Consider the following 131,865-nt stretch of genomic DNA (forward strand, 5'->3'; position numbering starts at 1 on the left):
TTGCTGTCAAGATATCCTCAACTGTTGCCTGTTTTGTCATTGTTACTCAGTTCCAATATCTCATAGCTGGCATCAGGACTGGACTGAGTGTACAAGCATTCAAGCTTTTTAACTGATCTGTTTCTTCTCTAGATTCAAAATCATCTTGCTATGAGGATATTGCCTAATTTTGATCCAAAGTCACTCCTGACTTATTCTGCACAATGCCAAAAATGTGTTGCTGGAAAAGCGCAGCAGGTCAGGCAGCATCCAAGGAGCAGGAGAATCGACGTTTCCAGCATGAGCCCTTCTTCAGGAATGAGGAAAGTGTGTCCAGCAGGCTAAAATAAAAGGTAGGGAGGAGGGACTTGGGGGAAGGGCGTTGGAAATGCGATAGGTGAAAGGAGGTCAAGGTGAGGGTGATAGGCCGGAGTGGGGGCGGGGGCGGAGAGGTCAGGAAGAAGATTGCAGGTTAGGAAGGTGGTGCTGAGTTCGAGGGATTTGACTGAGACAAGGTGGGGGGAGGGGAAATGGGGAAACTGGAGAAATCTGAGTTCATCCCTTGTGATTGGAGGGTTCCTAGGCGGAAGATGAGGCGCTCTTCCTCCAACCGTCGTGTTGCTATGGTCTGGCGATGGAGGAGTCCAAAGACCTGCATGTCCTTGGTGGAGTGGGAGGGGGAGTTGAAGTGTTGAGCTACGGGGTGGTTGGGTTGGTTGGTTCAGGTGTCCCAGAGGTGTTCTCTGAAACGTTCCGCAAGTAGGCGGCCTGTCTCCCCAATATAGAGGAGGACACATCGGGTGCAGCGGATGTAGTAAATGCAGTGTGTGGAGGTGTAGGTGAATTTGTGGCGGATATGGAAAGATCCCTTGGGGCCTTGGAGGGAAGTAAGGGGGGAGGTGTGGGCGCAAGGTTTGCATTTCTTGCGGTTGTAGGGGAAGGTGCCAGGAGTGGAGGCTGGGTTGGTGGGGGGTGCGGACAGCAACACATTTTCGGCTCTGATCTCCTGCATCTGCAGTCCTCACTTTCTCCTTATTCTGCTTAATGTCTAACTCTATATATAGTTAAAGGCTTCTGAAGCATGACTTCCAATCTTAAATTGTCCCTGTTTTGTTTATCATATTATCAAATCAAAATCCATAGAATCTTTCGACAAAAAGTCACAAAGATGCCTGCTAATTTACCTTTGTGGTATCAGTACAACATTGTTAAGTCTGTTTTCAGCTGAATGCAACCTATTTTCAGCAAGATGGATCTAACTGAGAACTCCTACACCCTCCCTGTAGAAAAAGAGCTTGGGGAGTCTACTCTAATATCTTGGTCATCTAGTTTCTCTTCAAAACCGTAAGCCCTTAGCTTGGCTTTTGCCATATCTATCGCATTAGAGAGAACCTTTTCTGTATACATCCATCTGTGTTATCAGTTTGCCTGTTTTCTATCTAGTACCACCATATATGCAGCAAATTCTTTTTACGTATCTAACTGTTTTTTGGATTTTTTATTAAGTTTCCTTTTGATTTGTTGGTAGACAATAAAAATTCTCAATAGTAAGAGTTTTTGCTCCTTGTTATATTTTCTATCTGTTCCATAATCTTTGTCCTTGTCAAACTATGACCTCTATTCACATAGATTTCTACAACTATGACTATTTTTTTTATCCAATACTTTCAAGCCCATTGCCACAACTTTGTCAAGGTATGTTGCTATTGGTCGTGCCCTTCCATTTTCTTTTACAGATATTATATTTATCATTGATCTTTTCTCAGATTTAGTCTGCTCATTGTCCGTTACTCCTGCAGCCTTGTGAAAGGATGGATGGGCTAACTGCTGATGTCATTTTAAAACAATTAGCCTTTTTTTTAACCTTTAAACTGCTATCTCCCACTATCAACAATACCTGCTTAGTATTTTGATAAGCAAAATTAGTTTTTTTTCGAGAATTAAAATAATATCTGGATTGTATAAGTTGCAAAACTACTGACTTTCCAAAACAGTTTCCTTATTATATTCCATTTAAATGTTCATTTGAGCTTTTTTCTTGCTCAGCCTGCTCCCCAGTGAGGGTCTTTCACTCTATATCTGTGCTGATAAAATTATTTAGCCCAGCTGTGTTACAGGGGATCAACACCTTTTCAAATAACTTCAGCACGTAGTCATCCCAGATCTGAAGAAAGTAGAACATTCAAATTCCTTAACTTTAGTATTGAAAGATCTAGGTAACATTTTAACCAATCCACTCCACACATTGTGAATGTGGATTGAATTGAATGAATTTGTGACTGAAACATTCCCAGGCTGAAGCCTCTTGCAATGCATTCCCTCTGCTCAATCAGTACCTTCACCTTCTCCTTTCCAACCTCCCATTGTACATTACTTGAAAACCTGTATTGTTCCATTAGGATCTTTTACTGGAGAACGGTATTTTGAGTACCATATAAAACCCTAATTCAGTCTTCAGTGATAGTTCCCTAGATCGTGTCATAGAGTCATAGAGATGTACAGCACGGAAACAGACCCTTTGGTCCAACTCATCCATGCTGACCAGATATCTCAGCCCAATGTGGGCCCACCTGCCAGCACTGGCCAATTAGAAGCTAATGTTTCTTTGAAATGCTTTTAAAATAATTCAACAAATATACAGCAAATTAATTCAATTGGCTTTATAATCATGAATAACAACAATTTCCCTTCATCCTGATCATTTACCTGTTTAACATCCTTTGAACTTCATTTCAGGTTTACAGGAAATGCCCTTATTCTGAGTCAAGGGTTTACACAGTACAGCCTTATTCTTCAGTGTCACAGAAGGTGGAGATGTTGACAGTGGTGGTGGTGGAGGAAGTGGTGGTTGTTGTTTTGATGACCAAGTCTGTACAGATGCTTCAAGCTGCGTGGGCATTTAAATGTATCATGACCTCACTGTTTTAGTTAAGACTCTCATTTTAATACTTTCAGCCTGTATCTGAGTGCTGTAGCATTGTTGCCACAAGCAAATCTTCCATTTTAGCCAGGAAGTCCACCAGGGATGAATGTTGTCTCAGAATTTATTTTGAAGGCTTCAGATATTTGTACTTCTTTCTGGAAATCTACCTCTAGTTAACATGTCTGGCCACATTCAACAATTTAGCACAGTTCACCAATTTAAAGGCAAATGCTGAGTTTGGGATTTCCCAATAGATATTTTTCAATCTTGAATATCGCCTATTAAATTCCATTATATGTTTATGGAATAACCATCAAATGTATCAAAATCTATCCACACATCATGCACATTTAAGAGTTTGCTGTTCGTGGGAACTTGCCATGTACAAATTTGCTGTCGTGTTGCCCACATTACAACAGTGGCTGCATCTCAAAATAGTACTTAATTGACCGGAATTGATTTTTAAAAAAACTTCTTTATCTCTCCCTTTCCTTAATTTCTACATTTCCAAACCATGAGACAAAGCCTTAATGCTTAAGCTGTCTGTGTGGTTTCCCCATCAAACTGTTGACAGAGAATGTGTAGCTTTGACAATGGACAAAAAAATTGAGTTGTCAAGAATAGATACTTAAATAGATTTTCTGGAAGGACTATGCTGTTGCTGCTCTTCACAAGTGAAATTATTTTACTCATTTCAGCCACTTAACTCCCCATCTCAGGTGGGTAAAATTACAATGGAAGCTTTCTTATGGTGCAGAAGTAGTGTTCTTCCATTTGAGCCCAGAGACCTGCTCCAGAGGTGTGTAATATAATCTCCAACATGTTGGTTAGAAAATATTTTAAAACACAGTTTACATAATAGGAACAGAATTGTGCAGGAGACAGATCACACTAATTTCTCCAGCTCACTTAGGTGCAGGCCAGGTGGCACGAGTCCATATTTGTCAAGGTCAACTTATTAACCTTGGCCTAACATACACATGGTTCTGGGTGGAAACGTGCAGCTAAAAACAGGGGCAGGCAGACAATCAATCATGTCTTGCCTCAGGAAACTCTCAACAGTACAAAGACAACCTGAAAGAAGCAAGTTTCCTTGGTCACAAAATAAATCAAGAGAAATCACTTAATTTGTTCGACATTGAAGATAAGATGTAATTGGAACAGAGGTGGATTAATTAGACCCTCTGACCTGCTTCACCATTCGTTTGGCTTACGGTTAATCATACATTGCTCCAAATTACTTCATGTTCTTGCCTAACAGAACTTATTGATCTTATAATCTTGGAATGTTAGTTTGATCCCCAGGACCATCGTACTTTTATGAAGAAACGTTAAGAGTTCCTTTGAGTAAAAAAACAGCAAACTGATATCATTCCTGAATCAAATTTTAAGATGGTTTTCCCTTCTTGTAGATTCCCCTGTCAGAGGAAATAGCTTCTGTCGATCTATCCAGCAATTTCTTGTTTTTTTTTAGAATTAGAATCCCTTTTTTAACACATTAGAAACCCAGTCACAACACGATGGATTGAATGATCTCCTTCCATGCTGTAGGTTTTTATCTACCTTTCTGATCACCTCTCAATTTTGTAAACCCAGGTGTTCAAGTCACATTCTTGCACCTGATTCTCATAATTTCACCATTTAAGGTCCAGTATCATCTTGATAAATCTGTGCTGTACCCCTCCAGGGTCAGTTGATTCTTCCTTAGATGTGGTACTCCACCTAGAATCCAACCAAGGCAGATCTTTATTTCCAAATAATTAACTACCCAACCATGTCTGAGTTGATGCTAGGGCAAAGCAATGATAAAAAAATTGTTAATTAAAATTGGAATCAGTTAAAAAGCCTAAACCCACTTGTCTTCACCAATAGGAGTGATTTAGAAGTCTTTATCCACCCAGCCATGTGGGTATTGCATCCAATTTTAAAAGTTTGAAGAGAATTACAAACTCTTCATCTGAGATCCCATATCTAAAGCTATCATGACAAGTAGACTAGATAACCAGACCAACTCTTAGTTATAGAACCATAGAACAGTTACAGCACAGAGTTTTTTTTTAAATTGTTCATAGGATGTGGGGTGGTCCAGCATTTATTTCCCATCCCTAGTTGTCCAGGAGAAGAAGGGGATGAACTGCCTTGGACTGCCATTGCAGTCCTTGGATTGTAGGGCCACCCACAGCGCTATTGGGAAGGAGCTCCAGGACCTTGACCCAGCTAAAGTGAAGGAACAATGATACAAAATATTTCCAAGTCAGGATGATTTGTGTCTTGGAGGGGAATGTAAGCTGGTGTTGTTCCCATGTATCTGCTGCCTTTGTACTAGGTGATGGGTCATGAGTTGAGAAGGTGTGGAAGAAGCCTTTATGTATTGCTGCACAGAATCTTGCGGATGATACACACTGCTGCTACTGAGCATCACTGGTAGAGAGACTGAATGTTCTGTATATGTCAGCACTCTAAGAATTACTCAGCAAGTCCCACTCTTTTTCTCTGTAGCCCTGTATGTTTTTTCTCTTCAGACAATTATCCTATTCCCATTTGAGAGTAATTTAATCTGCCTCCACCTCACGTCCCTCATGTCACCACTGCTTCTTTTGCCATTTCTTTGAATTGGTGTCCCCTAATTTTTGACACTCTGCCATTGAGAACAATTTCTCCTTTTTTATATTCTGTTGGGGCCCCTCATGATTTTAAACAACTGTCAAATCTCCTCTCAACCTTCACCTTCCTAAAGGAAGAACTACCTCTGCTTCATTAATTTATTCTTGGGCAAATAGACACTGTGAGGACCCAAGCCCCTTGTTCATTTTGTGCCTGCAGTTTCAAATTCAAACACACTCACACTAAACCCTCCGATGGAACCCATCTCAAAAACCGTTCTCATAAATATTTACCAAAATGTCCAGTAAAGGTCTGTAATAACGTAGTTAAATGCTTATTGTGAAGAGGTCTCATGGCTACCAAAAGAGGTAAATCTTTATTTAAATATTCACTTTGATAGTTAAAAATAGGAAAAAGTAGGAGTTTATCAATAACACAGTCCAGCTGTAATGCAAGCTCACTTCTTGGACACTCAACATCCACGTTATAATGGACTTCCTCTCTATCCCTTTACAATTCCTCTGTGTTAACTGTGCACTTAACTACCATGTCTACTCATTCCAACAGCCTGTCCATGTTCTTTTGAAGTGTAACAATAGCCTCCTCACAGTTCACAATACTTCCAATTATTAATAACAGTTCCATTAGATGCTGTCAGGACTCCTTTGTCAATTTTGTACCTGCAGTTTCAAATTCAAACACACACATTAAATCCTCATATGGAACACGTACAATCTCTCTCTCTTTCTCATTTTCCTTAGAATTATGACCATGGTCCAATTGCAGAATTGCAATCAAATGCCACAGATCTGGGGGCGTGCATTAGCGAAATGGAAATGCCACAGGTCAGACTTTGCAGCAACCATCAGTTTTGGGGACATATACTGCCAGCAGTGTTGCCTCTGGCTGCATTCTTTTTCACAAGTGTACAAGATTAAAGCAACCAGCTACATCACAGCAGAATCACCAAACATGTCAAGCCATCTTATATAATAAATTAAACAAAATAAAATTATTACAGCATAATGCATACCTTGGAGTGATTCCAATCTAGTAATTTAATGGTATTCTGAGACTATCATCAATCACTGATGTGAGGAACCAGCAGAGACACCAGATTAGATTCCAGCCTTGAAATGATTTAGTTGTACCTTCTATGCAATGCTTTTATTATGTGTTATGTACTGGCAGTGACTATCCCATATCCTTGAAGGGTGGAAAGTTCACAGTTTCTACATCACAGGAGTAACTTAAAACCAGAAAATTGTTAGACTATTAGAATAAGCCTAAGAACCATTTCAGCTCTTGATTTCGTCAAAACATTTGAACCTTTGACTCTCTGGGATTCATTTTGGTTCATAATACATTTTAATGGGTATGCAACTTTTTTCATAAACTTTTCATATCAGCCATCTTTGCAACTGATGTTTTCTGACAGCTCTCGCACCGTGAGTGCTTCTTTCACCACTCCACAGAGGTGACCATCCATTTACCAAATTGATCCAAAGTAATATTTATCTGTCATGCCATTTCATTGAGAGAATACCTTCATTTTGTTGCATGATGAATTCCTCTGGAATGTATTGTATACTGGAAGAAGAGCCATTCTTTGTGCATGAGCCCAGATGGTGTTGCAGGCAAGCTGTTCACCCAGGGATGGTTTCACAACCGAGTCCACCTGACAGAAAGATTCTCTACTTAAACGCTTCTGACTCGAGTGGAATTAACAAACAAGACTTTCTTCCTCAAGCTCCACTCATGTCCCCACCATTGATTCTTCCACACTTTCTATCCCACTCTGAGCCCAGCTGCAAGTCAGACCTCTATAACTATGTATCTCTGTGACTCAGCAATGCCTTACACAGCTGGTTATTCAGTGAAACCAAGGCTTGTGGGTCCCTCATAGCTCTTGTATCCTGAAACCCCAACCTCATCTTAGCTCAACTCATATCTCTGATATCTTTGATGTGCCCTCTAGGTTATGTGGGTTTCACAGGTTGGAAGAAGCTTGTTTTAAAGGTTGTGCTTTCAGAGGATAAATAGAAACCAGGACTGTCAGAGCAGTAGTAGTGTGGGTATGAGAGAAACCCTCTGAACAATGCGTCAACGTGGGAGCTAACCCCAAGTTTGTTTGACAACACTTCATTGTTCTCAAAGTTTATATTTCAAACACATATTTGTTCAAAATAGATTTGAATTCACCTATGAAAGAAAGTAAAGACTTGCTGTGGCTGTCATGGGTGGACATCCCAAATAATGACAGCCAGCAAAGTCGATTTGAATTGGAGGACTGGATTTTCACAGAATTGGGCACTGTCCACCGATCATTAAAAATTATGGGTGGATTCTCTCACCCCCAATTGTTTTCCACAGCTCTCCTCCAGCATTTGATAAGATCATGGCTGATCTAACTGTAAGCTCAAATCTACATTCCTGCTACCCCTGATAATCCTTCACCCCTTTTCCTATCAAGATTCTATCACTACTTTAAAAATATTCGAAGTTTCTGTTTCCAACACCTTGTTTCCATCCCTTAACACTCTTTGCAAGCAAAACGTAAACCCCAATGTTGATATTTTCAACTGACCTTCAGCCTCAACATTATTTTTGAGGGAATGCAAAGATACAAATTTCCATTATCCTTTGCATGAGGAAGTGGATTGTAACATGAATGGCTTAGCTCTAGTTTTAGGGTTATGTCCTTGTGGTCTATATTCATCCACCAGAGCTAACAGCTTCTATCTTTCTAACCTTCTTCTTGAGGTAACATGCTCAACTATTCAAAGGTCAGCTTAGGGTGTGATTTTACAATGAGACAGCTGCACTGTCAATGTCAACAAGTGTGGTGCTGGAAACGCACAGCAGGTCAGGCAGCAACCGAGGAGCAGGAAAGGTGACATTTTGATCATAAGCCCTTCATCAGTGATTTCACAATGAGACAGCTGTACTGTCAATGTTATTCTAAACTGCCTACTAGCTGTCTGCCCATGCCCCCATGCCAAGCAAATCCTACAAATTAAATTGATAGTTCCTTTAACCTTAAACACTTCATCCAGAACACCTGTAATCATCTACAAGGGAACTCAAGCCAAGTCAATGCACCCTATCATCATAATTTAACTGTTTTAGCCACAATATCATTCTGGTGAATCTACACTCACTCTCAACACAGATATGTCCTTCCTGATGTGTGGTGCCAGAACGGAATACACAAGTCTTGAGATAAAAGGTCCGGAATTGAAATTGTAAGGAAAAGGGATTATAAAGGATAGACATGAAGGAAGCAACACAAAATGGAACGCACTTGAGATTTCCTCAGGGCAGCTCATTGAAGAGTGAGACCTGAGGAAAAAGGATAAAGGTTTAATCCTCACTTTGAGGAACAGAAATATAACCTCTCCGCTGACCCCCGACTGCTTCATTTCCTTAGATAATCTAGATCTGTCCTGAAATTCACCTTTAAAAACTAACCAAACTCTTAACCTATTTCACTAGTGTTGGAAATTTCACATGTACTGCCCTGACAAAGGATTTAGAATTATTAACACATTTCCATTTGAAAAATTACCGTACCTTCATTTCCAGAAAAACTAGGCAGCTGATAAAAGTGAATTGCTTGACCCAGCACATTGAAATAAGTGATCCTTCAATAATCAGATGATTCATGTTTCTCTATCATAGCATATCACAACTTACAGTGCCACTCGAGTTACCCTCAGTGGATTATAACACTTCTGAGAAATACAAAAATATGTTTGTGTCTATGGAGCAGGGGAGGAGTCAGCTTCATGGCACTTGGGAATGAAAAGCAAATGCAATCCAAATATTCCTCAAAAACACTGATCAGAAAAATATCGCCTCTCTGGTATTTAAACGCAAAAATCAAGAATGACGTTCCAACACAATACTGAGTGAGTATGACAGTGTCAGAAGTACCCTTTTCAGATGATGCTAAGAACCATCCTTTTGATTTGGAGGAGCCGGTATTGGACTGGGGTGTACAAAGTTAAAAATCACACACCACCAGGTTAGTGTCCAACAGGTTTATTTGGAAGCACTAGCTTTCGGACCGCTGCTCCTTCATTAAGGCGTTGTGTGTTTTTTAACCTTTTTTTGTTCAGGTGGCTGCAACAAATCTGATGACACTCCTTCAAATTACAGCAGAGGAGTTATCCCAGCACCTTAGCCAATGTGCAACTCTCAATCCACATCTGATTACCTGGTCATGATCACATTGTTTATAGAGGCAATTCCTGTGTGCAAATTGGTTGTTGTCTTTACTACATTACAGCAATGACTAAACTTCAAAAGCATTTTAGTGTCTGAAACGTATTTTGAGACATTGGTTGAGTATCATATAAAAAACAAGATTTTATCTTTATCTACAAATAGGTATGCTGAATCTTTAAACTGACTCTACTTCTCTTAGATTCTTCTGCCTGCCCTCACCAAGCTTCAATCTGTGGCCAGTGACTTGACCTCTGAATCTTTGTCCTCATCTTATTTTCACTTGTATTAGAAACCTTGTTGATTTTTCATATTTTATTTTATGAATTTTTATCAATTTTGGTTCAAAGCTGTCAACTGAGAACTGTGGGATGAGGATGACCTTTGGACTCCAAGCAGCAGCAAGTTAATCACAGGTTAATTCTTGATCAGAGGAATTCCATAGATTTTTCAACACCGGAGAGACCAGTATGTCTAACCAGATAGCAGGTATTTGGCATCAACAAGGTCAGTACCTGGGAATTGGTTCTAGCAAGTCTGGGAGACACCTACAGAGAAGCACTTGGTAGAAGTTGAATGATATCGTCATGGGGCAGATGGTCAGTCTGACAGGGAAAGACCAGAGTTTTGAATTGGATTTATTGGGAGAAGGAAGTTGGCTACTGATGCTACAGCATGAAGGTTTGAAAGCTGACTGCTGGACCTCCCATTATCAGCTATTGGAAGTTCAGAGAAGAGAAACTAAGTTATAAGTATCACTGGCTTCCTCTGAGAGAACAGAAAAGGTGTTCCCCGATCAACATCTTCAGGAAATCATTGAAGAAACAATCATCTATGCCAAAGGAACAATACACCGTGAAAACCGCTCAAGTAATGTGACCAGAGTCTCAAAGTCAGAACAGCACAGAAACAGACCCTTTGTTCAACTCATCCATGCCAACCAAATTTCCCAAACTGAATTAGTCTCCCATTTGCCTGAGTTTGGCCAATGTTCCTTTAAACATTTCCGAATCCTGTACCTGTCCAAATGTCTTTTAAATGTTGAAACTGCGTCTACCACTTTCTCACGCAGTTCAATCCATATACCAGGGCCAGTGGCTGCCAGGTCATCCTCCTGGTATTCAGGTCCGGTGGCATCAGCAGTAAGTGCATTCTCCCGCCATTCGGAGCCTGTGGCAGCAGGGTCGTTCTCCCAGCTTTCGGGGCCGGTGCCAGCGAAGCTCCTCCAGCAATCGATGATGGCAGCACCAGCACCAGCGGACTCTTCAAGATGGCAGCACTGGCAGGGCAACATCTGCAGCTGATGTGGGTCTCGTGGCCCGGCAGTGGCCTGGCCTGGCCTGGCAGTGGGGCGAGTGCGCGGTCAGCGGTGTCAGCAAAGTGGGCCCAGTGGTGAAGACATGGTGCCTAAAGTGGGGCAACTTCTGCATTGGTGGGTCCAGCACAGGCAGCAGTGAGACGGTGGAGGTCTCCCCTGAGGCTAGGTGCTAGCATGAACTGGGTCAGAAAGACTGATACTCTGAACTTTATAACTTCTTTATTTTTCTAACCTATTCCTGTGGCCTATAATGCTAGACTATTTATTTCTTCATTTTTCAATTTTTTTTTGTTTCTTAAGAATTTGATCCTGAATACCTCTACCTTGGTATCTTAGCAAATTTTTTTTACTGTACTCATTTGAGTATGTGACAATAAAGCTAATTCAATTCAATACACAAACCACACTGTGTGAAAAAGTTGCCCCTCATGTCCCTTTTAAATCTTAGTCCTCTCACCTTAAAATATGCCCTCTAGTTTTGAACTCCCCTATCCTCGGGAAAAGACCTTTGCTATTCACTTTATATATGCCTCTTATGATTTTATAAACCTCCACAAAGTCACCCTCAACCTCCTATGCTCCAGTGAAAGAAGTTCTACGTCTCCTTATACTTCAAGCCCTCCAGTCCCAGCAACAGCCTCATAAATCTTTTCTGGACTGTCTCCAATTTAACAACATCTTTCCTATAGCAGGGCGATCAGAACTGGACATAACAGCATAAGAACCAGGAGCTTCTGGCCCTTCAAGCCCGCTCTGCCACTCAATAAGATCACAGCTGACCTTTTCATGGACTCAGCTCCACTTACCCACCCTCTCGCCATAACCCTTAATTTCTCTCCTGTTCAAAAAATTATCTATCTTAGCTTTAAAAACATTTACTGAAGAAACCTCAACCACTTCCCTGGGCAGGGAATACCATAGATACACAACCCTCTGGGTGAACAAGTTCCTTCTCAATTCAGTCCTAAATCTGCTCCCCCTAATTTTGAGGCTATACCCTCTTGTCCTAGTTTTATCCTTCAGCGGAAATATCCTGTCCACTTCTATCTTATCTATTCCCTTCATAATTTTATATGTTTGTATAAGATCCCCCTTCATTGTTCTAAATTCCAATGAATATAATCCACTCTACTCAGTCTCCCCTCATAAGCCAACCCTTTCAACTCCGGAATCAACCTGGTGAACCTCCTCTGCACCCTCTCCAGTGCCAGTACATCCTTTCTCAAGTAAAGAGACCAAAACTGCACCCAGTACTCCAGATGTGACCCCACCAGCACCTTATACAGCTGCACCATAACCTCCCTGCATGCATAATGACACCCAGGACCCTCTGCTCAGCAGTAATTTTTACCATTCAAGTAATAGTCCTTTTTACTGTTACTCCTACCGAAATGGATGACTTCACATTTATTAACATTGTACTCCATCTGCCAGACCTTTGTCCATCCAATTAAACTATCTGTGTCCTTTTACAAAGTTTCACAGTCCTCTGCACACTTTGCTCTACCACTCATCTTAGTGTCATCCGTAAACTTTGACACACTGCACGTGGTCCCCAATTCCAAATCATCGATGTAAATTGTGAGTAATTGTGGTCCCAACAATGATCCCTGAGGTACACCACTAGTTACTGATTGCATTCATTTATTCCCACTCCTTGCTTCCTATTAGTTAACAATCCTCTATCCATGCTAATCCATTGCCTGTTACGCCTTGCATCCTTACCTTATGCAGCAACCTTTTGTGTGGCACCTTGTCAAATGGCTTTTGGAAATCTAGGTACACCACATCTACTGGGTCCCCATTGTCCACCATGTTCGTAATCTCTTTGTAGAATTATTTAAGTATGATCTGCAGTTTATGAACTCATGTTTCATCTGCTCAACTGGACAATTTCTATCTAGATGCCTTGCTATTTCTTCTTTGATATTAGACCTAAGCATTTTCCCCACTACAGGAGTTAACCTAACTGGTCTATAATTTCCCCATATTTTGTCTATCTCTCTTTTTAAACAGTGGCATAACATTTGCTGTTTCCAAGCTGCTGGGACTACCCCAGAGTCCAGTGTATGTTGGAAAATTACAAGTGTATTTGTTATTTCTCCTACCAACTCTTTTAACACTCTGGGATTCATTCCATCTGGACTTGTCTATCCTTAGCTCCATTAGCTTGCCCAACACTACCTCTTTCAGAATAATGATTATTACCAGATGCTCACCTACCTTGGTCTCTTTGTCACTTACTGGCATGTTATTAGTGTCCTCCACTGTGAAGACCAATACAATGTTCAGTGCCTCAGCCATTTCCTCATAACCCATAACTGAATGCCCCTTCTGTTTTATATATTTATGGAAACTTTTGCTATCTGTCTTTATATTTTGAGCTTGTTTATTCTCATGATCTATTTTACTTTTCTTTATAGTTCTTTTTGTGGCTTTCTGTTGACCTTTAAAGCTTTCTCAATCTTCTAATTTCCCGCTGATCACACCACTATGTGTGCCTTCACTTTCAATTTGATAGCCTCCTTTAGTTCCTTAGACACCCCTGGCAGATTACCCCTTTTCCTACAGTCCTTCCTTTTCACTGGTACTTACTTTCGCTGAGCACTTTGAACAATTGCTTTGGAAGTTCTCCACTGTTCGTCAACTGTTCCACCATAAAGTCTTTGCTTACAGTCTACTTTAGCCAACTCCTCCCTCATCCTATTGCTCATCTCCTTTGTTTAAGCACAGGACCCTGGTATTGGGTTTTATCTTTGCACTTTCCATCTGTAATCTAAATTCAACCGCACCATAGCTCCTTCCAAGAGGATCTCTAAGAATGACATAATTGATTATTCCTGTCTCATTACACAGGATCAGATCTAGGATAGCTTGCTCCCTCATCAATTCCATTACACACTGTTCAAGAAAACTATCATGGATATATTCAATGAACTTCTCCTCAAGACTACTCTGACTGACCTTTCTACCGATCGACATATAGATTCAAATCCCCATGATAATTGCCATTCCATTTTTACAAGCATTAGTTTCTTGTTTATTGCCTTACCAATGTATTATTATTTGGTGGCCTATAGACTACGCCTATCAGTGACTTTTTCTTCATTCCACCCAAACAGATTCAATCTTATTCTCCATAGAACCTATATCCCCTTTCACCACCACCCTGATGTCATCCTTGAATGTCAGAGCTACACCACCTCCCTTACCTCCCTGTCTGTCCTTCCAAATAGTTTGACATCCCTGGATGTTTAATTCCCAGTCGTGACCATCCTGCAACCTTGTCTCCAGAATGGCTTCTAAATCGTATTCATTCGCAGTGATTACCTCATCCACCTTGTATGGTAGATGCTTCGAGCATTCAGGTAAAGTGTCCGAATACTAGTTTTTGTACCTTCTTTATGAATTCCAACATCTCCTTTAATAGTACCTCCTGAGTTATCTTTCCTTTTTACTTCTTTCAGTCTGCCATGTAGTTAAACCCTCCTGCACACATGCTAACCTGCTGATTTACTTTTCATTTACCATCATACTTCCTGTCATTTAACCTACCCCTCCAATTCATGAGTTAAAGACCTTGTGTTCAGTTGGAGACTGTCCCATCAAAACTGATGCCAATACCCCATGAAATGGAAACCCTCTTTCCCACATCACTGCCTTAGCCATGTGTTTACTTCCCTAATTTTCTTATCCCTAAACCAATTTGAACATGGATTGGGTAGTAATCCAATTATTATATTCCTTAATTTCATTCATAGTGGTCGATAATCCCCAAACAGATCCTCCTTCCTAGACTTGCCCATGCTGTTTGTCCCAATGTGGATCACATGAACTGATTCCTTGTCTTCCTGCTCCAATGTTCTTTCAAGCCAGTTAGAGATGTCCTGCACCCTGGCACCGGGCAAGCAACATGTCATGTGGGACTCACAATCCTGCTTACAAAGGATACTGTCTGTCCCCCTGTAACCACCACTTGTCTTTTTGCTCCCCCCCCTCTGCAATGGCCTCCTACATCATGGTGCTGTGGTCAGCTGGCCCATCCTCCCCGCAGCCCTTTTCCTCATCCACACACAGAGCAAGTACCTCATACCTGTTGGACAAGGTCAAGAGCTGAGACTCCTCCGTTTCTAACTCAGGATCTCCCTACCTACCTCATTTGCAGTGATACCCTGCTGTTAAAATATTTAATCTACCAGGTGTGACCATCTCCTGAAACAAAGCGTACAGGTAACTCTCCCCCTCCCGGATGTGCCGCAGTGTTTGAAGCTTGGATTCCAGATCATCAACTCTGAGCCGGAGTTCTTCCAGCAACCAACACTTGCTGCAGATGTGGTCACTGTCGTTCACAATGGGAACAGCCATCTCCCACATCATACAGCTACAGCACATCACCTGCCCAGCCATCTCTACTTAGCTACTTTATTAATTTATATAAAAACTTATGAGTTAATTAATTTCTTAATACTTTGCTGCTACGTTCTTCAAACTTGGTGCAGATTTCCTACCAGCCAACCATTCACAGCTTCCCTGTGACATCTTCAGAATGTTTTGTAGCTACAACTTGCCCGAGTCTTATACTGTACTGTACACCGTACTCAAAAGCTAGCTTCACCAACATCCTGTACAATCACAATATCACATCCCAAATCCTATACTCAATGGTCTGAGTAATGAAGGCAAGTGTGCCAAACGCCTTCTTAATCTCCCTGTATACATGTGACACAGCTTTCATGGAACATTTTTTTAAATTATTAATCGCTAAATCAGTCTGTCTTTGTGTGAATAGGGCTGAAGTTTAAACATTGACACCAATTAGATTAATTTGTTGTATAATTTTGCTCTGCTAAAGTTCCTGTATTATCAGTAAATTGCAAAATCTTTTGTTGAAATCGATTATTCACAGAATCTGGGATTGATTATTCAAAAAGGTCAGCGTTCGTTTTGATGGCCTTTGAAGATTTCATTTTTACTGTGTTGCAAATACAGAGGTGGAAAGGCTGTTTTGGTTTGGCTGTCTGTGTCCCTGTTGTAACACTTGAGTAAAGGACTCCAGCTATATTACCTTCAGTCAGGCCTCATTGACATTGGAATTCATCATCGCTGAACATGATTAGTGACTCTGATCCTCGGGTGTCAAGAACTGGACTGCTATGAACTTATCACCAATTGCACATACAACTCCCAAATCTTGAGGAATTAAAGTTTAACCTGCAAGAAATGCAAGAGAAAAATCGTAAGGAGTTAAAAGCCAGTCTTGCACAATTACTTTAATACATTTGCTACAACTTGTAATATTATTAGCCCTGTGGGAAAATGTGCTTTTTGACTGATTATCAGGAATTATCCAATCAGGAGTGTTTTGTTTTTAAATTAATTTATGGGATATGGGTTTTGAAGTGATGATAACAAGGTCAGCCAGGTGGACCTCAAAGAATATGAGTTCCCTGATTGGGGCTCTTAATCTGGTCCTGACAGGGAGCCCAGGCTGACAGATATAAACAGGAGTGCAAAGAGAGAAAAAAAACAGGAGTGTCAAAAGTTCTGTTCACTCTATGAAAATAAAGAAACAGTAAAGGAGATCTGGAGGGCAGCTTTTTCACGCAGAGGGTGGTGTGTGTATGGAATGAGCTGCAAGAGGAGGTGGTGGAGGCTGGTACAATTACAACATTTAAAAGGCATCTGGATGGGTATATGAATAGGAAGGGTTTGGAGGGATAGGGGCCGGGTGCTGGCAGGTGGGACTAGATTGGGTTAGAATATCTAGTCGGCATGGACAGGTTAGACCGAAGCTGTACATCTCTATGACTCTAAAAAAATAAACAGGATGACCCCCCCTCAATACTGTCTTGATTTAATCCTTACTCTCCCCTTCACCTTTTCTTTCACATATGCATTGCCCCTGCTTGTCACTGGTTCCTTGGCCACTGGGGTGTTTATCCTGATGGTGGAATAGCAATAGAGTTATTTGGACAACTCGTGTTTTCACTGTGTCCTGCATCGACACACACGCAACACAGGTACTGGGGAAAAATAAGCACGACAGCTGTAAAAAAAACACCAAAAAACCCAGGAGTGTCAGAGATTCTGTTCACTCTGAGAGCTGGCTCTGAGGGAGATGGATCAGTGTCAAGGACTCTTCACATGATTCCTTCAGGAGAAGGGGGAACTGATTCTGGGACTAGCTGGCCCACAGCCAGTGTGAGAGAAGGAAGAAGAAAAAGAAGGAAGAAGAGGAAGAAGAGAGGAGGAGGAAGAAGGAAGAAGAGGAGGAGGCAGAAGGAGGTGAGAGTTCTGAGGCCTGGGCCTGTGTCTGGTGCTGCAGCCTGGGCCTTGCCTACAGCTACCCCAACTGCTGCTGCTGCCTGAGGCCTACCTGCCAGAGCCTTACCCAGGTCAAGGGAGTGTTGCTGCTACCTGGGGCCCACTCCCACTGCTCATCTCTGGGACCCCACCCGGACCTGCCTCTGCTGCTCCAGCTTGGGGCCTGCCTCACTCCTGCTGCCTGGGACTCGCCTTGGGCCCCTCCCAGGACCTCCACCACTGCTGCTGCTAGGGGCGCACCTCCACCGCTGCTGCCCAGGACTCGCCTGGGCCCCCCCACCCCCCAACAGCTGAAAATGTGTTGCTGGAAAAGCGCAGCAGGTCAGACAGCATCCAAGGAGCAGGAGAATCGACGTCTCGGGCATGAGCCCTTTTTGCCCGACCCCCAACAGGCCTGCCTCCACCGCTGCGACCAGGGGCCTACTGGGACTCACTTCGGTGCTACCTGGGACTTGCCTTTGGACCCTCCCAGGACCTTCACCACCACTGCTGTTGCCTGAGGCCTGCCTCCACCGTTGCTGCTGCCTGGGGCCTGGGACCTCTTCTGGACTCTTGTCACACCTGGTTCCTGGGGCCTGTTTCCACCTGTGGCAGACATAAAAAATATGGCAAGCCCGAAGACCGCAGGGCCCAGCTGCACCTACGCCGGGGTAGCCACTGCCTTAGGCTCGGCTGCTCCTGCCCCGGCTGCAACCCCGACCCCCTTTAGGCACCTAACTAAATGCCTGGGGGTCAAGGCCTATCCCCACCCCAGCATGACCATCAAAGCCTGCAGTAAGGCCATGGATAGCGTGGTCGGCCCACTGGCCATCGTTGCTGCGGCCCGGATGTACGGGAAGGCTGTATTTTCCCTTAGGACCGAGCAGGCAGTCCACCTGGCCGTGGAGAGGGGACTCACTGTGGGTGGGACACATCTACTCATCGACCCTCTGGAGGTTACGGCATATTTACTCCTTCCGACGCCAGGTGTTCATTTGCCTGGCCCGGGAGGTGGTCACCGAGGGCTCGTTTACCCTCCTCTACGAGGACGCAGCCTACCGTGTCTTCTGGATGGCGGACGGCATGCGATGCCACCTGTGCCACGAGGTGGGGCACATAAGAAAAATCTGCCCCAACCAGGGGGGGCTATGGGGGATCCGGGGGGGGGGTGGGGAGAAGGGGGAGGGGGGAGGAGAGGGGGAGAGGAAGAGGGGAGAAGGGGAGGGAGGGAGGGGAGGGGGAGGGGGAGAAGGGGGAAGTGGAAGGGGGGAGGGGGGAAAGGGAAGGGGGGAAGGGAGGAAGGAGGGAGGGGGAAGGAGAAGGTGGGGAAGGGAAAGGGGGAAGGGGAAGAGGCAGGGGAAGGGGGGATGGATAAGGCGGGAAGGGGAAATGGGGGAAGGGGAAGTGGGGGAAGGGGAAGTGGGGGAAAGGGTAGAGGCAGGGGAAGAGGGGATGGATAGGGGGGAAGAGGAAGTGGGGAAGGGGAAGTGGGGGAAGGGGAAGGGGAAGGTGGGAAGGGGAAAGGGGGAAGGGGAAGGGGAAGTGGGGGAAGGGGAAGTGGGGGAAGGGGAAGGCGGAAGGGGAAGGAGGGGAAGGGGAGAAGGGGAAGGGGGAGACTGGGAAGGGGAAGGAGGGAAGAAGGCGGGGAATGGGGAAGGGGGAAGGGGAATCTTGGCAGTGCTGTCCCTTGCCAGGGGATGAGCCTACGATGTCTCTTGCATGTCCTGCACCGGGGCCTGACCTGCCCGAACCCCCAGAGGCTGCAGCAGGACCTTTTGCTCCCATAATTCCACCAGCCCTGAGGAGGACTTTAAAAACAACACGTGCCACGGTGCAGGTGACAACAGCGAACTGTCTGCTGGGTTGTCGAGCAGTGGAGGGGAGGAAGGTGTTATCCTCTCTCCTCCCTCCCAGATTGTTTTTCTGGGGGCCTTGGCCCTGGGAGAGGACCTTTTCCCTAAGGAGCCAGGCGTCCTGGTGTCAGGAGAGGAGCGAGGCCCCGAGCCTCTGCCGCCCAACGACCCAAACTCGGGGCATTCCGGAAAGGGGTGCACAGAGGAACGTACCGCCGGTGACCCTGGGGGTGGGGTCGCCGGGGGTTCGAAGCCAGTTGGTGGTGCCGGACCAGCCCCCATCCTCTTGGTGGGGGAGGGGTCGATGACCGAGAGTGACCTCCCAGAGGAGGGTTCGGGATTGGTGGCGGACACCGGGGACGACGCGGACTCTGTCTGCAGTGACATTTTCGAGTCCCGGGTGCCCCCCCACCAATCTCCCCCACAACCCCTCGAGGAATTCCGGGAGTTTGTCGAGGAAACTCAGAGTCGCTGGGATAGAGCCCAACTGGCGCTCGACCGCTGGAGCTCATTCGAGAGAGTTTACTGGTTGGCCCACGCTGCTCGCCAGGCGCCTGGGCTCGATTTCAATGAGCAAAAGTCAGGAACTTCCTGGGGGCACTCCTGGTGAGGGCGAGGGACCTCTGTGCCCCTCCCCCGTCCTCCCAGTAAATGTATATATCGGTTTGTAACTGCACTGGTGGTGGTTGCACAACGCTTCCGACATGGAGACAACTATAGCCAGCTTCAACATCAACGGCAGCAGGGAGTCACAGCGCAGATTCCAGACCCTCTCGGTCCTTCGGGACGGGAGGTATGCGGTGTGCTTCCTGCAAGAAACCCACACTACCCCGGGAGACGAAGCCACCTGGCTCCTGGAGTGGCGAGGGGGGGGTCTCCATGAGTCACCTCACCTGCAGATCTGGCGGGGTGGCTATCCTGTTGGCCCCGCATTTTCAGCCGGAGATCTTGGGGGTCAGGGAGCCGGTGCCAGGCCGTTTGCTTCACCTGACGGTTCGGCTGGGGGGCGCGGTGCTTCACTTGGTGAACGTCTACGCTCCCCTGGCTGGGCCGAGGCAAGCGAGCATCTTTGAAGAAGTGTCCGCTCATCTCGCTTCTATCGACGAGAACCAGTGCGTCGTCCTCGGGGGAGATTTTAACTGCGTCCTCGAGGGCAGGGACCACGGCGGTGCCCGCACTGGCTGGGCGTCGGGGAAGAGGTTGGGGGACTTGGTCAAGTCCTTCGACCTGGTGGACGTCTGGCTGAATCTGCATCCCGACTCCATCGCCTTCACCTTCGTGAGGCCTGGGGTCGGAGCGTCCAGAATCGACCGCCTGTACGTTTCGCGGGCGTACGCCTCCTGTTTTCCGAAGGCCTCCACGCGGCAGGTGTCGTGCACGGACCATCACCTGGTGTGGACGGAACTCCTTCCGTTCGGCGCCAGGCTCGGCTCCGCGTACTGGCACTTTAACAACCTGCTGCTGGAGGACGAGCGGTTCCGGGACTCGTTTCGTCGTTTCTGGGCCGGCTAGAGAAGGAAGCGGGGAAGCTTCCCCTCCCTGAGGCTATGGTGGGACATGGGCAAGGCTCACGTCCGCGTCTTCTGTCAGGAGTACGCGAGGGGGTCGACCAAGAGGCGGAAATCCAGGATCGAGGAGTTGGAGAGGGAGATGCTCGACCTGGAGTCACGCCTCGGTCAGCCTGACGCGGACCCGGCCCTGCACGGGGTGTACGAAGAGAAGAAGGCCGCGCTCGGGGACCTGCAGCTCGTCGGGGCGTGTACGTGAGGTCACGGATCCAGCTTTCCTGCGCCTCTTGCGGACGAGGTTGTCGGGGCTGGTTCTGCGCGGCGCGGGCACGGGGGTTGTCCTCTCGGCCTACGCCGACGACATGCTCCTCACTTTCACCGACCCGGCTGACCTGGGGAGGATGCGCGAGTGCCAGGCCGTGTACTCGGCGGCGTCTTCCGCCAGGATCTACTGGGCCAAGTGTTCCGGTCTACTGGTCGGTCCGTGGCGGGTGGACTCTCTGCCGGAGGAGTTACGGGGGTTCAGCTGTAGTACCACCCATCTCCTCTACCTGGGGGTCTACCTCAGCCCGGCTGAGGAATCCTGGCCGGCCAACTGGCAGGAGCTGGAGGCCAAAGTCTCGGCTCGCCTAGGCCGCTGGACAGGACTGCTCCGAGTGCTATCTTACAGGAGTCGAGTGCTGGTCATAAACCAGCTGGTGGCCGCCATGCTGTGGTACCGGCTGGTCACTTTGGTCCCTCCTCCTGGCTTTGTCGCTGACATCCAGAGAACGTTGGTCGACTTCTTCTGGGACAAAAAGGTGCACTGGGTCGCCGCGCAGGTTCTGAGTCTCCCTATTGAGGAGGGCGGTCAGTCGCTGGTGTGCGTCCGCACCCAGGTCGCGACGTTCCGCCTTCAGACCTTGCGGCGATACCTTTACGTCGAGCCTCCTCCTAGGTGGTGCGCCCTGGCGACGTATTTTTTCCGCCAGGTGCGTAACCTCAACTACGACACGCAGCTCCTGTTCATCAACCGTGACGGTTTGGAGGTCGCCCTCAAGACTTTGCCTGTCTTTTACCAGGACCTGATCACTGTCAGGAACATGGTTGAATCGTGTCACGCCTACCCTCCGGCTGGAGTAGCGGCTGTCGTCAGGGAGACGTTGCTCAGGAATCCGCACCTCCGTACTCGCGGGTTCGAGTGGCTGTCGGAGGGGAGGGCTGTGGCAGCGAGAGCGACCAGGGTCGGGGACGTGCTGGGTGCCGGGGGCCTGGGCTGGACGCTGCTGCAGGACATAGCGAGAAGGGCAGCGGTAGACGTCCGGTACGTGGCCACCGCCATCCGACACCTTAAAACGGCGGTGCTCGGACCCGATGTAGTGCACCAGTTGGAGGTCGCTCAGGTGTGCGGTGGGATCCCGTCCGCGCTCACCCCAGCCCGGACGGAATTCCACATTGGCCCCAAGGTCCCGTACTTCCCGCGGGAGCCTGTGCCCCACAACCTGAGCCGCCTGTGGATTTTAATTTTGTCCCTTTTTAAGGATGTAAAAAGGCGGGCCCTGTATCGACTGCTGCTGCACACCGTCCACCTCTTCTCCCTCATCCACCGTCCGGACACGCCTTGGCGTGCCCATTTGCCACCGGGTGGTGGGGATCCCCAGTGGAGGGCTCTCTGCACGGGAGTTCTCCCCCTTTTCTCTCGGGGATCTGGGGTGGAGGGAGCTGCACGCAGCAGTCCTCTGCAACCGCAGATTGCGGTGGTTCACAGACTCCCAGCCCAACTGCCTGTTCTGTGGCACTGTGGAGTCCGTGGACCATGTATATATTGGGTGTGGGCGTTTGCACTCGCTTTTTGATTTTCTTAAAAACCTCCTTCTCTGCTTTTGGCTGCACTTCAGTCCCACGCTCCTGATCTTCGGGCACCCGGTACGGAGGAGGGAGGGCAGGTCCGAAGACCTCCTCGTGGGTCTGCTCCTGGGCCTGGCTAAACTGGCCATGAACAGGTCCAGGCAGTGGGCCGTGGAGGGGGTCGTTAGGGCCGACTGCCTGCCCCTCTTCCCCGGTTACGTTAGAGCCCGGGTGTCCTTGGAGAAGGAGCACGCGGTGTCCACCAACACCCTGGAGTTGTTCAGGGAGAGGTGGGCGCCGCGGGGAGTGGAGTGTATTATTTCCCCCTCCAACTCTATTTTGATTTAATCCCTGCCCTCCCCTTCACTGTTTGATCACACGGCATTGCCCTTTGATATGAAAGGCACTGCTTGTCACTGGCCACTCGGGTGTTTCCTTTCTTCCTGGTGGTGGAAACTGAATAAAGATTCGTGCACCTTGTGTCTCTCACTGTCTCACACACAAAAAAAAACAGGAGTGTCAGAGGTTCTGTTCACTCTCAGAAAATAAAGAAACAGTAAATGAGATCTGGAGGGCAGCTTTTTCACGCAGAGGGTGGTGTGTGTATGGAATGAGCTGCAAGAGGAGGTGGTGGAGGCTGGTACAATTACAACATTTAAAAGGCATCTGGATGGGTATATGAATAGGAAGGGTTTGGAGGGATAGGGGCTGGGTGCTGGCAGGTGGGACTAGATTGGGTTGGACGGGTTGGACCGAAGCTGTACATCTCTATGACTCTAAAAATTAATAAAATAAACAGGATGACCCCCCCCCTCAATACTGTCTTGATTTAATCCTTACTCTCCCCTTCACCTTTTCTTTCACATATGCATTGCCCCTGCTTGTCACTGGTTCCTTGGCCACTGGGGTGTTTTTCCTGGTGGTGGAATAGCAATAGAGTTATTTGGACAACTCGTGTTTTCACTGTGTCCTGCATCGACACACACGCAACACAGGTACTAGGGAAAAATAAGCATGACAGCTGTATAAAAAACACCAAAAAACCCAGGAGTGTCAGAGATTCTGTTCACTCTGAGAGCTGGCTCTGAGGGAGCTGGATCAGTGTCCAAGGACTCTCCACATGTCTATAAAGGCCGACTTGGTGATGGGATACTGGCCTCGGTGGAGTTATTTCAGGTGTCACTGAAACATTCATGGCCTGTCCATGATTGCCCTTGAGAAGGTGGTGGTGAGCTGCCTTCTTGACCTGCTGCAGTCCATGTGTTATAAGTTGACCCACAATGCCCTTAGGAAGGGAATTCTCGGATTTTGACTCAGCACCAGTGAAGGAATAGCAATATATTTCCAAGTCAGGGTGGTGTGTGGCTTCAGGAGAATTTGCAGGTGGTGGTGTTCCCATATATCTGCTGCCCCTGTTCTTCCAGATGGAAGTGGTTGTGGATTTAGAAGGTGCTGCCTAAGGATCATTGGTGAATTTCTGCAATGCATCTAATAAATAGTGCAGATTGCTGCTCCTGAGCGTCACTGGTGGAGGGAATGAATGTAGCGTCAATCAAGTGTGCTGGTGTGTCCTGGATGATGTCAAGGTCTTGAGTATTTCTGGAGCTGCAGCCATCTAAACAAGTGGGGAATATTCTATCAAACTCCTGCCTTGTGCCTTATAGGTGATGGACAGGCTTTGGGGAGTTAGGAGGTGAGTGAGTTAATCACTGCAACATTCCTAGCCTCTGACTTGCTCTTGGAGCCCACGTAACTTATTTGCCTCTTTCAATTTCTGGTTAATGGTAACTCCCCAGGATGTTGATAGTAGTAGATTAAGTAATAAGATTAATTCTTGTTGAAGACAGTCATTGCCTGGCATTTGCTGAGGTACAAGTGTTACTTGCCATTTGTCAGCCCAAGTCTGGATATTGTCCAGATCTTGCTGCATTTGGAAATGGACTGCTTCGATATTGCAAAAGGTGCTGATCATTGTGCAATCATGGAGGAACATCCCCATTTCTGACCTTTTGATGAAGGGAAGGTGATTCATGAAACAATTGAAGATGGTCGGGCCTAGGACACCAACCTAAGGAACTCCTGCAGAGATGTTTTGGAGCTGAGATGACTGACCTCCAACAACCATGACCATCTTTCTTGTGCCAAGAATGACTCCAACCAGCAGAGAGATCTCTCCCTCTCAATCCTGCTGACTCCAGTTTTGCCAGAGCCCCTTGCTGCAACGCCCAGTCAACTGCAGCCTTGATATCAAGGGTAGTCACTCTCACCTCACCTCTGGAATTCAGCTCTTGTGTCCATGTTTGGCCCAAGGCTGTAATGAGGTCAGGAGCTGAGTGGCCCTGGGGGAACCCAAACTGGGTGTCACTGAGCAGGTTATTGCTGAGCAGGTGCTGCTCGATAGCACTGTTGGTGACACCTTCCGTCACTTTACTGATGGTCGAGAGGAGACTGATGGGCCGATAATTAGCTGGGTTGGATTTGTCTTGCTTTATGTGGACAGGAAATATCTGGGCAATTTTCCACATTGTTGGGTAAATGTGGGTGTTAAAACTTTATTAGAACAGTGGAGTATAAGTGAGCAGTACTAGTGCTGGAATGTTGTCAGGGTCCACAGCTTGTGCAGTATCCAGTGCCTCCAAACATTTCTTGGTGTCATGTGGAGTGAATCGAATTTGGCTAAAGACTGGTATCTGTGATACTGGGAACCACTTGAGGACACCGAGATGTATCATCCATTCAGCACTTTTGGTTAAAGATTATTGTGAAGTATTCAGCCTTTGTTTTTTGCACGGATATATTGGGCTCTTGCATCATTGAGGATGGGAATATTTGTGGAGCCTCCACCTCCAGTGAGTTGCTTAATGATTCACCAGCATTCACAACTAGATTAAGCAGGACTGCAGAACCTAGATCTGATCTGTTGTCTGTGAGATCGCTTAGCTCGGTCTGTCGCTTGCCGCTTATGCTGTTTGGTGGCTTCACCAGGTTGACATCTTATTCCTGGGTCTGCCTGGTGCCGCTCCTGGCCTCCTCATCTGCATATTCCATTGAACGAGAGTTGATCCATTGGCTTGATGGTAATGATTGAGTGGGAATAATGCCAGGTCATGAGGTTTCAGATTATGTGGAGCACAACTCTGCTGTTGATGGCCCACAAAGCCACATGGATGTCCAGTCTTGGTTTGCTAGATCTTTCTGAAGTAGTGCTGCTGCTGAACATCTCTTTACGGTGGACATTGAAATCCACTACCCAGAGTACGTTCTGGCCCCTTGACATACACAATGATTCCTTCACATGTTGTTCAACACAGTAGTGCATGTCAACCAGATGGCGGTTTCCTTGCCAATGTATAACCTGATTCCATCAGACTACATGGTTGAGAATGCCCCGGGCCACTCCCTCCTTACTGTTTATCACAGTGCTGTTGGTAGGACAGGATATATCCAATGGTGGTGGTGTCAGGGACATTGTGACAAATGATTCTGTGAGTATGACCATGTCAGGCAGTCTGGGAAACAGCTCTCCCAATTTTGTCACAATCCCAAAATGTTAGCAAGGAGGACTTTGCAGGGTTGACAGAGCTGTTTTTGCCACCATCACTTCTGTTCCTTAGTCCACTTTCATTCATTTTTCAATATTTTCTAGCAGTTGGTACAACTGAGTGGCTTGCCAGTCTATTTCAGAGGGCAGTTAAAAGGCAGCCATACTGCAGTGGATCTGAAGTCACATGTAGGCCTGACCAAGTAAGGATGATAGATTTCCTTGCCTGAAGGACATTAGTGAGGATAGGTCTTTAAATCAATTGATATCATTAGATTTTTGATTCCAGATTTTAATTGAATTCAAGTTCAATGTCTCTGTATAGGATATCAATTCACTGGATAAACAGCTCAAAGGCCATTTAGCTTAACAGGTCACAGTAGAGTTATGCCACCCTTGAGATCCTCCTCTTCCCTCATCGAAACCTAGAAGTATAATCCTCTATTCAGTCTCCAGCACGCGTTTTTCTAGCCTTCTCTCAAGTACAGCTGTACGATTTACTTTAATCACTCCATGCTAACAAGTGGGGCAGCTCAGTGGCTAGCACGCTGCCTCACAACACCAGGGACCCAGGTTCATTGCCAGCCTCAGGTGACTATATGGAGTTAGCACATTCTCCGTGTTTGTGTGGGTTTCCTCCCTCAGCCCAAAAGATTGTCTATGCTAAATTGCCTGTATTGGCCAAGGATATGTAGACTAGCTGGACTAGCCATAGGAAATGCAGGGAAGAGGCTGGGTGGAATGCTATCTGGAATGCACTTATGGCCTCTGCTATTCTCTTCCCAACAAGAGAGAATGTTCTGTCTGTACCCACCTACCCATCAAAACTTTTCAGAATTTTAAAGACCTCTCTTAGGTCAACCCCAGCTTTTCCCTTCTTCCAAAAGCAACTCAGCCAGTCAAAATGTCCCTTATGTCTATACCCACACATTCTTGGTATTTTTCAGAACAAACCTACTCATTCCAGAATGAAGGTGGAAGAGGCTGAAGTTACAAGAAATGTAATTGGGATTAGAATGGCTCAGATATTAGAAGGGGGGCAAGGCTTTGAATAAGTTATTAGTGTGGTTTAATAAAGACTAGGCACAGCTTTGATGGGGATGAAATACAGGCAGCAGAGTTTTGACTGATGTGAAGTAAATGTGCCATGGAGATAGGAGACTAGTCAAGAGATTCACAGAGTAAATCACGTCTAAAGAAACCCAAACCGTGGATCGGGCTCAAGGGAGGGACAAAGCATCAGAATTCAATTCAGCTTTGCACATTAACCCCCCCATAAATCAGTCAATTTATTTTGCATTATTCAAGTACTCGGCTTTGGTGCAGTAGCTTATCAGACTTTTCAGTGTCAGCACATATATCTGACAACCTGCTGCACGCAGTATCTCTAGGACAGATACAACAGCCCAATATGCCGTTATGAAAAGCAATAATAACTGTGGCTAGTCATTCGCAATTACTATAATGACTTCAGACAACCACTGCTAGAGTTGACAGCATTGAGTTGGCAGCACAGTTTTGGATAATATTACCAGGAAGAACTGCTTTAGTTAATTCTTGTATCTAAAAGTGGTTGCTTGCTGCTAATGACCAGGATCTCAAAACAAAAAATAAAGACAGACTTGAGAAATAGAAGGAGCATACAAAAAGACATCTAGCAATTCTAACATCCTCGGAGGCATTACGACAGGACATGTAGCATAGAAGACAATATTTTTGCAGGAAGGAAATAAACTCATGCAATGGTAGAGATCCTAGGGCTGATATGAAGTAGAACATTTTTCGAAGGTATAACTATTATAACAAGGAACTATCTAGATTTTCAGAAGGGTTTCAGGTTCCTAAATTAGGACTGTAAGAATTGAAGGCAATCTGTGATAGCCATAGGCAAAAATAAGTCCAGAATAAATGAATGATTTTAGAATGGCACACTAAGTTACAGTCCAAGTACAGAACTCAAGACCAAGCTACTTAGAAATCTAGATTAGTGAATTAAATTAGGGAAACAACTATAATAAAGTTGGCTAACCATACAAAGCTAGGGGAGAAAATGAACTGATGACAAAGAGGCTGCAAAATGTGGATTGGTTATGTCACTGGGCGCAGCACTGGCCAAGAGAGTATACTGGGCAAGTGTTGCATTATTCACTTTAACTGAAAGAATGTAAAAACAATGGTTTCGAAAACAGAGGCTCAGTAAATGTTCATATGCAAGGTGAATCATGGAAGTAGCTCTTATGCAGATGCAACAAGAAATTAGGAAGGCAAATGGTATTTACCCCAACTCTCTGACAGTAACAGTTAACAGTAAAGTAGTATTTGATTACACAGCACTTTAAAGAGATCACACCTGGAATGCTGTACACGGTTTTGGTGACCATACCCAAGGAAGGGTATTGGTCTTAAAAGGGGGTACAAGTGTTTCACTAAATTAACTCCTGTGAGAAGGAAAAATATAGTAGTATCAATCCATATTCTCTGGAATTTAGAATCTCATTGAAATATGAAATTCTTAGAGGGTTTGACAAGATAGATGATATTTCCTCTGGCTGGAGGGCCACGCTCTCAGGATCAGGGACCAACTGTTTAGAACTGAGTTGAAGAGAAATTTATTCACTTGGGATTGTGAATCTTTGGAATTCTCAACTGCAGAGAGTTGCAGGTGCCCAGGTGGCGTAGATTCAAAACTGAAATCAGTCAACCTTCAGGCATCAACAAATCTCAGGTCTGTGGATCAGGCAGGAATGTGGAGTTAAAGGAGCAGTTGTGTTAAGTAGATTGAATGGCAGAGCCACATTGTCTTCCCCTGCAGCTTTTTTTTAAAAAGAGGGGTGTAAGACAAAGTGGAGAACTGATAGTTACATGGCTTTTGATATCATGTACTAATATTGTGTCACGACCAGATCAAAGGCAGCCTTATTCCTCCAGCACATGGATACTGCTCTAACTAAGACAATTATTTATAGCACAGGAAGATTTTCTATCCTTTTGCAGTTGTACTTCAAGCATCCTAGGTAAGGGTAAATCAGAAGTGGAAATTTGCAAAGTATTCCCACCACCGTACACATTTCTCACTAGCGAATTGGATGACAGTCAAATGCATATTGGATTCAGATAGCGAGACGTTAGTCACTGCTTTGATCAAATGCTGGAGCTTGTGGAGTGTTTGAAAGTCAAAGGGGGCTGTGCTAACATGCTAAGTATAATCAGCACCCTGATCCCTTGGCAACATTGAGAATTTCACCCCTCACTAAGCCTCCCAACAGACTAGCGGTGTCTCCTTTCTCTCTGTGACAAATTACCATCCTCACACTTGCTAAATTTGGTGGCTGCAAGAAGTTTCCAGCTTCAGTCTTACATCTTACATGCAGTATCCCTGAAGGATGGAAATATCATTGGGGTTAGGGGTCATCTCCCAGTAAGGCAAAAATCTCAATGTACTGACAATGTAGCCCACTGGGAAAAATGAAGTCAAATTGTAAAAGTAGCACTGAAAGAGACAAAATACACCCTTTAGGAGCTGAAGTGATACAAAAGGAAATAAATATTTAAACTGTGAAGTTCAAAGTCATAGCTTTGACCTTTATTGCTATAAAGTAAAAATGATATTAAAAATACACCTTGAAGGAGAGAGATATTGGAAAAGATACAACACTTGCTTTTGAGGAGTGTTTTTGGGATGGAAAAAGTGTGAATTGGAAAAAAATTGCAAGGGGGCAGTAATGAAACTGGACATCAAGGAAGTTATTGGTTTTTCTGAAATATAGTTAGTCAGCCCTAACAGTACTCCACCCAAAGACTCTCCGTGTGCATAGGCAATTATGTCTCAGAGACCTGCCTCAGTATAGTACAATTAACCACATTTTCGGGGAGCAAGCCAAGTGCAGTGATCAAAAGCACTTGAGCACTGATCACAGCTCCAAGAATCTAAATGCAAACCTTGGGAAAACTGCACAGATTGCAGGCAAAGAATTGAGGAACCAGCTGACACTGATCATCTCACAAAATCATTAGCATCAAAATGGTCATGGGCCTCAGACAGAGAAAAACTGACTTTAGCCCAAACTTACTTTTCAGTTAGTTACCAGGCCAAATACCTTCCCCAAATTCAATAACTGTGACCAAATCAGTAAGCTAGGGAGATTCAAAAACCCAACAAGACAGGTAACATGGCCGCTATTCTGACATGGTACGAGCTTTGGAAAATACAAATAGACAGATACACATTGAAAAACTATACAATTCACAGAGCATCAGATTTTTCAGACAGATTTGCATGATTGGTATAAAAGCTTGTACTGTTTATTAATGATCTCCAAGTGTATATGTACAAGAAACTGCAACACAAACTACAAACATTTCACACAAAATCACCTCACAATAGCAGTAGTCCAGGCTTTACCTACTGAACCTTCTGAGTTACAAACACTACTGGTCAAACACCAAACACATCGAGTCTGTGCTAAGAGGCAAGCGGTGTGTGGGGAAGGAAGAAATGTTGCCAAGTCTAATGAGAAATGTGCGAGCTTTCATTTTTGTTTTTAAAAAATCTCAGTTATTCTACTTTTTTTTAAAAGTTCTGTTAGAAAGACCATCACATGGTAAGACTCTGTACTTCACCAGCATAGGAATCTGGTGAGAAACTGAGAACTCAGCTGAAACAATGCAGCACTCAGTTCCAACCAGCCTGGTGAGATAGCAAGAGAACTGACTTCCTCTGCAGACCAAAAGCATAAAGCTATTCTTTGTAACAGATTTACAATTCTGTTGTATATCCTGTCAAGAGTCACACCAAACTCTCAATACAGTGAGGGGCCCACCAGCAGATGGGTTTGATTCGCAAACACCCTTTTCTCCCCTAAATTAAAGCAATGGAAATTATAGGGGATTTTCTTTTTCTCATTGAGAAAACAGTAGTTTGAGTCACTCCCAGTCGTCACAGAAGACCACTGAACTTTCAGGACTGAGAGTCCCATTCAACAAGCACAAAGGACAACCATGAAAGCAACCCTAAGATACAAACCTCTTCTACCTGTAGAAGAGAACACAAACTCTGACTGGGGGACTTCTTCCTCTGGCACCTACATTGCACTTGCATGCTCACTAACTGCAGGTGTTGGAACGAATCATTCTTCACATCTGCTCCACAGCCAGCCCTCTTAACTCCAGCAACTGACCAAGGTCACCAATCGAGATGAGTGAATTAGCATCCTCTCTTGCTCTGTAAACCAACAGAAGTAATGAACTGTTGCTAATTCGGAGGAATGGATAATCCATTAGTACAAAATTCACACCCCAGAGATACAAAGTTAACAGGAAAAAACTGTAGGTTAATGTGAATTTATTGTTTCGAAACAGTTAGCAAAGGCTAAAAAAAAGCACAGGAGGAAGAAGCCCTGGTCTTTTAACTCAGAGGATATTTCCTTGGTATCAAAGGTTTCAAACTGGGTCAAAATCAAAACCTTTTTGTAGGTATTCATGATTTTAAAAGGGGAATGGGGGCTTACAAATCAATCTATCACTGTCTGACCAACAATGGAAGCGCTTTTGGGAAGGTGAGTGCTTCTTCTGCTATGACCCCTGGACACACTGCAGCATTGTTCATGTTCTGTAGAACCTATGCATCACCTGCAAATCTCGGCTTTATTTAGATACCAAACTAAACATCTATACAGTGGCTTTAAAACAGATACTATCCAACTTGATGTTTTAGGACTTTTCTTTCCTCTTCAATTTAGACACTTTTTTGACTGTGCCATTTTTGTTGAGGAGCTTCAGAACTCTATCCTTATGATCCAGAACCTTCATCATGGTATCTTTGGCCTCGGTGATCTGGTCAATAACCAGTTTGCAGCGTTGCATGTTTCCCTGTGAATACAAAAGTAGTTTGACAGATGTTAAGAAATAAATACCCACATCAAGAACAGCAGAGTAACATCATAAATAAAACCCATTACGTACAAAATTTAACAGCACAAGTAAATATCCGATGCAACACTGGTGAAAATTATCGAATACCTTGTGCTAATGGTGTGTGTTAGGAAAGAAGGGTGAAAACAGATAAATACATTCCATTGACCTTTGTTTAAGAAAGGGATTAAGATCTGCTATATTTCACGTTGTCCAGTTTGAGGCCTCTCAGTTTACTCAGTCCAGATGCAAGGCCACGACATTTATCATTTACCTTGAACCCATTGGAAATAATACATACTTTCTCCATCAACCAAGCTAATTTCTTATCCTGGGCCATTCTATATAGCCAGCTACATGGCACAGCCTATCCATTTCATTCTTCATTCGGAGGACTTCTTGATTTAGCTACCCAACATTTATTTCCCATTCTGAACAACCCCTTTAAAGGTGCTGCCTCAAGTGGTGGCTTAATTCATCCAAGTGGTTCACTAGGTCATAGAGTCATAAAGCATGGAAACAGACCCTTCGGTCCAACTGGTCCACAGTGATCAGAATCCCAAACTAAACTAGTCCCACCTGCCTACGCTTGGCCCTTATCCCTCCAAACCTTTCCTATTCGTGTACTTATCCAAATGTCTTTTAAACATTGTTACTGTACCTGCATCCACCACTTTCGCTGGCAGTTCATTCCACACACAAATAACTGTACTAAAAAAAAGTTGGCCCCTCATGTCCTTTCTTAAAACTTTTTCCTCACATTAAAAAATATGCCCCCTAATTTTGAATTTGCCCATCCTTGGGAAAAGATCCTTGCCATTCACATATCTGTGACCCTCATGATTTTATAAACCTCAATAGCATCAGCCCTCAACCTCCAACACTCCAGTGAAAACAAAAATCCCTCAAACCCTTCATTCCAAAGAACATCCTGGTAATTGTTTCTGACCTCTCTCCAGTTTAATGATAACCTTCCTATAACAAGGTGACCAGAACAGCAGACAGCACTCCAGAAGAGGCCTCACCAACCTCCACCTGACATTCCCAGAGATCAGGCAAGAATCAACCAAATCCAGAGACTGATTAGAATGTGCAAAACAACAGGCTTCCTTTCCTAAAGGACATTCGTGAATCTGTTGGGGTCACTTTCAGCCTCCATAGCAGACCAGCAGCTTCCTGACTACCTTTATTGACATCAACTATTTATTGCCAGTTTTATTGTAAACCTGAACTGACACCCCTTACAGCATTCCTCAGTTACTTACAATATTCCACGTATTCTGAAGTTCATAAATAATGCTGGAACACAGATATAGATAGTTCTGGTGTTAAAAGATCCCATCCAGGTTCTTGTATATCCTATTCATGCCTGGACAGCAAGCTACCATTGCAGAATCCTATTCCAACTCATTTCCAACAAGCTCCAAAACTTATGGACTTGCTGATTTCCTTGCTTCATCTCATTCGGCACTGCTGTGTAATGTATTTGTTAACAGCACACACAGACTGATGAGGATCAATCATTTGTTTGTACCTCCTCCATCCCACACTTGTTTTAATTCATTTGTGTAATGTGGGTGTCGTTGCCTGGGACAGCATTTGTTCCCCAACCCTATCTGCCTGGAGGTGGTGACAGTAAGCTGCCGTTTTGAACCACTGCAATCCATGTGGTTTGGGTACAGCCACACTGCTGCTGGAGAAGGGAGTTCCTTTTGTTTGTCATTTATATAGGAGCATATAGGAGGCATAGTTAGTAAGTTTGCAGATGACACCAAAATTGGTGGTGTTGTGGACAGTGAAGAAGTGCCTAAGATTATGAAGAGATCTTGATCAATTGGGACAATGGGCTGAGGAGTGGCAGATGAAGTTTACTTTGGATAAATGAGAGGCATTGCACTTTGATAATACAAACAAGGTCCGGACTTATACAATTAATGTAAGGGTCCTGGGATAGTCTTGCAGAACAGAGACTTAGGGGCTCAGGAAGGTAATTCTTTGAAATTTGCATCGCATATAGACAGGGTGGTTAAGGCGGCATTTGGCACACTTTCCTTCATTGCTCAGACCTTTGGGGTATAGCAGTTGGGACGTTGTGTTGAAGTTGTACAGAATGTTGTTGAGGCCTTTCCTGGAGTATTGAGTGCAGTTCTGGTCTCCTGTTATAGGAAGGATAGTGTTAACTTGGAGAGGGCTCAGAACAAAATTACCAGCATGTTGCTGAGAATGGAGGGTTTGAGATACGAAAATAGACTGGAAAGACTGGGACCTTTTTCACTGGAGCATAGCAGGTTGAAGGGTAGCCTTATTAAGATTTATAAAATCATGAGGGGTATGGATAAGGTGAATGACAAGGGCCTTTTCCCTCAGGTAGGGAAGTTCAAAACTAGAAGAAATATTTTTAAGATGACAGGAGAAAGATTTAAAAAGAACATGAAGAGCAACTCTTTTCACACAGTGGTTTGAGAGTGGAATAAACTGCCAGAGAAAGTGGTGGATGTAGGTATGATTACAATTTTAATTTAAAAGACATTTGGATAAGTACATGAACAGGAAAGGTTTGAAGGGATGTGGCCCAAGTGCAGGCAGGTGGGACTAATTCAGTTTATGAACATTGTCTGGTTGGACCAAAGGGTCTGTTTCCATGCTGTAAAACTATGTCTTTCACCCAGCGAGAGTGAAAGGTTGGTGATACATTTCCATGTCAGGATGGTGAGTGGCTTAGAGAGGACCTTGCAGCTGTGCCCCTTTCCTCAGAGATGGAAATTGATATGGGTTTTGACGCACTCTCAGAACACTTTCTGAAAAGAAACCAGACTTTCTTAAAGAAGTCTAACGTAGGCCTGTATTTAGCCTGCTGATGTTAACAATCCAGAGGTGGTGTCTTTGTGGAGTTTCCAGGCTACTGAACAAGCAGCTGATATGAAACATCCACATACCTGGATCAGCTCATTGATTCGATGCATGTCATCATCTGCAGCCGCCTTCTTCTTTGGAATCAGTCCTTCTTGTAATGAAGCCAAGCGGCTGTACACATCATGTTCCAAACTCGTCTGTGCCAGTCAGTATTTAAGGAAACAAATAAAAAGAGACATAAGGAGAAGTCCAAAATTGAACATTTTTCCAATTAATTAGAGTAAATCCTTGGATAACATGATATTCAGCTAATAAACATTAAGAGTTGGTTTTCCTCTTCAATATTTTCCCCACAAAGCATTGTTAACTTGAAGCTACTTTGGAGTATCTTAACCTAAGAGTCCATTCTTCAAATATGCACCTTGACAGTTATATACCACTCTCAAAGGAACCCTAAGATGTAGGAGCAGAAGCAGGCTGCATGGCCCATTGAGATCACGGCTGATCTGATAATCCTCAACTCCACTTTTCAGCCAAAGAGTGAGAGTCATACAGCATAGCCCTTATTTCCATAACCCCAAACAGGAAGATTCCCTTACTGATCAAGAATCTGTCCATCTCAGCACTTAACGACCCAGCCTCAACAGCCCTCTGCATTAAAGAATTCCACATTTACTACTGTTAAAAAAAAATTCTTCATTCCCCCTAAATGGGTGACTTCTTCTTTGAGTGTATGCCCTCTGGTCCTAGACTCTTCCACAAAGGGAATCAACCCTGTCAAGGACCACAGAAATCTTGCATGTTTCAAAAAAAGGTCACCTCTCATACATCTGAACTCTAATATGTACAGGGTCAGTCTACTCAACCTCACCTCTTAAGAAAATCCTCCCATGCCTGGCATCAACCTCGTGAACCTTCTCTGGACTGCCTCTAATGCCAATATATCTATCCATAGGTAAGAGAGCCAAAACTGTTCAATTTTCCAGCTGTGATCTGGTGCCTTGTCTAATTTTAGTAAGATTCCCATTACCTTTGAAATAAGGTGCAACATTCAATTTGCCCTCACTATTACTCACCGAACATGGATACTTGCATTTTGTTTCCTACATGTGGGCCCTAATATCCTGCAGTGCTACAGCATTTGGTAGTCTTCGGCCACCCCCTCCCCATTTAAATAATAATCAGCTCCTCTAATCTTCATGAAAAGCAGAACCTCATATTTTCCTTTCTTACATTTACTGTGTTTTTGCCGACTCATTTAGCCTGTCTATAACCATCTACAGCCTGCGTCATCCTCACCTATAGCCTTCCTACCCATTTGTGTGTTATCTACATACTTGCTGATACCACATTATATGTTAATAACTTGGATGAGGAAATTATTGTAAGTAATTGAGACTCTGCCACTGATCCCTGTCGCACTGCACTCAAGTAAGGCCTAACCAGGGTTTTATAGAGGGAGGGAGGGAGGGAGGCCATATTGGATTTGGTGCTAGGCAACGAGCCAGGCCAAAGGTCAGACCTCTCAGTGACAGTGCCACAACTGCCTCACCTTTACCATAGCCATGGAGAGGGATAGGAACAGACACTATGGGATGATGTTTAATTGGGGGAGATGAAATTATATTGCTATTTGACAGAAGCTGAGGAGTATAGATTGGGAATAATTTTTCTGTGGGAAATGCACAAGAGAAATATGGAGTCTATTCAAGTAGCACTTATTGCGAGTGTTGAATAACTTTGTCCCACTGAGACAGGCAAGGAATGATAAGGTGAAGGAGACTTGGATGACAAAAGAAGAGGAGCTTCTTGTCAAGAGGAAAAAGGAAGCTTACTTAAGGTTGAGGAAGCAAGGATCTGGCACAGCTTTCGAGGATTACAGGGTAACTAGGAAAGAACTGAAAAATGAAGAGAGCTAGGAGGGGGCACGAGAAAGCCTTGTTGGGATGGATTAGGGAAAACCCAAAAGGTGTTCTACACTTACATGAGGAATAAGAGAATGATCAGAGAGAAGGTAGGGTCGATCAGGGTTATAGGGAGGGAACGTTTGCCTGGAGTCTGAGGAGGTATGGAAGGCCCTAAATGAGTTTTTTGTTTCAGGATTCACTAGAGAGTGTTGATAGTAACTACACTGTCGACCAGGTTAATAGGCTTGAACAGATTGATATTAACAAAGTGGATGTGCTGGAAATTCCAGGAAGCATCAAGATTGATAAATCCCCAGGGCCAGACCAGATATAGCCAAGGTTACTATGGGAAGCGAGGGATGAGATTGCTGCACCTCTGCGATGATCTTTGCATCCTCACTTTCCATAGGAGTAGGACCGGATAATTGGAGGGAGTTGAATGTCGTTCCTCTGTTCAAGAAAGGGAACCGGGAAATCCCTGGGAACTGCAGACCAGTCAGTCTTACACCTGTGGTAAGCAAGGTACTGGAAAGGATTCTGAGAGATAAGATTTATGACTATTTGGGAAAAAAAATAGTTTGATTAAAGATAGTCTGCTGGCTTTGAGAGGGGCAGGTCATGCCTCACAAGGCTTATTATGTTCTTTGAGGATGTGATGAGACATGTTGACGAAGGTCGAGCAGTGGATGTGGGGTATATGGATTTCAGTAAGGTTCCCCATGGTAGGCTCATTCAGAAGGTTAGGAGGTATGGGTTACAGGGACATTTGGCTGCCTGGATACAGAATTGGCTGGCTGAAAGAAGACAGTGAGTGCTAGTGGATGGAAAGTATTCACCTGGAGGTCGGTGACCAATGGTGTCCTGCAGGGATCTGTCCTTGGGCCTCTGCTCTTTGTAGTTTTTATAAATGACTTGGATGAAGAAGTGGAAGGGTAGGTTAGTGAGTTTACCAATGACTCAAAGGACGGTGGTGTTGTGGATAGTGTCTAGGACTGCTGCAGGCTACAATAAGACAGTGACAGGATGCAGAGCTGGGCTGAGAAGTGGCAGGTGGAGGTCAACCTGGAAAAGTATGAAGTGATTCATTTTCGAAGGTCTAGTTTGAATGCTGAATATAGGGTTAAAGACAAGATTCGTGGCAGTGGGGAGGAACAGCAGGATCTTGGGGTCCACGTACATAGATCCCACAAAGTTGCCAGGGTTGTTAAGAAGGCGTATGGTGTTTTTGCTTTCATTAATAGGGGGACTGAGTTTAAGACCCACAAGGTTTTGCTGCAACTCTATAAAGCCCTGGTTTGCCCACACTTGGAATATTGTGTCCAGTTCTGGTCGCCTCATTATAGGAAGGATGTAGATGCTTTAGAGAGGGTGCAGAGGAGATTTACCAGGATGTAGCCTGGATCAGAGAGCTTGTCTTATGAAGCAAAGTTGAGCGAGCTTGGGCTTTTCACACTGAAGAGGAGGAGGAAGAAGAAAGGTGACTTGATAGAAGTGTACAAGGTAAGGAGAGGTGTAGATAGAGTAGATAGCCAGAGACTTTTCCCCAGGGCAGAAATAGCAGTCATGGGGGGTCATAATTTTAAGGTGATTGGAGGAAGGTATAGGGGAGATGTCAGAGGTAGGTTCTTTACTGTGGAATGCACTGCCAGCGGTGGTGGTAGAGTCAGAGACATTAGGGACATTTAAGTGACTGCTGGACAAACACATGGACAGCAATAAATTGAGAGGTGTGTAGGTTAGGGTGATCTTAGATTAGGAGAAGTGCTCAGCTGAAGGACCTGTACTGTAAAAAAATAATGCCCCCCTGATCCCACCCATCTTCTAATAGTTAGCCAATCCTCTGTCCATGCTCATATACTTCCCCCAAAATCATGGGTTCTTATTAAACATCCTGTCCGGCCCTTTCGGAAATGTAGGAAAACATCCCATGGGACATTAAAGAGTACAATTAGACAAAATACCTTCCTTTGCCTTGGCTGTTCAAAAGGTCAGCTTGCATCAGTCAATTTGAAAGAAGGAGAGGGAGACAGATGTTCAGAGGGATTTAAGAGAGGAATTCTGGAGTGTGGAGACTAGACAGTTGGAAGTAAGAGGCCATAAAAACTCTTACAATTTTTTATAAATGCACCACAGAATTTGGATGGACCACAGAGGGGTGTGGCAACTGCCCTGCCCAAGGATTGAAAGATACTACAGTGTGTAGTGAACACAGCCCGGACCATCAAGGAAACCAACCTCCCATCCACTGACTCCACCTATACATCCTGCTACCTCGGGAAAGCAACCAACATAATCAAGACCTCTCCCACACCAGTTATAAGCTCTTCCACCTTCTTGTGTCAGGCAAAAGATACAAATGTTTGTATAGATGTTCAAACAGGCTCAAGAACAGTTTCTTCCCCGCTGTTACCAGATTTTTGAATGGACCTCTAACATTAATGCTGGTCTCACTCTATCTTATTGGCAGGTGTAACATTGTATCCTGCACTGTTACTCTGATACACTTGTACAATACAATCTGCCTGTAAAACACGTGAGACAACCCTTTTCACTATACCTCAACACATGTGATAGCAATAAATCAAATCAATGGTGGCCCAAAGGAAGGATGGATTCAGATGAGGGAAGACTTAGAGAAATGGAGAATTGATGGGAGCACAGTCAAGTGCTGTCAGACTGGACCAGATAAACTGAAGATTTATGGGCATGGATGGGAGGGGGACTCAAGTCTGGAGGTGACAAAGTCAAGGACATAGATTTCAGGGACAGACTGAAATGTGGATGAACAATATTACATTGTGGATGTAGGCAGACGTTAAAGGTGTGAAAATGGATTTGGAAGCTCAACTTGAGATTTAGTAGTTTGGAGAGGTTACAAAAAGGTTACACCGGACAGTGGCTACGAAGGGGGCTAGATATGTTTATGGAAATGGGCTGTAACCAATGACTTGAGTCTTCCCGATTTAAGTGAGAGGCAATGCATTTTGGGAGGTCTAATAAGGGAAGGATTTACATAGGAGTTGTAGGTTGCTAGGGATGTACAAGTCCATAGATCTCTGAAGGTGTCAGCCAAAGCAGATAGGATAGTGAAGAATGTATATGAATACTTGCCTTCATTAGCCAGGATGTACAACAGAGGAGCAAGAAGTCTTGTTACAGCTTTATAAAACATTGGTAAGGCCACAGATGGAATACTGTGCATAATTCTGATTGCCACACTATCAGAAGGACATGAATGCACTGGAGAGGGTGCAGAAGAGATTCATCAAGATGAACCTGGTTGGAAAGTCTTAGTCATAAGGAGAGATTGGATAGGCAGAGTTAGTTTACCTTAGAACTAACAAGGCTGAGGAGGGGGTCGGTGGGGATCTGATTAGATTGGATTAGATTCTCTAGAGTGTGGATACAGGCCCTTCGGCCCAACAAGTCCACACCACCCCACTGAAGAGAAACCCACCCAAACCCTTTCCCCTACCCTATATTTACCCCTGACTAACACACCTAACACTATGGGACAATTTAGCATGGCCAAATCACCTGACCTACACATCTTTGGATTGTGGGAGGATAAAATTATTAAACATAGATACGGTAGATCATGAGAACCTCTTTCCCATTGCAGATGTTCTTATCACCAGAAGGCAAAAGATTAAGGTGAGGAGTAGGTGGTTCAGAGGGAATCGGAGGAAAGATAGTTACACCCAGAGAATGGTGGAAATATGGAATGTACCGCCTGAGATACTCTTGCAACATTTAAGAATCATCTGGACAAGCACTTAAAATGCCAGGGTACAATAGGCTGTGGACCAAGTGCAGTTAAATGGGATAAAGTAGTTTGTTCTTGTTGGTCAACATAGACACGGTGGGCCAAAGGGCCTGCTTCTAGGCTGTTGACCTTATGACCCTATAATGAAAGAAAACCAAGACTCGTGTTAGACTGCAATACACTGAAGAGCTGGTGAATAGGTAAAACTGGCTGTTAAAACCATACAAGTGGAATCTGACTCCAATAGGAATAGGATGTAGATGGCAAAGAGGAAGTTGATAATATAAAAAAATGAAAAATACCAGGCTGGGAAGAGATGATGCTGCTGGAAATGCCTTGGCCATGACATGAATACATGATAATGCAACTGAACCGGTAACAATTTTGGAGGACAATGCTGTGGTCAACCAGGTCAAAGATTGCAGAGAGATTGAGGAAATTATGTATCACAGTTGCAGTCACAGAGGACGCTGTTTGAGCCTAATTAGCATCTTCAACTTGCAGTATGCAAGTGGGCCTGTGGTGGCTTTTCAAAAGTACAGTAGTCATTAGGCCCACATCATTTTTCTTTCTTCCATAAGCCTTCAATTTTAAAAAGTAATGTGCAATCAGAGCTCATCATCTTTCCAAGTACAATCTTTCAAATTTTGACAAGTCATTTTAAAAATAATTCTCTCGTCCCTTCTGGATCTTTCACCAAAGCTCTGACCCCTGCCTAGTATTTAGTGCTCACTTGGCACTTTCTTGGATGTGTACAGGATCTCAGCCTTGTCTTGCCTTTTTACATTTCTATTGGCACAATGCTTGTCATGTGTTGCCACTACTGAACAGCCAAGTGGGTGAATATGTTACTGTATGGCACTGTGATACATCAATATCACACCTGGAGCATGTGCCTGAAGCTCACCAGGTAAACACAGTGCATTTCTTTCAACTATGCTAATGTGGTGCCACTGTCTAAGAAGGGTGGTAAGGACAAGCTGGGGAACTATAGACTGGTGAGCCTGACGTCGGTAGTGGGCAAGTTGTTGGAGGGAATCCTGAGGGACAGGATGTACATGTATTTGGAAAGGCAAGGACTGATTAGGGATCGTCAACATGGCTTTGTGCATGGGAAATCATGTCTTCCAAACTTGACTGAGTTTTTTGAAGAAGTAACAAAGAGGATTGATGAGGGCAGAACAGTAGATGTGATCTATATGGACTTCAATAAAGCATTTGACAAGGCTCCCCATGGGAGACTGATTAGCAAGGTTAGATCTCATGGAATACAGGGAGAACTAGCCAGTTGGATACAGAACTGGCTCAAAGGTAGAAGACAGAGGGTGGTGGTGGAGGGTTGTTTTTCAGATTGGAGGTCTGTGACCAGTGGAGTGCCACAAGGATCGGTGCTGGGTCCACTACTTTTTGTCATTTATATAAATGATTTGGATGACAGGTTAAGAGGTATAGTTAGTAAGTGTGCAGATGACACAAAACTGGAGGTGTAGTGGTGAGCGAAGGTTACCTCAGATTACAACGGGATCTTGATCAGATGGGCCAATGGGCTGAGAAGTGGCAGATGGAGTTTAATTTAGATAAATGCGAGGTGCTGCATTTTGGGAAAAGCAAATCTTAGCAGGACTTGTACACTTAATGGCGAGGTCCTGAGGAGTGTCGCTGAACAAAAAGACCTTGAAAGTAGAGTCACAGGTCGATAGGATAGTGAAGGCGGCATTTGGTATGCTTTCCTTTATTGGTCAGAGTATTGAGTACAGGAGTTGGAAGGTCATGTTGCAGCTGTACAGGGCATCGGTTAGGCCATTGTTGGAATATTGCGTGCAATTCTGGTCTCCTTCCTATCGGAAAGTTGCTGTGGAACTTGACAGGGTTCAGAAAAGATTTACAAGGACGTTGCCAGGGTTGGAGGATTTGAGCTATAGGGAGAGGCTGGACAGACTGGGGCTGTTTTCCCTGGAGCGTCGGATGCTGAGAGGTGACCTTATAGAGGTTTATAAAATCAGGAGGAGAATGGATAAGGTAAATAGACAAGGTCCTTTCCCTGGGTCCAGAACTAGAGGGCATAGGTTTAGGGTGAAAGATATAAAAGAGATGTAAGGGGCAACATTTTCACACAGACAGTGGTGCGTGTATGGAATGAGCTGCCAGAGGATGTGGTGGAGGCTGGTACAACTGCAACATTTAAAAGGCATTTGGATGCGTATATGAATAGGAAGGGTTTGGAGGGATAGAACATAGAAAAATACAGCACAGTACAGGCCCTTCAGCCCTCGATGTTGCGCCAACCGAAGCCTACCTAACCTACACTAGCCCAATAACCTCCATATGCTTGTCCAATGCCCGTTTAAATGCCCATAAAGAGGGAGAGTCCACCACTGCTACTGGCAGGGCATTCCATGAACTCTCAACCCGCTGAGTAAAAAATCAACCCCTACATCTGTCCTCTCCCTACCACCCCTTAATTTGAAGCTGTGTCCCCTAGTAACAGCTGACTCCATACGCGGAAAAAGGTTCTCACTGTCAACCCTATCTAAACCCGTAATCATCTTGTACACCTCTATCAAATCTCTCCTAAACCTTCTTTTCTCCAATGAGAAAAGTCCTAAGTGCCTCAGCCTTTCCTCATACGATCTTCCTACCATGCCAGGCAACATCCTGGTAAACCTCCTCTGCACCCGTTCCAGTGCCTCCACATCCTTCCTATAGTATGGCGACCAAAACTGCACACAATACTCCAGATGTGGCCGCACCAGAGTCTTATACAACTGCAACATGACCTCAGGACTCCGGAACTCAATTCCTCTACCAATAAAGCCCAGTACACCATATGCCTTCTTCACAGCACTATTTACCTGGGTGGCAACTTTCAAAGATCTGTGTACATGGACACCAAGATCCCTCTGCTCATCCACACTACCAAGTAGTCTACCATTAGCCCAGTAATCCATATTCTTGTTACTCCTACCAAAGTAAATGACTTCACACTTAGCTACATTGAATTCCATTTGCCACCTTACTGCCCAGCTCTGCAACTTATCTATATCGTGCTATAACCTGCCACATCCTTCTTCGCTGTCCACCACTCCACCGACTTTCGTGTCATCCGCAAACTTGCTCACCCAGCCTTCAAGCCCCTCCTCCAGGTCATTTATAAAAATGACAAACAGCAATGGTCCCAAAACAGATCCATGTGGAACACTGCTAGTAACTGCACTCCAAGATGAACCTATACCATCAACTACTACCCTCTGTCTTCTTCCAGCCAGCCAATTCCTAATCCAAACCTCTAATGCACCCTCAATGCCATACCTCCGTAGTTTTTGCATTAGCCTGCCGTGGGGTACCTTATCGAATGCCTTGCTAAAATCCATATACACCACATCTACTGCTTTACCCTCGTCCACTTCCTTGGTCACCATGGTATGGGCCAGGCACTATCAGGTGGGGCCAGGTACTGTCAGGTGGGACCAGATTGGGTTGGGATATCTGGTCGGCAAGGACAAGTGGGACTGAAAGGTCTGTTTCCGTGCTGTACATCTCTATGACTCTAGTGAATGTTTTTGGGAGAGGATAGCAAGAACTAACTAGCACTGGATGTGTACAGGGCACATTTCAAAATCTAGGAACATAAAGGCATTATAAATAGTACAATTCTAAAGGAGATACAGAACCCAAAGGATTGAGTACGTACATGTGCATAAATCAAACAAGGCAAGTCAAATTGAGGAAGCAATTAATGCATACAGTATCTTAGACTTTATTAATAGGGGTATCGAGTACAAAAGTAGCTACATTCAACTGTGTAAGATAGTAATTTAGCTGGGGTCAGTGTGTGTTCAGTTCTAGAGGCAATAGAATTGGAAGAGAAGTCATTGTTGGAAATACCCTGATCATAACATGGTTGTACGCCCAAGGCAGCCGAATGGAAACCAGAGTAATTCCAAGTTTCAGCAGTCAAAAAGAGTCATTCAAAGCTGTGACTAGGCAACACTAGCCCTGGGAAAGGGAGTGAGAGCTTGTTCTCAACTCTGTAGCACTTATGGGAGAGTACTGACAGCACAAGTGCAAGGTCATAGAAGATTAGAGGATGGCATAGCCTGACTTCTGAAGTTTTTATCACGTCCGACTATCACACAGGTTTGATGAATTAATAGCTGTTTTTGGACACGAGGAATTTCACTGTTACCAATATATGTATAAGATACTGGAGCGAAACAACCAAAAATGCTTTAAGTAGAGTATGTGCTGACTCTTTATTTATACAGATGAATGTTGCCTACATAAAAAGATAACAGCTTTCATGGCAATGTAATATATTTAGCAGTGGCACCACTTCGGAACCACTGAAATACTAATAGCAGCTTCACATCAGTAGCAGTAACTGAGGAAGCCACATTCATACAACTGACAGAATTTGAAATCAAAGAAGGTGCCTGTTATTCTGAATTGCAAATAGCCATATATAAAGGCTGAAACTGTCAATCAAAAATACCAATGGCCTTTTGAGAGTTACAAGAGAGTTTTGGAAAGAAAACATCTATCAAACATATCCATAAGTTGGTTTGTGGTCAAACTTGCAACTATCAGTCACTAGCTTTTGTGGTTACTGATTACTTGCAGGATCAGCCTGAACAGAGCATCACAAGAGCTGCACAAAAATAATGGTGCACAATGTATCTTGCAGCATTACAGTTGGTGATCGGTAACAAAAGATCACTGTTGACAATTAAATGTAAAAACAATTCTGTAAAGCATCATTGGAAAGTTTAGATTTAGCTAAGTCACAACACAATGGATCCTTTGTTATAAAATAGTGATGCAAGAGGCTGATATACTGCAAATGAGAGAGTATCTGGTAACCACATAACCCGAATCCATCTCCTTAAACACCTCAATTGCTAGGTGACCAATTGACACCAGAAGGACCATTATAAAATGCAACTTTTCTCCTTGGAACTGATACACAGCAAGTACTGCTGCAATACATTGGAAGCTAGATTTCCAACTTGAAATGAAAGACCCAGAAATGCCATCCCTTCTAGTCACAGTGATTTCAGGCTGCTCCTACGCACAAGCCAACCCAAACAAAAAGTCCTGAACTGAATAAATATCAAGTTAATTAAACCATAAGTGGTAAAGCTAGCGCAAATTACTTTCAAGTTGGACAGTTATCTATAAAGTTTCAGAACACTTCATTTATTTTTGTTTTGAAAGGACCGAGTTGAAACAGGACATTTTCATTGCTCACCTGGAAATAAACAATTTTCTGCAAACCTGAGGCAGTTTTGAAATATCCATTTTGGCATTTTCTGGTAGGCAAGGGTGACCTGCAGGACATGTTCACACAGTCCCAATTTCTGCTTCATCGGTCAGTGGGTGAACACCACTGCTGGTATTTCTGTGACAAAATGCAGCCAAGGCTTTTGAAGAAAAGAGCTGATATTGCCGATTGTATGTGACTGTCTCACAAAAGACTACCCACTACCGTGATTTCCACCGCCCTCTCGCAAACTACACCTCCCCTCCCTGGCTTCACTTACCAGCTGCATGAGTTGTGCAGCGCAGAGATGCACTTTCCAACCCTGGGCCTTGCAGACAATTCCTTTCTGATTGGCTATCTCCTGCAATGTAGGCTTCTTCTCCTCTGCCATTAAACAGAAAGGACAGGTGAGAAAAGGCACCAGTCAAGATTACTAGACAGCAAGGTCAAACTGGAAGGAAAGGCAGATTTCCTGAACTTATTTTGGTTTTCGCTATTGGAAGTGAAATCTTCCAGATTATTTAAGGCTAGATTCAAAGCCAAACTCTGCCACAGTGATATGTCTAACAGTCTCCACCCCTCAAATCCTGTAAAATCTAAAACGGAAGCAGACTTCTGACCTGGTCTTTTCTCCCCCCAATTTAGCTGATCTAAACAAAGTAAACTTGAAAGAAAGTGGGTCATTTCCGCATTATTTTACTTTGCCTGAAAGGATACACACATTACTTGAAAGTAATAGCCAGTTATGCTCCTTGGGTTTAGCTCACTTGGTGCTCTCAAGCAGAAGGCGGAGTGTTTAAATAAGGACTGCTTATCCAAGCTGACAGACCAGTGAAATCCTGAGGGTGCTGCATCACTGCAAGTGTATCATGTGTTATGAAATATTAAGCCAAGTTGGCTTATTTTAGTGGTTCTGACGTATTTTCAAGATACCTTGGTAATACTTATTCTGGCAGACAGCTCTCCCTACAGCTATCAGCATCACTAAAACCCTGAATAACTGGATATTTACCCAAGATTTATGGCTCTTGCCATATGCAGAATACAAAGATTTGTGGAACGGTTACTGTTTGATAGATCACATGATGTTTCAGAGCCTGTCAACTAGACATTAAAATTTTGCTACTACCATTCAATGTCAAATGTCAACTGATAAGTATCCTTCAAATAAAAAAATCATCAAAATCAATTAACAACAATTATGGGATGTGAGCTTTGCTGGCTAGACCAGCATTTAGTGTCCAGCCCTCTTTACACTGAAAAAACTGTGGAGTCAAGTAATAAGTACTAAGTGCAGTAGAAGGTCATCGCAATACAATAATGAAGTTCTAATTGGCATTTAGTAGGGCCCAATAGTTGGAGGAGGCAGTGACATAATGCTAATGGCATTCACAACACCCGGGCTCATGCTTTTGGGATATGGGTCCGAATGCTGGCATGGCAGATGACGGATATGAACACAATAAAAATCTGGAAATAAATGGCCTAATGATCATGTAGTTACTGTTAATAGCCATAAAAATCCATTTAGTTCACTAATGTCCGTCAAGGAAGGAAATCTGCTATTCTTACTTGATTCGCCCTATATGTAACTCCAGACCTACAACAATGTGCCGGACTCTTAACTGCCCTCTGGGCAATTCATGACAACTAATAAATGCTGGTTTAGACAGCAATGCTAACGCCCAATAATCCTTTATTAAAAGAAAGTTTCTATTGCAAACAGTTTTATTTAACAGGCATATTATATGATAAATACAGACTAAACATACAGCTGTGTACATGTACATTAAGGAAATGACCTGTTTTAAGATATGTTACTAGAACACAACAATGTTAAACAGCTTGATGAACTCTGTTCCAAACAGGATGTCTTTCCTTTTGGAAACATTCACTATTCGTATGGGTTCCTTCAGTCAGACACAACAGAAATGCAAAATAAAACTGACCTTTGACTTTCACATCACTGTATCTCTGGAAATGATGGTATGCTGCCTTCCAAGGGTTCCTGTAATGACGAAGCAATGTAACTGGGGGTCGAGGGCGAACAGGAACATACCTCACACCCTCTTCATCTGCAACAGAAGATCAAGTTGGAGTGAGGGGGTTATAAAAGGGTGGATAACAATACTGCAACCCGATACCTGGAAAACCTTCCTCACCAACTTCCCAAAGCAGGTGGGTCACAGACTCCACACCTGATATGACAATACAGTGGACACAAAGGTGAAATTAGACACACAGTAGTGTACAGATTAAGCTGCACTAGAACTGAAGGCACCAAAGAATCATAAGGTGTCAAATCACCTTGATCGACTGAACTTTCACACTGCTGATAACCAGGCCCTGATATTTACTACCCTAAGTACTGAACTGTCCTCAAACACACAGGAGTGGAAAACCACCAAGGAGATTTTATAGTTTAGCTGTGAATGGATCACACGCTATGACCAAAAAAAGCTTTTGACGGCTCTGTGTAACTTTAATAAGTGACTTGAATAACCCTTCAAGTAAACCATTTGCCTGTTTATTTTTATGGATGTGAAAACAAACCAAATTAACAAGGACAAACTTCATCGTCAGGAATGCAAACACAAGGGCAGGGCAAAGAGACCAGACCCACTAACACCACCCCCCAACTCCAGGGCACAAAGACCAGCCCCAATCTGCACCTCCCCCATTTCTCTCTGGCTACAGACACCAGCCCTTTCCCATTCCTCTTTCAGGTATAGAACTGTTTTACCTATATATTCTTTGGGAGGCGATTTCCTTTTCTCTGCTTTGAGGAGAATCGGCTTGCTACTACTGTTCTTTTCTTCATCTGTGCTGTTTGTTTCCATCATTTCACTCTCTTCTGTGGAGATGACGTGCTGCTGTTTGCGGGGTTTCTTCCGAGGGGATGCACCAGGCAGCAGCTCATTACCAGGAAGACCAAGGTTGTTTACCATTGGAGTCAGAGCAGCCGAGCTCACTGACATGGGCTGTGAGGACGAGACTGTAACTGGGATTAGAGATAGAGGAGGAAGATTGGTGAAACAGTGAGGGACAGAGAGGGAAACAAAGGAAAGATGAACAGATATCTCCAAAATAAAAAGACAACAATATGAGCATTTACCACACGCCAAATAAAAGCAAACAAAATACAGAATCCAAGCAGTCTTTCCGAGGGTCCTGGCTACCCCATTCTAAAATGTCAAAAAATTCACTAGTGCGAAACCTTTCGCTTAAATGGGGGAGCTGGCTGCTCACTCCCATGGGAATACACCGGTCCTTTATTCAACAGTTTCACACAATGGCATGGCCAGCAGAAATGGACTATTGGAATTCAACTGCACCACAATACACTCTTCTCCTCTACCACTTCCTTTCTCAAGGTCTAATAATTCACTAATTCTTCCTCAACAGATGCAGAGTATTGCATCTGTGTGTTCAAGAGTCCTTCTGCAAGTCTGAAAAGACAAATCAGTGGCAAGCGTAAACAACTCCAGACTTTCACAAGAAGCATAGCCTTTCTTGACACTTTCCTGACCCTTGATGCTTCCTGGCAGACCACAGAATACTGACCTTTCAGCTACTTTAAGGTGTCTCACCCCACCCACCTATACTCCAGATAAAAAGCATTAATGCATGAAATAGTCAGACAGGAAGAGAATTCAACACACTCGTCAACTGTTCAAATGCCTTTTCTAGCAAGTATTTGACTGAACGTGAACCATTACCCACGAGGAGGAGAACTCCTTCCACCAACTTACTTACCAGACACTGGCTGCAGAGAGTCCACAAGCTCAGTCTCTTGTTTGATTTTAGAATCTGGTAATGCTGAGCTCATGGAGACAGGAACAGAAATGGCGACCGGCTGTGACGGAGGAGCTACCACTGTGGCCATGGAGACTGAGCTTGAAGGTGTGGCTGAGACAGCCGCTGTAACAGTTGACAACGCAGTCGGTTGAGCATGAGGGGCTGCTGCTGCAATGAGGGTTGGGATTGGAGGCTGAGGCTGCTGGGAATTTGGCTGTCCCAGCACAGGCATTTGCTCCAAACTCTGGCTGCTGACCGCCTCCATGGCAACAGCCACTGGCGCAGTCATGGAAACGTGGATTTCTGGTTTGGATTTGGAACTGAAAAGGTGCAGAAAAAAACAAGTGAATGAGGTTAAAACATTGCAAAAGGAACATCAACTGCCTCTCATCCAGGAAGGATACAGTGGGTCACTAATGGCACTTACGGTCAGAGAAACACTGAGTCAGAGGAATGTGGATTTAAACCCACATTACAAAAACCTGAGCATATAAATCTAGGCTGACAGACCAGGGCAATACTGAGCAAGTGTTTTGGAGTCATTTGGATAAACCAGGACCCCACATGCCCTTTAAGAGGGACATAAAACATCCCATAGTGTCAAAGACAACCAGAGGAGTTTTGCCCAGTGTCCTAACCAATACTTATTCCTCAATCAACATGACTGAACCAGAACATCTGGCCAAATTGCTAGTTGTGGGAGCTTGCTGTGCACAAATTGGCTGCTGTACTTCTTAGGTGAAAATGTGTTGCTGGAAAAGCGCAGCAGGTCAGGCAGCATCCAAGGACCAGGAGGATCGACGTTTCGGGCATAAGCCCTTCTAGAAGAAGCTCTCTTCCAGAAGGGCTTGTGCCCGAAACGTCGATCCTCCTGCTCCTTGGATGCTGCCTGACCTGCTGCGCTTTTCCAGCAACACATTTTCAGCTCTGATCTGCAGTCCTCATTTTCTCCTGCTGTACTTCTTACATTACCAAGGCATTCCAAGGACTTAAATTATCTGTAAAGTGCTTCAAATGTGCTCTGAGGTTGTAAAATTAATGCTAATTTATTTTCTATTTATCAGGAATGCTGATGATCTAGTCTCTTACTTGCATGTCAAACATTGGTGTGCAAGATCTGCTTGCATTCAGTCAGCACTCTATGGATTGAAATTTATACCCCACATTCATTAACCTCATTTTATGTAGTGAATCCTCTCACTAGAATATGGCAACAAATCCTATTGAAAACACACAGAAATGGTCAAGCCTTATAACCTTACTGAATGGTGGAGCAAGCTCAAGGTGCCTGCAGCCTGTGCCTGCCCCTAATTTGCACATTTGGTAGCCCCTCAGGATCTGGTAATTGAGCAAGATAAAACCAGCTTCTTCAATCAGACTGTTTAACCATGTCTATCACTTAAGTCATTTCTCTACATTGTGCTGAAGTACTTCAATCATAGCTCCAGGTTTTACCTAAACATTGCCTCAAAGTCAAGGCGTTACCAGCAGAAAATCTATAATTAAGTATCGACTCTAATCAAAAACAGAAATTGCTGGAAAATCTCAGTAGGTCTGGCAGTATCTGTGGAGAGAAATCAGAGTTAACATTTCAGGTTCAGTGACCCTTTTTCAGAACAGTTCAGATTTTCAGCATCTGCAATTCTTTCAGTTTTTTGTTCTGTCGATTCAATCTTTCCCTTTCACCAGTTTCTAACCTGATTTTGAAAGCTTTGATCTCCTTGCTGAACTCGGGAGACATTGGTAACTGTCAAAACCACCCAAGTCTTGACCAACTGGACAAACCTAATACGTCGACTGTTACCAGTGTAAAAACAAAATCCCTCCTCCGGGATCATCAAGAAGGTTTTGATACTTGGATTGGGTCATTTATAAGGTTCATGCTCTTTCCTGTTGCCAAGTCTTGACCAGGAATGCTAATGGACTATTCAATCATGGTTACATCACAAATCAGAAGAGCTGCAGATGTACATGCCTTTCAGAAGAGCATGCTGCCTAGCAATCATAGGAACATAAGAATTAATAGCAGTAAGCCATTCAGACTCTCGAGCCTGCTCTGCCATCTGACAATTGGAAACAATGACTTTTTTTCTGAATCCAGGGACTGGGACCAGCTCGGAATTATCTACCAAGAACAAGCAAAACACTAGCAGTAACCAAACCAGGAGATTTTCTTAGGCTAAAGGATTTTGACTATGCAGAGAATCCTCAGGGTACTTATTATGAGGTGACCTGTTATGATATAGGATTCTTCAGATACTTGTCTCTCAAACATTGCAGCGAAGATTTTTAAGTTATGCTACAAATACTCAGCAGCTCTGGCAGAATCTAAGCTGTCAATGACCTAAATAAAACAATAACTGTTTCTCTCTCTCTCCACTGATACTGTCAGACCTGGTGAGTATTTACAACATTTTCTGTACAAGATGCAAGAGCTTGAGGAACAACAAAAAAATGCACACCCAAAGAGTACTTACCCAACTGGTCGTGGGGATCCCGATGCAGTTCGCATCGTGCCATCTAGTCGAGGGCTTGTAGTCTCTGTTGGCTGTGGAGGAATGAGGCTTTTCCGGACAGCCAAGCTGCAATAAAAAAAGGAACACAAAAAAGTTTCAATATCTTGGTGAGCAAGATCATAGCTCGGTTATTTTAGGCAACACAACGTATACTAGAGGCCCTGATAATAAAGCAGTGATTAGAAATACAGTCGCGATTTAGTGGCATTTCAACTCAGGTCCAGCTGAACAAACATACCGAAGGTCAGAGGTCCTCAGTAGAACATCAGACTCCAGGCAACCAGATCAGGTGTGTAAAAACCTGAACAAAATCATTGGCTCGGACGTATCTGGATCAAGTGTGTGTCTGTGCACTAAGCCAAATTTCATAGGCATCACTTTCAGGACAACTGATCTGCCTAACAAGTCAGATAAAAATCTTTTCAAAACAATTACATCAACCAACCTGCATAAAATTCTAACAATGGTACTTAGTTAAGTTTGTTTTGGCTAGAGGAAGCTTATTTATTGGTTGTGGCTCTGGAAGTCTGCTGCAAGTGAACTGTTTTCAGATGTGTGAGGTATAGACAGCATATGGATGGGATTATTTGAGACTGAACAGCATTTCCAACATTGGGAATGTCAGTTCAGTTGCTGTATTGAGACCAGCAACCATAAAATCCCCACCCCCTGGATCCTCAAGGAGGTTTCTATACTTGGATTGGGTGATTTATCAGATTTATTTTTTCTCTCATCTCCTAAAATGTACTGACATTACAGAAAGATGGTGTTCAATGCATAATAGTCAGAATTCACTACATGTCCCTGAGCAACTGATAGTTAGGCTGTAGAAAAACTTCAAATCACAATTCCCCTGTTATCTCTGTGCCCATTGAGCTGACAAAGTACAACCAGCATTTTAAAAACTCTCACCCGTCACAGGCAGGCTTCTTGCGTAGAATGCTGGGTCGCGGAGACGATCCCTGTGCTGGTGCAGTCGTACTGCTGCTCTGAGTGTGGGTCTGGATCACTGTGGTCACAGCAGGCGTTGCACTGAAAGTGCTGATAGGATTCGCTACTATGGTGGCTCCATCTGCTAGCACCACTGCTGAGAAACAGGCACAGATAAGTAATATCAGACTTGCAAATCCTACACACGCCAAGCTCAGGAACATTTGACATTTTGGGGAAGTGCTCATCATTTGAACCGTAAAGTTTTTGTTACACCATCCATACAACAGTGATTACTGTCTAATTTTCTGTCGGTGTAATAACAGCACCATTCCCTGTCTCCAGCGTGCAGTATTTTGTAAAGTGAGCTGTGGCAGCAGGCCCTTGGCCATTGGTGGAAGCAGAACACGATGTATCTGATCAATTCACAACGGAGTGTGCAAATACTCCCTCTTCAATTACCTGTGGCCCTCTCAGCAACATCATCCAAACACTTCCGTTTCTATGTCTCTATCTACAATGTTCCCAAAAGCAGGTACTACAAATTCTTTCTTTGCAACTGGAGTCACTGATGTAAAGTGGGAATGTGGCTGCCAATAAACATACAGAAGAGTCAGAGATGTACAGCATGGAAACAGACCCTTTGGTCCAACCCGTCCAGATATCCCAACCCAATCTAGTCCCACTTGCCAGCACCTGGCCCATATCCCTCCAAACCCTTCCTATTCATATACCCATCCAAATGCCTCTTAAATGTTGCAATTATACCAGCCTCCACCACTTCCTCTGGCAGCTCATTCCATACACCTATCACCTGCTGTGTGAAAAAGATGCCCCTTAGATCTCTTTTATATCTTTCCCATCTCACCCTAAACCTATGTCCTCTAGTTCTGGACTCCCCCACCACAGGGAAAAGACTTTGTCTATTTACCCTATCCATGCCCCTCATAATTTTATAGACCTCTAGCAGGTCACCCCACAGCCTCCGACGCTCCAGGGAAAACAGGCCCAGCCTGTTCAGCCTCTCCCTACAGCTCAAATCCTCCAACCCTGGCAAGATCCTTGTAAATCTTTTCTGAACCCTTTCAAGTTTCCAATAGGAAGGAGACCAGAATTGCATGCAATATTCCAACAGTGGCCTAACCAATGTCCTGTACAGCCGCAACATGACCTCCCAACTCCTGTACTCAATACTCTGACCAATAAAGGAAAGCATACCAAACGCCTTCCTCACTACCCTATCTACCTGCGACTCCACTTTCAAGGAGCTATGAACCTGCACTCCAAGGTCTCTTTGTTCAGCAACACTCCCTAGGACCTTACCATTAAGTGTATAAGTCCTGCAAAGATTAGCTTTCTCAAAATGCAGCACCTCGCATTTATCGGAATTAAACTCCATCTGCCACTTCTCAGCCCATTGGCCCATCTGGTCAAGATCCTGTTGCAATCTGAGGTGACCCTCTTCGCTGTAAACTACACCTTCAATTTTGGTGTAAGTAGAATCCGAAAATGTGATAATGACAGGGTTAGCAGCTCTAGACATGTTATTGCAAGCTAAATGCTTCTTACAGGACACTGGTGCTGGAGTGAGAAAGAGAAACCATTGTCCACGGCTTTAAATTAACACAGATTGTTTATGTCCAACATCGCATAGACAAGGCCTTGGTTTTGCATTTAAAAGATAGCACTTCAGATGGTCCAGCATTTTCTTATGAGTGTCGTGAGCATTCTCTAGACTTTGCACTCCTGCTTTGAGTGGGACTGAAACCTACAACCTTCTAACATAACCACAACTGGTCAACATTCAGTCTCTGGATTAGGCAGAATTCCTTGGCTTTCTGACCCTGCCACTAACACTGTTCGCTCACTGTTGTTTCCAACCATTGTTCCAGGCCAACCCATACTGTGACAAATCCTCAGGGTTCTATTAAAGTCTGTGTTGAGCTTCTGATTCGATACTTACCATCACCAACACTTAACTCCACCTCCGTAACATCAGGTGGCCTCAGCACATTTGCCACTAATATTCCTCAACCAAACCTAAATGTCAAATTACCTGGTACCATACCAGAATGTTCCACCAACTGGATTGTCTAATCTCCCCCATTAAAAATGCAAACTTCACTAATACAGACAAGTCAGCGCGTATGATTATATGTTCCAACAGCCAAGCAATGTATATAGTACACTGGTCAAGAAGCTTCTGTAGTCAAGAGGATAATGGGTCTGTTTCTGTGCCGTACGACACTATAGAGAAATAGAGGTATTGCATGCTTTTCATTTGAAAACAAATCTCTACTAACCAACATTTTTGAGTTATCCCAAACCATTCAAGATGTAAGCTGTGTAATACAAATTCCTCTCTTTAAAATGTTCGACTGGCTGGCCGCCCATAACAGAATCCTAAAATTTGTGTTCATTTAAAACTCTACTGCCCGTCTCCCAAGTTGCACTGCGAATCATTCACAACACCCATATCCCAGGTCACAGATGGTTTAATTTCCAAATTCTGATCCTCATTTTCTATCCTTTTATGGTCCCGTATTTCCCGTTTTGTGTAACCTCTCCAGCCCTGGCTGCTTGCCCATCCAGATTATCGTGGCATCACCATTTATTCGCAGGACCTGAGCTGTTATGGGTTGCAAGTTCAACAATTTCCTTCCTTAACCTTTCCACCTTTGTCTCTTTTTCTCCTTCAAGATCTCCTATTACTCATATCTCTGCTCAAGGAAATAGTCACCAGCCCCCAATGCCTCCTTTCCACAGTCAATGTCAATTTTGTCTGACAAGTCTCTCCTGGCAAATGGGACATTTTACAACATTAAAGTCACTGCGTCAATGCAATTTTCACCTCTGGGCTATCAGAGCAGTAACACAGGTTCTGCTAGACAACACAAAATTTATTAATCCTTCCCTATAATTAAAAGTATTAGGAACACACAAATGAGCTACAATATGCCTCCAGACGACTAGGGCTAAGCTCAAATTCCTAGGCCAAATAAGGTACAGAACCTTTAGAACACAGAACATTACAGCGCAGCACAAGCCCTTCGGCTCTCGATGTTGCGCCGACCTGTGAAACCAATCTGAAGCCTATCTAACCTACACCATTCCATTCTCCTCATATGCCTATCCAATGACCATTTAAATGCCCTTAAAGCTGGTGAGTCTACTGCTGTTGCAGGCAGTGTGTTCCAAGCCCCTACTACTCTCTAAGTCAAAAAAACCACCTCTTGCCATCTGTTCTATATCGATCACCCCTCAATTTAAAGTCATCGCAGAGGAAAAATGCTCTCACTGTCCACCCCATCTAACCCTCTGATAAATAATCCACAGGAGTTGGAGTTGCACAGCATAGAAACACCCATTTGCAAACTATGTGTACTTCCTGAAAAGGCCAACAACTCATATCTGTAAGGCATCTTGTAACATAAAACAGCATCCCAGCATAGGAACATTAATAGATACATTTTAACAAGTGAACAACAGTAGGACGGCTACCCAAACATTTGGTCAAAAAGATAGGTCTTAAGGAGCAAAGTCAAAAGCAGCCACACTCCTCTGCCCTTTCCCCACACCGCAACAAACTTTACTTCAATTTTCTTCTGAAAGTAACTCCAACCTCTACTTTCACTGCCCTTTCAAACAGTGAATCCTAAATATCAATTCAATATGTTTAAAAACAAAATTCAAACTACCCTACTAATTGTCTTAGCAATTATGTTCAATCTTTCCCCTCTGGTTACTGATCTTCCCACCAAGAATTCTCCATGCTTACTTTAATCAAATCCTTGACCATTTCCACACACACTTCTCTGCTCCAAGGAGAACAATCTGCTAAGTAAGTGAAGTTTCTTATCCCCGGTACCATTCTAATAAATCTTCTCAGCAGCACCTTCAAGGACTTCACATTCTCCCTGAAGTGTGCTACCAAAATTGAACACAATGATAGTGCTGAGGCCGAACCAGAAACTTATAAAAGTTCACCATGATTTTCTCGCTTTTATACTTTGCCTCCGTTTAGAAGGTAAAGGTGAAACATAACTGTTAATCGCTTTTTCAAACAATTCAAATCATTTACTTATGTGAACATGCAAGTCTATCTTGCTGCCAATGTTAAAATTATCAAGATACAGCAAAAACATCAAAATTTGGCCACAATCGCTTCACTTATTTAAGATACATTCAGGATGTATCGCCTACTAGCAACTGTTTCTATGCACTGTGCAGCGGTATGTTAAATCCATTAATTATTCAAAATGCAGCTTTCCCTTTACCTGGTGGTTTGTTCTCAGTGGTCTGTTGAGGGCCAAGCGATGCAGGTTGCATAGCTTGAGTGCTGATAGATGTTGACTGAATCCCCTGTGTCCCAAGTGGAGCTGGCTGAATCCCTTGGGGACCAATTGAAGTAGGCTGAAGGCCCTGGGCACCAATTGACGCAGGCTGAAGCCCCTGAATGTGACGTGCATGGGTGGTGTCAACTGTCATCAGCTGCATGGGGTTCAGATGGACAGTGGAGGCCACACCCACACCCGCCTGAGCTGCAATGGCTGCTGCAGAAACGGAACTCGGTGTTTGTGCTGAAACTGAGACAAAGAATGGAAATCATTCTTTAAAAATATAAACTTATTCAGGAGGTTCGTGGTTTACAAAGACATTTTAGAACCTTTCAAGACCGAAGGAGACCATTCAGCCCATGTTGCCCATTCTTGGAAACAACTTTCCAATTCAGTCACACACCAAGCCCTTTCTCCATTGCCCTGCAAATTAGTCTTTTAAAAGCAAATATTAAGTCATAGAGTTCCATAGCATAGAGACAGGCCCAAACTGATCCATGCCGACCAAAATGTCCATTAACGCTAACCCCATTTCCCTGCACTTAGCCCAGATCCTTCTAAATCTTTCCTTTCCACGTATTTGCCCAAATGCCTTTTAAATGTTGTTAATGTATCCACCTCAACCACGTCTGCATACTACCCTCTTAAAAAAATGTTGCCCCTCAGGCTTCCTTTTATTCTTTCCCCTCTAACCTGAAACTGATGTAGTTAAGTGGAAATCATAAAATCAAATAGCTCAGTCACTGGCCTTAACTAATCTCAAACTGTTCTAAAGAGACTAAAAACATTAACTATTACTCTCTAAACAGATACGGACTGATCTGAGCTTTTCCAGCAATTTTTATTTTTATTCGGATGCCTCTGAATAACAGCAATATCTAGTGTAGCACAAGTCAAAGACACAGGTAGTCTCAGTTTTAATATCACTACATCTGGTGAAGGATTAATCGCAAGAGTGGACAAATACCTTCAACTGACCTCAGAACCCAATGGAAAGAGGTCTGTAAGCTGGGTGAAAAGAGAAACAAGAAAATAATTTCCTGATCACTCTCCAGATATCCAGCTGGATCAGACAAGCTTGCCCAGTCAGAGAAAATAAAATCTAGGGATAGTCAGCTTGACAAGATTACCAGCCACTTGTAAAAGGTACTGGAGAGTTGTCAGTTCCCGTTGAGTTTCACCAGGATGCAGTCTGCACTTTGGAGCCTGGGTTCATATAACAGCGGTACTTCATTTAAAAAAAATTGATTAAGTTAAAAAAAAAGTGTGGTTTAAAAATCAACAGGAAAGTCTATTTAACATGCTATTTACATACACACACAAAATACACTTTTGGAACTGCAGAAATTAAGTTTTACGCATTTACTGAAGATGCAAGAACATCTGTGATTATGGAGCCCAGCCTAGTCTAAAAATCTCTCTCCAGGAGATGCACTGAATTAAGTAACAGAATTTCCATTAACAATAAGGACAGCACAACTTGTCACTAAGTGTAACATCAAATGTCAAAGCGATCTTATCTAAATTTCAACTTAATATCCACACTGACTCACTGTTGGAATTTTTGACAACAGCATGAAACACATCAAGCAGCTTTTTAACATTAAACTAAAGAGAAAATTACAAGGTTGTTTCATGACATTTAAAATGAGACATTTAATTTAACTTCAATGGGAATAATGCAAAGATCACAGGCACATACCTTCATAACATTTGGTGTTAAATGTTCAAGCTAATTATTGTGCAATTAATAATCACATGAATACTAATTGTTGATTAGTCATTAAACCTGTGGTGAAATTTAGTGCAGGAAATTAGGTCAGCCAAAATGCATGTTTTCAATTAAGCCGGATTCTTTCTGAAAGGCATTGCAAGATTTAAAATCCAGTAAGGTGCTATCATGTTTTTAAGTGCATATATGTATCTTTGGGAGCTCAATACTGTATGATTTCAAGCAGACTGACTTAGAAGCAGAATTCAAGGAAGCTGCTGACAAAATAGGAGTTAAAATCAAATGACAGACCCTCAGAAATTTAAGTTTATTCAGCCAAGAAACTCAACCTTAATGAATTATATAAAAAGCAGGCTAGAAGTCTGAAATGTAGACAGTTAATCCTGGCAATGTTAAGTAGATCAGGGTGTTAGGCTCCCTTCTTGAGATTGATACACACTTGATACTACTGCAATACGCCAACATCTGTGAACAGCCAGGATTTATTTCAGCAAGTACAAACTTCTGGAGGATCACTTAACACTCTTCGCAATGTTTGCACAGTGTGCCAAGCAAGGCTCCCCAAACAAGAGAACCACCCTCCTTTTATACAGGGTTTTACATCACAGTCAGTCATGCATGCACGATACAACCCGCTGACACTCCCCCATTGTCACATGCCACCCAAAATCAATGTAAAGTGATTAGATTATTTCCAGAAACAATGCGTGAATAGGTTATTCCTTAAAACAGAGTGAGATTAGGTTATTGCTTAAATTGCAGCATTTACAGAGTATGATTAGATTGTCACAACCTGCCTGCAAGACATAAAAAAAATCTCCTGGGACATCCAATTTCTTACATGTCAGCAGAACCAATTAAAACTAACAGCTCAAGGGCACACATTTGGAAAGAGAAAGAGTTTACATTGCACAGCAAAAACATTTCAAAGCCAGTCAGCAATCTGAAACATTAACACTGTTTCATTCTCCCCAGTTGTCTGACCTACTGGGTACTTCCAATATTTATTATTTGAGCTTTCAACACTCCCTAGAACACCTCTGACAGCTCATTGTTCCATATTCATTCCCATCCTGGCTACTGTAAAAATACACAAATAAATTAATGCAATAGATCCATACCTGGGTACTGGCGTATTGTAGACACTGTACTGCTTATAGGAAAGGTATGTGCCAGTGTTGAGTAGCCAGGAATGGCAGCCGATGGTGGGTAAGCTGGCAGATAATACTGGAACTGCATAGATACTTGTCTGGATGGCAAGGAAAACAAATTACAATAGTAAGTTGATCTTAATTAGTAGCAATTCCAAAAGGTTTCACAAACTGATCTGGGACTAGACCATTTCAATTTAGAACGAACCTCTACAGGTTTACTTAGGTTTCAGTACATTCAAATGCTTCAAATTGAATTGGTCACCTTGTCAAACTGGTACAATCCCCTACCTCTGGACTAAGAGACTAAGGTTCAAGTCCATCTGCTCCAGATGGATGTAATAATATCACCGAATAAATGTATTAGAAAAATAGATGTTAAAAGAAACATTCAGGGGCAGCTTATGGCACAATTGTGGTGTCCCTACCCTTGGACCCGAAAGACCTGGGTTCAAGTCCTTCCAGGTCTGAACAGGTTGATTAGAAAATAGAGGTCAAACTGCCAATCTGTGAACACAAATGGATTATGTTCTTTGATCAGGTTCCTTAAATTGTGCAAAGCACTGGAGAGACAATCGCATCCTAATCAATCCTAAATTTGGAGCATGGAGTAGGAAAGAGAGGAGAAACAGAGGTTGCGTGGAGAGAGAGAAAAGGGAGACATCATGACAGACATTACCCCCTTCATGCTACAGTTTAGGGCCACTCAAGTATCACAAGGCATGCCTGTAGCTACGGACAAAAATAAGTCAGCACCCTCAGAAGGATGGGAATGGCAGAGGTACAAGGGGAAAATCTTGACATAAATCAACTACATTATATCTGGACACCTTCAAAAATCTTCCCTTGGGCTTCCAGCCTATCGAATCAAACACTGGAGACCGTAGCTCTGCCTGACAACTTACCTGTTCTCAGTTCGTGTTTCCATGGTAACAGGGTTAGGCGAGGCCCTGTGACCAGGGATGGGGATCAGGTTTCCTCTTTCTGTTGTATAGTCAGGCTGGATCCGTGGGGACGTGTGGGTTATTGGTTGAGGAACAACTTTCGCTGCAACCCAAGACAAAATAGCATATGTCAGTGGTGAAGATTGTAGTCCTTTTTGCCTATGCCAGATTTCCAGGGTTACTGTAACTTTCCCAAAGTTGTTGTGGACGAGCAGATGAATTTACATACACCCTACCGATAAAATCAAACCCTGGTGCAAGATTAGAAAGTAGCAAGATTCCATCTCTAAGCATCTCAAAAATGGATCATTCTTATTTCAGTGCACTATTGCAGTATACAGTGCACAATTCAGGTCACCACATTACAACATGGGCGGCACGGTGGCACAGTGGTTAGCACTGCTGCCTCACAGCGCCGGAGACCCGGGTTCATATCCCGCCTCAGGCGACTGACTGTGTGGAGTTTGCACGTTCTCCCTGTGTCTGTATGGGTTTCCTCCAGGTGCTCCGGTTTCCTCCCACAGTCCAAAGATGTGCAGGTCAGGTGAATTGGCCATGCTAAGTTGTCCGTAGTGTTAGGTAAGGGGTAGATGTAGATGTAGGGGTATGGGTGGGTTATGCTTCGGCGGGGCAGTGTGGACTTGTTGGGCCGAAGGGCCTGTTTCCACACAGTAAGTAATCTAATCTAATCTAATCTAATCTAATCTAATCTAATCTAATCTAATCTAAACGTGATTGTACTAGAAAGGAATAAAGGAGATTTTTGTTAATACATTAGTGGGATGTGGGCATCACTGACTGGCCAACATTTATGCCTGTTCCTAGTTGCCATTGAGGTGGTGGTAGTGAGCTGCCTTCTTGAACCGCTGCAATCCACCGGCTGTGGTGTGATCCACATGCCCCTAGGGAAGGAATTTATAGGAGTGTTGCCAGGAATGGAAAATTTCAGCCGTGAAAACAGATTGGCTAGTTTGGAATTGTCTTCCTTGGAAGAAAGGCTGACGAGAGATTTAATTATGGCGTCTAAAATAATAATAAGCCTTCAATTTAAAAGATGTGCCACAATTTACAGAGGTACAGACCAAGAGCTGAAAGGTGGAACATATTGCATTTTTGTTTTCAGTCAGCACAGACAGAGTGGCCAAATGGCATCCTTCTGCATCATAACTTTTCTGTTTCTATACCTTGTAAACTGAGAAGTGAAGCAGTTTTTTTTCTATCCATCTATACTTTTATCGCATTGTCGGGTCACCAGTACACTTATATAGGAAGGGCCGTTCTAATAAAGTCCGCCAAATGCTAAGTTTGACATTGTCATTCAATACATTATCCCACCAGTCTCTGGAGGCTGCTATCAGCCAGAACAGAAACCTGAAGCTTGCATGTGAACACTTCCAATCTCCTAACACCAGCCCAGGCTTGGGTTGAATCAAATTCCTTTCAAATATGAGTTTGGGGTTCAGTGATGTTGACTCACCGACAGGAATAGTAGAAGTGGTGACCACGGGAGCATGTGGTGTGTGAGAGGCCATTGTCATGTTAACAATTGTACTGCTGGTCACTTGAGCATGGGAAACTGCACCTGTAAAAGTAAAAGTGGGATTGTGAACAGTGAAAATATCAGTAAAGTGGACAGACAGCCAATGATATCTCTTTCCTAAGGAAGGCAAGCTCTCAGATGACAACATATAGATTAAGTTGGAGATATAGAAACACAACAAAATGAGGGAAAAAATGTTTTTTATCCAACTTCCTAGTCTTATTGTTTAACTGGAAACAAAACACCATTTAAAAGACCTGTTTTAAAATATACTAATGGTTCAGGTTTTGATTTTCTTCTATTTGTTTCACGATAAATTCTCACAAATTTTGCTTTCTCGGTTACAGAGTAGGAAGCCTAAAACTTTCCACAGTGCAAAGGCAATTGAAGCAACAGATACTGCTAAAAATCAAGCATCATTCTAGTCATTGAACTGTGCTGCACAAAAGACCAAGACCAGAAGTATGAATGTTGGCACTTCCTTTTCACAACCATGTTCAGCCTACTTTCGAAAAAGGATTAATGCTAAAATATCCAACACTGATATGCAGCAAAAATAGACTAAGTGCTGGAAACAATATCACACATCGGCCATTTTTGATACGAGTAAGTCAATTACTATGTAAGTTAGTCCTTTACTGGGATTCCAGTCTTTCCCATCTACTGGTATGCTGGAGCATTATACATGTGTTGTGACTTGACAAGGGCAGGAAGAGCATTTTAGTGACTAGTTTAAATATAGCTTTACCATCTGAAGCTTTGAAATTGCTGCACTAAACATGGAATACAAATAAGAACCACAGCCACACAACTTGAATAACAATTTAATGTTTAGCTTCAGAATAGTAAGATTGCAACCCTAATCATTGGCAACGGACCATGCTGGCCTCAATTTCCTCCTTTACCAAAATGAACCAATTGAACACTCATCACTCAAAAATCTATCAAGCCTGGATTCAAATAATGACCATTACACTGGAGCTATTTTCTAAGTTGGAGTTATCATCACATATTTCTGGAGGTGGGACTTGAACCCAAACCTCTTGGCTCAGAGGTCGGGACATTACCACTATACTGAGAGCGTTACCATTATACTGGAAAACAACACAATCTCAAGGGCGGCACGGTGGCTCACTGGTTAGCCATGCTGCTTCACTGCACCAGAAACCCAGGTTCGATTCCACCCATAGGTGACTTCATGAAGCTTGCACATGCTGTGCCTGTGTGGGTTTCCTCTGGTCACTCCAGTTTCCCCACACAGTCCAAAGATGTGCAGGTTAGGTGGACTGGCTGTGCTAAGTTGCCTATAGTGCCCAAGCTAGGTGGGTCAGTCATGGAAAATGCAGGATTGCAGCGGTAGGTCTGGGTAGGATGCTCTTCAAAGAAGTCGGTATGGACTCGATGAGTCAAATGGCCTGCTTCCACACTGTTAGATTCTCTCTCAGCCACGTCTCAAATGCCAAATCAATCTGTCCAATGATATGGCTACTTGTTTACATTCCTGAAATAAATGCATCAAGGACCAGTATCCCATCACCAAGTCACCTTTTATTTACTTGTGCACAGTACACTGGCTGTGGCCAGCCAGCTCGGAGTCAGTCCCTTGAACTGTGGAGATACCTTTTCTTCCCCAACGGTGTAACCCTTCTAAGGCATACACCCGCCTTGCCAAAACATTTAAACACTATGTCCAAATTCTCCAAGTGCTCTTTATTGGTCTTTCCCATCATTAGAATGTCATCCAGATAAATGGCAGCCTGCGGTAGCTCTTATAAAATGTTCTCCATGGTCTTGTGGAAAAGGGTGCAGGCTGATGATAATCCAAATGACAGTCTTGTATATTGATATAAATACCTCATGAGTATGAAGTTTGGGTATTTCTGGCACTCCTCATCCAGTCACAATTGCAGGTAGGCATGGCTCATGTCCAGCTTTGTAAAGGACAGCCTCTAGGAATTCCCATGCGTGTCTCTGTTTAGCCTGTACTGGGATGGATGTGTTGTCCCAGTCGAAGTGGTGTCCTTCATCGTCTGTGTGTAAGGATACTAGTGATAGCTGGTCATGTCTTTTGGTGGCTAGTTTTCTGCCTGTTGCAACAAACACTACATTGGACAGACAGGCAGAAAACTAGCCACCAAAAGACATAACCAGCTATCACTAATACCCTTACACACAGGTGAAGGAGGACATCACTTCGACTGGGACAACACATCCATCCTAGGACAGGCTAAACAGAAATACACACAGGAATTCCTAGAGGCTGGCATTCAAACCAGAACTCCATCAATAAACACATTGATTTGGACCCCATTTACCAATCGTTGAGAAAAAGAACTGGAAATGAGATCACCCGTCTTAACGAATAGAAAGCAGGACCGAACACCATCTCTTCACCAAAAACTCACTGATAATGTTACCTAGTGTGGTGATGAAATGCCTGAGAACAAATCTACCAGTTCAGCAAGCAAACATACTATTCAAAATTGCTTATCTCAGGGTTAAGAAGGTGGAGACAGATGCCAGAAAGAACAGAATTGGTGGCAAATGGAATAGAGTTTGGACTGGGTCTGAAAACAATGGACGTATTCTTTCCAATATTTTACTGGAAGAAATTCTGTTCATCCAGTAATGAATGCATGACCAGCAAACTGATAATTATGGTAGAGTGGTAATGCAATAGAATACGAAAACAGTCTTTAAGATTCAAATGATGCCACTTAGAGAACATAGCTGGTAAACAGAAAGGAGCTAAAGACAGACCTTGAGATGACACCAGAGGTTAATTGTGCAGGACCAGGAAGGAACACCACAGTGAGAATTTTTGGTAAACAATTAGCTGAATGGGGACAGAGCCAAGGGAGTACAGGCTCACACAGGTGGATGGCAGTGGAAAGGCATTGGAAGAGGATAATGCATCAAAGGCTGACACATCGAGGATGAGAAAGATGGTTTATCTTTATCGCAGTCACATAAGATGTCATTTGTGACTTTGATAGCATGGATTCAGTACTGTGATATGGAGGAAACCTTATTGAGGGTTACTGTACAATTGAGAAAAGGAATTCTATCTCCAGAAAATTTCTATATTGAAGGTATCAGCACGTGGCCGTACTTTTATTGTTTACTTAACTCACCCAAGGAGGTGATGTTTTAAAATGTGCCTAGAGATGCTTTGCTTTTAGGCTTGTGATGATTAAACAATGTGAACCCAAATTTGAATTGAAATGCAGCAACTGTACCCAGAAGTCTCAATACATGATTTTATTTTTAAACAGACCTATACCGTGACTCTCGTTGAGGTCAAGTATGCTTCTCTCTCTCTCTGCTCTTATCAGAGTAATCTTAATTTAAAGAGCAGTCAACAGTCAGTCAGTCTATGATGAAATCTCTAGAGCAAATGTACAATAGCGTTGTTTTTCAGAAACCAGGTACTCACCCTGACTTGTAGTAGAGGGGATTGAATTTGTGGAGAGTATGGGTGCCACAGTGGCAGCAGCAACTGGCGTCCCGGTACTGAACATTGTTTTCTGTTGAAAGAGAACTGGTTTGTTGGTCTTGAGGCTGACAACATTACAAGCTCTGGTTTCAACTCTATTTCCAATAGCCGACGAACAACAGGAACAAAGCTATTTTGATATAAGCACAAAATATAACACGCTACAAAACAAAAATGTCAAGCCAGCTCAACTAGACCTTGCATTACGAATAGCTGACAGCGGTCAGCTTGAGAACACAAGTAGCTCTGCCATGATGGTAAAATAGTATGCTGTTGTTGGCATTATTCACTGGCTACGACCAGTGCTGCTGAAGCACATCAGTTCTGAACACACTCAATGCTTTCCAGTGTTGCTAATCTGTTTAAAAAATGCTTTTTCAATGGAATAAAAGTTATGATAGCTTAAGAACCACCAATGGCTATGTTGCTGCAGAAACTATCCTGCAAATAAACACATACAAGAGTTTCCCTGTGTAAGAATTTGTCAAAAATCACATTCACTGAAGGTGGCTGTTTTGTCCATCAATCCAATGAGTCCTACTTGTTTGTTCATTACAGCCTGACAAATGCCCCCAATTACAAAGACATTGGAGATTTGCTTCAGCAAAGCAGTCAGTACTTTGTGCAGACATTACTAGATGCACAAGGGTCTCAAAAAATTTGTCTGAAATGCATAACATCTTCCACTTCTGAACCAACTTGAAGATACTTAATTTGCAATCACCTGACTTGCAATCAAGAACATAGTGCAAAGTTAGTGACCTAATGGGGCAGGAACAAGAAAGTCAACTGACCCTCACACTCCAGTTAAATTATACGAGTTGATTCTAAAGCAATAATTGACCATGCTACAGAAACATGCCATTTCTGAAATAATACTTAAAACTTGGATCAAAGTGGAAGATTCTCAAAGGGTATTGGATGGGTGTTGGGAATGTCCCTGGTAACTCTTGGTGCAGCAAACCCATATGGGAGGGAAGGGGAGGAGTACTGGATCCTTTACCTGTGTAATGTGGAGCTGTGGTTTCTGGGCAGCCACTGCAGGGTGGGAAGGTAATGTAATTCGAGCTGTTGTATCCCTGGATTGCTGTGTGCGCTGGATGCTAATTGTTGCAGCAGATGGGTGAGGTTGGATGGTCAGTGCTGGCCGACTGCAGAGGAGGAAAGTAACAAAATCAGACAAGAGATCGCAATTTGAATATCGAGTGACAGATAATCATGTTTGGAGCATAATCATAGGAGCAGGAGATTGGTGGACCAGCCTTGAACAGCTGAGCCACTTTCAATTCGCTTGCAATCGATCTGTATCTCAACTTCACTTACAACGTCTTAATTATGTAACTCTTAAGGAAGGAAAATCCAGTTTGTTTTGACATCGTCAATTGACTCCCAACTCCAATCGAAGATTATGTTTCTGCATTTTGTGAAGGTGTGCTTCTTGACAACATCCCTGACCAACCTTGCTCTAATCTTAAGGTTATGCCCCCTTGCTCAAGATTTCCCCTGCAGAGGGAACATTTTCTTTTGTGATGATGCTATCACTGTTACTTTGTCCTGGTTTTGTTTTTGAAGAGGGATTGTAAAGCAGAGTTATCAAACTGACTACTAAAGACTTCTTGAGTAAATAGCTTGGGAGGCCTTTAGTGTTTTTTTTTAAAAGAAACAGCCTGATTGGATGTGGCCAGCTCTCTCAGATCCAGATTCCTGGATTTTGTTTATTTCAGTAGTAGAAGCAGCATTTGGGATCTCAAAAGGGTTGGAAGCTTCAGTGACTGTCTCGTGGCTGCTACTTTCTCTTGATTTTTTTTCCCTCCTGGATGGGAGAAGTGCATGTGAGAATCTGCATCTGATTTTTCCTTTTTACCAAGGGGTGTATTTATGGGGTGTTACTATACTAGTTTATAGTTGCTATATCTACAATGCAGTTAAGTTTTCCAATACTTCTTACTCTAAATTCCTCATTCTTTTCCTAAATATTTTAACTATAGTGTGTAAATAAATTGTGTTTTGCTTAACGTCAAGTAGTTTGACTGATTGTATTGCAGCTGGAACATGGCACTTCATGCCTATCTTGCAAATAAGAAAATGTTAGGGTCTAGGCTACCTTCTTAAAATATTTTGAGGGGGTCTGGTCAAATCCATAACACTATCTACCCGAACTCCTTAATTTAATCAAGCACCTCAATTAGGTCATCGCTCCATCTCTTATTTTCAAGGGTATGCAGGGCAGTCCATGTTACAGAAACCTAAAATTAACCTTTTCAGCCTCAGTATCATTGTGGTCAATGTGTTGCAATCCCACCAATGCCAGAATGGAACGCATTCGTTAAATAGGGTCTGCCCAGAGACTTATTAGACTGCAATTCTGGTCTAACAGTAACTGTGTATTAAAGGTTACCCAACGTATTATAATATATCCAGTGATAATCGTTGGTTATAGGTATGACAGTTAATTCCTCAGATATAGACAATTATCTATATCTCCAAATCTCCCTCATTCAGAATCAGCTGAGAATAGCATTTTTCAGAATGGCATTACAAGATGCAATTCTTGTGGGACATTTAGTGTCCCTACTCCTGGAGGCCCAGGTTCACGTCTCACCTGCTAGAGGTGTGAAGTAACATCTGAACAGGTTGATTGGAAATATAAGTACAATACTCAGCATTATAAATAGACAGACCAAATGGCCAATTTTTAAAATCATGACCACTAAGGGAGCAATGCTATTCATCACAACTCTAAACAATTGACAACAACCTGAGAGATGGACCAAGTCTCAGGCAATGTTCCCTGATTCATTTCTCTTGTGGGACTCAAAGTTTTGGACAGACTCCAACATCAATAGCTGTCACCTTCTGATAGCATCTCAAACAGCTGAATTCCAGTTTCTTTAAAAAAAAGCACTAAAACATTAATTGCTACATATTACATGGGCAATACGTTGACTGCAAAGAACAGGCACCTTAAAAGATAAGCCCAACTTCAGTCATGCAGGGCTGTTACATAAGAAACTTTTCCTTGGCTCTCTAATTTCCCGAAATTACCTGTGTGCCACATCTGTCCCATGAGCTGCTGCTGTTGTAATGACCGGAGACTGGGCTCGTGTTGCAGATACCGTTGCTACCACTGCTGGAGGAATTGCTGTAGAGGTGGTTGAAGGAGGGCGAGACTGCAAAACAAAACTCAAAATTAACACACTTAAAACAGTGAGGCAATGCCATGCATATCAAATAGCACAAGCTGACACACTGGATGCTAATTCATCAGAGAATCATACAGCAGAGGTCAATTAGACCCATTCACATCCACGTTAGCATTTTGACAGACTGATCCATTTAGTGCCACTTCTCAGCTCTCCCCACACAGCCCTGAAAGTTTTTCCTTTGCAAGTATACAAACAGCTCTCTTTTGAGAGAGACTGTTGAATCTGCTCCACCACCCTTTTAGACATTGCTTTCCAGATCATAACATCTATTGAAGACGAGTATTCTTTCAGTTTGATGGAACAGGAGCTGCTCAGGTGATAGAGTCCTCAACAGCTGCTGTCCAATCTACACAACGTGACATGGCCTTCGACATATTCAATGCTCATCACCCTCTAAAAAGAGTTAGAGCAATGCAGGATGAAGATCATCTTATCTCAGGTTGCACTAGAAAAGGTAGAAAAGGAGGAGTGGTGAGATGCTGCAACACCATGAATAAATAAATCAAGGTAAACACATTTTACTTGGGAGCATCCTAGTGAAGTTCAAGGGCTTGCCAACTCCAACAACTGTACCACAGGATACCAGTCAAATTCAGAACGGACAATGCAAGGAATCATGTGGAACTTGATGCTGGAGGATATGGGTGAGGATGGGTTGAAGGCTGTGCAGAACACAGTTGGGAACCCAAAGAATGAGAACACTACATGAATCTGCCTTGCACCTGATGAAGGCGTAAGATGTAGAGAACGGTTCACAGCAGTGGACATGATGAGGTGGACCTAAACAGGAGGTGAAAAAACATTCTTGACGATCAGCCTACCACAGGGCAGAAATCCCAAGCTCAGGAATGGTCAACCAGAGAGGTTAAGAGAGTTCAGCATGCTAACAGCCTATGGAGGTGTATTTCAGTCTTGCTTAGAGTTGAGAATTGTATCTCATCCAGATCCTTCTTTTGGAAAGTCTGTTGAATGTAAAGCCTTTTATCTTTAACAACACGACACTCACCCTACCCGATCGCAAGAGCTCTGCAATTCCATCACAATAAAAGGCTTTAGTTTAGAAAGGGCTCAATATTTAAAAGTAAAGTACTTACCTGTATAGGTAGGTGCAGAGAATGCTGCACAGCGGTCTGAGGATTTCCAGCTGTTGGTAATGGTGCTGGAGCAGGACGCAAAACTGTAGTCACTTTGGAACTCGATATTGCTGCTGCTACTGCGGCACCTATGTATGAAAACACTTAATTTCAAAATCTGCAAGAAGTATCTGAACAGGGCTCACCAGCAAGGAATTCCTGTACTGACCAGAGTTACTCTAGTGCAGAAAAGTCATGGAAACATGTGAAATGACTGATCAGCTAATCTGAAATGGAGCGTTACCAGTGTATCAAGGCACCAGGAATGCAAAGTGACCATTTACAATAGTTTTTCCAAGTTACCAAAGTGTAGGCAGATGGATCTCAGTTAAACTCATTCAAGGTGGACTCATCTAGTATGCAGTAGTCAACATTTCACTGAAGTGTCAATATAGTTTATGGACCCATGTGTGAAGCAGGGCTTGCATTCACAGACCCCAGACCCTAGGGACAATGTCACCAAGACAGGCAAACTGACACACGTGATTAGCCTTTAAACTGCATTATAGAATGGACAGATTGCTTAACAGGCTGTATCGAGGACAGTTTCAGCTTGTGGGCCTAAAAACAGGAGAAAGTGAATATGTCTACAATTTTATTGGAACAATATGATGGGTGTTACCTCATCTGCACAACTTATAAAGTATCCTGAGCCCAAATATGAGAAACACAAAGAAAGGAGTGTGCATTAATCAATGTCATACACCCAGTTGACCACTGGGCAATGCAACCTTTCATCTTTTCACCTAATTAAAAACCATAAAATTAATCCATGAAGTTAAATGCAACAATCCATTACTTTTACTTTATTTCCACACACAAAACTCTACAGAAATACATACAAAGACAGACTCGACCTAATGCACTACCTCTTGGCACATGCGATGAGAACATCTGTGGCTGGGCTGTGGAAGGTCCAATATGGAGCGAAGCTGGAACAGAGTTTCGGATGATTGACATTTGCACGTTGGTACCCATCAGATGAGGGATGTTAGGATGCCCCTAGTAATGAAATGATCCAGCATCAAGTCAACAATGGAAATGACAACTGCAGGATAGAATAGTTTGCCCTTGTTTAAAGAGCTTGAGGGCGCACTTGTGAATTGCCATGTTAGGAGATTGGTGCTCTTACCTGCTGCCCACTAATTGTTGCCACAGGGATTGCAGAGGCCTGTGCTACACTCGCGTCCATGCTAACAGGCACATGTCCTGAAACCTTCGGAGGAACAGCCAAATGTCCAAGGCCAGATGACGGAGCCGGAGCAATGGGCCGACTGGGCAAGGGGGGCTTCAGGGTGGTCTATGAAGACAAAATTACCTTCTGACTTTGTGCAGGTAAGCAAAAAATGGCAATACCGGGACTGGAAAAGGCAGCAAGAATTTAGCTGGTTTGAAAATTTTCACAAGTACTTTGGAGTAAGACAGATAGTATCATGGGTGCTATACCTACAAACACTTTAACCACCTCAGCGGTGTTACCAGTTATTCTGTGGATCTCAAGGAAAAAATTGAAAGTCAAACAAGAGTGTGGTACAATCATTTACAACATAACAGATAGGCTAACAGAACAGGCAGGCAAAGGGCAAATGGAATTTCACACAAAGCAATCTGCAGTGACACATTTTAGCAGAAGGGATAGGAAGAGGCAATATAAACTTATAATGCTATAGTTTTAATATCTATACAGGAATAGAAGGAGCCGGAGGTTCATGTTAATCAGTCTTTGAAAACGGCAGGACATATTAGGAGAGTGTTTCACAAAGATTTGGGATTTTAGGTTTTTATGAAGAGAGGTACTGAATTCCCACACTAGCTGAGGTTACCACGAAGGACCATCCTTCTCAATCTCTTCCCTCATCAGAGACCCTGAGCTTAAACCACCACTGGTTGTCTCTTGAATGAGAGACCAATCTGACTAGTAAGACTATGGCAACTTTACTGTATTCTTTTGGACTGAATATTACAACAGGGCCTTTATATTGAACCTTTTAAAAAAAAAGCCCTGATTAATGCCAACTAAAGGGAGTACAGAGTCCTGGTTACTACCCTTTAGGATGCAAGAGCTCTTGACAAAATACAAACAGATTTCGTGGAATATCCTGCAATGTTGAGAGATATTAGTTTTCAGGTTAGGGTGGAAAAACTAGACTCTTCTTAGAAGAAAGGATGTTGACAGGAGATCTGATGAAAGTACACCAGATTATGGCAATTCAAGTAAGATAGAAAAGGAAAAATTGTTCCTATTAGCTGATTGCACAAAGACCAAGAGAGACATATTTAAGATTTTGGTCAAGAGCTGTGGGAGTTTGAGGGGCAAAGAAAAAATTTGCTGTGGAATTTTCAAACTCAAGAGAATGGAAGCAGAGACAAAGAATGATTTCAAAAGGATATTGGAAGAAGCCAAACCTGTAGGGCAATGGAATTGATTTGATTTTCTTGCAGGGAGCCTACATAGATTCAATAGCCACCTCCTGTGTAATTTAATAAATGCCACAACTCAATGCTGTTGGCATCCAGTGGGTACTTGACTTGGAAGAATCAGAGCTGGTCAGGCTAGCATAATGTTATAGGAATAAAAACAGCAATTGCTGGAAAATCTCAGCAGGTCTGTCAGCATCTGTGGAGACAAAGCACAATTAATGTTTTGGGTCCAGTTGTCTTTCTTCAGAACCTTTGAGGTTTCCATTTTGCTTTCTCTCCACATTTACTACATGGCAATAAAATTTCACATTTTAGGGAAGGATTCCATATGCTTACTGCTGGAAACAAAAGTAAGGTCACATAAGCTATTGAAACACACAGACAAGCTGCTCTAAATGCAGGCTCCCTGATTATGCTGTCAGGCAGTAAGCAGGTCCATGCCTCAGTGAGGCAATGTGTTAATGAAGTCCTCCACCATAATCGTTTAACTCACAAAGCTGGCAAATTTCAACAAGGACCATGCCCTACTAGACCTTACATTATATTCAAACACGTCCCTGGAAAATAAATGTATTAAAAATCAATGATGGCATAAATCAGACTTCAAAATGTGTCCCTAGAACAAAGGGTCATTGTTTTTCAACTGTTAACTTAATAAAAAAACTCATCAGGAATCATTCCTCAAGAAAAATAAATGTATCAAATAGAACTGCCATATTCTTTGACTCACTACAAGTAATATCCCAGGAGATGCATGAGTCATTGTGAAATAATTGAGCCCATCTGACAGATGCAGCACTGAAAGAATAGCGATGTGACTTCACTCAGGATAACAAGCCAGCTCGATGATCATGTTGAAAATCAAAGGACTGGAAAGAGCCACATGCAGCACACCAACCTCAGTGAGGCACAAGCTCCAAAGGGCTTTGTAATTACTTGCAGCAATGCTGCTCAGCTTCGTGGTGCTGGAATGCAAAAGAACATGATGCCAACTGCCAGTTCTGAGGAAGGGTCACTCGACCTGAAACATTGACTCGGCTTTCTTTCCACAGATGCTGCCAGACCTGCTGAGTTTCTCCAGCAATTTCTGTTTTTGTTTGTGGTGACAACTGCATCGACGTTGGAGCAGTCCTGATTCCATTGCCAGCCTGTAAGGATGAGAAGTGGACACAATGTTTCTCTTGGGTGCTCCACCAATGAGTTTGGTACCTCCACTCCATCTACCTCCAACAGTATCCTTACCAAAAAAGCTACTGATCCAAGTACTGAATACTCCAACTGACCTCAGCATCTTCAGCTTTACCCTGACAGTTACAGATTTCCATTAAGACAAAAAAAAAGAACTGTCGATGCTGGAAATCTGAAACCAAAACAGAAATTGCTGAGAATCTCAGGTCTGGCAGCAACTAGGGAGAGAGAAAGCAGAGTTAAGGTTTCAGGTCTCACTAGACCCAACATTTGGATATCCATTATCCCAAGGCAGAAATTGTTCCCAGGTTTCAATTTTAATGGCCTGGCTCTAATTTTATGATGCCACCTTGTTTTTGACTTGTCCTCAAACCTACTTCTCTACACCTACCACTGTGAACTCATTTTATTGTTTTGAAGCATGTCAATTGGATTATGCCTTACTGGCCCAAATACAAATGAGACAAAGCAGGAATACCTAACTTACAGTTAACTCTATTCCCCAGTCAGAAAGTACAGGTAAAACTACAATAAAAAAAAATCACCTAAGTAAGTAGTGTCCAGGTCGCATAAGCAGAAGAAAACATATGGCCACTTAAACTCTAAATCACCTGGGATGCACCGATATCATAATTAAAACACTGGCAACGAACAGAAACATGGTAAACGCCATCTCAAATTTAAACTTAGAGGGGTTCAGTGAATGGTTTTTAGAAGAAGACAACATACCTTCATTAGTCCTTCAGGGAAGGAGAGTTGGGTGCCTTGTGTGAGGTGTGTGGGAGGAGCACCCAGAGTTACAGGCACCCCAGCCTGCTGTAGATGGTGCTGTGCAGCTGGTAGCGGCTGTGCATGAGTCTGCACCTGTGGGTAAGGCCGAACTACAACAGTCTCCTGTTTCTCATCTCGGAATGGAAGTGAAGGGATCGGATTAGAATGCTCACGGGGCAAGTGCTCCACATCCCGATTCATCTCCTCGTTGGGGGCTGGAAGTAAACAGAAAATAATGATTAATCCACACATCACATGACTGGAAAGAGCCACAGATAAAATACTAAAACTCCAAAACACTTTGTAAATATTTACAGATACAGTTTTCAGCATGCTGGCATTTCAATTTAAAGATAATATAATAACATAAGAACTAGGAGGTGGTCATCTGGCCCTCTGAGCCTGCTCCGCCATTCAATAAGATCATGGCTGACCTTTTCGTGGACTCAGCTCCACTTCCCTGAACTCTCACCGCATCCTTTAATCCCGTTACTGTTCAAAAAAAAATCTAGCTTAGCTTTAAAAAATGTTTACTGAAATAGCATCAATTATTTCCCTGGGCAAAGAATTCCAGAGATTTACAACTCTGGGTGAAATAGTTCCTTCTCAATTCAGTCCTAAATCTACTCCCTCTAATCTTGAGGCTATGTCCTCTTGTCCTAGTTTCACCTGCCAGTGGAAACATCCTGTCGACTTCTGTCTTATCTATTCCCTTCATAATTTTATGTGTTTCTGTAAGATCGCTCCTCATTCTTCTGAACGTCAATGAATATAATCCCAATCTACTCAGTCTCTAATCATAAGCCAACCCCCTCAACTCCAGAATCAACCTAGTGAACCTCCTCTGCACCCCCTCCAGTGCCAGTACACCCTTTCTCAAGCAGGAGACCAAAACTGCACACAGTACTCCAGGTGGGACCTCACCAGCACCTTATACAGCTGCAATATAACCTCCCTGCTTTTAAACTCAATCCCTTTAGCAATGAAGGGGAAAATTCCATTTGCCTTCCTAACTACTTGTCATACATGCAGACCAACCCTCTGCGATTCATGCTCAAGGTCACCCAGGTCTCTCTGCACAGCAATATGGTGCAACTTTTTAACCTGATGAAGGGCTGTTGCCCGAAACATCGATTCTCCTGCTCCTCGGATGCCACCTGACCTGCTGTGCTTTTCCAGCATCACACTCCCGATGCAACTTTTCACCATTCAAGTAATAATGCTTTTTACTGTTACTCCTACCGAATGTATGACTTCACATTTATTTACATTGTATTCCATCTGCCAGACCTTTACCCATTCGCTCAAAGTACCCCTGTTTCTCTGCAAAGTTTCACAGTACTCTGCACATTTTGCTCTCCCACTCATCTTTGTGTCACCTGCAAACTTTGACACACTGCACGTGTTCCCCAACTCCAAATCATCATCTATATAAATTGTGAATAATTGCAGTCCCAACACCAATCCCTGAGGCATACCACTAGTCACTGATTGCCAGCCAGAATAGCACTCATTTAACCCCACTCTTTGCTTCTGGTCTGGCACAAAGGGCATTGACTTGGGAGCTATCCTGAGCCACAGCATGTCAGCATTTCTTTAAAGTTTCTTTCAGGGAATGTTGATGTTTTTGGCAAGGCCAGCATTTGTTGCCTACCTCTAAATTACCTTTGACTGTCCTCTGCCCTCCTTAGTTCAAGAGTCAACCACACTGTGTGCATCTGGAATCGAAAGGTAGATTTCCCTGCCTAAAGAATATTAGTGAACTGGATGGATTTGCACAATGACTGAAGACAGTTGTCAGTGATGTGATGGCCCAGTGCTATTTTTGTTGGATTCGTAATCCAGGCACCCAGGTAAAGTCTCTGGGAACCATGGCAGATGGTAGAATTCAAACTTAAAATATTTGGATGAGATGCACTTGCCCATTACAGTATCAGTCGGATTGAACACCACACAGTCGTTATGAAGATGAGATTTCATCTTCATATCGATGAAAGCTTCCATCATGAGACCCTGACAAAAACACTTCAGCATTGAAAATTCATGCCCCAGAACTTGCCATGACCCTCTCCAAGTTGTTCCTGCACAGCCCTGGCATGTACCCAACAATCTGGAAAAGTGCCCAGGTTACATCTGGGGTTGTGTTAACTTTCAAGGGTAAAAATGAAAATAACTAAGGAAGCATTGGTTTAGATGAAAAAAAAAATCAAACATCTTCCATCAAACCAACCACTGATATTGTCACCTGTTTCAGCTGAATTACCAACAAAAACAAAAAAAGTCATATTTACAGTAACCTTCATAACATGCCACGGTCCGTTTTAGTGAAGTGCAGTTCTTGTTGAAAATGTAGGGAGTGTGACAACTAATACTGCCCCCTTGACCATGACTTCACCTCCCACCACCAAACCATCATCTCCCAGACCATCCATAACCTCATCACCTCAGGAGATCTCCCATCCACCGCCTCCAACCTCATAGAAACAGGTGGTGCGGGGTTGTGGGACTACCTCCTGCCCAACATCTACAAACCTGACTGCCCCGGCCGACCCATCGTCTCAGCCTGCTCCTGCCCCACCGAACACATCTCTGCATACCTCGACATGGTCCTGTTCCCCTTAGTCCAAGAACTCCCCATCTACGTTCGGGACACCACCCATGCCCTCCACCTCCTCCATGATTTTCGCTTCCCCAGTCCCCAATGCCTTATCTTCACCATGGACATCCAGTCCCTGTACACCTCCACCCATTCCTGAAGAAGGGCTCATGCCCAAAACGTTGATTCTCCTGCTCCTTGGATGCTGCCTGACCTGCTGTGCTTTTCCAGCACCACATTTTCAGAACTAATTTGAACACACAAAGTTCCCACAAACCAGCAAAGTGAACATGAACAGATAACCTAGGAGAAAGTGAGGACTGCAGATGCTGGAGATCAGAGCTTAAAAATGTGTTGCTGGAAAAGCACAGCAGGTCAGGCAGCATCCAAGGAACAGGAGAATCGACATTTCAGGCATAAGCCTAAAGAAGGGCTTCTCCTGTTCTTGGATGCTGCCTGACCTACTGCGCTTTTCCAGCAACACATTTTTAGGCTCTGATCTCCAGCATCTGCAGTCCTCACTTTCTCCTATTGCTTAGTTCATGCCAAATAATGCCTGGTGGAGCCAGGAATGAAGCTTCTACTGATGCAAACTCTGTAATTGCAGTCCAATTCCGAGTAATCTCAGTCAAGTTCTCATCAATTCTCTCCACTGCAGAAAGTCAGATTAGCCAGTAGGATGGTCAATGCATAGAAATACCTCAGCTGAAAGGATGCATTTGAACAAAACTTCTTTTTCTACCCTCAAAACACTTGATAGACAATAAATTATATTATAAAGAGTACCCCCTTACACAGGGAGCTAATTTGCACAGAGCAACATTTGCTTATTTTTATTGTCATTTAGGGGTGAGCTTTGAGCACAAAATAGATCTCCTTGCTCATAGAAGATGCCACACAATTCTTTTGCATTAACCCAAATATACAGTTGTCATGTCTTGTATGCAAAACACCCCTCTGGCAATACAGCAACTGCTCATTACCGCACCAAAGTACCAATCTGAATGATCAAATTCTGAAATGGTCTTAAGCTCACAGCCGGAGGAAAGAATGTCATGTCAAAGCAGAAACCAAAAGCGTAAAACAAAGCTGTAAGGGTTTGAGAATAAATCAGAGTGAACCAGCCTGTACGGGGGTGGCATGTTCCACATCCTGAAATGTATTGGCCTACCATAATGTAAATGTATATACAGCATAGAAACAGGCCCTTCAGCTCACTATGTGTATGCTAACAGAAAATCAGCAAACTACAGTTATCGAAGGGTCTGTTTCTGTGCTGTACATTTCTATGATTATGACTATGACTTGCACTTGATCTGTAGCTACTATGCCCTGGCATTAAGTAGTCATCCAGATGTTTTTGTAAATGTTGGCAGAGTACCATCCTCCACCACCCTCTCAGGCAGTGAATTCCCTCTCTGGGGAGGTAATGGCCTAGTGGTATTATCACCGGACTGTTAGTTCAGAGACCCAGGTAACGTTCTGGGCGCCCATGCTTGAATCCTGCCATAGCAGAAGGTGGAATTTGAATTCAACTAAATAAAAAAAAATCTGGGATTAAGAGTCTAACCATGAACATGAATGCATTGTCAATCATCAGAAAAATTTATCTGATTCACTAATGTCCTTTAGGGAAGGAACCCGCTATCCTTACCTGGTCTGGCCTACGTGCAACTCCAGACCCACAACAATGTGGATGACTCTTCACTGCCCTCTGCTCAATTAGGGATGAGAAATACAGAGGAACCTCGATTATCCAGCATTCGATGATCTGAACTTCGGATTATCCGAACAAGATCGCAACATCCCGATGATTGGCTAAATGACATTATCCGGCATTTGATTAACCGATTGAAATACTCCCCGCCCACGTCCTTCAGATAATCGAGGTTCCTGTCAATGCTAGCTTGGCCATTAATGCCTTCAGCCAGAGAATGAATAAAAAAAACTACATCTGTTCTCAGAGTGAATCAGCTGGAAGGAAATGTCAAGTAACCCTATTTGTTGAACTCATTTTTGCAACCCACTATGGTAACTAGTCCCAGTGTCATAAACAAGTGCTCCAATCTAGCATCCATCATTAGGATCTACATCATGCACCTGTTCATAAACTGCTTATCAAGGTAGGAATAAAAGAATCCTCACTGAACCACTAATGGTAGAATTGATTCCACGATTTCATGGAGTTCAAAAAGTCTAACAATGAGTCCCTGCTTAATGCTCTCCTGTCAAGACCTTCATTGCAAATTCAGTTAATTTACAAAGATACTGATGAGATAGCTTTCCACTTGCCTGTTACAGCGTTGTTGCCCGACACCCCTGGACCACTGCTGTTCTGCATGCTGGTGACGGAAGACTGACCTGCTCCCAGGCCTGATGTGGGTGCACTAGCTCGTGGAAACTGTTGAGTGCTCATTGGAAACTGGAACAAAATAGTAAAGGGGAAATTAGATAAAACCATTGGATGGTGTAAGTAGTACACTGCTGTGGTTTTGTTTCCTCATCGATATAAAGAAGCAGCAAGAGCAGGCCGTTCAGTCCCTCACACCTGCTTTTCATTAATGTGACGGCTCAGCTTATTGCAACCACAAATTCACATTCCTGTTCACTCGATAAACTTTCATCCCATCACTTAAAAATCCATCCATCCCAACCTTAAAAATGTCCAAGGACTCTACTGCAACTGCCTTTTCAGGAAGAGTGTTCCAAAGATGCTCAAGCCTGGATAAACGTTCACCTCATTATTTCAAATGGGCAATTTGGCTTTTTAAATCTTTAAACAAGGTGTTGTCTCAACTGTGTCCTGAATAACTAGCACAGATGGGCATGGTGGCTCAGTGGTTAGCACTTGTAATGAAGGTGTAGCTGTGTACTGTATCTTTAAGAGAGACAGGAAACTGGCAAGGACTGAGAGCACAGAGAGTGCTGAACAATTTAAAAATGTAACATCTGGTTAACACAAATAGCTGGTTTTGTGTTGCCACGGTACAAAAACAAATTCAAACCCCAATCAGTTTAAACAGTGCCAGAGACCAAAATCCAACTAATTAGCATTTTACTGGATATAGGTCTGCTTGGTGAGCTGGAAGGTTCATTTTCAGACGTTTCATCATCATACTAGGTAACATAGTCAGTGAGACTCTGACTGAAGCACTGGTGGCATGGCCCACTTTCCATTTATCTGTTTAGGTTTCCTTGTGTTGGCGATGTAATTTCATGTGTTGACATCATTTCCTGCCCCCCCCCTTCCCAAACAGTGGGTGGTAAATAGGATCCAAGTTAATGTGTTTGTTGATACAGTAAGGTTGGACGCCATGCTTCTAGGAATCGTTTGTTTGACTTGTCCGAGGATGGATGTGTTGTCCCAGTCGAAGTGGTGTCCTTCTTCATCTGTGTGTAAGGATACTAGTGAGAATGGATCATGTCGTTTTGTGGCCAGTTGATATTCACGTATCCTAATAGCTAGTTTTCTGTCTGTTTGTTACAGTTCTTGCACAGTAATTTGTAAATGACATTAGTTTTGCTTGTTGTCTCTATAGGGTCCTTCATGTTGATTAGCTGCTGTTTTAGTGTGTAGGTGGGTTGGTGGGCTACCAAGATGTCTGAGGCTTTCCCCTCGTCCCCTCCCCCTCACCTTCACCTCCCCACTGTCCCCACTTTGGACAGTGACCACAATTCGGTGACTTTTACTCTAATGATGGAGAGGGATAACTGTGCACTGCAGGGCAAGAGTTATAGCTGGGGGCAGGGAAATTATGATGCGGTGAGGCATGACTTCGGATGCGTGGCTTGGAAAAGTAGGCTTCAAGGCAAGGGTTCAATTGATATGTGGAGCTTGTTCAAGGAGCAACTATTGAGTGTCCTTGATAAGTATGTACCTGTCAGGCAGGGAGGAAAGGGTCGTGTGAGGGAGCCGTGGTTTAATAAGGAATTGGAGTCCCTTGTTAAAGGGAAGCGGGCGGCCTATGTAAAGATGAGGTGTGAAGGTTCAATTGGGGCGATTGAGAGTTATAAGGTAGCCAGGAAGGATCTAAAGAGAGAGCTAAGAGCAGCAAGGAGGGGACATGAAAGGTCCTTAGTTGGTAGGATTAGTGAAAACCCAAAGGCGTTCTATAGGTATGTCAGGAATAAAAGAATGACTAGGGTAGGAATAGGTCCAGTCAAGAATAGGAGTGGGAAGTTTCGTGTGGAGGCTGAAGAGATTGGGGAGACACTGAATGAATACTTCTCGTCAGCATTCACTCAGGAACAGAACATTGTTGCCGCCCTCCTCACCTCCACCCCCCGCCCTCCTCTCCTCCGCAGCCCCCTCTCCCCGCCCTCCTCACCTCTGCCCCCCCCACCCCCGTCCCCCCTCTCCCCGCCCTCCGCCCCCCCCACCTCCGACCCCCCTGACCCCCTCACCTCCGACCCCCCCGCCCTCCTCCCCTCCCCTCCCCGCCTCCGCCCCCCCGCCCTCCTCCCCTCCCCGCCTCCGCCCCCCCGCCCTCCTCCCCTCCCCGCCTCCGACCCCCCCACCCTCCCCTCCCCGCCTCCGCCCCCCCCACCGTCCCCTCCCCCGCCCCCCCCACCCTCCCCTCCCCGCCTCCGCCCCCCCCCACCCTCCCCCCCTACCCTCCCCGCCTCCGCCCCCCCTACCCTCCCCTCCCCGCCTCCGCCCCCCCCTACCCTCCCCTCCCCGCCTCCGCCCCCCCCTACCCTCCCCGCCTCTGCCCCCCCTACCCTCCCCGCCTCTGCCCCCCCTACCCTCCCCGCCTCTGCCCCCCCTACCCTCCCCGCCTCCGCCCCCCCTACCCACCCCCCCTACCCTCCCCGCCTCCGCCCCCCCTACCCTCCCCGCCTCCGCCCCCCCTACCCACCCCCCCTACCCTCCCCGCCTCCGCCCCCCCTACCCTCCCCGCCTCCGCCCCCCCTACCCTCCCCGCCTCCGCCCCCCCTACCCTCCCCGCCTCCGCCCCCCCTACCCTCCCCGCCTCCGCCCCCCCACCCTCCCCTACCCGCCCCCCCACCCTCCCCGCCTCCGCCCCCCCCTACCCTCCCCGCCTCCGCCCCCCCCCACCCTCCCCGCCTCCGCCCCCCCCCTACCCTCCCCGCCTCCGCCCCCCCCTACCCTCCCCGCCTCCGCCCCCCCCTACCCTCCCCGCCTCCGCCCCCCCCTACCCTCCCCGCCTCCGCCCCCCCCTACCCTCCCCGCCTCCGCCCCCCCCTACCCTCCCCGCCTCCGCCCCCCCCTACCCTCCCCGCCTCCGCCCCCCCCTACCCTCCCCGCCTCCGCCCCCCCCTACCCTCCCCGCCTCCGCCCCCCCCTACCCTCCCCGCCTCCGCCCCCCCCTACCCTCCCCGCCTCCGCCCCCCCCTACCCTCCCCGCCTCCGCCCCCCCCTACCCTCCCCGCCTCCGCCCCCACCTACCCTCCCCGCCTCCGCCCCCACCTACCCTCCCCGCCTCCGCCCCCCCTACCCACCCCCCTACACTCCCCGCCTCCGCCCCCCCCTACCCTCCCCGCCTCCGCCCCCCCTACCCTCCCCGCCTCCGCCCCCCCCTACCCTCCCCGCCTCCGCCCCCACCTACCCTCCCCGCCTCCGCCCCCACCTACCCTCCCCGCCTCCGCCCCCCCTACCCACCCCCCTACCCTCCCCGCCTCCGCCCCCCCCTACCCTCCCCGCCTCCGCCCCCCCTACCCACCCCCCCTACCCTCCCCGCCTCCGCCCCCACCTACCCTCCCCGCCTCCGCCCCCACCTACCCTCCCCGCCCCCGCCCCCACCTACCCTCCCCGCCCCCCCTACCCACCCCCCCTACCCTCCCCGCCTCCGCCCCCCCTACCCTCCCCGCCTCCGCCCCCCCCTACCCTCCCCTCCTCCGCCCCCCCCTACCCTCCCCGCCTCCGCCCCCCCTACCCACCCCCCCTACCCTCCCCGCCTCTGCCCCCCCTACCCTCCCCGCCTCCGCCCCCCCACCCTCCCCGCCTCCGCCCCCACCTACCCTGCCGCCTCCGCCCCCACCTACCCTCCCCGCCTCCGCCCCCACCTACCCTCCCCGCCTCCGCCCCCACCTACCCTCCCCGCCTCCGCCCCCACCTACCCTCCCCGCCTCCGCCCCCACCTACCCTCCCCGCCTCCGCCCCCCCTACCCACCCCCCTACCCTCCCCGCCTCCGCCCCCCCTACCCTCCCCGCCTCCGCCCCCCCCTACCCTCCCCGCCTCCGCCCCCCCTACCCTCCCCGCCTCCGCCCCCCCCTACCCTCCCCGCCTCCGCCCCCCCCTACCCTCCCCGCCTCCGCCCCCCCCTACCCTCCCCGCCTCCGCCCCTACCCTCCCCGCCTCCGCCCCTACCCTCCCCGCCTCCGCCCCTACCCTCCCCGCCTCCGCCCCCCCTACCCTCCCCGCCTCCGCCCCCCCCTACCCTCCCCGCCTCCGCCCCCCCCTACCCGCCCCGCCTCCGCCCCCCCCTACCCTCCCCGCCTCCGCCCCCCCCTACCCACCCCCCCTACCCTCCCCACCTCCGCCCCCCCCCCCCGCCTCCGCCCCCCCTACCCTCCCCGCCTCCGCCCCCGCCTACCCTCCCCGCCTCCGCCCCCCCTACCCTCCCCGCCTCCGCCCCCCCTACCCTCCCCGCCTCCGCCCCCCCTACCCTCCCCGCCTCCGCCCCCCCTACCCTCCCCGCCTCCGCCCCCCCTACCCTCCCCGCCTCCGCCCCCCCTACCCTCCCCGCCTCCGCCCCCACCTACCCTCCCCGCCTCCGCCCCCCCTACCCTCCCCGCCTCCGCCCCCCCCTACCCTCCCCGCCTCCGCCCCCCCTACCCACCCCGCCTCCGCCCCCCCTACCCTCCCCGCCTCCGCCCCCCCCTACCCTCCCCAACTCCGCCCCCCCCCACCCTCCCCGCCTCCGCCCCCCCCTACCCTCCCCGCCTCCGCCCCCCCCTACCCTCCCCGCCTCCGCCCCCCCCTACCCACCCCCCCTACCCTCCCCACCTCCGCCCCCCCCGCCTCCGCCCCCACCTACCCGCCCCGCCTCCGCCCCCCCTACCCTCCCCGCCTCCGCCCCCCCTACCCTCCCCGCCTCCGCCCCCCCCTACCCTCCCCGCCTCCGCCCCCCCCTACCCTCCCCACCTCCGCCCCCCCCTACCCTCCCCCCCTACCCTCCCCACCTCCGCCCCCCCTACCCTCCCCCCCTACCCTCCCCACCTCCGCCCCCCCTACCCTCCCCACCTCCGCCCCCCCTACCCTCCCCACCTCCGCCCCCCCTACCCTCCCCAACTCCGCCCCCCCTACCCTCCCCACCTCCGCCCCACCTCCGCCCCCCCTACCCTCCCCACCTCCGCCGCCCCTACCCTCCCCACCTCCGCCCCCCCTACCCTCCCCACCTCCGCCCCACCTCCGCCCCCCCTACCCTCCCCACCTCCGCCCCCCCTACCCTCCCCACCTCCGCCCCACCTCTGCCCCCCTACCCTCCCCACCTCCGCCCCCCCTACCCTCCCCACCTCCTCCCCACCTCCGCGCCCCCCTACCCACCCCACCTCCGTCCCCGCCACCCCGCCCCACCTCCACCCCCCCTACCCGCCCCACCTCCGCCCTCCCCTACCCGCCCCACCTCCGCCCCCCCTACCTGCCCCACCTCCGCCCCCCCCTACCTGCCCCACCTCCGCCCCCCCTACCCTCCCCACCTCCGCCCCCCCTACCCTCCCCACCTCCGCCCCCCCTACCCTCCCCGCCTCCGCCCCCCCCTACCCTCCCCGCCTCCGCCCCCCCCTACCCTCCCCGCCTCCGCCCCCACCTACCCTCCCCGCCTCCGCCCCCCCTACCCACCCCCCCTACCCTCCCCGCCTCCGCCCCCCCCCTACCCTCCCCGCCTCCGCCCCCCCCTACCCTCCCCTCCTCCGCCCCCCCCTACCCTCCCCGCCTCCGCCCCCCCTACCCACCCCCCCTACCCTCCCCGCCTCCGCCCCCACCTACCCTCCCCGCCTCCGCCCCCACCTACCCTCCCCGCCTCCGCCCCCCCTACCCACCCCCCCTACCCTCCCCGCCTCCGCCCCCCCCTACCCTCCCCGCCTCCGCCCCCCCTACCCTCCCCGCCTCCGCCCCCCCTACCCTCCCCGCCTCCGCCCCCCCCTACCCTCCCCGCCTCCGCCCCCCCCTACCCTCCCCGCCTCCGCCCCCCCCTACCCTCCCCGCCTCCGCCCCCCCCTACCCACCCCCCCTACCCTCCCCACCTCCGCCCCCCCCCCGCCTCCGCCCCCCCCTACCCTCCCCGCCTCCGCCCCCGCCTACCCGCCCCGCCTCCGCCCCCCGTACCCACCCCCCCTACCCTCCCCGCCTCCGCCCCCCCTACCCTCCCCCCCTACCCTCCCCGTCTCCGCCCCCCCTACCCACCCCCCCCTACCCTCCCCGCCTCCGCCCCCCCTACCCACCCCCCCTACCCTCCCCGCCTCCGCCCCCCCTACCCACCCCCCCTACCCTCCCCGCCTCCGCCCCCCCTACCCACCCCCCCTACCCTCCCCGCCTCCGCCCCCCCTACCCTCCCCGCCTCCGCCCCCACCTACCCTCCCCGCCTCCGCCCCCACCTACCCTCCCCGCCTCCGCCCCCACCTACCCTCCCCGCCTCCGCCCCCACCTACCCTCCCCGCCTCCGCCCCCACCTACCCACCCCCCCTACCCTCCCCGCCTCCGCCCCCCCAACCCTCCCCGCCTCCGCCCCCCCTACCCTCCCCGCCCCCGCCCCCCCCTACCCTCCCCGCCTCCGCCCCCCCCTACCCTCCCCGCCTCCGCCCCCCCCACCCGCCCCGCCTCCGCCCCCCCCTACCCGCCCCGCCTCCGCCCCCCCTACCCGCCCCGCCTCCGCCCCCCCTACCCGCCCCGCCTCCGCCCCCCCTACCCGCCCCGCCTCCGCCCCCCCTACCCGCCCCGCCTCCGCCCCCCCCTACCCTCCCCGCCTCCGCCCCCCCCTACCCTCCCCGCCTCCGCCCCCCCCTACCCTCCCCGCCTCCGCCCCCCCCTACCCTCCCCGCCTCCGCCCCCCCCTACCCTCCCCGCCTCCGCCCCCCCTACCCACCCCGCCTCCGCCCCCCCACCCTCCCCCCCTCCGCCCCCCCCTACCCACCCCCCCTCCGCCCCCCCTACCCTCCCCAACTCCGCCCCCCCCTACCCTCCCCAACTCCGCCCCCCCCACCCTCCCCGCCTCCGCCCCCCCCTACCCTCCCCGCCTCCGCCCCCCCCTACCCTCCCCGCCTCCGCCCCCCCCTACCCACCCCCCCTACCCTCCCCACCTCCGCCCCCCCCGCCTCCGCCCCCACCTACCCGCCCCGCCTCCGCCCCCCCTACCCTCCCCGCCTCCGCCCCCCCCTACCCTCCCCGCCTCCGCCCCCCCTACCCTCCCCACCTCCGCCCCCCCTACCCACCCCCCCTAGCCTCCCCCCCTACCCTCCCCGCCTCCGCCCCCCCCTACCCTCCCCACCTCCGCCCCCCCTACCCACCCCCCCTAGCCTCCCCCCCACCCTCCCCACCTCCGCCCCCCCTACCCTCCCCCCCTACCCTCCCCACCTCCGCCCCCCCTACCCTCCCCACCTCCGCCCCCCCTACCCTCCCCACCTCCGCCCCCCCTACCCTCCCCAACTCCGCCCCCCCTACCCTCCCCAACTCCGCCCCCCCTACCCTCCCCAACTCCGCCCCCCCTACCCTCCCCACCTCCGCCCCACCTCCGCCCCCCCTACCCTCCCCACCTCCGCCCCCCCTACCCTCCCCACCTCCGCCCCCCCTACCCTCCCCACCTCCGCCCCACCTCCGCCCCCCCTACCCTCCCCACATCCGCCCCCCCTACCCTCCCCACCTCCGCCCCACCTCTGCCCCCCTACCCTCCCCACCTCCGCCCCCCCTACCCTCCCCACCTCCTCCCCACCTCCGCCCCCCCCTACCCACCCCACCTCCGTCCCCGCCACCCGCCCCACCTCCACCCCCCCTACCCGCCCCACCTCCGCCCCCCCTACCCGCCCCACCTCCGCCCCCCCCTACCCGCCCCACCTCCGCCCCCCCTACCCACCCCACCTCCGCCCCCCCCTACCTGCCCCACCTCCGCCCCCCTACCCTCCCCACCTCCGCCCCCCCTACCCTCCCCACCTCCGCCCCCCCTACCCTCCCCACCCCCGCCCCCCCCACCTCCGCACCACCTCCGCCCCCCCACCCTCCTCACCTCCACCCCCCCCACCTCCGCACCACCTCCGCCCCCCCCGCCCCTCACCTCCGGCCGCCGCTCCTCACCCTCCGCCCTCCTCACCTCTGCCCCCCACTCTCCTCACCTCCGCCCCCCACTCTCCTCCGCCCCACCCTCTTCATGTCCACACCCTACCCACCCTCCTCACCGCCACCCCATCCCACCCTCTGCCCCCTCTCTGCCCCCTCCCTGCCCCCCACCCTCTCTGCCCCCTCCCTGCCCCCCACCCTCTCTGCCCCCTCCCTGCCCCCCACCTTCATGTCCACCACCTACTCGCCCTCCCCACCTCCACCCCTCCCCACCCTCTTCATCACCGCCCCCTCAACTCCACCAAGTCCCCGCCCCCTCCCCACCCCCATACCTCTCACCTCCACTCCACTCCCTCCCCTCCACCCTATTCCCTCTCCCCTCACCCCGCAACCCCTACCCGAGTCGGGCCTCACTTTGTCACTCCTCCTCTGTCATGAACACAGTCCCGTAGCTGACGGTGCGGATGTGAGCACCTCTACCCCCGCCGGGGTGGGGTGTGGTGGGGTGCGGGCCAGTTACCGACCTGACCCTCGCCTCTGGTTATCTCGCTGTTGGGGTTGAGATCGCGGGCTCTGTCCGCCTTCACTTCCCGAGGCTCCGCCGCCCCTCGACGGCCTTCCCAACAACTGGACAGCGGATTGGCCAGGCCTCGTTGCCTCCTGTATCGCTATTGGTGCAGGCGAACCCGGCCGCCGAACACCGCCCGCCGCGATTGGGTGGAAGCGCCCGGAGCCGACCCTGGATCCCGGCTGCCATGGCAACCGGCGGCCGCGGGCTGGTCCCACCCCCCGCAGGGTCCTCTGGGAGTTGTAGTCTTTTGCACACTTCCGGTGCCCGGTGTTTGCTGTTGGAGATGAGACACTGTCCTGAGGAGCGAGCATCGATATCAAACACTAACTCTGTTTGTTTACACCGGATGTTCCCTGCAGTTGCAGATTGTTTCCAAACCAGCCTCTGCAGTCTTTATTCTTCTGATTAAAAGGCTGAAAAGAGCGAGCTGTCTCTCTCCAGTGGGGGGGCCTTGGCTGAGTAGGCCCGCCCTGGAGCCTGGACACCGAGTGAAAATGGCCACTGTGGAAGATACCAGCCCCAGGGATGCACCATGGGATGACTATGCATCCCCCCCCCCCCCGGAGAGTGTCTCCTCCCCCAAGCAAAATGTCCCCCAGAAACTGCCTCTCAAGACCCACTGTCAAACAAAGCACATGAAGTGTTGACAAAACAGAAATGGCTGGAAAAACCAAAGAGTAGCTGGACGCCAAAACCAGTCACTTTGCTACTCTTCTCCATGGACGCTGCCAGACCCGCTCCATCAGTTTCTGCTTTTGCTTCTGACCACCAGCATCTGCAGTTCTTTTTTTTGTAATCATTAAGCGTTGCCAGCCACGCTGGGATCCGTGTGATGCCCAGGCTGCTCTGCACTCGCTCAATAAACTGGACAGGGGTGTGCGGTCACTTGGGTACCAAAGGCTCACATTTTCATCACAGGGCTGTGGCTGCATGTCTCATCATTTCAACACCTCAGGCACCCCAGCACATGCTGGGTGGTTCACCAATTGCACGTGGTTTTACGTCTGAAACTTCTTGACCAAAGAGCAAATGACCCCTGAGCCGAGGCATCCAAGTAAAGCGCAGTGGGTCACTGTAAATAGGGCAAATGTGAAAGTGGCCAGAGTTGAACCACATTGGCTGGATCAGGAGAGTGCTCTGCAATCTTGGTTACAAACCTCTCAACAAGAAACAGGAGTAGACCATTCAGCCTGCTCTGCCATTTATAAATATCACAGCTCATCTGGCTGTAACCTCAAATCCACATTTCCCCCATACCACTGATAATCTTTCACCTCCTTCCTTAACAAGAATTTATCTCAGCCTGAAAAATATTCAATGGCCCTGCTTTGACTGTCTTTAAAGAAAAAGAGGGTCAAAGAGAAATCTCGGGTGATTTAGAAAGCATATGAAATACTTGCCTTTATTAGCCAAGGAATTAAACACAAAAACAAGGTGGTTATGGTGGAGCTGTATATAGCCTTAGTTCAGCTACAGTTGGAGTACTATGAGCAGTTCTGATAACGACAGTATAGGAAGGATGTGATTGAATTAGAGAGGATGCAGAGGAGATTCACCAGGGATGGGTGGAGGAGTGATTGAGGCATGAAGTGAGGTTAGATAGGCTCGAGTTGTTTTTTTTAGAGCAGAGAAGGCTTGAGGGGAGTGTGGGATCTGATTGAGATGTACAAAGTTCAGAGGGGTAAAGATAGGGAAAAGCTTTATCCCATAGTAAAAGGATCCAATAACTAAGAAACTAAGTTTTTAGATAAGAAGCAGGAGATTGTGAGTGGATTTGACAGAAAAAGTTGGATGGTAAAGACAGGAGTCCTGAAAACATTTAAGAAATGTTTAGATGAGAACTTAAAATGCCAAAGTAGACAAGGCTACAATCCAAGTGTTGGGAAATGGGGTTAGATGGATGATTGATGTATGCCTAATTGGGTAAAAACAATGACTGCAGATGCTGGAAACCAGATTCTGGATTAGAGTGGTGCTGGAAAAGCACAGCAGTTCAGGCAGCATCCGAGGAGCTTTGAAATCGACGTTATTCCTGATGAAGGGCTTTTGCCCGAAACGTCGATTTCGCTGCTCCTTGGACGCTGCCTGAACTGCTGTGCTCTTCCAGCACCACTAATCCAGAAAGTAGGCCTAGTTGGCCAACAGATCTTTAACCATTTAGTAAAAACTCTATAACTCTATAGGGTTACTTGGAACATGTCCAAGTCTAATTGACAATCCTATTCATTTATTGTCACTCCCCCATGCCTCAAAATTCAGACAATAAAGCAACAGCCATTTCATTTGGTCAGTGGTATGTTCCAAAAAGTTCAAGCGAAGTGTTAAATTCCCAGAACTTAATTTATTACGTTCACTGTGCAGGTAACAAGGTACCTGCAGTAAGATGTTTCCCGCCCAAATTGACAAATGTCGTCACCATGTCACATGATCAGGCTCTTAAAGCAGCAGTCCAACATACAGCAAAACAATATTCCTCCACTTTTACATTAGAGATTCCTGGAATGTAAGCATTCACAATATTTCCAAAATCGGTAATTTCAGAGTTCATTGATTCCTGTATGGCTTTTGGTGCAGCCCAGGCTTTCGTTTATTCTTCTTGCTGGCTTTAACCTGTTATTTTAGGTATACTAGGAACACCATCTGTTGTTATCTTTTCCTGAGACAACTGAATGTTCAGAGGCTCACAAAATGCCTCATTAATCTCCACTAAGGTACTGAGTCCCTCAGATATTCCAGTTACTGCTCTGTCCTCAGATATATCTGAGTTTCTGTTGGCACAGTTAATAGTGGATCTTCAATTAATGTTCTCCCTGGCATGTTAATCTCATTGCCAAGTTGATCTGCACATCTCCATACTACATCGTCTCAGTTGTCCAGTGTAGGAGAGTGTAGTCTGTGCTATAATAATGGTATAATGCTAGCACTTCTTGATATTTTTTGGAAAACGTGACATTTGGCCTTGTTTTCTCATTGGAAAACCTGATTCTATTGTTTCCTGTCAACAATGTCTATTGTCAGGAGTGGTTTCAGCAAATCAAATGCCATGTGAAATTGACAATTTACCATGAGCAATACCGAAACTATGAAGTGTCGAGTGGGTTATGTTCTGGTATGTTAACAAAGATTAGCTGAATCTTTTGGATAGTGATCTTGTTCTTGAATTACCTTTAACAAACAAACCTTTGCAAAACCATTTGTGGCTGAGTGATAAGGAGCTGATCGGATATGTTAATTTCCATTCAGCTTCAGTCCATAAACACTTGTCATTTAAACTGTCGTCCATTATCACTAACAAGTTGTTCTGGAGATCCAAACCTCACAAAGATCTACCCCATCTTTCTATGGTTTTCTCTAAACTTAGTATCTTCATGATGGCAACTTAAGGCTATTTAATATATGGGTCAACCATGATGAAAAATATTCGCCTTTCAAAAAAGGTCCAGCATAATCAACATAGATTCTTTGCTCTGGCCTTGCTGGCTATTCCCATGAGAATTCCCATGGTATTAATGGAGGTAGGTTGTTTACTCTTTCACAACTTACACATATTCCCATCTCCTCCTCAGTTTTGGAGTCAAGCCCTGACCCCCAAAAATAGCTTCTGGCTATCATCTTCATTTTGACAATGCCACAACCACCTTCATGTAGTTGATTTAACACGCGTTTCCTTACTGTGATGGAATGACGACCCTCATTCCCCAAGGGAGACATCCTGCTTGTATAGATAGTTCTAGCTACCATGCAACTGTATCGCTTCAGATCTGGGATTGTTCCTATGATCTTTTCACAAAGTACCATGTCCATCATTTCCGATAATAGTCAACCATTTCTAATGTCCTCCCTAACTTGTCCTGTCATGACCAAAGTGTTCTCTACTTATTTGAAGTAGAAAATGTCTAAATTAGGGCTGTTTATAGTTAACTTGCTTGGCAAAGGTAACATAGACAGCCCATCAACATTCCCACATGAATTGCAATAAAACAAAGAACTGCAGAGGCTGGAGGTCTGAAACAAAATCAGAAATTGCTGGAGGAACTCAGCTAGCCTGGCAGCATCGCTGGGAAGAAAGCAATGTTAACATTTAGAGTCCTGTGAATCTTCATCAAAACCCGTGTAAATTGGGTTACAGTTATTTGATTGTATAAACGAGAGCTGATAGCAACAACAACCAGCTCTGGATATGGCTGGCTGCTAGAGAAGGTATTTGTGTATGAGTTACTGTCGTCTGTGGTCTGTTGGTAGGTAAATTCCCGCCATGCAGCCATTGTTGGAAATGGTCTAATATCAAAACGATTCCAAGAACTTCTTTCTCTATCTGTGCATTTTCCATTTCTGATTCGTTTAATGATTTTGATGCAAAAGCTATTGGCTTCTCTTCACCATTGGGTAATATGTGTGAAACAACTGCTCCGTCTCCATATAGTCATTCATTACATGCTCGTTGCAACAGTAACTTTGGGTCAAAATGGGTCAGGACTTTGCCTTTAATAAAGCTTATTTGGCTTGTTTAAAGGCCCTTTCACATTGATCTTCCCCTTCCCAATTCCAGTTCTGTCATAATAAATTGTGCAACAGCATGAGAATGGGTGCAAGATTTGGGACAAACTTGCCATAGTCATTTAGCAGATTAGAGAAGGTCTTTTTCGTTTCTTCCTGTGACTAAATATTCTCCAGGTAACACTGGGCTACTTCCAATCCACTTAAAGTCTGATCCATGTCATGTTGGAATAGCGCAGGTGATCCCAAATGGAAGTCTCTTGTATTTGAATAGTCCTTTATGTTTTACAATCAGCAAATATTTCTGTGACTCAGGATTTACATTCATATAGAGATAGTCTTGACTAAGGTCAATTTTACTAAAAAGCTGACCTCCAGCTTGATCATCAAATAATAAGTCATCGGTTAAAGGGAAAGGTATTGCTCAGTACATATAACCAGATTAATAGAGACCTTAAAATCACTGCAGATGTGTACAAATTTATATCAGCCCAGTATGTATGTTATTCATGTTTATTTCCTGTTCAGTGCGCCCTCTTTGGCTGCAGTTTCTGTATCTAGCTTCTTTATACCAGCAATTCACTGCTATGTGACCTGCTTTTCCACACCAGTGGTAATTTTGAGACTGTATTGGTACTTATCTCTCAGCCACCATTTTGCAAACTCTCATACCAGAGCTGCTGAGCTTCCTTGGCTGCTAGTTCCACCAAGATTGCTATTTCTGGTGCTTTCTTTAACTCTAGGTCCCTTTCCATCAGTAATCTTTTCATACGTTAGGCCAGCAGTGTGTATCTGCTAATTGCTTTAAAGTTGCTACAAACTAGGAGTTAGATTCACCATCATGCTTGCAGCATTTGGGGAATCTGAACATTTCACCAATGGTTTTGGTGAAAAATTATTCTGTAGGATTCTGACAACTTCATCACAAGTTTTGGAACCTGACTTCTCTGGTTATACCAGACTCCTCAGAAGGTTAAACATCCCCCCACCCCACCCCATTAATGTGCAGGCACTGTATCTGCTTCAATTTTCTTGGCTTGAACAAATTAAGAGAGTCTCTCTGTGAAGGACTTACACATTAGATTAGATTACTTACAGTGTGGAAACAGGCCCTTCGGCCCAACAAGTCCACACCGACCCACCGAAGCGCAACCCACCCATACCCCTACAGCTACCCCTTACCTAACACTACGGGCAATTTAGCATGGCCAATTCACCTGGCCTGCACATCTTTGGAGTGTGGGAGGAAACCGGAGCACCCGGAGGAAACCCACGCAGACACGGGGAGAATGTGCAGACTCCATACAGAGAGTCGCCTGAGGCGGGAATTGAACCTGGGTCTCTAGCGCTGTGAGGCAGCAGTGCTAACCACTGTGCCACCGTGCCACCCATCTTTTCATTTTCATGATATTGTATTCTGGCACTGAACTTTCCTGCCATTGTCTTTTCAAATGGGAAGGATATGATGTCCCACAAAAAAAAAATCTACACCCCTAGCTCAAAACACTTCCCTCAGGCTAGGGTACTTGTATCTCACAGTGTTCTTTTAGAATGGAGCACCGTGGCAAGTTTCTTCTGCCCCTTTCACCTCTTGGATGAAGGATTGTGAGTTTCTAGTTGATGATTCAACGGATGGACCAGGTGGATTTCTAAATAGTTTTTATCTTTGTCACCACTTCTTGCATTACATTCCCAAACTGACAGAAGTCTTTAACAGCAGGATCTTTATTCCAAAGTTATTCACTCCACAGATGGGCAAGTTTGCCAAATGGCCACCCCAAAATTGCCAATGACCTCTTATTATGTCACATGATTGGGCCCTTAAAGTGACAGTCCAACATACACAAGTACACAACAGTCAGCTTCTTAAAAATAGACTTAAGCCTGCCCACAAGAATTCAACTCATCTTTGCCCAATTCAGTCACAACATTGAGGCTTTTCTGTGTTGGATTAAGCAACAATACACCACAAAGGAGCAGGAAAGTGAGCCTCCTCATTGCCTAGTGTGGTGACAGGGCGTCGGCGGATGGGCCTTCCAACTCGGCTAGCTTGCCTACATCCATTATCTCGGTCTCTGGATTAACAGTCTAACAATAATATCACTAGGCCATCACCTCCCCTTGCCATAATAAGCAAAATGTATTAAATTTAATTAAATAGATAAGTTAGTCAATTAATTTCATGATATTTTGGGGGATTGTTTTTATTATTCAGAATTAAAATGTTACTGCCAAGATTGAACTATTTGCAGCCAGTATCAGCAGTGCCACTGTCCGAGGTTAGGTATAGTATCTATACCCTTTGTAACACTGTTAAGGCATACAACCAGGTAAGAAGGGGTGAATCATTCCCCTCTTTTTAAGCTTCACAGTTGACCGTAACAAAGATTTTAATTCTTTATGGCATGTAGCTGTATCACACTTCATTAAAGCATAATAGTACTTCAGATTAAGGAGTTAGTTACAAGATTTTCTCATGTGAAAGATAAGAATGATGTTGTTTACAAACTCCATGAAAATAAAGAAAAGCAGTATCGAACACAAACGCAAGTATAAATTTAAAAATAAGAGAGAGCCTGATTCAAAAAAGAAGACCAAGGATAAGAAGTCCTCAAAATCCTTGAAGTGTTAGGTCTTAACACGAGACCACAGTTGTAATTAATTAAGCAACAAGTCATTAATGGCATTAATGGTGGCTCAGTGGTTAGCACTGCTGCCTCATAGCACCAGGGACCATTGTTCGATTCCCGCCTCAGGTGACTGTGTGGAGTTTGCACATTCTCCCCGTGTCTGCATGGGTTTCCTCCGGTTGCTCCGGTTTCCTCCTACAATCCAAAGATGTGCAGATCAGGTGAATTGGCCATGCTAAATTGTCCACAGTGTTAGGTGCATTAGTCAGAGAGAAATGGGTCTGGGTGGGTTACTCTTTGGAGGGTTGGTGTGGACTTGTTGGGCCGAAGGGCCTGTTTCCACACTGTAGGGAGTCTAATCTAAAAAAAAAGTTTTAAGACACACCAATGAAGGGTACTGTCTCATTAAGTACTTTTAAGTATCAATGGTAGCCATGATGAGGTGCAGGTTTTGAACTGGGGTGGACAAAATTAAAAATCACACAATACCAGGTAATAGTCCAACAGGTTTATTTGAAAGTACCATCTTTCGGAGTGCTGCTCCTTCATCGGGTAGCTAGTGGGGGAGGATCATAGGACACAGAATTTATAGTAAAAGATCATAGTGTCATACAACTGATGTGATGTATTGAACAAACCTAGATTGCTGTTAAATCTTTAATCACTTAGAATGGGGATGCAGGTTTTCATTGATTAATATATAAATCTCAGAACTTGTTCCACGTCACAGTCCCGAGATAACTTAAAGTTTTATCAGTACAAACAAAGGTGACATCTCAGCTCGAGGTTAGAGTCTGTTTGTATCCCAATCTTGAGTCAGACTGGTTCTATTTCCAAAGTAGGAATTTATAAAAAGTCACATTGACTGACTTCCTACAGATTGTGTGCTTTTTGAATAAAATAGGATGTATCTGCAAATAAATTTGACTCAGAATTGTATAGAGAGGAGTTGATAGAACACTGAGGGAGTTGAGAGAAGGTCAACATTTGTAACGCTTCATTAATTAAATAAACAAACTATCAAGAAAAAGGTTTTACACTTTCAGATAGAATACTTCAACATTGGTTACTTAAGAACCGTTTGAAAACCGGACGATTTTATAATCTTCCTTATTTGATTAAAATTAAATAAAACATTTCCTTGACAAGTCTTTAGATGGTACTTTGGAGCAGTGAGGGTTCAGTCTAGTTACTGGCTTCACACACCACTCTGTCCTGCACTTCAAGCAACCCTTGACTCCAACTTAGATTCACCTGAACCACCCACAGCCTAAACTCCCCGATCTGAAATTTGGGAATATCTGGGATCCAGCATCAGTCCCGAGGTTGAGGTCTGGCATGGGATTTGTTTAGCAGGCTAGTTCAGCAGGAGAGCCAGTAGCAAAGAAATGTGACAAGAAAAGTATCCATTCAGAGAGAGAGAGAGAGAGAGAGAACTGACAATATGCAGAACATCTAACACTTTGTTACAGAGTAAAAAAGCTTAAAGCATCTGGTATTCCAAGTATTAATGAGGGCTGACACTGTTTGGTTTTCCAGATCAAATTAGATTGGGATCTTTCAGAGTAATGTGGCAGTAGTTTATTGCTTCTTTTCATTTCTCCTTAATGTCTTTTTCAGTACCTCATTAGCTTTGTGTGTTCAGACAAGAGCGAGTATGTTTTTTGATAGGAAAAGCTCAGCAGGTCTGGCAGCATCTGTGGAGAGAAATCAGAGTTAATATTTCGGGTCAAGTGACCCTCAGAACTCCGGGTCACTCGACCCAAAAATTAACACTGATTTCTCTCTCCACAGATGCTGCCAGACCTGCTGAGCTTTTCCAGCAATTTCTATTTTTATCTCTCATTTACAGCATCCGCTGTGCTTTTTGGTTTTTATGATAGCTATATTCAATTTTAAACCGATTACTCAACCAGTTTTAGCTACCGAAGTTAAACTGCGAGCTGTTACCCATGACATGTATTAATCTATTGAATGTGAAAAACTGGCCAGAAGATATTTTCTTATATTCTTTAAGTAGTTGCACAGCTTAGAGAGAACATTCCTTCCAATCATATACCATTGTGCCATCGCATCTACTGGGTTTGTCCAGTCAATGGGACAGGACATATCCAGGGATGGGGATGATAGTATCTTGGCCATTGCAAGATATGATATGATTCTTTAAACGTTATGATTCTTTGTAAGGAATGATTTCTTCTTCAAGTGTCTGTGAACAGGGGCCTCAGGCAGCAGGAGTGCAGGAATCGCAGTCTTTGCAATAGACCAACAGGTTTGAGTTTCTTTCATCTCAGTAGTTAGCACTGCTGCCTCACAGCACCAATTCCACCCTCAGCCAACTGTCTGTGTGGACTTTGCACATTCTCCCTGTGTTTGTGTGGGTTTCCACCTGGGTACTCCAGTTTCCTCCCTCAGTCCAAAGATGTGCAGTTTAGGTGGATTGGCTGTCCTAAATTGCCCATTGTGTCCAGGGATGTACAGACTAGGTGGATAAGCCATGGGAAATGCAGAGTTACAGAGATACGTCAGAAGAGTGGGTTGGGTGGGATGCTCTTCAGAGGGTCGATGAGGACTCGATGGACCAAATCACCTGCTTCAACACTGTAGGGATTCTATTATTCTTGTTTGGATGAAGATGAGGTCTACAGGGTAAATGAGCAAACTGGCCATGGCACCATGGTCCAGGAAGCTATTCAAATGGGGCATAGGGAGGGCAGAGGAGTGAATAGGAATATAATGACAGTGTAGTGAGGAAGATTGACACTGTTCTTTGCAGAAAAGAGGCTGACTCCACCTGACTGTGTTGCCTGCCCAATGCCAGAGTTTGGAGCACCTGTTCAGGGCTGGAGAGGAACTTGCAATGGGATGGTCCATATAAGTACCGGTGGCACAAGCAGGACAAGGAGAAAGGTCTACATAGTTATTAATGAGAAGCAAGCCTTTAAAGTAAACAGAACATCAAAAGTAGTAATCTTTGAATAGTTATCTGAGCCATGTGCAAATTGGCAAAGGGAAAATAAGACTAGAGAAATAAATGTGTCACTTACACACTGAAATACCAGAACTGGGGAATGGGATATGGAGTATTAGAATGATCTACACTTGCACAATAAAAGAACACATGGAACTGCTGATGCTGGAGGTCAGAAACAAATACTGAAAGATCTGGAGAAACTCAGCAGATCTGGCAGTATTTGTGGAGAGAAACGCAGAGTTAATGTTTTGAATTCAATGCCTCTTTGTCAGAATGGAAACCAGCTGGGAAATGGTGGATAATATGCTGATTGGTGGTGGAGTTGGAGCAAATTGATGTTAGGGTCAGGGGTTTGGGATTGGGAAGCTTGAGTCATGCTAGGACCTATACTCTAACAAATCAAATGATGGGAGAAGTGGAGAGGATTGTATGCAAAACATAGAGGCTAGTATTCCACTGTGGGACGGTGTGGAAATCAAAAAGTAGAGTGAAGTAGATATCGGGAATAGTACAGAAAATGATCAAACATGATAGGAAGGAATGGAAAGTATAAATATGAGAGTAAATTATATTGTTGCCTGAGGACGCAATGGCCTAGGTTGTATAATCACTGGAGTGTTAATCCAGAGACCAAGGGTTGTTCTGGGGACCTGGGTTCAAATCCATGGCAAAAGGTAGAATTTGAACTCAATAAATATCTAGAATTAAGAATCTAATGACTACTATAAATCCATTGTCAATTGTTGGAAAAACCCATCTGGTTCACTAAAGTCCTTTAGGGAAGGAAACTGCCATCCATACCTGGTCTGGCCTACATGTGACTCCAGACCCACAACAAAGTGGTTGACGCTGAATTGCCCTCTGGGCCATTAGGGATGGGCAATAAATGTTGTGTTAAATCCTGTTAAAGAGAGAAAAAAAACAACAAAAATAATAATTAGTAGAAAAATAAATAAAAACTAAGGGCTTAGTACCCGAATCACACTGCTTTCAAACCAATAAACTGAGAATGCAAATAGAAATAGGTATGACCTCATAGCCTTTACAGAGAGTTAACTATATGACATGGATTGGGACCCAAATATTGAAGGGTACAGCATATTTAGGCAACACAGAAAGCTAAGAAAAGGTGGAGGGTGGCTCTGTTAGTCAATGATGGTGTTAATACAATAGAGAGGTAAGAATTAGGTTCAGGCAACCGAGATATAGAAACAGTTTGGGTAGCAGTGAGAAATGACAAAGGCAAGAAGCCACTTACGGGAGTATCAATAGACACCCTTAATTGTATCCATATTCCATTCCATCTGTCACAATCTTACCCACTCAGTTAGTTTGATTATATGTTGTTGAAAAGACAGATGAGTTGTCCAAGCCTTTAAATTTACACCCATTAGGACAAGTGCACAAATGCTAACTATCAAACAGTCAACACAATTTGATACTACAGGAGAACTGGATACTGAATGATTAGCAAGTCAACTCTCATTGGCCAAAGGATTGCCTTGGAGAATGCAACTGGAACGATAGACTCCTCAACCTCCTGGGTAATTCAAAAACAGGGCAAGGCTTGAACATGTTCCTTTTTTTTGCAGAGAACAGATTCTTGTGGCTGAAGTCTTGATTAGAGTGGGGTTTGAAAAGCACAGCAGGTCAGGCAGCATCTGAGGAGCAGGAAAATCGACGTTTCGGGCAAAAGCCCTTCATCAGGAATGATGCTTGCCACATTTGGCCACATAATGAGCTTGACTGACTAAATTGGGTTGGGATATCTGGTGGGCATGGATGGGTTGGACCAAAGGGTCTGTTTCCGTGCTGTACGTCTCTATGACTCTATTAGCGCACTTGGGATTGCTCAGCAAGTGTTGCCCAACTGTGGACTCACATCAAACAGTAGATGTTTAGTTTTGAAGTTTGCACGTATAGGCTGTAAGTTGTTAGAAATAGCCAAAGAAACACGTTATTGATCTGATCAGCCAATTGGTCTTTGTATCTGGCATAGCCCTAGCACTGAAATTGATAACAACATTGCTGAATGTGTGGTGGGCAGAAGGTCCTTTTGAACTGATGGCAACATGTTTGAACAACAGGTTAAGTAAATCAAATAAAAACCAAAAGAACTGCGGATGCTCAAAATTAGAAACAAAAATTGCCAGAAAAGCTCAGCAGATCTGGCAGGATCTGTGGAGAGAAATCAGAGTTAACATTTCAGTCCAGTGACTCTTCCTCAGAACTGATGGTAGCGAGGAAAAAGTTTTTTTTATGCAGAAGATTGCGTGGAGGGAGGGTATAAGGAGTAAACAATAGAAGGAGATGGAGTCCAATGAGAGAGAAGAATAGTTGGACAAACAATAGAGTGGTTAACAATCAGCCTGGGAGAATGGATAGCTATTAATGGGGTCAATTAGTGGCTAACAATGGGTAATATATGTAATAGCAGACCACATGATAACAAGGCCTACTGGATGGCGGTGAGGGGGTCGGGGTGAGGGGGTCGGGGTGGGGTGGGGGGGGGCGGGGCAGGAGAGGGGGGAAGGTTAGAGTAAGCATGTGGGAGAAGGTGCCTGAAGCCCAAAAATTATTGAACTCGATATTGAGTTTAGAAGGCTGTAGAATTCCCAAGTGGAAAATGAGGTGCTGTTCTTCAGCTTACGCTTAGTTTTTCTTGAGCACTGCAGCAAGCCTGAGACAGAGATGTTGGCCAGGGCACACAGTGGTGTATTGAAGTAGCAGGCATTGGAAGCACACAGTCTTTTTGCGGGACAATCCATGCTTTGTTATCCCAAATGTAAAGGGGACCACATTGTGAGCAGCAAATGCAGTAGACTAGATTGAGGTTGAGCAGTGGCTATTTCCAGTAACAGGCCCAAAGTGTTTTGCTGGTGGTCCCAGCTCTAATTTCAGATGAGCTACACTTAGCCATGTTTTCCCTTTTGTCCCTTCCCACCCCTTTTCTGGTTTCATTGGCCTCTCCCACACCCTTTCTCCTCACCTTACCTCGTACCAAACAGTTGGATTGAATTTATTGTCACGTGTACCAAGGCACAGTGAAAAACTTTGTCTTGCGAGCAATACAGGCAGATCACAGAGTTAAGTAGCATAGGTAAGTGAATCAAAGGTACACAGCGGCAAAAAGAAAAACACAGGTACAGGTGAATGGTAAGAGTTTGTGAGTCCATTCAGTATTCGAACAACAGTAGGGTAGAAACTGTTTCAAAACCAGCTGGTGCCTGTGTTCAGGCTTCTGTACCTTCTCCCCGATGGTAGAGGTTGTAGAAAAACATTGCCAGGGTGGGATGGATCTTTGAGAATGCTGGTGGCCTTTCCTTGACAGTGAGCCTGGAAGATGGATTCTATAGATGGGAAGTCGGCCTTTGTGATTGTCCGGGCCGAGTTCACCAATCTCTGTAACCGTCTCCGATCTTGAATGGTACAGTGACCATACCAGGTAGTGATAACATCCAGACAGAATGCTCTAGATGGCGCACCTATAAAAGTTGGCAAGGGTATTCACCGTCATGCCAAATTTCCTCAGCTTCCTGAGGAAGAAGAGACGTTGTTGGGCCTTTGTAACCAGTGCGTCCACATGAAGAGTCCAAGAAAGCTTGTCGTAGATGACCATTCCCAGGAGCTTGACACTCTCCACTCATTCCACCTCTGTGCTGTTAATGTGTAGGTGGGCATGAGTAACATCCTGCTGAAGGTCAGTAATGAGTTCCTTGGTTTTGCCGGCATTGAGAGCTAGGTTGTTCTCAGTGCACTATTTTTCCAGGTCTCCCACCTCCCATCTGTAGTTTGTTTCATTGCCATCTGAGATTCAACTGACTATGGTGGTGTCATCAATGAACTTGTAAATGGCATTAGTCTGGTATTTGGTGACTCAGTCATGGGTGTACAGTGAGTATAGTAGGGGGCTGAGTATGCACCTCTGGGGGCTCCAATGTTGAATGTTAATGACAATGAAATATTGTCCCCAGTCTTTACTGATTCTGGCCTGTGGGACAGGAAACTGAGAGTCTAGTTGCAGAGAGTGGGGCTTAGTCTGAGGTCACTAAATTTAGTAATCAGTCTCAAGGGCATAATGGTGTTGAAGGCTGAACTGTAGTCAATGCGTAGGATTCTTACATAGCTGTTTTTGGTGTCAAGATGTTCTAGGGAGGAGTGAAGGGCAAGTGATATGGCACCTGACATGGATCTGTTGGTCCAATAGGCAAATTGGAGTGGGTTAAGAGTAGTGGGGAGGCTGGAGTTGATTAATGCCATGACCAGCCTTTCAAAGCACTTCATGACCACTGAAGTTAAGGCCACTGGGCGGTGGTCAGTGAGACATGCTGCATGAGTCTTCTTCGGCATAGGAATGATATTGGTCCTCTTGAACCAGACAGGGACAATGGCCTGCTGCAGGGAGAGGTTGAAGATGTCTGAGAAGACCTCTGCCAGTTGATCTGCGCATGCTCTGAGTGCACGGCCTGGTATTCCGTCTGGTCCCAAACCCTTCCTTGGATTCACACAAAGGAAAACTGATCTGACCTCTGATGCAGTGACTGTTGGAACAGGTTTGTCAGGACTGGTCGGAATAGGTGTTACCTCTCCGCCGAAATGCTGCTCAAAGCAAGCATAGAAGAGACGGTCTGGAAGGGATGTGTCATTTTCTGCTATCTTGCACTGTCTCTTTTTAGAACCTGTGATGTCATTCAGTCCTTGCCATAGTCACCGGGTGTCTGTCTGGGTCTCTAGTTTGAATCAGTATTGGTCCTTGGCTGTCTTAATGGCTCTGCGAAGGTCATACTTGGATTCCTTACATTTGAGTGGGTCTCCTGATCTGAAGGCCTCATGCCTGGTTTTTAGCAGGTTCTGTATGTCCTGATTCACCCAGGGTTTCCTGTTGGGGAACACCCGGATTGACTTCCTCGGTATGCAGTCCTCCACACACTTGCTGATAAAGTCTGTGACGGTGGTGGCGTACTCAACCAAGGTACCTGCGGCCTGTTTGAACACGGCCCAATCAGACAGCACCAGAGTTGATCCTCTGCCTCCTCCAACCAGCACTGGACCTGTATCCACGAGGGGCAGTTCTCCGGCTTGAGCTTTTGCATGTAAGCTGGGAGAGAGAACACGGCATTGTGGTCGGAGTTCCCGAAATGAAGGAGGGGGATGGAGCAGTAGGCATCAATCAGAGTGGTGTACCAGTGGTCTAAATTGTTCGGGCCCCTGGTGGAGCAGGTAATCAACTGACTTTCAGAAGGATCTGTACGTGGAAATGTTTACTGTGCAGGGCAACCATTGCTGACAGATGACGTGGGGAACACCAGGGATCCGTGAGGGCAGTTCAGTTGTATTCTTTCACCTAGCTCCCAGATCTTCCTGCCATTGCTTCTGAGAGCTTTAGTTCAAAGGCAGGATAATGTGGCAAATGCATTAATTGAAAGCATAAGTAGCTCTGCCACTTAAATAGAAAAAACTGACCATCCATCACCTGGTCTGCCAAGTTGTGCTGTGCACACCCGCAGCTTCACTCGACTGGGTAAATCAAGTTCAGCATTCAATGCACACGTTTTAGAGGAACCACATCAAATCACATCAGCTTCTCTACAGGAGACAAAAACATTGGCTCCCAGAAGGAAAACCCAGGCACTGGCATTCGTGTAAAACCAGCCTGCTGTGATATGTTGTGCACTGTTATATAATTCATGAGTAATACTGGTCATAGCACTGGTAATGCTAGTCAGGGTGCCTGATGCCAGTTGGTCATCTGTCATTATGGTCATAGACTTAGCAGTAATGGTTATGGCACCCATATGCATCAATGAGTGTGGTGCTCTATAACACAGGTATCGTTGCCCAAATAGGATTTATTAGGTCAGTTGTGAAGAACTAAAATGAAAATTGCATATGGAAAAGCTACTGAGGCTGGCAGGGGCCTCTGGTGCTTGTGTGGGTGAGGGCCCACAGCCATCTTATTGGCAACATCAATTGAAGCACTCATTGAAGATTCTGAAACCTATTTTATTGGAAATCTAAATCATAACAGCATACACCGCTCTATGAAAATGGCAACACTTAAAAAAAAAAGAAACATTGATAAAAATGCAGAGTCCCTCCCTCCTCTTCACTGTGACACCGACTCTTGTGCCAGGCTGCTTTTTCTTGTTCTGTTTAGGTCCATGATCTTCTCTGATATATAACCATGGACCCGGGCTTGCTCCTTACAGACCCCTTCAGTACTAATCCCCTTAGATCTGAGGTAGTGGCCGTAGCAAGCTGAAGATAGGGAAGAAAAGGGGGAGAATATAATTAATGAAGTCATAATACTGCAGTGTGAATTAAATAATATTTAACGGAAAGGGTTTACAACAGGGATATAAATGACACCTTACAAGCTAATACAATAAGACACATTTTGGCAGGTGTGAACCTGGAACACCTTAAAGTGTTCACACCATCAGATATGATTGGAGGGGAACCTTGTACACCCCAAGGCCTGTATCAGCCTTGGCAGCAGACACGAGAATTTAAACAGATTTCTGTGCACAGGTTAAGAGAAAGGACAGAGATTTCTAGTCATTGTACAGGAATGAAATAAAAACAATGACTGCGGAGAGTCTGAAGAAGCCATTCCAGACTTGAAATATTTACTGTTTCTCTCTCCACAGATGCTACCAGACCTACTGAGTTTCTCCAGCTATTCTCTGGTTTAGATTTCCAACATCTGCAGTAGTTTCCTTTTTTTAAAAAATACATTTTTATTTATTTTGACATTACAACAATACAAAACAATATAATTCAAAACAGTACAAGGTAAGAACAATAAAAAACCAAACTGCACTCATGTACAAACATACAAATCTATATACAAAAAACTAAGTATGCAAATAAATAATAACTAACAACTAACTAATAAATAATAATAATAATAATAATAATGTAGCTCAGTGAGACAAAACACTGACTCTCAGCCATCAAGAGCATTAATTTACACATATTCATACATTCGCAGTTCCCCCTCTCTGGGTATTAGACTCTTAAAACCCAATCATTACAGCTATTTAAAAGCCCTTATTAGTGTGGCAAACAGATCTGTGTCCACGTAGTCGAAAAAGGACTGCCATGTCTTATAAAATTCTCAATCTTATGATGCACCATGCTTGTAAGAAAATCCAAAGGGATATGCTCCACAACTGTCTTACGCCAACCTGACAAACTTGAAGGATTTTCAGACACCCAATCGAATAGAATATTCTTTCTTGTGCAAAAAGTAAGGATGTTGAAAAGTTTTAGCTAATTTCGTAAGGGGCTGCTTACGATGCCAGATAAAAGAGCTGAACCAGCCGTTCAATTTCCTGAACATTTGCCTCGTGAAAATCAAGGGGAGCATTCACATAGGGTACAATAGATGGGGGACAATGTTCATTTTAACGAGGGCTATCCGACCTAACCAAGTAACCGGAAGCACCTCCCATCTGCAAAGATCTTGTTTTTGTCAAATAAATGAACAAAATTAGGTTTAAACAGCCAATCAAAAACTTGAGTAATGAATATACTCAAATAAAGAAAGCCCCCTGTGACCACTTAAAAGGGAAGAGAGATTCGCCCTTAAAACCTAGAATTCTCGTGAGACCACCCATAGGCATAACCTCTGATTTTGCAAAACTGATCTTGTAACCCAAAAAGGTGCCAAACGAATTGATACATTGTATCAGACGGGACACCAAAACTGCTGGATTTAACAAAAAGACGAGGACGTCATCTGCATTCAACAAAATCTTAAATGATTTTGACCCCACTTCTGGAGCCAATATATTAGGATCCCTACAAATGGGCTCCACCAGCAGCTCAATCACCAATGTAAAAAGCAGTGGTGAAAGGGCACAGCCCTGTCGGCTGCCCCTAAAGATATTAAAATTGCTTGATCTCACACCATTGGTGAGAACCACAGTGAGAGGATCACTATAGAGAATCTTTACCCATCTTATAAAGGCTTCACCCAAGCCAAAGTGCTCTAGAGTATAAAAAAGGTACAGCCACTCAACCTGGTCAAATGCATTCTCTGCATTTGGAGAGATCACCAATCCCTGTACAGACTGTTGCTGACATGCTTGAATTACAATAAGCAGCCTCCTAACATTATTGGAGGATCTGCGACCCTTTATAAATCCCGACTCGTCTTCTTTAATAATAGAAGGCAACAACACAGTTTCCAGCCTTAATGCAAGACTTTTTTTATGATTAGATTCGCTACAGCGTGGAAACAGGCCCTGCAACCCAACCAGTCCACACCGACCCTCCGAAGAGGAACCCACCCAGACCCATTTCCCTCTGACTAATGCACCTAGCACTATGGGCAATTTAGCATGGCCAATTCACTTGACCTGCACATTTTTGGACTGTGGGAGGAAACCAGAGCAAACTCACGCAGACACGGGGAGAATGTGCAAACTCCACACAGACAGTCGCCCAAGGCTGGAATCCTGGTGCTGTGAGGTAGTAGTGCTAACCACTGAGCCACTGTGCCACCCAAGTTTTGGAAAAGATTTAAAAATCAACATTTAAAAGTGAAACGGGCCTACAGGAAGCACAGTCCACTGGGACTTTCCAGTTTTGAAGAAGAAGAGAGGTACTGGCCTCTCTTAGAGATGGGGAAGGGCGATCATGACTGTATGAGTCATTAAACGTGTTGAGCATCGGGCCTGACAATATGCTTGTAAATTCCTTATAAAATTCACTGGGAAGTCCATCAGGACCAGACGCCTTTCCATTCTGAAGCTGCGATACGGCCTCCTGCACCTCTTGCTCTGATAAGGAGCATTGAGAAAACAACTCTTGTTCAGGGGTTACACCTGGAAGCTCCAAGTTCTTGATAAAAGACTCCATCCTAGCCCGCCCATCCTCACAAACTTCAGACTGGTAAAATCTCTGAAATGCCCCATTGATCTTTTTAGAATCACCGGTTGGGTTTCCAGCATATTCCCCAATCGACATAATGGACTGGGGGGAGCGGGGGTGGGGGTGGAGGGTCACTCTTTTTCCTGGCAAGCACTTGCCCGGTTTGTCACCATGCTCAAACAAGCCTTTGTCTTGCAAAAGCAAGCTTCTTCTTTCCTGTCTGCGTGAGCGTGGAGTTCAATGCAGACCGGAGCACTTAGCCAACAAGGGCCTGTCAGAGTAAGCCTCCTCAGCTGCCTTCAACCATACTTTGGGCAGACATCGCTGTTCACCATCTGCCACTCCCCTCTGGTGGAACGGGAAATGACTAACCCATAAGCTTTAGCTGTTTCCCAAAGAACAGACAGGCTACTAGCCAAACCTGGTCTAGAAATACCCTGTATTCATTAGAGGAATACACCACAAACTTACTATTCTTAAGGATTAAGGGATTCATTTACCAGTGCCTTAGACCCACTGCAGCATTTCCTTTTCCGAATCACCGCCACTGAGAAGTCCTGGAAAAACATGATCCTACAGCCCTTGTAAACTAAGGCCTTCAGATCCTTCCCCTGGACTCTGGAAGCTTTCATGATTTTCGGCTTTGTCTCTATAATTGTGGAACGGCACCAGGATAGAGCAAGGATGTTGGTCCAGACCAGACCTCCAAGCCGTGACCCAATGAGCCCTCTCAATCTTCAGACCTCCCATTCCAGCCTCCAAGTTAAGGAATTTCAGCAGCCAATCCTCAATAAATTCCATCGGTTGCTCACCTTCCTTACTCTCCGGCAAACCAACAATCCAAATATTTTTCCTCCTGCCTCTGTTCTCAAGATCATCAACCCAGTCAAGCAAAGTACGGACCTGGGCCTAGATCCTATCCTTGGAGGAATCAGTCTCAGCTTCTACCACTGTGACCCTGCGTTGGACCTCGTCCGACCTTTTCCCGAGGTCTCCCAGCTGCAGCTCGTGCTTCTGCACCGTAACAGAGATCAGGGCCGGCATCTCCAATTTGCTTACCCAGCATCTCGCGAGATTTTGTGAGTTCCGATACCAGGGCCAAGTAAGAAATAGCATCTGAGAATCCTGTGGGTTGGGCCGTGGTCCCAGCCTCAGATGAGCCTGCTTCCTACTTAGGCATCCCTGGACGGCGAGATCGTAGGTAAGTGACTTCTTAGAACTTTCTAGGACTCTGTGACCTTTTCAGAGTCCTAGAATACCACGATGACTTGGGTAGAGTGGGTTAGGGCTTTGTCCCGCCTGCGATGCAGTGCGGAGCTCAGCAAAGCAATCTTCCTAGATTGCCGCCATCTTGGTTCGCCCAGTATTTTGCTTTTATTACAGCATGAAAGTTGTTAATTTTCTGAGTGTATCAGACTGATCTCGACAGAATGATCTGTTTAGCCAGCTTGAAACCCTCTCTCTGAGTTTCATGAACAGAAATTGTTGGAAAAGCTCAGCAGGTAGAGAGAAATCAGAGTCAATGCTGTGGGTTGAGTGACCCTTCCTCAGAACTCCCTCTGAGTTTGTTTGAGTAAACACAACTTTGATCCGCAAACATTAGTCCTCGGTGATCTGTGTAGGAAACTAAGCACAACAATGTGAATGGTACATTCAAAGCAGGCAAGATGTTTAGGATCCTGAAGGCTAGGTATCAAGGGCATGTAAGGGAACACATAAATGCAATTACAGTTTGCAATTGAGCTTACCTTTAACAGCACTCAGTTTAACAGGAGAAAGTGCAGGTTTCGGTACCGGAGGTGTGTCCGCGTTGATGAAGCGGGCACACACTCTGCCATGAATCGACCTATTGCGGAGCACGTCCGAGCCCCATACAGCGGCAGCCAGGGTCTTGACAAACATCGAGTTTGTCTTCGATCGCAGAACATTTTCCCATTGGCGCTCTGTAATCTCCAGACCACCCTGAAGTTGAACCTGTGGTAGAAGAGTGTACATATGGGTTTTCTGCTGGAAATAATGCAGTTTAGTGCACTGTGAACATACAGAGGCTACGTACACACAGTTGAGATGCGGAAGACTGCGGACTGAGTCCAATTTTTAACATCACAGCCGCCATACTACAGGTGCACCATTACTTGGTGCAATGTGATGATAATTAGTGGTATAGTGGACAGTGAATCTGATTATCTAAAAGCACAACAGGATCTTGATCAACTGTGCCAATGGGCCAAGGAACGGCAGATGGAGTTCAATTGAGAGAAATGTGAGGTGTTGCATTTTGTTAAGACAAACAAGGGCAAAACTTATACTGTTAATGGGAAGGCAGGTTGTCGACCAGAGAGATCTAGGGGTTCAAGTACACAATTTCTTGAAAGTGGAGTTGCAGTTCGACAGAGTGGTGAAGAAGGCGTTTGGCACGGTTGTCTTCATTGGTCAGAGCAGAGCATCGAGTATAGGAATTGAGATATCATGTTTCGGCTATACAGGACATTGACGAGGCAAGTTTTGGAGTACTGCATACAGTTCTGGTCACCCTGCTGTAGGAAGGATGTTATTAAATTGGAAAGGATGCAGAAAAGATTTTCCAGGATTTCACCAGGACTGCAAGGTTTGAGTTATAAGAGGAGATAGGCTGGAACTTTTTTCTCACTGGAATGCAGGGAGTTGAGGGGTGACCTCATTGAGGTTTATAAAATCATGAGGCGCAGAGATAAGGTGAATAAGCCAAGTTATTTTCTCTAGAGTAGGGGAGCTCAAAACTAGAGGACAAAGGTTTAAAACGAGAGGGGAAAGATTTTAAAGGGACCTGAGGGGCAACGTATTTACACAGAGTTCGTGTCTAGAATGAGCTGCCAGACATAATGGTAGAGAGTTACTACACTTAAGAGACATTTGGACAGGTACATGGATAGGGAAGGATTAAAGGGATCTGGGCTAAATGCAGGCAAGTGGGACTCGTTTCGTTTCAAAACCTTGTTGGCATGGACAAGTTGGGCTGAAGGATCTGTTTCAGTTCTGTATGACACTATAATTACCATTCCATCGATAGGAATATAGAGATTGTCTGCACAGGTGCTGGCCTCTCCGTCTGTGCCAGTGAATGTGGGTGAAGGCTCTGTATTCATCTGCACTGATCTGGGCAGTGCTGGTCTCGTCAGATCCACGGCCCGTCTGGAGAGTGCAGGTTGGCGTGCTACAACAGACAGCAAATAGAAAAATTAGCTCCTTATTCTCAGCTTCCCCAGACTTGAATCTAAAACATGAAATCACATCATCGCGTATTCAGCAATCAGATCAGTTACGCTGGGCGCGGTTTAGGAGTCGCTCTTGGAGTCGGCAGTTGAGGTCCTGCAGCTGGTCCATTCTCTCCTGCAGGCGACGGATGATTCTTGTAGCCTCCTGCAGGTCACTGTTTAGGGACTCCACCTTCTGCCTGAGGACTTTGTTCTCAGCTTCCACCTGCATGAGCCCTGGTTTCCTTTCCTGCCAGTCATGTCCGACCATCCTTGGTGGAGGGGTCATCTCATTCTCAAACCCTCCTGATACAGAGAGGGGGTCTGTCATATTCCCCAGAGCACAGTCGGGCATCTCGGTCTTGAAACCATCTATTAGCCTCTGCAGATGTTTTCTCCATGCACTTTCTGTCCGAGCTCTCTTATCCTTCTGCCAACAAAGAGAAATTGGCATGGGTGAGAGATACGGCTCCATACATCAAGTGCTACCCTTTATTAGATGTGTCTCCGCAGTGTGCATTGTTGACCATATCTCACCAAAACCAAATGAATGGCTTAAGCACCTACCGTTGTCACACCGATGGCCTCCAATACTCTCTTCCCCTGTGTGTTTCTGCTTGGGCCAGGCCCATCACTGGCACTGTCTGATTCCACATTGCTATCCCAGGTAGGATACTTCAGCAGTCTATGTTTAGCTCTTTCTGCTCTGATCTCTTCAGGGGACTCTGGAGATGAGATCACAAAAAATTTAATCAATACCTCATCATCAAACACAACTGTTATCTCAGATGATCACACTTACCTGCGAGAAGCATGATCTGTGCTTTATAGTATGGATCATTGGGGCTCCGCGTATATTCACCAGAGTTATAGTCCTCTGACTTGCCAATGCTCGCCTGGATCCATCGAACCATATATACCCTGCTGGGATTGTGGGTCAGCAGCTTAAACTTTTGGATGTCCTCCTGAATGGACACAATCCTAGATACCCCATTGTCATCAAGGAATCTGACAAATGCAAATTTTGCGACTGCCGCCATTGTATCTGAATGAGGTGGAAAACATTCAAAAATTACATCCAAAGCAGACTTTTCAATTAAATTTGTAAAAAGATTTAATTTCCAGCTATAATGCTGCCTTTAGTTTCCCCGGTTGGGGAAATCTTACCTGACCATAGAGCTTAATGCTGCCATTGATTTGTGAATGCCATTTTCAAACACCGCACCAGGGCAGGTTCTGCATAGAAACAAGCACACAACAATACCTTTACATACTGATAGGAGTAAGCATATATCTGTTTCTTAAAACCTTTTCTAAAACACACCTTACATGCAGCACTTCTACATAACAGAGGGAAAGGTGTCCATCCAGGCGGGAAAACCAGTAAAACGTGCGAAGGATGTATACTGGTCTGCTGCAGTACAACCAATATGTGAATTTCCAGGTACCGTTTTTTAATTTTGTTTTTCACTTCTGGGTGTGCTTATTAATTCATCTGAAAATAGATCCTTCAAACAAAGATAAAAGGTGGACACCCACTGCTGAGCACGTTTTGTTTTGAAAGACTGGGCAAGTTTGCAACGTTCACTGTGACTGCGGGCCTCCCTAGGCCCCTTTCATTTCTCCAGTTTGTTCTTCTAGTAGAAGTCCCATCTCTCTGTGTCCAGTTCTGCTGTGAAGTGATTAATAAACTAACATTATCTTCAAATGATTAACAATTATTAAATTAATAATGATTAAAAGGCAGCAACACCAGTGATAAAAAGAAACAACAGTGAACAAAATTTTAAGATTTTTTTTAAAAATTGTGTGGGCTGCAAAAACCTGCCCAGTGGGAAAAACCAGTAAAAACAACACAGGTGGAAGTAAGCGTACTGGTACTACTGGTCGTCCATTTTGAGGGTATACAAGATGAGTCAGACCAGTATGTGTCATTCACAACTTTTACTGGTTTCTCCTTCAGGGTGGGAACAAAAATTGTCTGGGCAGCAAACAAAAGGACAACAAAAATTGTCTGGGTTGCAAGAAAAAAAAGGCCTGTGCATTCATGTTTGTATTAAGAAGTATAATTAACATAATGTAGTGAGTGTGATAGTATGGTGATGAGTGTTAATTGTACTAATAACAATCTTCAGGGAATTGAGTGAGAAACTGTTTGTTGCCACGCGGAACGCAGGCGCGGGGCCCAGGTTTGCCGCCGGGCCTTCTCTGGGCGGTGCACCAAGAGGGGCGGAGAGGTGCAACCAGCTCCCTCGTCCCCGCCCACCAGCTCCACTTCCGGCGCGGCATCATGGCGGCCGAGGTGTCGGATCCCCTGGAGGAGGAGCTGACCTGCCAGGTGTGCCTGGAGATTTACACCGAGCCGGTGATCCTGAGCTGCAAGCACAGCTTCTGCCGGGGCTGCCTGGAGGCGGTGTGGAGGGAGGCGGAGGGTTACTCGTGCCCGCAGTGCCGGGCGGCCTGGGCGGACAGGCCCCGCCTGGAGAAGAACTTCCAACTGGCCAACATCGTGGCCGGTTACCTGGCCCTGGAGCCCCGCCAAGGCGTCGTGCCCTGCACCTACTGCACCAAGAAGAGGCGCTCGGCCCTCAAGAGCTGCCTGCAGTGTGAGGTGTCCATGTGCTCCCTGCACCTCCGGCTGCACCAGGAGAACGCGGTGCTGAAGGGCCACCCCCTGAGCGAGCCGACCACGGACATGGCGATGGCCAAGTGCGCACAACATCAAAAGCTGCTGGAGATCTACTGCAAGGACGATGCTGCCTGTGTCTGCAGCCTCTGCGCTTTAATAGGAAGCCACAAGGGCCACGACTTAATCAGCGTCAGTGAAGCAGCGAAGGAGCTGAGGGTATGTCTGTGTGTGCGTCTGTCTCTGTCTCTGTGTTTGTGTGTGTGCGCACACCTGTGAACTGGCCAAGTTTCATTGACAGCAGATCATCTGTGGACTTTCATACATAATGCAGTAGAATTACCACATGAATACATGTACAAGAGCTCTTGGACACAGTGGCGGTGTCTCCATTTCTGTTCAAGCTGCGTCTGCACCAGGCAGGTGTCGTAGCATGTCTGAACAGATTTATTAAAATATCTTTGATCTTACAAATAAGCCTTGTTTCCTTCCTATGTTCCTATGTATATACAAATGTTTCCTTCCTATAACCTGAGGCCTGCACAATGCAGCACATTGTTATTACGAACTGAGTAGGCCTTTTGGCCCCTCAAGACTTTGCCATCATTCTCTAGATTCATGGCTGATCTGACATTCCTCATGTCAACTCTTCCCCTGTTTTCCCTGTAACCTTTGATTCCCCTCCACATCAAGAATCAGTCTATCTCAGTCTTAAAGTTGCGCAGTGACTGCTCCCCACAGCTCTCTGTGGCAAGTAGTTCCAAAGACACCACCCTCAAGAGAAAAAATACACCTCATTTTAGTTTTAAATTGAAACCTCTTTATTCTAACCCACTGGTCCTAGACTCTCCCATGAGGGAGAGTATCCTGTCAGCATTTACCCTGTCAAGCCCCTTAAGAATCCTATATGTTTCAATCTCTCATTCTTCTAAACCCAATGAGAAACGTGCTTTGATTATGACCCCATATCCATTTTCTTCCCTGTTCCCTCTTCACTTTGGTTCCATTGTCCGGAATCTCCACCGTTTTTTCAAAAAATGTCCAATAATCCAGCTTCCACTGCAGCATAGGGAAGAGAATTTCACAGGCAAACAACTGAGTGAAAAAGTTTATTTCTTAATGTCTGTCTTAAATCTTTGTCTTAAATGGGAGACCACAGTTTTAGACTGTCTTCAAGTACTAATGTCATTTGAGTTTTATTTGTATAGCAAAGCTTTGAGAGTTGTGCAGATCTTTCAGTTAGATCCAAGAATATTTGGTTAATTAATAATCATGATAGATGGTATTGAATTGGGATAACACAAATAAAACAAAACAAGTAATTTGTAACTCCATAGTTACAGACAATCGTTGAATTGAAAGCAAAATAAAATAAAGTACTGTACAATTATGAACGTTTAAGTTAATACATGAAAAATGCAGATCTCTGTAATTTACAGAATAAAAATGAAAAGTTGACTAATACTTATGTTAAAACCTGAGTAGTGTTTTTTTTTCATTTATCATGTACACTATTTATACATTTAAAAATGATATAACAACCTGGAATGATTTATCTCTGCTGCTTCATGTTAGAATAATTTGGGAGATCAACAGGAGAAACTCAGGCAAAAAGTTAAAGTTTCCCAAGCTGCTCTTGAAGATGTTAAGAAAGAGAAGGAAAATGCTTTGGTGAGTAAACTAGCCAGTTGATGAATTGAAATTTTGAAAAGCTTAATGTCGTATGGTGTCAGCTGTTACTCGGTGGGTAGCACTCACACCTCTGAGCCTGCCACCTGGTTTGAGGTCCCACTTTGAAGACTTGAGCACTTAATCCAGGCTGAAACTCCAATTCAGTACTTGGAGCAATCTCTTTCAGTTGATAATTGAAACTGAGGCTCTGCCTAAGATTCTATGGCAATATTTTACAGAAGAGTGGGTGGGTTTTTCCTGTTGTCCTGACCCATATTTGCCTGTCTATCAGCCCCTAAAAACACATCATCTGATGATTAACAGATGTTTATTGGATTTTGCTATGGGCAGTTTAACGTTGCTTTTCCTGTATTACAATAGTGACTATACTTTAAAGGTATATCATTGCCTGTAAAGAGCTTTGGTGTGTACTAATGTTGCTGAAATACAAGGTCTTTCTTCCCTCTTGTTTGCCAAGCCCTATTTGATCCACAATGTGTTAATAAAGTTTGCAAGATTTAGGAGCAGGGTTATGCCATTTGACCCATTGAGTCTGCTCTGCCATTCGATCATGGCTGATATGCTCCTCACCTCCATTTTTCTGTCTTCTCTCCATATCCCTTCAACCCAATACCAATTAAAAGTCTGTCTAGCTGCTCCTCAAATTTATTCACTGTCCCAACATCCACCGCACTTTGGGGTAGGGAATTCCACAGATTCACAATCCTGTGGGAGTAGTAGTTTCTTCTCCACTCTGTTTTAAATTTGCTACCCTTTATCCTAAGACTGTGACCCCTCATCCTGGAATGCCCACAAGAGGAAACATCCACCCCACGCCTTTTTTATCACCTCAAATATCTCAATTTGATCTCCCCTTAGTCTTCTAAATTCCAGACAGTGTAGAGCTGAACAGTTCAATCTCTCTTCATATAACAGACCTCTCATCTCTAGGATCAATCCAGTGGACCTCCTCTGAAACCACTATATCCTCCTCCAAAACCACTATATCCTGCCTCAAATAAAGGGGACCAAAACTCTACACAATACTCAAAGTGCAGTCTCACCAATACCTACCTTTGTATTCTATTCCTTTAGCTGTAAAAGCCAACATTCCATTTGCTTTCTTTATTATCTGCTGCACCTACATGCTAGTTTTCTTTGACTCATGAATGAGTACACCTAGATCTCTCTGCACTGGAGCACCCCGAAGTGTCTCCCCATTAAGATAATGGGCTGCCTTTCCCATTTTTTTTACCCAAATGCATGACATCGCACTTATCCACAATAAACTCCATCTGCCACATCTTGGCACACACTCCTCGCCAATCTATATCCATTTGTAATTGGAATTTACCATCCTGCCTAGTTGTGTGTTGTCTGTAAATTTGGCCATAGAGCCTTCTATTCCTGTGTCCAAGTCGTTAGTTGTAGATTATCAATAGCTGGGTTCCAAGGACTGAAGCCTGTGGCACCACGCTAGATACATCTTGCTATCCAGGAAAAAAAACCCCATGTATTCTGACTCTGAATCGATTTGGGTTTGTCCCTAATCTGTGGGGCGTTTGGGCCAATGTGGGAGTGGAGGATTTTGACAGCTTCTCTTTAAATATCAGAATAACCTGCCTAGACAGTTGTAAAGGCTTAGTTGAACACAGATCGGCATTTTGACAACATCAAGGGATATAGGAGGTCCAGGAAAATGATGCTAAAGTAGAAGATCTGCTATGACCTCATTGAATGGCAAAGTAGCTTGAAGGACTGGTTGGCCTCCTTTTTTCTGATATAAATCAGCTGAGCTTCCAGCCTTATCCTGTGATTGTCTTCTATCATCTATTCAAATTATTCAATGTGCTGACCCTCAGCTATACTGCCCCCACCCTCTCGACCCCAGTTAATTTGCAATCTTTATTGATGGGTTAACACCATTCATTTAACCAAAGGAAGCTCCTTTGACCAGAATCATCATCTATGCACATTGTGTGGTTGATGGAGTGACGGTGAACAATGGGGACATGAGGGGGTGAACTGAGAGAACGTTCACAAAGATCAGCGGTGCCCTAGTTTTTACTCTTCAAGTTTTCTATCCTAGGCCTATTCTTCCTGTTTTAAGGTTCACACAACATCAAATGCAACGGATGTTATACGCAGTTTTGATGGGAGGGTAAAAAATTATATTTTCAATGTGAATGGATCAGAAATGGGATGAAAGTGTTCATTTATTACATTCCTTCCCTCTGTTTTTACAATATGATCTTACTATTGGGATACTATATGAGAAAAGAAATATTTGCATTTCTGTAGTGCCCTGAATAATCTCTGGACACTTAAGCACTTTACATTATAACAGTGATTGGCTATAGGGAATTTGGGTGCAATAGGTTTCTACAGTGATAAGGCAATGAACAAGTCATCAGCTTGAGATGTTAGTGGAGGGGCAAATATTGACCAGGACACTGCCAACTCTTTATCAAATAGTGTTGTGGATATTTTCCGTCCATTGGAGAGACAGATAGGATCTTGGTTTAATGCTTCAACCAAAAAAATAGCCTGCGTAATGTTGCCCACCTCTCCCTCAGAACTGTACTGGAGGGTTAGTCCAGAGCTTGAGTTTCTGGACTGGGGCTTGAACTCTCAACCTTCCTCCCTATAGGAGAGATTACCAGCCCCGAGGTACAGCTGACATCACTGATGACGAAGAGTGAATATGCAAGATCTGTTTGTGTAAAGCTCCTGTATTATCTACTTACTCAAACCTTGCCACCAAAGGCAGCAATAAAGGAGAAGGAAATAAATGTTGAGGAGAAATACGAAGCTCTCAGGAGGCAGATTGATGATGAAGAGAGGAAAGCTTTCGAAGAGCTAGACAGGGAGAAGATCCAAGTAACAGCAGAGATCGATGCAAGGATCCTCGACGTCCAGAATGCAGCCAAAGAATTTGACAAGTCTCTAATGGATCTGAACAATCTGTCCGAAAAGTACGATGACATCCCATTTATACAGGTGATGAATAAGTTAATGTAGCTTTTACTTGCAATCTATAAAACTGTTCAATATACTAAATGATCAATAATATTTCACACAAACTGAGCCCCTTTTGTTGACATTATTTGTGCATAATAATTGATGGCAGTGATCATCTACACGCAATAGCTTGCTCCATAAAGCTTCCATTTTCCCAGCTTTCCTCCTCCGAATGACAGTGGTTGATGGAGTGTTGGTTTTGTAGGTGCACCGCAGTCCGTCATGAAGCAGGAGTCAATGAAGGACATTACACTAGTTTTGGACAGGCGTTTGCACTGTTGGTGTGAACGGTGTGTTTAATTCTTGAGTGGTTCGCAGTCGAGCTCAGCTCCCAACCTGATTTTGAAACACATTTATTTTCTGAGAATGGTAGTCCTGTTCTGTTTGTCCTCTCCCTGTTCTGAAGGGAAGGTACTTGGCCTGATGCATGTATTACTGCCTGGTTAAAATTGCTGAGCTACTTGTGCTGTTCAGGAATAATTCAGGTAAGTATGGAATAAACCCACTCTCAGCAGCTTCCCACGAAGCTCCCTCTAGGTTGCAAATGGAATGCCATCATTTGTTGCAAGGGGAATGAAAATAGAGAAGTTTTATTGCAGCTGTTCAGGGCCTTGGTGCCACTATGTCTGCAGTACTGCATCGTTTTGGCCTCCTTATTTGAAAATAAATGATATTCATGCTTTTGAAACAGTTCAGAAAGGATTCATTGGACTAATTTCTGGGATGAGGAGATTGTCTTATGAAGAAAGGTTGGGTTTCTACCCAGCGGAGTTTAGAGGAATGAGGGATGTTCTTATGGAAACACACAATATCCTGGACTGAAGAGGGTGGTTATTTGATGAATATTTTCTGTGGAGCAGACTAAAACTAGAGAACATGCTTTAAGCTTAGGAATTCTCCCCTTTAAGACAGATGAGGGTTTAGGGTTATTGGAGTCTGAAATTCTCTTTCCCAAAAGGTAGTTGAGGTTGGGTCTTGTTATTCAAACCTCAATTGGATAAATTTATGATGAGAAAGTGTGTTATGGAATTCAGACCACAAGCAGAGAAGCCACGATCTCCTTGAACTGCGAAGCAAGTCTGAAGGACTCAGGACTAGGAGTATTCCACTTCATGTTCATTAGTGTAATTAGTACTCCGTGCAATAGTTTTCCATCTGCTCTCTGTCTTGTCATTGTTGGGTAACTTCCTCAGCTGGATGGGTGTAGGCAGGCTTGCTTTTCTCTTACTGTGGGTTCAGCTTCCATGTGCTGGGCCAGTGACAGCTCTCTTTGTCATCTTCTGTCCCCATTTAAAAGGAATTCCTTTAAAGTGGATCCATTCCCTTTCCATGGCCTGTGTGAGTGACCATCTGAGCATGGTTGGTTTTGTTTCAGACACCGCATATCCCTCACCATGTTGCTTACTTCCACCTTGGGCAGCTGTTGCTGAATTCATTATCTGTGGCTCTATCATCATTGTGCCAGTACTCTAATTGCCAGACTCCAATTCTCTCACCCCCACCCCCACCTCACCCCACATCTCTCTCTCCCTTTCTCTCTCTCCCCATTTTTTTCCTTTGCCTTTTCCCTTTTTTTTTCCTTTCTGTTTCCCTTTCACACTCCCTCTCATGCACCACAGTTGCAGGCACTTTGTCACCTCTTTCCCCCTCACCCTGCACACTGTTCCTTTGGCTGTTTTCTCTTCAGGACACGCGTGGTGGGTTGTTTGCTATATCCCACTCCTATAGCAGTAATGCTTTCACTTTCTGAGCTCATACAGGCTGAACCTCACTGTCCTTTAAAAAGCCTTAACCTGCTTAAACTACCTCCTAGAATAAATCACCTGTCACCCTCGTCTAATGTCTGATATTGGGGCTTGATATACACCTCTGTGAAATATTGGGCAGTTCTGTATGGTAACATGCAACAAAGGTAAATATATTGCTGAACAAAGACATGTTTGTCAAAGCTTTTCATCTTGCGCTCGTCAGAGGTAATTCACAAGGATATCAGTTGAAGGGGAGCACCAGCACTGAGAGGACAGTGTTGATTGGTTTGGATGGTGGTACAGAGGGTTGATTTTTCTATAACTGTGGGTTCAAGCACTTGCCAACCAATGAGCACTAACCTCACATACAGCATTAATATTGATTTTCCCTTTAAAATAGCATTCATTGTGAAATGTTCTGATGAGTGCAAGACAGAGATAAAAAAGTTTTTTTTGTATCATTATTCAAGCTTTCTGTTGCCAAACCACTAAAGGTAAATGTGTGGTAATGCTGGTTCCACTTGTGGGTGTAACCCTTCCTGCCAGCCTTTCAGTAAGATTGAGCCTGTTAATGTCCTGTATTACACCGTGTTCCCTGTCTGTTTTGTTTCAGGAATTTAACTCCATCACTGCCCGGTAAGTAAAACCTGCTCATGCAATTCAGTCAAACCGAAAAACATCACCAGACAAGCTGTTTTACACTTGACTAAGTTGTTCTTTGCAGTTTAAAATCTCATGCCCTCTATCTGATCCCTGACACTCCCTTTGATCTTACTTCCTCCCATCCATCCACCCACCCCATCCCATCCCACCCCACCCCCATAAAACCCTCTGTTGCTCTGCCTTCTGTTCTGAAGGAAACTCCTATTTGATTCACCTTTGATCAGTATCTCTGTTTACAGATGCTGCTGAACCCACTGAGTATTTTGTTTCAAAGTTTCAGCATCGGCCTTATTTTTGTTTTGATCTTACACTATTTTACATTGGTCAGTTCAAAGATTGCACTAACACAGCCGGTCGTAGTGTTGCGTGGCTTGTTGAAATATGATTTTTTTTGTGTGCTCAGCTGTCCGAGCAAGTCCAAATAAACAGGCCCAGTTTGTGCAACCTGGGTCTGTTTGATACAAATGATCTGTAATGGTCACTACAGTTCACTATAAGATTGTTAGACCTTTGTATTAAACATAAGTGCAGTGAATGGGACAAGTGACAGATGGAGTTTAATTTGGATAAATGTGAGGTATTGTTTTTTGGTAAAATAAACGAGGGGAGGACTTGTACAATTAAAAGTAGGGCCTTGGGATTTGTTATAGAATAGAGACCTAGGAGTTCAGGTACATGATTCTTTGAAGGTTGCGGCAAATGTAGACAGGGTGATTAAGAAGGCTTTTAGCACGCTTGTCTTCATTGCTCAGACCTTTTGAGTGTAGGAGTTGGGATGTCATATTGAGGTTGTACAGGATGTTGGTGAGGTCTCTTCTGGAGTACTCTGTCCAGTTCTGGTTATCCTGTTACAGGAAGGATATTATTAAGAGAGTTCAGAAAAGGTTTGCCAGAATGTTGAAGCTTTGTGTTACAAGGAGAGACTGGATAGGCCAAGACATTTTTCCCTGGAGAGTGGGAGATTGAGGGATGGCCTTATAGAGGTTTATAAAATCATGAGGGGCATAGCTAAGGTGAATGGCAGATGTCCTTTCCATGGGGTGGGGGTTTTCAAGACTAGAGGGCATATTTTTAAGGCGAGAGGAGGAAGATTTTTAAAAAGACACAAGGGGCAACTTTTTTTTAATGTGGTTCATGTGCGGGATGAACTTCCAGAGGAAGTGGTGGATCCAAGTACAGTTACGACGTTTAAAAGTACATGAATAGGAAAAGTTTGGAGAGATATGGGCCCAGTGCAGATAGGTGGGACTTGTTTAGTTTGGGATGTAGGATCTGTTTCTGTCATTGTCTCAGAGTGTAAACAGCTTTGTCGTATTGAATGGTTGAGAGGCCAAGTGACCTGCTCCTAATCCCATATGTATGTTGTTTGCCTTTTTGTTGTCTCTGTGGTTGTGCTCAGGTGGATCTGCATGTATGACATTTGTTCTTCGGTTCCCTATGAACTGAGGCAGATCTTTTGCTCGTTGGAGTATAATGTTACAGGGAGTTCGGTGTGTGTGTGTGTGTGTGTGTTAGTTACAGGGGGTGGGAGTGTGTTTGAGATATTTGTCTTTGAGGATATCACTGAATATTCCAAGAGAAGAAGTGGATAAAGGCTCACTGTTGTTTGTTTTTTGAGTATATTATAAATATTTGAGAGTCTCAGTGAATGTTATGACACTGACCTTGTCTACTTTGACTGAACTAATGTCACAAATGATTGCTGCAACAGGGCAAACACATTCCCATTTTACCGAGTCCCAGGGACACAGCCCCTCTCTGGTCTTATGGATGTAAGGGAATGCAAGAGAGCACAGAGGGTACATGTTACCCAAGTCAGTCAGTCAGTCAGTCAGTCAGTCAGTCCGAATTCAAAGTAGGTCAAAAGCAACATAATCTGTTTTTCATTTTCAGTCACCTAATGTAAGGCTGGGAAGGCAACAAGCTCTACTTTCTTGCCACCATGTTCCAGGGAATAGAAAGATCCCACAGTGCTAATTGAAGAAGAGTAAGGAGTTCTTGTGGTGACCTGGCCAACGTTAGCCCTTCATGCAGTATTACAAAATAAGACACGTACTTGTCAGATTTCTATTTTTGGCACCGTGCTGGTTTCAAGTAGCTCCTGTATTTGCTTCCAGAACAGGTGTCTCCCCTAAATGGATAATTAGTCACATGAAATGGTGAGCCATTTCACTGTGACAGGTAGGTCTGTACGTGATATAGCAATAGTGCTCATTATATTCAGGATTTGTGAATAATATTTACTCTACATGAATAGCCATGATCCGACTCTGTGTTTCTCAGGATGAGCATGTTGATTGGATTGGTTGAGACATGATCCTCATGTTAAACCTGATGAAGCTGGTTTTAACATCAGCAGAACAGGCAGTTTTTGAACCTGAGTGTGTGATTTCACCAGAATGGATGACCTTTCTTAAAACTGAACCTTAGAAGGGCCTGTTAACTTAATTAACTGTTAAGGGTGTAGGTTTGCTCGCTGAGCTGTAGGTTTGATATAATTAACTATTGCACCTTCACGGAAGTTTTGCACTTTGCTGCTTAAATGCTTACTGAGAAATCGTAATGTATTATTTCACATGTCTTGTTCTCATTTAATCTACATATGTTTCCAGCTTGAAGGATATCTCGCTGCCACTCGAGTCGATGCCTTATTCTTTGAATAGTGTGCAAGTGAAAGACCATATAAAATGTTCAGTTGAGGGAAGTGAGGAGCAGAGGAGCAGACAGATAATGGTCAAACTCTGTAAGTACGCTACAACAGTCCACTTTTTAAAAAGTCATGCCTCCTGTTTTATAAATATTTGCTCATTGGTTCCTGTTCAGTTGTGCTGCTGTATTTCAGCTGTCATAATATAGTTGTGACCATCAAGTGGCTCTGTGTCAGAAGTTATTGGATCATAGGAACAGGAGTAGGCCATTTGACCCATTGAGCCTGCTCTGCTACTTAATGCTGATGGCTGATCAAACACTTCAGTATCTTCTACCCATACTATTACCCTAACCCATTGCACCACTGATAAATCGATATTTTCCCACTAACATACTCAAACACTGTGCTTCCACAGCCCTCTGGGATCGAGAATTCCAGAGATTCACTGCCCTCTGTGGAAAGAAATTTCTCCTCGTCTTGGTCCCAAATGGCATCCATGGTTTTTTAAAATTTTATGACCTCAGTTCTAGGCTCCTCAACCAAGGGAAACGCTCTACACTGTCGATTTAAATATTTTGTAGATTTCGATGAGATCATCTGACATGCTTCAAAATTCTAGGCTTTCTCTGGTTGTCACTGTTTTGGCCATGAAAATTTCAATTTGTTAATTGACTGTGGACAGATTTGAGGATTTATCATGACTATTGAAACTAACTCAAGAAAAATGGTTATTTCGCCCTGCTGGTCTACATATCTTTTGATAGAAAAGTGAAAGTTTTGGAAGTTCCTAGTGAAATCGAAGTGCTGTGGATAACAGATTTCGCATATACAAATACAGGGGTGACCTTACAGAGGTTTATAAAATCAGGAGGGGTGTGGACAGGGTGAATAGCCAAGGTATTTTACCTTGGATGGGGGAAGTAAAAAACTAGAGAACATAGATTTAAGGTGAGGGGGACAGATTTAACTCTTTCACCCAGAGAGTGGTGTGTGTATGGAACAAGCTGTCAGAGGAAGTGGTGGAGGTGGGTATAATTACATCATTTAAAAGGCATCTGAATTGGAACTTAAGATGTTCAGAGGGATATGGGCCAAATGCTGGAAAATGGGACTAGGCCAGATTGGGATATCTGGTCAGCATGGATGGGTTTGGACTGAAGGGTCTGTTTCAATACTGTATGACTATTCTCACATTGAGAGAGACTGGAAATACACACATGCTGGGAGATCTTGTTTCATGGGAATCAAGCTAACACTGGTCCTTTATCACGTGTAATGAATGTTAGTCACAACAAGTAGTTTTATGTGACATCGTTGTAGAAAGAGGCCTCCAAACACTCACCCAATGTCAATGCTAGTGTTCAGGCAAGGTGAGAATGGAGTGTGTGTGAACTGTGTAGTTTAATTACTGTCACCCCTGAAAGAGTGGTCTCCCGGTGATTAGCTGAGGACAGTTATAAGGGAAAGAAGTTGAAGGAGTAAATTACTGCAGATGTTGGAATCTACTGAAAACAACAAATGCTGGCGATCACAGTGGATCAGACAGCATCCATGGACAGAAAGCAAGCTAATGTTCAGAGTCTAGGTGATTCTTCTTCAGAGCTGAAGTGAAGTGTGGAGGGGACAGCATTTATGCAATAGTTTAGAGGAGGTGAAATAATGGGTGTAGAGTGCTGGTAGAGAAAAGGTGTCAGTAGTTCAGATTAAGTGATTGGAATGTAAGAATTGCAGAACAATGGTGTGTCTCCTGCCAGACTTGAAAGGACAGAATCAACAAGGTAAAAACAAGGACTGCAGATGCTGGAAACCCGAGTCTAGATTGGAGTGGTGCTGGGAAAGCACAGCAGGTCAGGCAGCAACCGAGGAGCAGGAAAAATCGACGTTTCGGGCAAAAGCCCTTCATCAGGAACAGAACATGAAGGGCTTTTGCCCGAAACATCGATTTTCCTGCTCCTCGGTTGCTGCCTGACCTGCTGTGCTTTTCCAGCACCACTCTAATCTTGAAAGGACAGATACTAGGACTGGGGGAAGAGGACATGATAACAAGCTAAAAGAAAAGGAAGAAATGGTTCACGATTTGAAGATGTTGAACTCAATATGAAGTCCCACAGGCTGTAAAGTGCCTCGCCTGAAGGTGAGATGTTGTTCTTCCGGTTTGCGCTGTGATTCACTGGAGCACTGCTGCATGTCAGAGACAGACGTGAGTAGGAAGTGATGTAAAAATGACCAGCGATGGGAAAGTCATGCTTGCGCACAGACTGGAGTGTTCTGCAGAGTGGTCACCCTGTCTCCATTTGGTTTCTCCACTTTTGGTGTAGCAAATACAATATTCAAGATTACAGGTGAAAGGCTGCTTCACCTGGAAAGATGGTGAGCAGGCAGGAGGTGAAGGGGCAGCTGTTGCACCTTCTGCAGTTACTGGGAAAGTGCATGAGAGGGGAGATGGAGATTGTGGAATTGACTAGAGAGACTCAGGGGGAACGATCCCTGTAAAGTACAGACCGGGAGGGGGAGGGGGAGGTATGTTTGGTGGTGGGATTGTGCTGGAACTATCTGAAATGGTGGAGAATGATCCTTTGAATGCGGACACTGGTGAGATGCAGAGTGAGGACAAGGGGAACCTAATCACGTTTATGAGTGATGGGCAGGGATAAGGGTGATGGGTCAGATGGGGTTGAAGGCCCTGTTAACCACAGTGGGTGGGAAACCACAGTTATGGAAGAAGCCAACCCTGTCAGCAGCATTGTTTTGGAAGTTGGGGGGGGGGGGGGGGGGGGGGGGGGGGGGGGGGGGGGGGGCATCATCTGAACAGATGCAGTGTAGGTGAACTGGGAGATTGGGATGGAGTCCTTGCAGGGGGTGTGAGGAATGTAGTGAAAGAAGCTATGGGAGTCAGTGGCTTTGTAGTGGATGGCAGTGGATAGTTTATTCCCTGAAATGTAGACAGAGGGGTCAAGTAGAGGAAGGGAAGTGTCAGAAATGAACAATGTGAATGTTTATAGAGGAGTGGAAATTGGAGGCAAAATGAATGAAGTTTTCAAGGTCCAGGTGGGAGCATGAAGCAGCACTGAAACAGCTGATGTAACCAGGAGAGAGTTGTGGGAGAGAGCTAGTGTAAGATTGAAACGAGGATCATTTACATACCCCATAAAGAGGCTGGTATAACTGGGACCCACGTGAGAGCCCATAGCCACTCCTTTGACTTGGCAGAAGTGAGATTAATTACAAGAGAAATTATTCAGAGAGAGAACAAGTTCAGCCAGGTGGAGGAGAGTGGTGATGGATGAAGATTGTTCAGGTCTCTGGTTGGGGAAGAAGCAGAGACTCTCGGGCCATCCTGATGGGGAATGGAGGTGTAGAGGGATTAGACATCCGTGGTGAACAGGAGACAGTTAGGGCTAGGGAACTGGAAATTGTCAACGTGGTGTGGGGCATCAGAGGAATCGCAGATGTAGGTGAGGAGAGAGGATGGAGTCTGGGTAGGTTGGAGTTAAGCTTTCTGTGACTGCTCTGGATTCTGTAGAAATAGGAAAATGGAAATAAAATACAGTGGACTTTTTTGGCCTCTCCTGGGTCCTGGTCCCAAATTAATTGAAAAATAAAATTTGAAAAAATCTTTAAGAAGTATAATATAGGAGGCCTCCTGTTTTAAGACTAAGGTGTGAAGAATTCTTTTCTCTGTGGAATGTGAGTCATTGGAGTGTTCTTTCCGAGAGAGTGATGAAGTAAGGCCCATTGATTTTTTTTTAAAGGCAGAGGTAGATAGGTTTTTGACAAATGACAAAGACCCGAGTTGTGGGAGAGTAGGTGGGAAAATGGACTTACGGTCACATTGAGATCAGCTGTGTTGTTACGGAGCAGACTCTAGGCACTGAATGGCCTACTCCTGGTTCTAATTCACATGTTCATACCTGAGTGTTGGTCTTGTGGGAAGCTTGGGGAGCCTTCATCCCACACAAAGACCTCGAGTTACAATCGCAATTGGCTGGCTGCTAAATTCATTTACGTCTGATCAACATCTATAAAACAGATGCTGCTGGACTGAAATAGTTCAGGAATCAATTTATTAAATAAGTTTATTAATCTACTAAATCAAATATTTATTAATAATTCAGGAATTGATCATTAATACAAATTAATTAGTTATGCCAGAATGGCATGGTGGCTCAGTGGTTAGCACTGCTGCCTCACGGCACCAGGGACCTGGGTTCGATTCCAGCCTTGGGCGACTGTGCAAACTCCACACAGACATTCTCCCTGTTTCTGCATCGGTTTCCTCCCACAGTCCAAATATGTACAGACCAGGTGAATTGGCCATGCTAAATTGCCTCATAGTGTTAGGTGCATTAGTCACAGGGAAATGGGTATGGGTGAGTTACTCTTCGGAGGGTCGGTGTGGACTTGTTGGGCCGAAGGGCCTGTTTCCACACTGTGTAGGGAATCTAATCTAATCTAATTCCAAGTCTTGAGTCACACTGGCCAGTTTTTGCCCTCCAGGCAGTATTCTGATTTATTAGAAATCTTGCAGGAAAGGATAGTAATCTTGTACTTCTGTCATGTCCAAAACTGCCTGATAACAAGATAATACTTCTGAATTTTGGGAATGGTTACAGTCACAGGATGGTTTCAGCATGTTAGTAAGCTATTCAGTCCTTCACATTTCAGCTGGCTGTTTGCCCCCATAAGCACCTTGCCGAGTGAGATTCCCATGCCTTCTCTCTGTAACACAGCACAGTCTTTCTTAATGAGAAAATATGGCTGTTTGATTTACATGCGAAATGTTAGTTAAAGAAAAACTATTGACCATCAAGTGGGGAGAACTCCCTTACTTTTTAAGTCATCCCAGTTTTTAATTTGTGCCCACCTCAGTGGGAGAATGGGTTATTCATTTAACATTTCATCCAAACGATGCCTCTTCCAACAGTGCACACCGTGTGGGTGCTGAACACTGTGTGTGGGTGCTGAACACTGTGTGTGGGTGCTGAACACTGTGTGTGGGTGCTGAACACTGTGTGTGGGTGCTGAACACTGTGTGTGGGTGCTGAACACTGTGTGTGGGTGCTGAACACTGTGTGTCAGTTTGGAATTTGTGTTCAAGTCCCTCAGGGCGGGACTTGACCTTCTAACCAGACTGCCAAGGTGAGTGTGCCACCAATAAGCCAAGGATTTGGAAATGGAGTGTTTGAAGAAAGTGAAATGCATAAAAGGGTGGAGATTCTGCAGGAAGTGAGCAAGTCATTTACCCTCACCATCTTCTCTTACTGACAGATGGCCAATCACCAACTCTCGATCCAGACACAGCAAACCCATACCTCGTTCTGACAGACAACAATAGAACAGTGTCAGCATCGAATTACATCCAGGTGTTTCCGAAAAGTACACAAATTTTTGACCGGTGGCCCCAGATCCTTGGTGCTAAGGGTGTGAGTTATGGCCAGTCTTACTGGGAGATCCAGGTGAAGGATGGTGACGGGGCCTGGAGTATTGGAGTGTGCTACAAGAGTATCAACAGGAAAGGAGAGGGTAATGACTGTCTGCTGGGGTTTAATGATAAATCATGGTGTATCCACTCTGGGCCGGATGCTCTATCAGGTCTACACAACGGCAGGAGAATTGCCGTGAAGGCAGAGAAACCCTCCACAGTTGGAGTGTATATCAATTTTGAAGGTGGGATAATCTCCTTCTACAGTGTGCCAGGGAGTGAACTCACCTTGTTGCATACCTTCAATGGAAGATTCACTGAACCCCTCTACCCAGCCCTGCGGGTCCGAATGGGAGTGACCCTGTCCCTGTCTGTTCTGAAGTGATTGTTAAAACTCTGATATATCCTGCATTCCACCATTGTGTTCGGTTTCTCTGTCAAAATTGCCTTCGTCACAAAAATTTGAACCTACAATATTGCAAAAAGTTGGTTTTCCTCACGCTGTTCCTATTGACTATGTAATCGATCCTTCAGCCCAGGCATGTCCAAATCCGGTTTGGTTCTAGTGGTTTACATGCTATTTAACTAAACTTCAATCCTCGTAAAAGGGCCAGTCAGGTATAATCTGTATCTGCTAGAAACAGTCTTGCTTCAAATCAGGATGCATGTATTTATTTAATATCTTCATGTGTAATTTAATGTTGGTCAATATGTTCCTGAATTTGAAGTGAATGGATTGGTTGAAAATCGATCTCCTATAGAAGAGAAAGAAATAAGATCTGGAAATAAAGATTAGTTGCAAAAAAAAAGCTGCAGCTTGCATATTTGTCAGTGTTTGATTAGAGTGGGCTCATTCCCAAGTTCTTTGAGAGGTTGAATGTGAAGCACTGATTTGCTATTACAGAAGTCTCATGAGCACATGGGACAAAGCCAAATTTCAAATGATAGCTGCAATTTATATTATTGGAGAAATGGTGTAACGTGGTTGAGTGTTGCCATGAGAAAGCAATAGGCAACATTGATTCCTTATTCCCCCAGGTAATTTGATAGGCTCAAGGCTTGAACAGTATGTTTGTAGAGCACAGGCCCTGTGCATGAATATTTGTCACTTCTAACAAGCCACAACATGAGCTCAATTGATTATCATCATTGGTTGTTAGTATAACTATTAGTGCAGTTGGGATTGTTCAGCACCTGCAGGCCAATCACCTGTTTCTAACACGTTTTAATTTTAAGCTTTGTAAATGCAGGCTGGTTGAGTACGATCTGTTCTCTGCCTGTTATGAGCAGCAAAAGGAACATGCTGTTTGATTCAGTCAACCAATCACCAATCTGTGGCTTATTTTCCTGGCATTCCAGTGACACTAAAATCCTTACATAGTCTTGCTCAACTGTGTTTGATAAGTAGAACCTCTTTGGATTTAGCACAGCACTTTGTTAGTAGGAAACTGTGGCATTCTTGTTTCTGTCCTGATGATTCCAAGACACAAATCTGTAGCACCACATCTTTCTGTCTCTCTTAAGCAATGTTCCACGTACATTAAAACTCCTGAATGCATACATCAAGTTGGTCTCTGTGACTCAAACTATAGGTTCCAAGGTAATAAATAGTAGGCATCCTTGTTAGATTTCAAACACACACTGGAATAATTCTCATTACTGTCCAGTGTCTCACATCTGAACTTGAAGACGAATTAATTCTTGCATCAAACCCATCAAAAGTCGCTCATCTTGAAGACAAATGGATTAATGTGCATGGTTTACTATCTGTGATATGAAAGGATGTTGCCATAAAAGGTTATACATTACCAGCTGAGTGATATATACGTGAACAGCTTGAACTCTCATGACCAGCACAGAATGTAGATCCACATACGAAGAAGTCAACAAGTCTTGACCTTTATCAGTCTATGTAAGAAATTCATTCTGAAGAAGAGCCTTGAATGTGTCTGATATCTATGATATTGTTGTGTACATGGCGTATACTTTTGTTTCTCTATAATTGCGATTTTTAAAAAAAAATAAATTTGCTTTAGTCAATCATTTGCAGCGCATTGCTGTATAATCTGTGTGAAAAGCCATCATGGGGTAATTGCTAATCTTGTGGGGGCTGGGGGCTCTGCCAGTTCTCTCGTGGCTCTCTACCAATTCTATAACCAGAAACATGACCACATCATTGAGATTAGTCAAACCCTCACCTTGCCAGCAGTTTGACTTCAATCTTCTTTCCGTGAATGGGTACTGGTTGTCAATGCTTTGAGATTAAGATGGATGGAGAAGTGAGGTTTTGAATGCTGTTGACATACAATAAACCTCACTTTAAACACCGATTGCATGCACTAAGCAGGATGGCAGACTGCAAGATTTATAATGTTGTTATAACACAAACAGACCAGTCTGCCAAACTATTGCCATCTTGATGCTCCACAGCAGCCTTTTCCAGCTTCTCTTCAGCAAGATCTGTCCTTCTAGTCCCTACTCCTGCATATCTTTCTCTATCTTGTTGGAAATCAGGGCCCCTCTTTAAAACTGAATTCTTCTACTGTTTCATAATCAGTATTTTCTGTGTTATGGCAGCATCTCGCCTTCAAATATAAACAGGTCATTAACAGCAGGAGACAAAGGGGAAGGTAATAATATCAAAAAGCACTGAGGTGAAGATGCCTCATTAAGCATACGTTAACAATTACTGGTACCGTAAATATTCTGTTCTCAAATATTGTTTGGGAAAATAAATTCTTAGACTCCTAAGCCTCACGTGGAGGTGGGCTAATGACCTTTAGGGAGGAGAATCTACCATCCTGACCAGTCTGGTCTATATGTGCCTTTAGATCTACAGAAAAACAGTTGACTTGTTAGGGCTGGGCAATAAATCTAGGCCTAGCCAGCAATGGCCACATCCTGTAAATGAATAAACTAAAAGGGGGAACAGTTATTCTGATGTGCAGAGAATCAATGTTAAAAGGACTTCACACAGGTTGACCCAGCACAAGCACCTGCCATCATGATCAGGTACATCAGTGGGACGAGGTGGGGAAAGAGGATCCAGGGGAACGTCAGACTGAAGGAAGAATAAAGACTTACCAACAAAGACTGCAAGACAGATGCTCCATTGCCCCCCAAACTGCTTGCCTTGCTCCTCCATTCTGTAGAATGGCCTTGGGTAAAATGCTCTCATCTATCATGGATCATATGTTTCCTTCCTTTTCTAACTGAGTCATGCATTGTATCTATACTACTGGTACAGTGGGGGAAAGGAGCGAGTTAAACAGTCAGGGCAGGTAGGAACAAAGCAGAGAACAAGGTCGGACTGATAAATGTGGTTTAATTTATTTCAATGCAAGAGGCCTAACAGGGAAGGCAGATGAACTCAGGGCATGGTTAGGAACATGGGACTGGGCTATCATAGCAATTACAGAAACATTGCTCAGGGATGGACAGGACTAGCAGCTTAATGTTGCAGGATACAAATGCTATAGGAAGGACAAAAAGGGGGCAAGAGAGGAAGG

At 45.3% G+C, this 131,865-nt stretch overlaps 3 protein-coding genes across 9 annotated transcripts; 1 reads left to right on the top strand and 2 right to left on the bottom strand.

Annotated features, from left to right (window-relative positions):
• Positions 1-30,363: 30,363 nt before the first annotated feature.
• On the bottom strand, positions 30,364-88,475 carry LOC140479141 (histone deacetylase complex subunit SAP130-like). Of its 4 annotated transcripts, none has more exons than XM_072573096.1 (21): positions 88,169-88,475; positions 79,831-79,960; positions 74,901-75,157; positions 71,695-71,862; positions 71,432-71,564; positions 70,524-70,651; positions 69,269-69,393; positions 67,227-67,374; positions 66,164-66,254; positions 62,665-62,769; positions 61,149-61,290; positions 60,214-60,341; positions 57,301-57,609; positions 53,006-53,180; positions 52,055-52,159; positions 49,536-49,897; positions 48,523-48,780; positions 47,729-47,854; positions 46,060-46,163; positions 34,930-35,043; positions 30,364-31,951 (listed from the first exon to the last, which is right to left on the bottom strand). In XM_072573096.1, exons 2-21 carry the CDS (start codon positions 79,952-79,954, stop codon positions 31,793-31,795), a joined length of 3,261 nt encoding a protein of 1,086 aa, XP_072429197.1. In that variant the 5' UTR covers positions 79,955-79,960; positions 88,169-88,475; the 3' UTR covers positions 30,364-31,792. The 4 variants fall into 4 exon arrangements, with proteins under 4 accessions (XP_072429197.1, XP_072429198.1, XP_072429199.1 ...); XM_072573097.1 differs by having other exon boundaries at positions 88,295-88,474; XM_072573098.1 differs by having other exon boundaries at positions 53,006-53,177; positions 88,185-88,474.
• Positions 88,476-104,424: 15,949 nt separating this feature from the next.
• Positions 104,425-112,703, bottom strand: LOC140479143 (BEN domain-containing protein 5-like). 4 transcript variants are annotated; one of them, XM_072573102.1, is made up of 8 exons: positions 111,880-112,703; positions 111,723-111,791; positions 111,358-111,600; positions 111,123-111,280; positions 110,625-110,982; positions 110,358-110,515; positions 109,071-109,296; positions 104,425-104,700 (listed from the first exon to the last, which is right to left on the bottom strand). In XM_072573102.1, exons 3-8 carry the CDS (start codon positions 111,593-111,595, stop codon positions 104,549-104,551), a joined length of 1,290 nt encoding a protein of 429 aa, XP_072429203.1. In that variant the 5' UTR covers positions 111,596-111,600; positions 111,723-111,791; positions 111,880-112,703; the 3' UTR covers positions 104,425-104,548. The 4 variants fall into 4 exon arrangements, with proteins under 4 accessions (XP_072429203.1, XP_072429204.1, XP_072429202.1 ...); XM_072573103.1 differs by having other exon boundaries at positions 110,625-110,985; positions 111,418-111,600; positions 111,880-112,700; XM_072573101.1 differs by having other exon boundaries at positions 110,625-110,985; positions 111,885-112,698.
• A 107-nt stretch (positions 112,704-112,810) lies between these two features.
• Positions 112,811-129,922, top strand: LOC140479142 (E3 ubiquitin/ISG15 ligase TRIM25-like). Its single transcript, XM_072573099.1, has 6 exons — positions 112,811-113,400; positions 114,757-114,852; positions 117,619-117,852; positions 120,235-120,257; positions 122,897-123,027; positions 128,203-129,922. Exons 1-6 carry the CDS (start codon positions 112,846-112,848, stop codon positions 128,739-128,741), a joined length of 1,578 nt encoding a protein of 525 aa, XP_072429200.1. The 5' UTR covers positions 112,811-112,845; the 3' UTR covers positions 128,742-129,922.
• Positions 129,923-131,865: the final 1,943 nt, after the last annotated feature.

Source organism: Chiloscyllium punctatum, chromosome 6 (genome assembly GCF_047496795.1).
Source record: "Chiloscyllium punctatum isolate Juve2018m chromosome 6, sChiPun1.3, whole genome shotgun sequence".
Classification (NCBI taxonomy): domain Eukaryota; kingdom Metazoa; phylum Chordata; class Chondrichthyes; order Orectolobiformes; family Hemiscylliidae; genus Chiloscyllium; species Chiloscyllium punctatum.

Coding starts and splice junctions, on each gene's coding strand:
- LOC140479141 (XM_072573096.1), bottom strand. CDS start 79,954: ATGAGCACTCAACAGTTTCCACGAGCTAGTGCACCCACATCAGGCCTG. Junction 48,781..49,535: donor CTCTCTGCAGCCAGTGTCTG/GTAAGTAAGTTG, acceptor CTCTAATCCCAG/TTACAGTCTCGTCCTCACAG. Junction 35,044..46,059: donor CTGCACAACTCATGCAGCTG/GTAAGTGAAGCC, acceptor TGACTGGCACAG/ACGAGTTTGGAACATGATGT.
- LOC140479143 (XM_072573101.1), bottom strand. CDS start 111,595: ATGGCGGCAGTCGCAAAATTTGCATTTGTCAGATTCCTTGATGACAAT. Junction 110,986..111,122: donor AGGCCATCGGTGTGACAACG/GTAGGTGCTTAA, acceptor CTTTGTTGGCAG/AAGGATAAGAGAGCTCGGAC. Junction 109,297..110,357: donor ATATTCCTATCGATGGAATG/GTAATTATAGTG, acceptor CTTCTACCACAG/GTTCAACTTCAGGGTGGTCT.
- LOC140479142 (XM_072573099.1), top strand. CDS start 112,846: ATGGCGGCCGAGGTGTCGGATCCCCTGGAGGAGGAGCTGACCTGCCAG. Junction 117,853..120,234: donor ATGACATCCCATTTATACAG/GTGATGAATAAG, acceptor GTTTTGTTTCAG/GAATTTAACTCCATCACTGC. Junction 123,028..128,202: donor ACAGATAATGGTCAAACTCT/GTAAGTACGCTA, acceptor TCTTACTGACAG/ATGGCCAATCACCAACTCTC.